This window comes from Chiloscyllium plagiosum, unplaced genomic scaffold (assembly GCF_037043375.1).
Source record: "Chiloscyllium plagiosum isolate Xiang-an unplaced genomic scaffold, Cpla_swu_hap1 HiC_scaffold_15, whole genome shotgun sequence".
Taxonomy (NCBI): Eukaryota; Metazoa; Chordata; class Chondrichthyes; order Orectolobiformes; family Hemiscylliidae; genus Chiloscyllium; species Chiloscyllium plagiosum.
In genome coordinates this window covers 16,100,821-16,244,999 of record NW_028270153.1, presented here as the reverse complement: position 1 = coordinate 16,244,999, position 144,179 = coordinate 16,100,821, and the positions used below count along the sequence as shown (strand labels likewise).

Genomic DNA, 144,179 nt, shown 5'->3' with positions numbered 1-144,179 from the left:
AATAAAATACTCTGGTCAATCATTGCAGCAAAACCAGATATAACTTATGCTTCAGCATTTCATTATGAGATGTGAAGTATGCAATACCTGATCCTTAGAAGCTCCCACCTCCAGACCATGGCTCCTTCATGGTTTGCAACATCTGGTCATTTACATTGCCTGGCAAAGCCCTCCACGCTCCATCAAAATTGGGGACATTTAGAAATGTCCATGTCCATGGCACAAGTATGTCACATGTCACTTTCAATTGAATGGTAAATGAATTCAATTTGCATAGGTATGTTAATCATCTGTAAAGCAAGTAGAGTGGGAACAAAGCTTCTAGTTTAATCAGGTTTTCTTTCAAATTTTATTACTAGGGTCTCCTACTCTGCAGTGATACAAAAGTCTAGGTCCTTACTATGCAAATCAAATTTTACACTGCATTCATGAAAACTAGAGAGCAAATTAACCAGCAGTGGACTTTGAAGAGAACAGTATAAACAAGTTCAAGATGAAATTAATCATATTTTCAAACAGTGGGTTGAGGGATTATTGGTGGTCAGGATGTACTTATATGAGGTACATCTTTGAAAAAGGAATAGGTTTGTTATACCTTGCGGCTTATCCTTCTCTGCGAAATGATTAAATTCTTGTTTTGAGATCTTTGAGAATTCTAGAGCGACTAGAATTCTAATGAAGATCCAGTACAACTAGCGCCAATCAAGGAGTTTAGTGGCATCACATCGATAAGAGTATAAATACACTTCGCAATAAAGATCAGTCAGTCACGGGTGGAGATATGCAACAACAATGAAAAGAGTAAGCTCTACAACAACCTCGATTTACATAGCATTGTTAACAGAGAAAGATATCCCAATTGATTTCACAAAGGCATCATTTAATGGCATATGAAAGGAGACATTAGGAAGAATTATGCAAAGAGATGGATTTTAAGGAGGAAAGGGAGGTAGAGAAAACTAGGGAAGGTATGGTCCAAGGATCTGAAGGCACAGCCTCCAATGGTAGGGGAATGCGAAAGGGTGAATTCAGAAGACTCAGAAAGACAGAGAGGTTGGGCATGAGGAGTGCTACTGTTGTTGGCAGTTAGGAAGGGAAATGCAATGTTAGCATTCATTTCAAGAGGGCTAGATTGCAACAGCAGAGGTGCACCACACACACGCACACACAAACACACACAGTCCGATGACCCTTCCTCAGAACTGATGGTAGCTAGGAATGTATTAGTTTTTACGTAGAAGACAGGGTGGGGGGAGTGGGTAATGAATAAATTATAGGTAGGGAAATAGCCCAAAGAGAGAGAAGAACAGTTGGACAGATAAAGGAGTGGCTAATGATCTGGCTGGGAGGATGAATAGCTGTTAATGGAGACTAATAGTGGCTGACCATGAGCTAACAAGAGATGTACTGCTGAGGCTATATAAGGCTCTAGTCAGACCACATTTGAAATATTGTGAGCTGGTTGGAGTCAAACCTGAGACATAGGAAGATAGTTGTGGCTGTTGGAGGTCAGTCATCTCAGCTCCAGGACATCTCTGCAGGAGTTCCTCAGGGTAGTGTTCTAGGCCCAATTATCTTCAGCTGCTTGATCAATGATCTTTCCTCCATTATAAAGTTAGAAGTGGGGATGTTCACTGATGATTGCACAATGTTTAGCACCATTCACGATTCATCTAACACTGAACAGTCCGTGTTCAAATGCAGCAAGTTCTAGACAATATCCAGGTGTACGGTGACGAGTGGCAAGTAACGCTCACATCACACAATGGCAGGCAATGGCCATCTCCAATAAGAGACAATCTAATCACCATTCTTTCACATTCGATGATATTACCATCAATAAATCCCCTACTGTCAACATCCTAGGGGTTACTGTTAACCAGAGTCCAACTCAATTGGACTCACCACATAAAAACGGTGGCTGCAAGAGCAGGTCAGAGGTTAGGAATATGGTGGTGAGTAACCCAGCTCCTGACTCCCCAGAGACCATTTGTTTGTCACCACATCCACAAGCATCCACTCCCTCCACCACTGACACTGAGTAGCACCAGTGTGTAGTATCTACAGGATGCACTACAGAAATTCACCAAAGATCCTAAGGGAGCACCTTCCAAAACCCACGACCACTTCCATCTAGAAGGATAAGGGCAACAGATGCATGGAAACACCATCACCCTCAAGTTCCCCTCCAAGCCACATGTTATCCTGACTTTGAAATATATCACCATTCCTTCACTGTTGCTGGGTTAAAATCCTGGAATTCTCTCCCCAAGGGTACTATGGGTCAACCTACAGCAGGTGGGCTGCAGCTGTTCAAGAAGGCAGCTCACCACACCTTCCCAAGGGCAACTAGGGATGCGTGATAATGCTGGCACAGCCAACAACACCACATCCCACAAGTGAATAAAATAAAACTTTCAGACCAGAACGTTTTGGTTAGAAATCTGCAGGCTTTTATAAGCTGAGAAAGTCTAAGCTGTCCATTTTGTGGCTATTCATGTGAGAAGCTCCCACAGTTCTCAGGACGGAAACTGTGGCCAATCAGTAAAGTGGAGCTTAAAGATTTCATGAAGAGAGTAATTATTCTGCGCTTGAATTTCAGTAAAGTAATGGAAATAAGGTGAACACTTTCGCTGTGAATTTTAAGATTTTTCTGAACTGTCTTCTGTAAGTAGATATCTTTTTTTACAGTTTTCATTTTTGTGTAACAAATTTCCACACTATTGTTAGAGAAAATCTACATCCTCTGTAAATATGGTTTAGTGACTGACCACCACATTAACTAATTAAACAAAAAGATCTATTAAGCCAAGTTTCATTCTGACTTGTCCAGTAGCTCCATCCATTGGATTCATACAAGACAGTCATAAGATTTAAATTAGTTTAATAAGAGGCCACTACTTTTTTATCTATCTCTTTCTTTCATAATTTCCTGCAGTGTGCTTTTGTGGGGTAGAAGAATTCTCTTAGATTTGTGACCACTGACCTTTGGCAGCAGTATCTAATCTACTTGGAGATGTTTGAGCGATGAATAAAACTGTCACATCTTGCAATTGTTGGGCATTGAACTCCCTACCCTCAGCTATTATTGCAGCTCTGTACTCATAAACAAGATTAAAGCCGCTTTGTGTAGTACCCAGTGTTATTGAGATGTGTGGCATTGTGGAACCATTATGTACTGCTCTTGTAATCATGGAAAAGTTCCTCTTTTAGCTGTGAAAAGTTAATGTAACACTGGTATAGGCACAAATGAGACTTTTTAAACTCCTTTCTTACTGTAGTTACAGAGCAACAATCCTAGTTATTGATTCCAACGAGTGGGTAAGGTCAGCAAAAGTGCAGAAATGTTGGAGCATGGTATTGCACTCTCCACATTGTCCCATAAAGTAAATTCAAGTCACATCTGATATTCAGAGCAAAGAAGTAAATAGCTTTCAGCTTCCATGACCTCGAAATGCTTCACATAATTTTTGTTTGAAGTTTAGTTGAAATGTTGGAAATATAACTGCCGATTCGTCCCCACAATCAACAGAGAGACAAATGACCGGATAGCTAATCTGTCCCAATTTTGCTAGTTGAGGAGTAAATACTTGCCAGGATACCTTGCAAAAGGTCATCTATGAAATGCCATGGATTTCTTGGAATTATTTTAGACAGTCATAGAGTATTAGATTCGTACAGCATGGAAACAAACTCTTCAGTAAAACCTGGCATTCCTGATGAAGGGCTTGTACCCGAAACATCGACCGTCCTGCTCCTCGGATGCTGCCTGATCTGTTGTGCTTTCCCAGCGTCACACTTATCGACTCCACTTCAGTCTAACTTGCCCACGCTGACCAAATATCCTAAATTAATCTAGAGCCATTTACCAGCATTTGGCCCATATCCCTCTAAACCCTTACCATTCATGTACGCATCTAGATGCCTTTTAGATGTTGCAATTGGTACAGCCTCCACCACTTCTTCTGATAGTTCATTCCACACACGCACCACCCTCTGTGTGAATAAAATGCCCCTTAGGTCCTTTTTAAATCTTTCACCTCTCATCTAGTGCCCTTTAGCTTTGGACTCCCACACCACAGGAAAAAAGACCTTGGCTATTCACACTATCCATGCCCTTCATGATTTTATAATCCTCTATAATATACCCCCCTCAGCCTCTGACGTTCCAGGGAAAATAGCCCCAGCCTATTTAGCCTCTCCCTATAGCTCAAACCCTCCAACCCTGGCAACATCCTTGTAAATCTTTTTTGAACCCTTTCAATTTTCACAACACCATTCCTATAGGAGGGAGACCAGATTGAATACAGTATTTCAAATGTGGCTGCACCAATACCCTGTACAGCCGCAACATGACCTCCCAACTCCCAGACACAATGAAAACTGAAAAAAATTGCAGATGCTGTAAATCAGAAACAACAGAAATTGATAGAAAATCTTAGCAGGTCTCGTAGCATCTGTAGAGAGAAATCAGAGTTGATGTTTCAGGTTCAGTGACCCTTCCTCAGAACTAGGATAGGGTCCTTCTGAGTCAGGGTCACTCGACCCAAAATGTTAACTATGATTTCTCTCCACAGTTGCTGCCAGACCTGCTGAGCTTTTCCAGCAATTTCTGTTTTTTGTTCCTATACTCAATGCACTGACCAATAAAGGCAAGTGCACCAAATGCTTTCTTCACTATCCTGTCCATCTCCAAGGGACTATGAACCTGCAGCCCAAGATCGCTTTGTTTGGCAACACTCCCCAGGATCCTATCATTAACTGTATAAGTCCTGCTCCGGCTTGCCTTACCAAAATGCAGCATCTCACATTTATCTAAATTAAACTCCATCTGTCACTCCTCGATCCACTGGCCCATCTGATGATGGTCCCATTATATTTTGAGATAATCTTCTTTGCAGTCCACTACACCACCAATTTTGGTGTCATCTGCAAACTTACTAACCATGCCTCCCATGTTCACATCCAAATCATTTATATAGATGATGAAAAGCACGGATCCTTGCGGCACACCGCTGGTCACAGGCCTTCAATCTGAGAAACAATGCTCCACAATCACACTCTCTCTCCTACTTTCAAGCCTATTTTGTATTGAAATGGCTCTCCCTGTATTCCATGTGATGGAACCTTGCTAATCAGTCTACCATGCGGATTCTTGTCAAAGGCATTGTTGAAGTCCTTATAGCCAATATCCACCATTCTGTCTTCATCAATCTTCTTTGTCACTTCTTCAGAAACCTCAATCAAGTTTGTGAGACATGATTTCCCACGCACAAAGCCATGTTTACTATCTCTAATCAGTTCTTGTCTTTCCAAATACATGTAAGTCCTGTCACTCAGAATCCCCTCCAACAACCTGCCCACCACCGTCAGGCTCACCAGTCTATAGTTCCCTGGCATTTCATTGCCACCTTTCTTAAATAATGGCACCACTTTGGCCATCTCCCTGGCTTCTGGCACCTCACGCATGGCTGCCAGTAATATAAATATCTCAGCAAGGAGCCCAGCAATCATTTCCCTAGATTCCCACAAAGTTCTGGGATACACCTGATCAGATCGCAGGGAATTATCCATTGCTGGAGGAGTCTTAGTTTCATAGCTCATTCAGCTTCTCAGACAGTGCAGCACTCCCTCAGTTCTCCTCTGAAATAGAAGCTTGGATAATGGGATTTTTTTTCATTCTTTACTGGGATGTGAAAGTCACTGGCAAGGTTAGCAATTGTTTCCCATTCATGATTTGCCCTTGAGCCAAATGGCTTCCCTGGTCATTTCCTGAGTGAACTATATTTCTGTGGGTCTTGATGACAAACCTCATACCTATAAGGCCCCATACGACAAATTTGATATTACCTAACCAACCTGTTCAGAGATGTTATCACACACCTCTGGTTCAGGTGGGACTTGAACAGAGGTCTCCTGGCTCAGAGCTAGGGACACTGCATCACAAAAGCCTCTTGTCCATTTGATGATGAAATTTTTTTTAAATCATTTATTTATTATAACACCTCTGAAGCAGATGGGACTTAAATCTGGGCTACACACCTGTATTTTTAAACCCCTGCATTTTTAAACCCCTCTCTATGGTGAATTGGCCATGCTAAATTGCCCATAGTATTAGGTGCATTAATCAGGGGTAAATGTAGGCTAGTGAGTTGGGGAATAAGTCTGGGTGGGTTACTCTTCAGAGGGTCAGTGTGGATTTATTGGGCCAAATAGCCTGTTTCCACTTTGTAGGAAATCTAATCTAATCTAATCTGATCTAATCTAATCTTGCTGAAAACTTGATATCCAAGAACGCTGAGCTGTCATTTTGCCCCTCTTTAAGCCAACTTTCTGTTACAGTAATGATATAATGCCATCAAGTGCCTGTCTGTGCCCTCAGATCATCAGCTTTATTTGCTATACTCCTTGCATTTCCATCTATACCACTGAACTGTGTGCTGCACACATTTTAACCGTGGCTTCCATTCTCTTTCAGAATCGCTTACTAAATTCCCATCTCCTATTCTCTGCTCTGAATTTGTCCTTTTGTCCTACATGAATCTTTGTCCTTATAAGGTTTCCATCCCCTGTCAATCCAGGAAACCTCCCTGATAGTTTATTCGCCCCAGTCCAGTTTCACTGTAGATGACCTGGCTTTTACAACATCTACCTTCCCCAGAACTGGTTCCAATATCTCAGAAATCTGACACCCATCCCTATCCACTCATTGTACAGCCTCACATTCAATCATTCAATCCTCCTGTTTTTATGCTCACCAGCACGTGGGGCTGGGAATAATCTTCAAATGATGTTAAAAACCACACAACACCAGGTTATAGTCCAACAGGTTTATTTGGAAGCACTAGCTTTCGGAGCACTGCTCCTTCATCAGGTGGTTGTGTTCCAAAAGTTAGTGCTTCCAAATAAACCTGTTGGACTATAACCTGGTGTTGTGTGATTTTTAACTTTGTACACCCCAGTCCAACACCAGCATCTCCAAATCTTGGAATTATGATCTGACGTCACAGTGACATACCTCCTTTTGCAATCCTACCTGTAATAAAGATACAATTACCTTGACTCTGCAGCATTTTAATGCATGATTACTTTGAACTTCTGCCTGGGAACAAGGAATAACCAGAGGTCAAGCTATTTATCCAAGTTTCCTTTGAGAAGCTTCTAAGAAATCCAGCAATTTATTGCAATCATTTCCTGTAACAATGAAGAGAGTCAAACATTAATGACATTTTAATGTTCCTGGTTCTCACAAGGCTAAAATCCTACCTATGAACACAGCACACTTTGACTGTGCAGCAGTTATTCAACATGAGCTACCACAACAAAACTGCTGGGAAAATCTTTCATGAATGATTCATCTCAACCTGGGGGCCGTGTAAGTCTTTCAATTGAACCTGGAACTATAGTAATAATTGATACATCTGATGAATTTTGACCTGAAATCTCATTTCTGCTGAAAGTGGCATTTTTCATTTAAAGAGACAATGCCCCTAAATTGAGAACGACCATTTAGATTTTGCATTAAGAATAACACAGAGCAGCAATTAGCAGCAAATAAATCAAACAACAGCTTCCAGCATCCAGACAATTCTGGTCTCCTTCCTATCGGAAAGATGTTGTGAAACTTGAAAGGGTTCAGAAAAGATTTACAAGGATGTTGCCAGGGTTGGAGGATTTGAGCTATAGGGAGAGACTGAACAGGCTGGGCTGTTTTCCCTGGAATGTTGGAGGCTGAGGGGTGACTTTATAGAGGTTTACAAAGTTATGAGGGGCATGAATAGGACAAATAGACAAAATCTTTTCCCTTGGGTTGGGGAGTCCAGAACTAGAGGGCATAGATTTTGGGTGAGAGGGGAAAGATATAAAAGAGACCTAAGGAGCAATTTTTTTCACACAGAGGGTGGTACATGTATGGAATGAGCTGCTAGAGGATGTGGTGGAGGCTGGTACAATTGCAACATTTAAAAGGCATTTGGATGGGTATATGAATAGGAAGGGTTTGGAGGGATATGGGCCAGGTGCTGGCAGGTGGGAGTAGATTGGGTTGGGATATCTGGACGGGTTGGACCAAAGCATGTTTCCATGCTGTACATCTCTATGACTTTATGACTCTTTCTGCACATGTCATTAAAAGCAAGTTGAACCTGGAAGTTCATAACAAAATCCAGCAAAGCCACACCATTATTTCAGCAAGAATCCATCAGAACAGCCAGTAATTAGACTGAGCCTCCTATGTAGCAGGAGAGGTGATGGTCCAGTGATATTATCACTAAACTATTAATCCAGAGACCCAGTTCTGGGGGCCTGAGGTCAAATCTCTGCTATAGCATGTAATGGAATTTGAATTTGATGAAAAATAGGGTGGCATGGTGGCTCAGTGATTAGCACTGCTGCCTCACAGTACCAGGGAGCCAGGTTTGATTCCAGCCTCGGGTGACTGTGTGGAGTTTGCACATTCTCCCCGTGTCTGTGTGGGTTTCCTCCCACAGTCCAAAGATATGCAGGTTAGGTGAATTGGCCATGCTAAATTGCCCATAGTGTTCATGGATGTGTAGGTTAGGTGCATTAGGCAAATATAGAGTAGAGGAATGGGTCTGGGTGGGTTACTCTTCAGAGGATCAGTGTGGACTTGTTGGGCCAAAGGGCTTGTTTCCACACTGTTGGGATCCTAATTCTAAAAATCTGGACTTAGGAGTCTTATGATGACAATGAAACAATAGTCAGGGGAAAACCCCATTTGGTTCAATAATGCCCTTTGGGGAAGCAAATATCTGGCCCATGTGTGACTCCTGACTCACAGTCCTCTGAGCAATAATTAGTGGCATAGCCAGTGATGCGCACATCCTGTGGATGATTTATTTTTAAAATAATCTTGTACTGAGCAATTGGAATGTCCCTCCTGATTATTTTTGCTTCTGAATAAAATGAAACCCTTGTTAAACTGTCTGTGTGGAGTTTGCACCTTCTCCCTGTGTCTACGTGGGTTTCCTCTGGGTGCATCGGTTTCCTCCTACAGTCCAAAGATGTGCAGGTTAGGTGAATTGGCCATGCTAAATTGTCATTGTGTTCAGTGCATTAGTCAGTGGTAAATGTAGGGGAATGGGTCTGGGTGGGTTACTCTTCGGAGAGTCGGTGTGGACTTGTTGGGCCAAATGGCTTGTTTCCACACTGTAGGGAATCTAATCTAATCTAAACATGTGGGCTGCTTCGACTTACTATGCCTTAACAGGCAAAATGACAAATTTCTAAAATCGATGCCACAACCTTAATTTAATGCTGACATTAGACTGATTGCTGTTTGCTGAAAAATATCAGAGACACTGCATCAACAAAAGTTGTAAGAAACAGGATCTAGTGGAACACATCATGTTGGGTGAAGTGCAATGAAAAGTCGTAATTCCTCAGCACACAGTTTCCATGGCACTCATAACGAAAAAGTGAGGACTGCAAATGCTGGAGAGTCAGAATTGAAAAGTGTGGCACTGGAAAAGCACAGCAGGTCAGGTAGCATCCGACAAGCAGGAGAGTCGACATTTCGGGCACAGACAATTCACTAGGAAAATGTCGTGAAGGGCTTATTCCTGAAACGTCGATTCTTCTATTCCTCGGATGTTGCCTAGCCTGCTGTGCTTTTCCAGCGCCACTCTTTTCGACCCATGATGAAAAGCCGTCGACCTGAACTGAGAAGCTGATTTTCCCCATTTTTTTGGAGTTTTTTTTGAGTGAGGTTCATGGCGCCTGATCCTCGCGTTCCATACTGGCTTTTCTCATACAACATTTCGCTCTTCAACATGTTAATTCCACAATTGGCCTCTCTCGCACCTACTCATCTCATGGAATTGTGTGGCTGGAGAGGAGGAACTACTCCAGGTCTCTATGCTATTGGCACCATTGGTAATGCCCAAGCGCAGACCACTTCACCTGCTACAAGTCAGGAGCTGCCTCTCACAATGTGGTTAGCTGCCATCATTACCAAAGGTATGGCCCAGGAAGGAAACCAGGGATCTAGAGGCAAAGTTGGGCAGTGTTCTTAAGTGGAGGGCCACTTGCTTCCCAATGACTGGTGAACAAGGCCCCACGCTAAGACAATCAGCAAATCTGTACTGAGATAACTGTCCAGGTCATCGCAAACTCCCTGTTTAAAAGAAATGCCCAGCCAAGCAGGGAGAAGGTTAACCATCCTCTGTGCGCCACAGGGTAAGTGTCATCATCTTCTCTCTGCTACTACCTCACGTTCACAAGGCTCCATGGCAGGCTCAAACACTCTAACTGTACCACCGCACTCACATCTTACCAAAGCTCATGGACTACAACTTTCATGACTGTATGCATCATCCACTCAACAACACTCACCCACCTCATCCTCCCAAATTACTGTAGCTGCCTGCTCTCTGAGCTTCCTACTCACTTAATAGGGACATTTCTCCTCATCTTACAGCACCATTAATAGTTCTTCTATCAACTGTATCATCCCAGTCCCTCTCTTTGCCTCAGTTCAGGACTGAAGTCTCCACAGCACCTCACTTGATGGACACAGCTGTATTTCTTAGTCTGGTTGTACCCGACCTGCAAGACTGATCGTGGCCTCTGGACTAGAAATGACGGAGGCCTTGACTGACTGTTGTCCACCTTGATCCCACTAAGGACCATGCCCTTTTGACTTTCGGGTATGGCCATTTTGTTAAAGCACATGGAGTGTATTTGCCTTGTAAGCTGTTGACACATGCTGTAGATGTGGCATTGACATAACACTACACTACACTTCCGCTGCCTCAACTATTCAGTGCTCTGAACCATGGCAAACTGCGTGCCTCTCCCTCTGCGCTAAAAAGCAATGCAAATCACAGGTGCCATTTCCTATTTCTGTAAACAGACATGAAATAATGGAGTTCAGGTTCACAGTTCTCTGAAAGTGGACTCACAGGTGGACAGGGCAGTGAGGAAGGCTTTTGGCACACTGACTTTCATCAGTCAGGGCACTGAGTGTAGAAGTTGGGAGGTTCTGTTGCAGCTGTACAGGACGTTGGTGAGGCTGCACTTGGAGTATTGTGTTAGTTTTGGTCACCTTGCTATAAGAAGGATGTTATTAAACCAGAAAAAGTGCAGAAGAAATTTACAAGGATGTTGACAGGACTCAACAGTCTGAGTTACAGGGAGAGGTTGGACAAGCTAGGACTTATTTTTCTTTCGAGCTTCTCTTTAGAGGGAGGGTTGAATCTTATAGAAGTGTATAAGATCGTGAGAGCCATGGGATAGGGTGAATGCATTCAGTCTTTTTCCCAGAGTTGGAGAATCAAGGATTAGAGGGCATCGGTTTAAGTTTAAGGGGAACGAATAAAAAGGAACCTGAGGGGCAACTTGTTTACGCAGAGGGGGGTACCCAAATGGAATGAGCTGCCAGTGGAAGTGATTGAGGCAGGTACATTAACAACATTTAAAAGACATTTGGACAAATACATGGTTAGGAAATGTTTAGAAGGATATGAGTTAAGTGCAGGGAAATGGGGTTAGCGTGGATGGACGTTTTGGTCAGCATGAACTAGTTTGGGCCAAAGGGCCTGTCTCCATGCTGTAGGACTCTATGGCTCTATGATCCTGTAAGTGACCAGAACCACAGAATCATTGCAGAACAGAGAAGTCTATTTGGTCCATTGTGTCTGTGCCAACTTTCTGCAAGAGCCACTCAATTAGTCCCACTCTCCTTCCCTTTCTCTTTCTGTTTGGCCCTTCAAATATTGCCTCTTCAGCTAATGTTCTGTTATGGACCAGACCAGAGCACCCCACCCAACCCCATCCCACCAATGTATTATAAGGAGATAGTCTAGACTCTAACTTTTATATTTATTTAAAGGCAAACGTAAGATGCTGTGTCCATCACTAAGTTTTAAGCAAAACACACTTTATTCTTACAACACGGTTAAAACACCCAAAAATGAAGAATTGACATTATCTTAGCTCTATTGAAATACTTAACAAGATAACATATGATTTAACTGCTAATCTTCAACAGTTGCAATATAGATAGCATCCCATAAACATACCGTTTGGCAAAAATGCAATTCAGCAAAACAGCAATTGTTTTTACGTGCTGTCTGTCTCCAGTCCAGAAGAAAGAAACAATCTGCACCTTTTGGTATTTTTAAGAGGAAGTCTCACCATGTAAGACTTCACTCCAGCAGAGAACTTAAGCTTTTAGCTCAGCAACGAGCAGACCTTCTCTAACAGAAAGCAAAGCTGCAAACCTTCCTGGTCTGCCTGACCCATGCTCATTCATGATTCTTTAGTTTCATAAATACCCAGCAAGAATTCAACTGCCTGTCTGGAGGAAACATTCCAACATCACTGTGCAAATACCCTTCTGCAAGAGAAAGGTTATGTTGGAGCTTTGAAAATGTTACTTAGATTAATTGATCTCATCAGGTAGAAGTTACATGTCTAACTGCTGTATTATAGTTCTGACGGTTTTAAGGTGTACTGTGGCTCAGTTAACAGTATGTTTGCCTCAAACTTGAAAAGTTATTCGTTCACTTTCCACTCTACTTTTGGCCCACTGGCCTTCATCAATCAGGGCATTGAGTATATAAGTTAAGAACACATCTCTTTTAAAGACACAGTATCGTCACAAATTTAATTGTCTTTTGAAAGACATGAATGAATGTGCCTCTACGACAAGGGTAAATATTGGCTGAGAGGCCCAGAAAACATCCTTGCCCTTCTCTGTATAATGACATGGGATCATTTGCACTCATCCAAGTGGGTGGAGAGATCCTTGACTTAACACAACATTTCAAAAAAACAGACCTAAGACTGTGCCACACTGACTTCGTACTGCACCGGAGTATTGGTCTGGATTATGTTTTCATTGTTCAGGGGTGGAATGTGAACGAATAACTTTTCAAGTTAGAGGCAGGAATATTGCTAACTGAGTCACAGCTATACTGTAAAACTGTCAGAACCAAAATACAGCAGTTAGACATGCAACGTCTATCTGATAAGATCAATTAATCTAAATTACATTTTGTACAGCTCCAACACAACCTCGCTGTTCTTGTGTTCAATGCCTTGAATAATAAAATTGAGCATCCCATATGCCTCCTTAACCCCTTACCTACCTGTCTCACTGCTTTCAAGGAGTTATGGGCACGCACACCAAGGTCTCTCTGGTCCTCTCTCCTTCCAAGCGTCCTACTATTCATCATGTACTTCCTTGCCTGTTAGTCCTCCAAAAATGTATCAGCTCATACTTTTCAGGATTAAATTCCATTTGCCACTGTTCAGCCCATTTGATCAGCCTGTCTATATTGTTCTGTACTCTGAGGCTTTCTTCCTTGTTAGTTACAATGCCACCAATTTTCAAGTCATCTGCAAACTTACTCATCATACTTCCTACCTTCATGTCTAGATCATTAACATATTCACCAAACAGCAAGGGCCCAGCACCAGATCCTGTGGTATGCCAGTGGACATAGACGTCCCATTACAAAAACACATTTCAACATAACCCTCTGCTTCCTGTCACTAAGTCAATGTTGGATCCGATTTGCCAAATTGCCCTAGATTCCATGTCTTCTTATCTTCTTGAACAGTCTTCCATGTGAGGCATTTTCAAAAGCCTCATGGACGCCCATGTAGACTACACCAACTGCATTGTCCCCATCTTCACACCTAGTCACTTTGTCAAAAATATTCACTCAAATTTCTGAGACCTGATCTCTGCTGGCAAAGCCATGCTGGCTATCCTTGATAAATCATTGTCTCTCCAAGTGCAGATTAATTCTGTCCTTCAAATGTTTTTCTAATATTGTCCCCATCCCCAATGATCGACTCACTAGCCTGCGATATCCTGGTTTATTACTACCACCTTTCTTGAATAATGATATCACATTGCTCTCCTCCACTCCTCTCGTACCGCTTCTACGTCCGGGGAGGATTTGAAAATTAATTTCAGAGCCTCTGCAATCTCCTCCCTTGCCTCACGCAGCAGCAACTAATCAGGTTCTGGGGATTTATACACTTTTAAGCCCACTAAAACCAATAATACCCCCTCACTTTCACTGCTAATGTGCTCCAGTATATCACAGTTCTCTGCCCTGATCCCTGTACTTACACTGTTCTTCTCTACAGTGAACACAAATGCAAGGTACTCCTTTGAAAACTCAGCTACATTGTCCATGTCCACTCACAGATTGTCACTTTGCCTATAACAAACTTAAAAAACGCCTTTGTATTTTCCTTTATTTCACCCACCACTGACTTTTCATGCTCCCTTTTTCACTCTCCCAATTTCATTTAAATAACCCCCTGCCCTTATATTCTGTACAACTTTAGAGCATTCACTGTTTTGTTATCTGTTATCCAATCCTGGAAATCTCTTGATGTCCAAGGCTCTCAGGATTTGTTGGTCCAACCCTTCACCTTTACAGGAACATATTGCCTTGTGCTGTCACAATAGGTCGTTTTCAATGACTCCCACTGTTCTAATGTAAATTTTCCTACAAGTAGATTTGCTCCCAATCCATTTTAGCCGGATCTGGTCTTACCTTTTAGAATAGGTCTTCCACAACTTAGATACTTTACTTCCAGTCCATCTTTGTTTTATTTCGTGACTTACTGAGTTATGATTGCTATCTGAAAATGCTCCCCTATTGACACTTCTACTGCTTGCCTGACTTTGTTCCTTAAACATAAGTCCAGCATCACCCCAGCTTTCTACATGCTGGCTTAAAAAGCTCTCCTCAATTCATTTTAACCCCTTTCACACATTTTCTCTCCCAGTTAATATTCAGGAAATCCGCTCCTGGAATACTGTGTCCAGTTCTGGTCACTCCATTATAGCAAGGATATTATTAAGCTAGCAAGGGTTCAGAGGAATTTTACCAGGATGTTGCCAGGAATAGAGGGTTTGAGTTATAAGGAGAGGCTGGGAGTTTTTATCAATGGAGCTTAGGAGGTTGAGGGGTGACCTTATAGAGATTTATAAAATCATACACGGCACAGTTAAGGTGAATGACAGGTGTCTTTTTGCTAGGGTGGGGGATTTCAAGATTCGGGAGCATATTTTTAAGGTGAAAGGAAAAAGATTTAAAAAAAACATGAGGGGAAGCTTTTTTACATAGAGAGTGGTTCATGTGTTAAATGAACTGCCAGAGGAAGTGGTGGATGTGGGTACAGTTATAATGTTTAAAAGGCATTTGGTTAAGAACATGATTAAGAAATGATTGGAGGGAAATGGGCCAAGCACAGACAGATGGGACTTGTTTAATTTCAGACTATAGTCTATTTCCATGCTGTATGACTCTATAACTTAAAATCTCCTACTGTTATTTTTATAATTCTCTGAAATTTGCCAACATATTTTTCTCACAATCTCTCACTGGCTGTTTAGAGTCTATAGGACACTCACTGCAAAGTGATTGTCCCCTTTTTGCTTTTAAATTCGACCTATATGACCTCATTCAGGGAATTTTCCAATTATCATCCTTCCTTATTACAATTATTGATTCCTTGATCAATATCGCAATACCACCCCCTCTTAGAACATAGAACATAGAACAATACAGCACAGAACGGGCCCTTTGGCCCTCGAAGTTGCGCCGAATTGTGTACTATTCTCAGCTCGTCCCCCTACACTATTCCGTCATCATCCATGTACTTATCCAGGAATTGTTTAAATCTCCCTAAATCTCTTGTTGGAAGAATGTTCCTGATGAGGGGGTGAGTCCAGAACCATGGGTCACACTCTAAGGATAAGAAGTGTATCACTTAGACTGATGTGGAATCACACAACACCAGGTTATCGTCCAGCAGGTTTATTTGGAAGTACAAGCTTTCAGAGTGCTGCTCCTTCATCAGGTGGCTCGTGGGGCAGGATTATAGGACACAGAATTTATATTAAAAGGTCAAAATATCATACAACTGATGTGATGTATTAAACAAACCTAGAGTGCTACTAAGTCTCTAATCACTTAAAATGGTTTGCAGGTTTGGATTAATTAATATATAAATCCCAGAACATCTTTCAAGTTACATTCCCAAGATAACTGAAGGTTTTATAAAATAAAGGTGACATCACAGCTCAGGCAATGCATTAAAGGTGTGAAGTTAGATTTTGGCTGTATTACAACCTTGAGTCAGACTGATTCCATTTACAAAGTAGGAATTTATAAAATGTTACTTGAACTGACTGCCTATAGATTATGTGTTTTTTGAACAAAATAGAACTTATCTGCAAATACAAATCTGCAAATGCAAATTCACCCCATAGACTTATAGGTGTACGTGCATGTGTGTGCACGTGTGAGGGAGAGTGAGAGTGTGTGTGTGCCTGGGAGAGAGGGACAGAGTTTGTGAGCATGTGTGTGAGAGTGTGTGTGTGCAGGCAAGTATGATGAAGTGTGTCCTATGATTCTGTATCACTCGCTACCTAACAAAGAAGCAGTGCTCCGAAAGCTTAGATTTCCAAATAAACCTTTTGGACAATAACCTGGTGTTGTGTGATTTTTAACATTTCGACTGAGATGAAGACAATTTTTTTTCACAAAGAGAGTGGTGAGCCCGTGCAAATCACTACCTTAGAAAGCAGTCAAGGCTGAAACATTGCATGATTTCAAGAAGACGTTGGGGCTAGCACTAGGGGATTAGGGGAGATGCGGAACAGGATAGTGAATAGAATGATCATAATAAATGGCAAAAACCGTTCTGAGGAAGAGTCACCAGACCCGAGACATTAACTCTGATTCCTCTTCACACTTGCCACCAGACCTGCCAAGCTTTTCCAACAATTTCTGTTTTTGTTGTTGATAATGAATGACAAAGCAGGTTCGAAGGGCCAAATGGCCTACTCCTGCTCCTACTCTCAATGCTTCTATTTTACACCCACTTTGCCCCAGATAGTATAACCTGGAACTTCCAGTCCTGCTCTTCCCTCACCCATGTCACTGTGATGGCAATAATATCATATTTCCAAATGTCTCAATGATTCGTAAGATTCCCTATATTAAAATACATAACTTCTAGTGTCAACATGCTCCCTTGTGCCTTAATTTGACTATGTGTTCTCTGCCTTCCAGACTGACTTGGTTTTTCTTCTATACTTGTCAGTGCATCATCCCTTACAGTAACCCCACTCTGTGTTCCATCCCCCTCTCAAGAGAGTTTAAATCCCTAAAAACCATACCAACAAAGCATGCCCAACACATCTCCCCTCAGCCGACTTGGAAAAGGTCCTATCTTTTCCAGAAATTGAACCAAAGATCCAGGAATCTAAAGCCACCCCCAACAACACTGCAGCCATAGATTAATCTGCTCCATCCACCTATTCCTGTACTCACTAGCATGTGACACCAGGAGTAATCCAGAGATTACAAACTTTAAGGTCCTGCTTTTTTGTCTGTCACACAGCTTCCTAAATTCTTGTTGTGAAACCTCATCCCTCTGGTTCCAATATGAACCACAATTTTTGACCATTCATCTTCTGCCTTCAGTTGTTCAGTGATGTGTTCACCCCAGCCCCAGGCTGCAGAGAGGCCTAACCGTACAGTGATGTTTAGATTACTTACAGTGTGGAAACAGGCCCTTCAGCTGTACAAGTCCACACCGACCCGCCGAAGCGCAACCCACCCAGACCCAATTCCCTACACTTAACACTATGGGCAATTTAGCATAGCCAATTCACCTAACCTGCACATTTTTGGATTGGGGGAGGAAACTGGAGCACCTGGAGGAAACCCACGCAGGCACGGGGAGAATGTGCAAACTCCACACAGAGAGTTGCCTGAGGCGGGAATTGAACCCGTGTCTCTGGCGCTGTGAGGCAGCAGTGCTAACCACTATGCAACCATGCTGCCAGTCTCCAGAGAAACCATCACTCTCACCTTCATTAACACAGAAAATCTGTTATTGAGTGAGATGCAGCCTGGGGCTTTCCTATCTGCTTGTTGCCTGTCTTCTGACCAGTGGCCACACATTCCTCACTGACTGCATGTGACCATGTTTAAAAACTATTTTATCCACCTAACTCTCAACCTCGTGAGTATACTGTTGTACCTCCAGCCAACATTATTGTTTGAAATGATAGTTTCACAATCGCTGTTATTGAAACTATCATTTTTCTTTTGTTGCAAAAGTCTTTCTTTCCTCTTAGGGAAATGATGTCTGTCATTCTTACCATGCCTGGCCAAAATGTGACTCTGAACTCATGGCAATGACGTTGTCTATTCAGTAAGCTCAGTTCAAGGGCAATTAGGGATGGGTAACAAACACTGACTTTCCAACCATCCCATAAAAAAAGAGAAAGGAAGATATGACATCCATGTCACGAAGTTTCATAACCTTACTGAGTAAAGGAGAGCAGATGCATAAAAGTCCACTGAATAACATGTCTTGTTCAGTTCAGCTGAACCACCACCTAATTGTAAATCAAAAGATAAAAGTAATAAGTTGGCAATATCTAATAGAACATGGAGTGCATTGTATCAATACTTTTTGGTCTGTGATCAAATATACAGAAATCTCATTTTCATAACAACAACAGCTTGCATTTGGATTAGATTCCCTACAGCATGGAACCTCATCCAAGTCCACCAAGTCCACACTGACCCTCCGAAGAGTAACCCACCCAGACCCATGCCCCAACATTTACCCCTGACTAATGCACTTAACACTATGGCTAATTTACCTGACCTGCACATCTTTGGATTGTGGGAGGAAACCCACACAGACACAGGGAGAATGTGCAAACTCTACACAGACAGTCACGCAAGGTGAGAATCGAACCTGAGTCCTGGAGCTGTGAGGCAGCAGTGCTAACCACTGTGCTGCCCATGTACTTAGGTAACACTTTTTTTAGAATTGGGACAAGGATGGTAATTTATTTTTATGTAAAATTATTGCATAAGGAGGTTCCTCAAACAGCATAGTAATATGAAGAAAGGAGTTTTCTCTCACAAATTTCCTCTCATATGTGCAAACAGAAACCACGTCATTTAGAGTAAGAATCAATATGAGCTGCTCATTCCTGATTTCACAGGTGAGTGTTGTTTGTTTTCCATCCCATTTCTGAACCTGAATCACCTTCCAATGATACAACTGTCTTACAGTCTCTATTGTCAACGGTATGTTCAATGAAGATGAAGGTGGAAGATAAATTCTGTGTTTATGTAGGTGCTCTTGGTTTGCAGAATAATATTATTGCCATCTACTTTGATGACTGTGATGGTTTGAGGACGTTGCCCACCTATCAGATTGCGAAGTCCACTCCCAGTTCCCTCATGTAATTATCGAAATTACAGGTGCCCAAAACAGGTTCCATGATTCCAGATCAAAGAACATCAGGTAATACTTTTAACATGGGAAAATGTCTTAAATAGTTTACAGGATGGAATCAGATAAGATTTGATAAGATGAAGAAGGATACATTAGGATGGGTATCTAAGACCTTTATTCAGATGTCGGTGAGGATGGTCTTGAAAGATGAGAGTCAGGTGGGAACAGGAAAGGTTTAAACAGAATGAGGAATTCCAGACTATTCCAGAGGAAAGCACACCAGCAACTAAATGCCGGAAGAACATTTTGTGTGAATGGATAGGGAGACAACTCATGGACTGGAATAGGCTCCATCTCAGGAAAAGAAACAGAAATTGCTGGAAAAGCTCAGCGGGTCTGGCAGTATCTTTGGAGAGAAGACATAATCTTTGTGTGTGTATGTGTATGTATGTGTGTGTGAATGTGTGTGTGTCTATGTGGATATGTGTGTGTCTGTGGGTGTGTATGTGTGTGTGTATGTGTGTGTATGCGTGTATGTGTGTGTATGTATGTGTGTGTATATGTGTGTGTGTATGTATGTGTGTGTGTGTGTATGTATGTGTGTGCATATGTATGTGTGTGTATGTGTATGTGTATGTGTGTATGTATGTGTGTATGTGTGTGTGTGTGTGTGCCTGTGTGTGTGTGCCTGTGTGTGTGTATGTGTGTGTGTGTATAAACATCAATTGGACAGACAAACTAGCGGAAAATGATCAGCCTGGGAGAATGAATAGCTACTAATGGGGACAATTAGCAATTACCGATAGCAGACCATGAGTCAACAGGGGTTGGGGGTTGGGGTAAGAAGATGGGAGGAGGTGCCTGAAGTTGGACTTGATATTGAATCCAGAACGTTGTAGAGTTCCCAAACAGAAAAGAAGATGCTATTCTTCCAGCTTACATTTCAGCGCTGCTCACTTGCTCTCCTGGTGTTCTCTTACTTAGTGCCGAATATCCATGCCTTGCCTTGTATTGCTATTGCTAATTAATGCAGTCATACCATCAGGCAGCCTGCTTTGCTGGTCATTAGTGCTCAATCTGGAAGGGGAAGCACATCTTACTGTATAACATTGTACTACGTCAATCTCACACCTTCACTGTGTGCCAGCAGCATGGGCAGCAAGCAGGAAGCCATGTCTCAAAGCCTTAGGGGAGTATTCCTCACTGAGTCCGCAGAGGTATCCATCAGTCAAGGGTCCTGGCACAGTAAGTGAAGTGCAGCCCCAATGCCATTCCAGGGGATTGGCCATGGTCAAGCAGGGTATTCTTGGTCAGGGAACAAGAAGACTGGGCCCACACTCGGATAAGCTCTCTGAGGGATAGATCCACCAATATGAGGCAGTTTAAAGGGAGACCACATTACATACAGACCTATGCACTGAACAGGGCACAGACCTGTGCGTCTTTATCCCTGGCCAACCTAATGTATCAACACCTCCATGCCCCAAAATTGCTGACCACCTCATTCACATAAGAAACAGAAGCAGGAGTAGGCCATCTGACCCCTTCAAGCCTGCTCCACCATTCAATAAGATCGTGGCTGATCTGTTCGTGGCCTCAGCTCCACTTACCCGCCTGCTCACCATACCCCTTAATTCCTTTACTGTTCAAAAATCTATCGATCTTTGCCTCAAAAACATTCAACGAAGTAGCCTCAACTGCTTCACCGGGCAGTGAATTCCATAGATTCACAACCCTTTGGTTGAAGAAGTTTCTCCTCAACTCAATCTGTTAAACAGCGGGGGTTGACCCCCCTACCCCAAGAAATAAAACCGAAACACCCAAAGGTGAGCACCTTGCCTTATAATCTGTAAAAAGACTGTGAAACGTGGTGTAAACTGACTTGCAACAACTTTCAGTGGTCAAATAAAATAAATCCCCTGACACTCACTTTAAAATCAACGACTCACAATTTATTTATTTAACTCTAATAATAGTGAAAAAAATAACTAAATTATTAACAAACCGAATAAATCCCTTCTAACTACTAACTATTCCCAAATATAACAAGATTCTAATGATATGCTGTTCCAATAAATACAAGTCCCACTCATATACAAAAAAAGGAAGTTAGTCTCTCAAAATTTTGGTCAAGATTAGAGTGGTGCTGGAAAAGCACAGCAGGTCAGTCAGCATCCGAGAAGCAGGAAAATCGACGTTTCAGGCAGAAGCTCTTCATCAAGAACATCTCATCTCTCAAATTTATAGCCAGTTTACATGTCTTCCAGAATGTTCTGTGCTTTCTCTGTCGATTCTTCTGTCAGGAACTTAGATGGTGCTTTTTATAATACATAAATGACTGTGAGACCCAGCAATTATCTCCTGATCTGAGGGCTGTTAGCTCTAGGGCTCTGTACAACTGCCCCCTTCTTTTATACCCATGATCACATGACAATTTCTTATGATAGAATTGATCCAATGTTGTCAAGACCATCAGATTTAAATTGAATTGGTTTTTGGTATCGAAGTGCCTAGTTTAAATTAATTCGCTAAATTTAAAAGCCGGTTGACTTGGTAAAAACTGCTGCTTGCCCTGCTAACCGTATGACCCTTCGATATAAATGTTTCTGTTCAGGTGCTCCCTGTGCCACTGCAAACCCCCAGGCTGCTGCTCACAGACATACATTTTTACATCACTAAGCACTGAAAAAACAACATAGAGTCATAGAGTCATCGAGATGTACAGCATGTAATCATACCCTTCGGTCCAACTCATCCATGCTGACCAGATATCGCAACCCAATCTAGTCCCACCGGCCAGCACCGAGCCCATATCCCTCCAAACCCTTCCTATTCATATACCCATCCAAATGCCTCTTAAATGCTGCAATTGTACCAGCATCCACCACTTCCCCTTGCAGCTCATTTCACACACGTACCACCCTCTGTGTGAAAAAGTTGCCCCGTAGGTCTACCCCAACCATGCCCCTCATAATTTTGTAAACCTCTATAATGTCACCTCTCAGCCTCCGACACTCCAGGGAAAACAACCCCAGCCTGTTCAACCTCTCCCTTTAGCTCAAATCCTCCAACCCTAGCAACATCCTTGGAAATCTTTTCTGAAAACAACATCTTTCCGATAGAAAGGAGACCACAATTGCATGCAATATTCCAACAGTGGCCTAACCAATGTCCTGTACAGCGCAACATGACCTCCCAACTCCTGTACTCAATACTCTGACCAATAAAGGAAAGCATACCAAACGCCTTCTTCACTATCCTATCTACCTGCGACGCCACTTTCAAGGAGCTATGAATCTGCACTCCAAGGTCTCTTTGTTCAGCAATTCTCCCTAGGACCTTACCATTAAGTGTATAAGTCCTGCTAAGAACGTAGTTCATAGAACATAGAACAATACAGTGCAGAATAGGCCCTTCAGCCCTCGATGTTGCGCCGACATGTGAAGTATTCTCAGCTCGTCCCCCTACACTATCCCAAAATCATCCATATTCTTATCTAAGGATTGTTTAAATCTCCCTAATGTGGCTGAGTTGACTACATTGGCAGGTAGTGCATTCCACGCCCTTACCACTCTCTGTGTAAAGAACCTGCCTCTGACATCTGTCTTAAATCTATCACCCCTCAATTTGTAGTTATGCCCCCACGTACACGCTGAAGTAATCATTCTAGGAAAAAGACTTTCACTGTCCACCCTATCTAATCCTCAGATCATCTTGTATGTCTCTATCAAATCCCCTCTTAGCCTTCTTCTTGCCAATGAGAACAGGTTCAAGTCTCTCAGCCTTTCCCCATAAGACCTTCCCTTCAGACCAGGCAACATCCTGGTAAATCTCCTCTGTGCTTTTTCCAATGCTTCCACATCCTTCCCGAAATATGGGGACCAGAAATGTACACAATATTCCAAGTGTGGCCGCACCAGCGTCTTATATAGTTGCGGCATGATATTGCAGCTCCGGAACTCAATCCCTCTACGAATGAAACCTAACACACTGTATGCCTTCTTAACAGCACTATCCACCTGGGTGGCAACTTTTAAGGATATATGTACATGGACTCCAAGATCCCTCTGCATATCCACACTACCAAGTATTTTTCCATTGACCCAGTACTCTGCCTTCCTGTTATTCTTCCCAAAGTGCATCATCTCACATTTAGCTGCATTGAACTCCATTTGCCACCTCTCAGCCCAATTCTGTAGTTTATCCAAGTCCCCCTGCAACCTGTAACACTCTTCCACATTGTCCACTACTCCATCGACTTTATTGTCATCTGCAAATTTACTAATCCATCCACGAATGCCTGCGTCTAAGTAATTTATAAAAATAACAAACAGCAGTGGTCCCAAAACAGATCCTTGTGGAAGACCACTATTAACTGGACTCCAGGCTGAATATTTTCCATCAACCACCACTCGCTGCTTTCTTTCAGAAAGCCAGTTTCTAATCCAAACTGCTAAATCACCCTCAATCCCATGCCTCTGCAGTTTTTCCAACAATCTACCATGTGGAACCTTATCAAAGGCTTTACTGAAGTCCATGTACACCACATCAACTGCCCTGCCCTCATCTACATGCTTGGTCACCTTCTCAAAAAACTCAATGAGGTTTGTGAGACACGACCTGCCCTTGACGAAACCATGTTGACTATCTGAAATCAAATTGTTGCTTGCTAGATGATTATAAATCTTATCTCATATAATCCTTTCCAAAACCTTTCCTACAACAGAAGTAAGGCTCACTGGTCAAAATTACCTGGGTCATCTCTATTACCTTTCTTGAACAAGGGCACAACATTTGCAATCCTCCAGTCCTCTGGTACCAAACCTGTAGACAATGACGACTCAAATATCAAAGCCAAAGGCTCTACTATCTCCTCCTTAGCTTCCCAGAGAATCCTCGACGAATCCCAGAGAAACCCATCCAGCCCAGGGGACTTGTCTACTTTCACTCCTTCTAGAATTGATAACACCTGTTCATAACTAACCTCGATTCTTTCTAGTCTAATATCTCGTACCTCATTCTTCTCCTCTACAATATTCTCCTTTTCCTGAATGAAAATCGATGAGAAATGTTCATTTAGCACCTCTCCGATCTCCACAGGATCCACACTCAACTTCCCACTTCTGTCTTTGATTGGCCCTATTCCGACCCGAATCATCCTTTTATTCCTCACATACCTATAGAAAGCTTTAGGGTTCTCCTTTATTCTATTTGCTAAAGACTGCTTGTGTCCTCTCTTTGCTCTTCTTAACTTTCTCTTTAAATCCTTCCGAGCTGATCTGTAACTCTCCATCGCCTCATCTGAACCATCTTGCCTCATCAACACATAAGCCTCCTTCTTCTTTGTAACAAGAGATGCAATTTCTGTTGTAAACCACGGTTCCCTTACCTTATTACTTCCTCCCTGCCTGACAGGGACATAACTATCAAGGACACGCAATATCTGTTCCATAAACCAGCTCCACATTTCCATTGTCTGCATCCCCTGCATTTTGCTACCCCATTCTATGCATCCTAATTCCTGCCTAATTGCATTATAATTGCCCTTGTCCCATCGATAACTCTTGACCTGTGACATGTACCCATCCCTTTCCATCACTAAACTAAATGTAACTGAGTTATGGTCACTCTCTCCAAAGTGCTCACCTACAACTAAATCAAACACCTGGCCTGATTCATTACCAAGCACCAGATCCAATGTGGCCTCCCCTCTTGTCAGCCCTTCAACATACTGTGTCAGGAAACCCTCCTGTACACATTGGACAAAAGCTGATCCATCCAACGTACTAGAGTTATAGCATTTCCAGTCGATGTTGGAGTAGTTAAAGTCCCCCATAATGACTACTCTGTTCCTTTCAACCAGAAAAATTTTGCTAATCCTCTCCTCCACCTCCCTGGAATTCTGTGGAGGCCTATAAAAAACTCCAAGCAGTGTGACCTCTCCTCTCCTGTTTCTAACCTCAGCCCACACTACCTCAGTAGACGAGTCCTCATCAAAGATCTCTCAGCCACCGTTATACTATCCTTGACTAACAAGGCCACACCTCCCCCTTTTTTACCGCCTTGCCTGTTCTTAATGAAAGACCTAAACCCTGGAATCTGCAACATCCATTCCTCACCCTGCTCTATCCATGTCTCAGAAATGGCCACAACATCAAAGTCCCAAGTACCTATCCATGTTGCAAGCTCACCGAACGCATTTCGGATACTTCTGGTGTTGAAGTAGACACACTTCAAACCACTTCGCTGTCTGCCAGCACATTCCTGTGACCCTGAAATCCTGTCCCTGTCCTTCCTACTGTCATCCTCCTGTGCACTGCAACTACACCTCTGGTTCCCATGCCCTTACTGAGCTAGTTTAAACCCACCCGAATAGCACCAGCAAATTTCCCACCCAGGATATTAGTACCCCTCTGGTTCAAGTGAAGACCGTCCTGTTTGTACAAGTCCCACCTTCCCCAGAATGAGCCCCAGTTATCCAAAAACCTGAAAACCTCCCTCCTGCACCGTCCTTGCAGCCACATATTCAGCTAATATCTCTCCCTATTCCTTGCCTCGCTATCACGTGGCATGGGCAACAAACCAGAGATAACAACTCTGTTTGTTTTAGCTCTCAGCTTCCACCCTAGCTCCCTGAAATCCTGCCTTACATCCCTATCCCTCTTTCTACCTGTGTCATTGGTACCTACATGGACAATGACTTGAGGCTGGTCACCCTCTCCCTTCAGGACCCCAAAGATACGATCCGAGACATCACGGACCCTGGCACCTGGGAGGCAACACACCAACCGTGAGTCTTGTTCGTTCCCAACAAACCTTTCATCTGAGCCTCTAACTATTGAGTCCCCAATGACTAACACTCTCCTCCTTTCCCTCCTTCCCTTCTGTGCAACAGGCACAGGCTCTGTGCCAGAGACCTGGGCCCCACTGCTTGCCCCTGGTAAGTCGTCCCCCCACAACAGTATCCAAAACGGTATACATGTTTTCACGGGAACGACCACAGGAGATCCCTCCACTGACTGTTTTTTCCTCCTTCGAACAGTCACCCAGCTTTCTTCGTGCCTAGGAGTAACTGCTTCCCTGTAACTCTTATCTATTACAGCCTCTGCCTCCCAAATGATCCGAAGTTCATCCAGCTCCCACTCCAGTTCCCTAAAGCGATCTTGGAGGAGTGAGAGTTGGGTGCACTTCCTGCAGATGTACCTGGATGGGTCACTAATGGCATCCCTCACCTCAAACATCATGAAGGAGGAACATTGCTCTCCCTGCACTGCCATCCCTGATAGTCCCCTTATCACAAAGTAAAAACGAGAAGACGCTTACTTGATATGTTTCTGGTCTTTAAGGTTAGAGGAGGTGGTTGGGTAGGAGGCCTTGCAAAGGTAGGGTCTTGGGTTGAGGAAACACTGACTTATATAGCTGAATGGAAATAAAAATAAGAAGTCCCTCCTTTCCCAGAAACCTCTGCTCTCTGACTTCAAATTTGAAAGCTCAAATCAGTGACTCACTGCCCCCAGCAGGCCCTTGGTGCAAGCTCCCACCCTTCGAGTTGCTGCTGCCCTGAAAAACAGAAAAAAAGACTTGCTAAGATTTGCTTTCACAAAATGGAGCACCTCACATTTATCTGAATTAAACTCCATCTGCCACTTCTCAGCCCATTGGCCAATCTGGTCAAGATCCTGTTGTAATCTGAGGTAACCCTCTTCGCTGTCCACTATACCTCCAATTTTGGTGTCATCTGCAAACTTAGCAACTGTACCTCATATTCGCGTCCAAATCATTTATGTAAATGACAAAAAGTAGAGGGCCCAGCACCGATCCTTGTGGCACTCCACTGGTCACAGGCCTCCAGTCTGAAAAACAACCCTCCACCACCACCCTCTGTCTTCTACTTTTGAGCCAGTTCTGTATCCAAATGGCTAGTTCTCCCTGTATTCCATGAGATCTAACCTTGCTAACCAGTCTCCCATGGGGAACCTTGTCGAATGCCTTATGAAGTCAATATAGATCACATCTACTGCTCTGCCCTCATCAATCCTCTTTGTTACTTCTTCAGAAAACGCAGTCAAGTTTGTGAGACATGATTTCCCACGCACAAAACCATGTTGACTATCCCTAATCAGTCCTTACCTTTCCAAATACATGTACATCCTGTCCCTCAGGATTACTTCCAACAGTTTGCCCACCACCGACATCATGCTCACCAGTCTATAGTTCCCTGGCTTGTCCTTACCACCTTTCTTAAACAGTGGCACCACGTTAGCCAATCTCCAGTCTTCTGGCACCTCACCTGTGACTATCGATGATACAAATATCTCAGCAACAGGCCCAGCAATCACTTCTCTAGCTTCCCACAGAGTTCTAGGGTACACCTGATCAGGTCCTGGGGATTTATCCACCTTTACCCGCTTCAAGACATCCAGCACTTCCTCCTCTGTAATTTGGATATTGTGCAAGATGTCACCATCTATTTCCCTATAGTCTATATCTTCCATATTCTTTTCCACAGTAAATACTGATGCAAAATACTCATTTGATATCTCCCCCATTTTCTGCCGTTCCACACAAAGGCCGCCTTGCTGATCTTTGAGGGGCCCTATTCTCTCCCTAGTTACCCTTTTGCCCTTTATGTATTTGCAAAAACTCTTTGGATTCTCCTTAATTCTATTTGCCAAAGCTATCTCATGTCCCTGTTTTGCCCTCCTGGTTTCCCTCTTAAGTATACTCTTACTTCCTTCTTTTAAAGGGACCACACAATGCTTCCCCCCACCCCCAGCACTTTACAAACACCAATTATGCAACAAGTCCTAAATCTACTCTCCCTTATTTTGAGGCTATGCCCTCTCATTATAGTATCACCTGCCAGTGGAAACAACCTCCCTGCTTCTATCTTATCTATTCCCTTCATAATTTTATGTTTCTATACGATCCCCCCAAATTCTTCCAAATTCCAATGAGTGTAGTTCCAGTCTATTTAATCCCTCCTCATAAGCCAACCCTCTCAACCTCGTGAACCTCCTCTGCACCACATCCCTGTAACCCCCCCTCCCAGTGCCAGTAGATCCTTTCTCAAGTAAAGAGGCCAAAACTGTACACAGTACTCCAGGTGTGGCCTCACCTGCACCCTATACAGCTGCAGCATAACCTCCCTGCTTTTAAAATCAATCTGTTTAGCAATGAAGGACTATATTCCATTTGCCTTTGTGATTCATGCACAAGAACACCCAAGCCCCTCTGCACATTTCACCATTTTGCTGTTATTCCTACCAAAGTTGATGGCCTCACATTTATGACATTGTACGCCATCTGCCAGACTCTTGCCCATCTACATCGCTCGACAGACTTTCAATGTCCTCTGCACACTTTGCTCTACCACTCACCTTAGTGTCATCTGCGAACTTTGCCACACCACGCTTAGTCCCCAGCTCCACATCATTTATTCACACCAACACTTTTGGACACAGAGGTTGGGGAAAGAAGAGGGATGTTGTAAGACAAGGGGCAATTGAGTCAGCAGGAGCTATTGTCTTGTTTGAATCTTGTTCCTCTTGCTTCCAGATAATGCAGCAGGGTCTAAGCAGAGAGACTGACCCTATGTTACATCCTGTGTGGACATGAAATTAGGAATCATGCTGGAACAGTTATGTTCGGGACAATGCAGAGAGACATCAGGTCAAAGCAGTGCCATTTAGAATAAGTGCCTACTAATATAATGCATTGTCACCCATGCCACCAAAGTGCCATCAATATGTTTTATTCTTTCTCTCCCTCTGACTAGGTCTCAGTGCACTCCCTGTTTCTGTAACTGAGGTGGAGGGAGCCTGATCAGCCAATGAGGTTCTGAAGGAGGGCCATTGGACCAGAAACATTAACCCTGCTCTCTCTCCACAGATGCCATCAGACCTGTTGAGTTTCTTCAGCAAGTTTTGCTTTTGTTGTGTCAGCCGAGTTTGTTGGACCCGCATGTTTGGTCAGGTGTCCCATGGTATTTGTGTCTTATTTCTGAAGGCAAGTTAATCCTCCTCAGTTTCAACTTCCAAGGTGGGCAAAGGAAGGCATCAGGATGGAGGTTGAGAGTCCAGGTACCATCACAGTGTCCTGAGAGGAGACTTCTCCATGCGTGTGGTTCTTCCTCTAGCTGGCAGCCACCCTGTCTCGTTGTGAGGAAGGAGCACAGGGAGTGCTGATCAGGTTCCTTGTCCCTTTATCGTGATGTTTTCAGTCCTAAGGACAACAGCTGTGACAATGCAGTGCAGGTATGACCACCTCAATCAGCAGACCCTGAGGGAGCTTGCCCTGGCACTCCATGGCAGTGCCAACCTCTCCATGGAGGCTGAGAGACACTCACATTGACACACTGCACTGCTCCAGCTTCAGGACACTGAGGGCCATGCCACCCGTATTCCTGCCCGCTGCTCCCGATCCTCCCTGTGCATGTGGACCAAGTCCCTGATTATCGACCCCACGGGGCCCTCTCCTGCCTGGGGCTGAGCAGGAGCCTGGTCTTGGGCAATCAGAAAATCCCTGCAGTGCAGAAGCAGGCCATTCAGCCCATTGAGTCTGCACTGACTCTCCAAAGAGTATCTCACCCAGTCCTACCCTATCCCTGTAACCCTGCATTTCCCATGGCTAATCCACCGAGCCTACACATCCTTGGACACTACGGGGTAATTTTAGCATGGCCAATCCACTCAAACTTGGACTGTGGGAGGAAACTGGAGCACCCAGAGGAAACCGACAGGGAGAACTTGCACACTCCCCAAAGACCGTCACCCGAGGCTGGAATCGAACTTAGGTCTCTGGTGCTGTGAGGCAGCAGCGCTAATTACTTGAGCCACCATACTACCACCCAGTCCTCCACATGCCAATGGCCCAGAGTGTTTCTTCTCTGCCAGGCTGTGAAAATGTCACAGTGAGGTGCTAACCACACTTTCTAAGCCTGATGTCCCCACCAAGGTCGACAGTGTGGTGCTGGAAAGCAAAGCAGGTCAGGTAGCATCCGAGGAGTGGGAAAATCGACGTTTCGGGCAAAAGGCTTTCATCAGGACCTGATGAAGGGTTTATGCTCAAAACGTCGATTCTCCTGCTCCTCGGATGCTGCCTGACCGGCTGTGCTTTTCCAGTACCACACTCTCGACTCTGATCTCCAGCATCTGCAGTCCTCACTTTCCCCACCAAGGTATCAGTATCTGAGCTGGTGGAGAGTGCAGGAGGTAGGAAGCAGCCTTACTGATGCTTCCTCTGAGACTTTTGTACTCTCACCTTCAAAGATTGAGGTCTTCTAGGGTATGTGGCCATTTCACTGCAGGAGATAGTGGTGATGCTGGTAGTACTTGCAACACACAAGGGAGTCAGAGTATCTTGGTCAGTGCTTAGACATGGTGTGAAATGGATAACACTGACAGCATGGTTACTGTGATAATTGCAGTCTAATGAAGAGTTATAACCACTCGATTGGTGGGACATGGACAACATCCCCACAAGAGCGCCCTCAGTCAATTCCTTCAAGGGCCTCCTGGTGGGTGGGGAGGGTAATATCCAGCAGCCCTCAATCCATACAGGCTCCCTTTTCCCTATAATGAGTAGTTTCTCCTGTGTTGCGGGAAAGGGAGGGACTGAGTGAGGCACATGTGGATGGCATGACTGTTAGTGTGATGCCAGTGGGAAAAAGGTGTTGAGGTGTCCCAAGTAACTGAGTAGGCTGCACAGAGGCCATGTAGCATGGGAGGCTGGTTGTTGAGTGATAGTGAGTGAGGGCAGATGTTGAAGGCAGAGTGGTATGTGAGAAGGTAGCCTTGAGATGGAAGGTGGGTGTGGTCATAGAGATAAAGTGAGTGTGAGCTATCAGAGAGAGGGACTTGCATTTAACCTGGCACAGTGGAAGAGGTTATTGATCGTGTTATGATGTAGCTGGCTGTTCGCCCACACCATGGAGATGACACTGACACAAAATATTGTGCCTATCAGCCCTGGCACAAGCAAAGTTACACATGCTGCCAGACTTTCAATGATATCTGCTGGCCTGTGAGCTGTTCTGAGATGACACATGGCAAGTGGGGTTGGAATCAGATGTGAGAGATGCCATGGAGGCAGGGTAAGTATTTAATGAGGCATGTTGACAAGATACAGAAGGAATCTCGCTAAGCCGCACTGGAGGAATCCCTCCAAAAAAAAACATAATGTAACTCGTAAAAAATGGTAGATTCAGTCCGTGGTCTCTACAACTGACACAGTGTGAGTCAAAGTTACCTTGACAATTAGAGGCTTCACTTGGTTGAATAAATACTTCCTTTCGCATCAGAAAAAACTATTGACGAGATAACAAAACAAGAGAGTTACACTGATCTCATTCGCCCAGTGGAAAAAGAGTTTGTTAAGTAATGAAGCAAGTTTATCAACTTATTTAATAAAACTTTCCATTCACAGAGTTGTATTTTGTTTATTGATGAATACAGATACCTCAAAAGTCTACTTGAAGAAGGTTGGATTTGAGCTCAATAACTGGAAGGGAGTGAAGTGGAATGTCCATGATGATAAATGCTGCTTCGCCATTATCTTACTCTATTTGGCTTTGACGGAAGATGGACGACGAAGGCTAAAGACACTAGAGGAGGAAGAAAACTCAAGAAGGCATGCAACCACCAAATGGACTGACTGAAGGTTTGTCCTCCCGTTGATACAGTTCCTCCCTTAGCCTTGCTCTTTTCACTTTCTCCCTCTTCTACTTTTCACTGACTTTACCCCAGTCTCTTCCAACCTCTATCTCTTTCTCTCCCCTATCTTTTTTTAAAATCTCTCTCAGTCTCTCTATTGCAGGGCACCACAACAAGCCCATCCTCATCAAAGGGGCAGTCAAGAGATAAATAAGAGAAATGTATGAAATACAGAGCTTTGTACCGAGATCTTGGAATTGAGAATGTCAGATGGACTTGTATTTATAGATAAATGCATCTACGCACATGTACATATATCTTACTTCAAGGTGACTCACAGGAACAGCAAGTCATTTAAGGAAATATGAGGCAAGGTGACCAAACGATAGATCTAAGAGGCAGGTTTTTAAGGGGAATCTTAAAGGAGGAAAGAGAGGTGGACAGTTTGAGGAAGGAAATTCCCAGAGTTCCAAACCCAAACAGCTAAAGACACAACCAGCAATGGGAAATCAAATAAAATTAGCTGTGATGAAAATTCCAGAATCAGAGGAATTTGATGTCTCAAAAGAGATTATTATGTTCGGGACGGGGAAATGATTTACACTTTGCAAATCCAGCAGAGCATCTTGACTTGATGTGGCATACTTATCAGTTGTAACGTAAGAAACTAGGTGTGGATAATATGGTATTGAAAGATCTGGTTATTATACACAATTATTACACTCACAGGCACATAAGTGTCTGGGCCACTATTAGGCTATTTGTCACAAGGAGCAGCACGCTTTCATCAGCTCATCATGATTCAAGTGATCCAGGGTAAGATGGAGTCTGAGAACATTATACCTTCAGATCCCATGCTACGATACAGTGAAGATCTTATGAGCCTGCTGTAGAGCCATGGAGGTCTACAGCTCAGAAAAAGACCCTTTGGCCAATCGCATGCACGCCAGTCAAAAGCAACCAGCTAACTATTCTAACTCCATTTTCCAGTGCATATCTCTTAGAAGTATACTGACCGCCAGACATACTATAATGGGCATGGTCATGTTGGGATTTGAAAACAAGCAAAGTAAGTTTTAAAAGATAGCAGTTGCTTCGCAGGAAGCCAGGACTTTAGATGAGCTCACACTTACAGTCAGTAGAAAGTGGGAAAATAGCCAGGAGTGCTGTAGTCAAGTGTCAGGAGGTATAGATGAGAACTTCAGCATCAAGTAAAATGAGGCAGGAGTTAGATGGAGGAAGAAATAGGTGACCTTACTATTGGTGCAGAAATGTGCAAGAAAATTGCCCATAGTGTCCAGGGATGTGCAAGCTAGGTGGATTATCCATGGGAAATACAGGGTTATAGGGATATGGTAGGGGCTGGATCTGGATATGATGCTCTTCAGCGGGTCAGTGTGGACTCAATGGGCTGATTGGCCTGTTTGCACACTGTGGGAATTCTATAATTTGATGATATATTAGCCTTTGTACCAAGCATGGAACTGTGAAACATTTGCATTCCTGACTAAGAATACCCAGGGAGTGGTTACCAGGTGGAATTTACTGTCATGTGGAGATTTTGAGATGAATAGCGTTGATGTAGTTCAGGAAAATCTAGATAAGTTAATAAAGGACAAGGGAGATCTGGTGGCCAAGTGGTATTCTGAATGGGCTTGTATTAGAAAGGCTGAGTCTAATGTTCTAGTGATATGGGTTCAACTCCTGCCAAATCAGATGATAAAGCTTTAGTTCCATAATGGCGACCGTGTAACCACTGTTGATTGTTGTAGAAGCCAATCTGGGATGCTAATGTCCTTCATGAGAAGGAAATCTGCCATTCTTACCTTGTCTGGCCTACACGTGGCTCCAGACCCACAGCAATGTGCTTGACTCTTAACTGTCCCTGTGCAATTAGGGATGGGCAATAAATGTTGGCCCAATCATGGTGGCACATCCTGTGAGTGAATAAAAATAGGGGGACAGGGATAAATAATATGTAGTTGGAAGAGATTTGTGTGGAACATAAACACCAGCACAGACCATCTTGCTCAATGACCTGTTCAATTTCTGTAATTTCTGGGTAATTCAGTGAAACTTATCTCTGCTCAGGCACGGTTGTATGTGCTACGTGTTAGATACTATTCCATATTCTGTGGATTTAATAAATGATGAATTCAGGACACACACAGAGTGCCAGCACCTTAGTCATTTGAGCAGTTTGGACATTTAATTATAAGTTAACAATATCCTTGAATGGAGGATTGCCCAAGCAGAGTGTGATTGTCAGTGATGTACATGAAAAAAATACAAGTAGCTAATACCACCAAGACTGGCTGTCCTGAATGAGTCCTTCGTTCTCTGAAAGCAAACGTTAGAAGGTGTAAACAGAAAACCCATCAATGGTACTCCTAACCCATCGTCCCCCTCCCTTGTCAGCATTTCTGAAGGGACCATTCTCTCCATGAAACCCTAGCCCACTTCTCAGCAATCCCCATCCCACCACCTCCTACAGCATCTCACTCTGCAACCCCTGACTTTTTACCTACTCCCTTTTCACTGACCGAAGTTCTAAACCCTTCTTCCAAATGAAACAGCAATTTATTTAGGTGCACTTTTTCACTTCCTCTTATTGTACTCGTTGCTTGTAAATATTGTGTCTCCTTTCCTCGTGGCGAGACCAAACATAGTTTTATGGAGCATCTCCTTACTGTCCCCAAACTTTTCCGACTGGCTCTCGTGCTATTTCAACATTGAGTTCAACAATTTCTGATCATCGTCTCTGCCTGATTTTGCTTCCGTTGCATGCTTTGAATTTTTATCTGTTTTTTTTGTAATCTTGCTTGCAGTTTGTGGTGCACCTGCTGTAAGGTACATCTTTTGTTTCTTTGTTTCTTTCCATTCCCCATCACCATAACCCTCTGACCCTGGAGGACTAACCCTCTGTCATTCAATCTCTCCTGCCTTCCACCCAATCACGGACACTCCTATTGACCTTGTCCCACCCACCTCTTGTTCAAATTCAATTACATTTATGATTCTTCACAATTCTGAAGGAAGGTTTCAGCCCTGAAACTTTAACAATGTTTGTCTCTCACACACTGTCTACTGACACTGCCATAACCTGTTAAGTTGAGCATTTCCAGCATTTTCTGTGGGGTTTTTTTTCATCTTTGCAATCAACCAAACTGTTTGCACTGCGCCAACTAAGTAGACGTTATAACCTGAAGGATCAAGAGCAACTCATCTCCCATTATCAACAAAAGGAAGCCTTGGTCACTCATTGAGCCAATTGTCTTGTTAATTTTTGACTGGATCTCCCTTCACTTGTAACCAACAAAGCTATGAAGGACGTCTTGCGGTTAATATGGAGCTATCGGCAACAACTCATCTTAATCTTGACACCGCTTGTGTTTTTACCAGTTTTATTTGTAATGCCTCCTCAGGTAGGTTCCGGTGTCTTAATTAGATTAGATTACATTACAGTGTGGAAACAGGCCCTTCGGCCCAACAAGTCCACACCGAACCCGTCGAAGCGCAACCCACCCATACCCCTACATTTACCCCTTACCTAACACTACGGGCAATTTAGCATGGCCAATTCACCTTACCTGCCAACTTGAAAAGCACCCATTAATTCCTACTTGTTCTTTCCTCTCTGAAAACCAGTTTTCCATCCATCATGATGCACTTCTCCCAATTCCATGTGCTTTAATCATGCGCAATAATCTCTTTTGCGGAACTTTGTCATAGCTTCAGGAGTGTTTGCTAGTCTGTAATAAGTGTACGCATCCTGCATCCCAAGGATTACAGTGGTTCATAGAAACATAGCAGATAGGAGCAGGAAGAGGCCATTCAGCCCTTCGGGTCTGCTCCACTATTCATCATTATCATGGCTGATTGTCCAACTCAATAGCCTCATCCTGCTTTCTTCCCATAACCTTTAGTCCCATTTGCCCCAAATGCTATGTCTAGCCACCTCTTGAATATGTTCAATATTTTGGTATCAACTACTCCCTGTGGGAATGAATTCCATGGGTTTGCCACTCTTTGGGTGAAGAAATGTTTCCTCATCTCCGTCCTAAATGGTCTGCCCTGAATCCTCAGACTGTGATCCCTGGTTCTCTGGACACACCCACCATCGGGAACATCCTCCCTGCATCTACCCTGTCTAGTCCTGTTAGACTTTTATAAGTGTCTATGAAATCGTTCCCCCACCCTTGACCCCACACAATCCCAACCCGGTCAATCTCTCCTCATACGTCAGTCCTGCCATCCCCAGAATCAGCCTGGGAAAGCTTCACTGCACTCCCTCAAGAACAAGAGCATCATTCCTCAGAAAAGAAGACCAAACCTGCACACAATATTCTAGATGTGGCCTCACCAAGGCCCTGTATAACTGCAACAACACATTCCTGCTCCTGTACATGAAACCTCTTGCGATGAAGGCCAACTTACCACTTACCATCTTTACCGCCTGCCGCACCTGCATGCCTACCTTCAGTGATTGGCCCATAAAGACACCCAGGTCCCACTACACACTCCCCTCTCCCAATTTACAGCCATTTAAGTTGTAATCTGCCTTCTTCATTGGGTTTCCTCTGGGTGCTCCAGTTTCCTCCCACAGTCCAAAAGGTGTGCGAGTCAGGTGGATTGGCCATGCTAAAATGCCCATAGGAGAAAGTGAGGTCTGCAGATGCTGGAGATCAGAGCTGAAAATGTGTTGCTGGAAAAGCGCAGCAGGTGCCCATAGTGTTCGGTGCATTAATCAGAGGGAAATGGGTCTGGGTCAGTTACTCTTCGGAAGGTTGGTGTGGGCTTGTTGGGCCAAATGGCCTGTTTCCACACTGTAGGGAATCTAATTCTTGTTTTTGCTTCCAAAGTGAATAACCTCACATTTATCCAAATTATACTGCAGCTGCCTTTGATTTGCCCACTCATCCAACTCATCCTGATCATGCTGAAGGATCCCTGCAACCTCGTCACAGTTCACTCTCCCACCCAACTTGGCATCATCTGCCAACTTTGAGATTTTACATTTTGTTCCCTCATCCAAATCATTATTGTATATTGTGAATAGCTAAGGTCCCAGCACCAATCCCTTTGGCACCCCGCCAGTTACTGCCTGCCAACTTGAAAAGGACCCATTAATTCCTACTTGTTGTTTCCTCTCTGAAAACCAGTTTTCCACCCATCACGATGCACTTTTCCCAATTCCATGTGCTTTAATCATGCGCAATAATCTCTTATGCGGAACTTTGTCAAAAGAATGTAAGGTCCAAATATACCACATCGACTAGCTCCCCTTTGTCAACTCTACTAGTTACGTCTTCATAGAATTCCAACAGGTTTGTCAAGCATGATTTCCCCATCATAAATCCATTACTCAAGGAGATTGCTCACCACCACCATCTCAAAGGCAATTAGGAACAGGCGGTAAACATTGTCCCAGCCAGCATTGCCCACACTCATGGAACAAATGAAAGATAAATGTGGACAAAGTGAGATTAATGTGAGGGGTAGGGAAGTAAAATAAAACAAGTTCATAGAGTCATAGAATTGTACAGCATGGAAACAGACCCTTGCGTCTAACTCGTCCATGCCAACCAGGTATCCTAAATTAATCTAGTCCCATTTGCCAGCATTTGACCCATATCCCTCTGAACTCTTTCTATTCACATACCCATCCAGATGCCTTTTAAATGTTGTAATTGTACCAACCTCCACCACTTCCTCTGCCAGCTCGTTCCTTACACACCACCCTCTGTGTGAAAACGTTGCCCCTTAGGTGCCTTTTAAATCTTTCCCCTCTCACCTTAAACCTATGCCCTCTAATTTTGGATTCTCCACCCCAGGGAAAAGGCCTATCTATTTCCCCTATCCATGCCCCTCATGATTTTCTAAACCTCTATCAGGTCACCCCTCAGCCTCTGACGCTCCAGGGAAAACGCTCAGTCTTTCCAGCCTCTGCCTACAGCTCATTGAGCAAAAATAAGAACAAAGAACAAAGAAAATTTACAGCTCAGGAACAGGCCCTTCAGCCCTCCAAGCCTGAGCTGATCCAAATCTACTGTCTAAACCTGTCGCCCAATTCCTAAGCATTTGTATCCCTCTGCTCCCCACCTACTCGTGCATCTGTCCAGACGCATCTTAAATGAATCTACCATGCTTGCCTCTACCACCTCTGCTGGCAATACGTTCCAGACACCCACCACTCTCTGTGTAAATACGATATCTTTTTATGATACTAAGTCCAAATTCTAGTCATAGAAATCAGAATGAGAAAAGGCTTCAGGTAACATGTACAATCATTCTTTGTCTACAGTGACTATAAGGAGTTTGGAACATAGCATCTTATTACTTTTAACTCCTGAGATGAGAGAGACTGATAACTTGCAACATCTGTCCAAATTGTCCTGGTGATCTTCTGCCTACTTTGCCCCAACGTTAACCCAAACTACAAAAAAGCAAACGTGGCAAAGCTTCCAGGCCTGACCTGGATATTCCTCTTCGTGCACATGCACAGCAAGGTGGCATTCCCCTTAGATCCTCTCGAGTTGGACATCTTTGCTGACAAGTCAGCCATGTGCGGGGAGAGAAGGGAAATTGAGAAGCAAGGAAATGGGAAAACTAAAGGTGAGGGGAGTGAGTTACAGGGAGTGACGGAGTATGGTTAGGGAGACCAGAAGTAGGAAGAATTTTGATTCTGCAACTAACTCACTGAAACAGCATAGACAACCTGAAGTAATATTGCAGACTCTCAGGTTCCCTCTGATTTATAGCAATACAAGGACCTTTATGTAGCTGGAAGCATTAGATGTGACCCCATTGAAGCATCCCATGGCCAGATAGCGTCTATTCATATTGATGTTGCATACTCAAATAATGGTCACTGGGCCAGATTACCAGAGAGGCAACTCAATCAGCAAACCATGCCACAGTATTAAGATCAACTCCTTCCAAAGATGACAGCAGAGTTAAAATGGGAGAGAAGCTGAGAAAAGGTTTGAGTTTGGGAGTAGGAGGTTGTAAACGTTTCCTAAATGACCTGATTAGGAATGCTATGACACTACTCCAGGCCACATGGGATGTGAACCCATATTGCCTGATCCAGAGGTGGAGACACCACCATTGTACCACAAGAACCCTAAGCCAGCATTTTATAACCAGAACAATGAGGCACCAATTCACACTCACAAATTGCTCGTGCCAGTTTCCTCAGTACAGGAAGAAAGTGATTGGGACCTTGGGTCAAAGAGAGAGATAGAGATCGTGTAGCTTCGCTGTTCAAATAGTGTCTCAGATTTTCTGAGGCCTGTGTTTCAAAGGAAGTTAAAGGGTGAGATTCACCAGTTTGGACTCCTGGCTATAATTAGCATGTGAGCTGCAGGACATTCTGAAAAAAAATGATACTTTGGAAAGAAGGAAAGGGGTCTTAAACTCTGTCATGAAATCAGGATCAATGTCAACTGGATGGTAGGTACAGTTCAAAGGCTGCTTAAACAAGTAAATGTCAAGGTCACTGAATGTACAGTCAGAAATGGTGGAATTCATTGATGCATGGTCATTATTCTTACATTTGAGAGATTGGGCAATTCAGAGCTTTTAGAATTTGGACTGGTGCTAAACCCAACTGTGTTCCTATATTGTTTGCACTAGCAATGATAAGGTAGATTTCCTGAGTCCTCATGAGAGTTGGATAGCTGTCTTACAAATACTGTCATTCAGAAATCCATGTGTTGCTCACTGCAGTGTTTATCAGTCCCCTGTACTCTGTCCAAATCTTATTTTTTTCTATGGGATGTGGGCTTTGCTAGCTAGGGCAGCACTTATTGCTCATCCCTAATTGCCCTTGGGAAGGTAGCAGTGGAGGTAAAGAAAAGCTGGAAAGTGAATCCAATGGTCTTTGCTTCCCAATTCCAATGTTGATATGGTCCTACATTGGCTACCCAGGCCCTTGCAGTTTAATTGTCTTCTTCTAGAAACTTCCACTGGTTTGTAAGAAGTACAGAGCAACTAATTCATTTGGAAAAGTCACAGCTCACAGCATCTGCTGCAGGAGAGGTAACTGGTTTTCTGCAAGCTTAAACTGTATTTTCTTTCTCTGCACAGAACAGGCAGCTTCTCCTGGGGAGACCAAATTGCACCACTTCCATGTCTTTCTCTCTCTGTAACTTGTTTCCAGTTCCAAATTTCTCAAGTTAGCTGAGAACTAATATGTTTTAGTTGAAAACAACTTCATGGCTCCTGGTTGTCTGCACATTCCAAGAATTCACAGCCACTAAAAAAAAAACAAATTTTCATAATCAGGACTCCCTGTCATTTTCTTTTCTTCTGCATGAACATTCGAGGTCGATGTGTGGCACTGACTTCTAGAACTGAAGTTCATGTTGTGATATGTGTCAGCATGCTGATCACAGTGTGCACAATGGTGAGGGAACTGCGAGAATGTGCAGCTCAGAGGGAATGTTGTTTACACGAGGTGTTTACACGAGGCAGCCATTCTGGTATACCCCACCCCTGTTTTTAAGCTACAGTTCTTTCTCCTTGCAACCTATCATTCATACACAGATGAAAATTAAAAGACACAATTCTTGAATGCACCACACCTTCAATTTATGACAGAGGATTTTTTTCTCTCCATCAGCTTGCAAATCTATGCTGATTAGATGGAATTCTTTCATTCTGAGTCATAGAGATGTACAGACCCTTCGGTCCAACTTGTCCATGCCGACCAGATATCCCAACCGAAATCTAGTCCCACCTGCCAGCACCCGGCCCATATTCCTCCAAACCCTTCCTATTCAGATGTCGTTTAAATGTTGCAATTGTACCAGCCTCCACCACTTCCTCATGCCATACACGTACCACCGTCTGCGTGAAAAAGCTGCCCCTTAGGTCTCTTTTACATTTTTCCCTCTCTCACCCTAAACCTATACCCTCTAGCTCTGGACTCCCCCACCTCAGGTAAAAGACTTTGTCTATTTATCCTATCCATACCCCTCATGATTTTCTAAACCTCTATCAGGTCACCCTTCAGCCTCCGATGCTCCAGGGAAAACAGCCCCAGCCTATTCAACCTCTCCCTACAGCTCCAATCCTCCAACCCAGGCAACATTCTTATAAAGATTTTCTGAACCCTTTCAAGTTTCACAACATCTTTCCAATAGGAAGGAGACCAGAACTGCACGCAATATTCCAAAAGTGGCCTAACCAATGTCCTGTACAGCCGCAACATGACGTCCCAAGTCCTGTACTCAATACTCTGACCAATAAAGGAAAGCATATCAAACACCTTCTTCACTATCTTATCTGCCTACAGCTCCACTTTCAAGGAGCTATAAAGCTACAATCCAAGGTCTCTTTGTTCAGCAACACTCCCTAGGACCTTACCATTGAGTGTATAAGTCCTGCTAAGATTTGTTTTCCCAAAATGCAGCACCTCACATTTATCTAAAGTAAACTCCATCTGCCACTCCTCAGCCCATTGGCCCATCTGATCAAGATCCTGTTGTAATCTGAAGTAACTTTTTTCGCTGTCCAGTACACTCCAATTTAGTGTCATCTGCAAATGTACTAACTATATACCTCTTCTGCTCACATCCAAATCATTTATATAACTGATGAAAAGTAGTGGACCCAGCACTGATCCTTGCAGCACTCCACTGGTCACAGGCCTCTAGTCTAACAAACAAACCTCCACCACCACCCTCTGTCTTCTACCTTTAAGCCAGTTCTGTATCCCACACCCTTAGTGATTGTAGTATTGGGAAAACCAACATGTCCACTTCCTCGACTATTTTAGAATTGCTTTGTGCTTGACATGATCTCTACCACTGAGGATTCTTCCTGGGAGAATAAAGAAACTATTTAAAACATGTCTTCTGAATCATTTCAGCTTCAGACTCTGAATTACACCAGTTAAAAATTTATCAATAAGCTCAAATGAGGTTTGCTGCTCGCTGGCTATCTGGATGCTTGCATTTTGTCATAAACATTGTTGACTCTTGCACTTTGAATTCTCTACAGTGTTGATTGCAAGGGAAAGTATTTCTGTTAATCCAGTATCATCACTGGGTTCTATCCTGCTGACAGTGTGAAAGAAATTTCTTAGGCAAACATAACTAATCCCAATGGATTCAGTCTTCTGTTGCAGTTTTGCCATGAGTCTAGCGAGGCCTGTGAAATCTTCTATCTGCGTCCTTTTGCCATCTGTTCTACAATTGGCTGTTATTTAACCAACCATTCACCAACCTTGTTCCATTACTGGGCGTCCCTGGATCAGTTGTTCCTTAGCATCATAGTGTTATACAGCCTTGACTTGTAGGGTAGGGAGGTGAGTCTGGGTGGGATGCTCTTCAGAGAGTTGGTGTGGACCTGTTGGACCAAATGGCCTGTTTTTACACTTTAAGGGGCTCTGATTCTAACCAGTTTGAATCCTGTTACCATTTAACCAGATTGAGATTCAGACATGCATGCATATTCAAGAGTCAGAATGTTTGATTATGAAATGTGTTCTGTACAGGGTGATATTCCTTTTGTTGGATAGTTACGTGTACCATATCTTTAATCTTCAGTGCTATACCTCCTGATGGTATGTGGTTGCATACCGTCAGTTGTAGATAGTGTTTCTTCAACCATGATGCATAAGCTGATAATACAGTAACACTTATTCCAGTAGCAAACTTAAAATGTTATCTAATAGTCCTTAAAAAGCATCTACCAAAACCACAACTACTGTTATCTAGAAGGACAAGGAAACACCATCACCTGTAAGTTCGCCTCCAAGCCATTCACCATGCTGACTTGGAAATATATCCCCATTCCTTTGTTTTGTTGTGTCAAAATTCTGACATTCCCTCCCTAACAGTATTGTGGACCTGAGTGGTGCTGGAAAAGCACAGCAGGTCAGGCAGCATCCGAGGAGCAGGAAAATCGACGTTTCGGGCAAAAGCCCTTCATCGGGAATAGAGGCCTCCATCTAAACTCTGGTTTCCAGCATCTGCAGTCCGCACTTTTGCCTAGTATTGTAGACTTGCCTACTGCACATAGTCTGCAGTAGTTCATGAATATAGCTCAACACCACCTTCACAAGAGCAGCTAGGGATGGGTATTACTTGATGGAGCCCACATTCCATGAGTGAATTTAAACAAGCCCTTTGACTCCTTGTCAGTCAGCTATGTTTGCATAAGAATATCCAATAACCCTGCCTCCACCACTCTCTGGATAAGAGAATTTCTCTGAGAGTAAAAAAATGTCCTCATCATCATCTTAAATGGAAGATCCCTTATTTTTAAACTGTGTTCCCTGGTTCTAATGTTTTCAAAAGCCCCTTAGCATCTAGCCTGACAATTCCCTTCAGGATCTTATTTATTTTAATAAAAGTAATACTGGAATTGATCTTTACAGTCGCTATGATTGACCTAATTTCTTATTGTGTGGTTTTAATTAGATTTTTTTTTATTCCACCAGGAAGGGAGATGTCTCTATATAGTTCTGATTATGGCTGTGTACTGGTGCATGGAAACGTTGCCTCTAGCAGTAACCGCACTGCTCCCTCTCAGCCTCTTACCGCTGTTTGGAATCCTACCTTCATCAAAGACCTGCCCTTTGTACTTCCTTGACACGAATGTTCTCTTCTTTGGTGGCTTGATCATGGCCGTGGCGATTGAAGACTGTAATCTGCACCGCAGAGTAGCACTCACAATCCTCAGGTTTTTGGGGGTTAACCCTTTAATGTAAGCACAATAATGATGCAGCCAATTTGCAACTTCATTGGAAATCGGGGTGGGGCAGCAGGGTGGCTCAGTGGTTAGCACTGCTGCCTCAGAGCTTCAGGGACCTGGGTTCGATTCCAGCCTCAGGCGACTGTCTGTGTGGAGTTTGCACATTCTCCCTGTGTCTGCATGGGTTTCCTCTGGGTGTTCTGGTTTCCTCCCACAGACCAAAGATTTGCAGGTTAGGTGGATTGGCTGTGCTGAATTGCCTATAGTGTGCAGGCTAGGTGGGTTAGCCATGGGAAGCAGAGTTACAAGGATATTGTAGGAGGTTGGGTCTGGATGGGATGCTCTTTGGAGGGATGGTGTGGATTCATTGGGCTGAATGGCCTACTTTCACATTGTAAGGATTCAAGTTCATAAGAAGCAACTTTCATTCAGCACTTGAAATAGGCCCTTGTTGTTCTGCAAGGGGTGATTGTTTATGAGTATTATTAGTCATTCAATCAAATTTATGAATGTCATGGCATCCAATATATCTTGAGCCAAAGCAGACTGAGAGTTGGATATTGAGCAGATTAGGGAGTACAGTGATGCTCAGTGAAATATTTGAGGAAGGTTTTGTTCATGTTTTCGATCAGAAAGGCAAATGGGTTCTATAGCAAGAACTGATAGCACAGAACTTTGCAGCAGGGAGTAAAATGGTAAGAGTGAAATCTAGTTCATTCTGAAACATGCTCTGTGGTCATTGGAACACTGAGGGCTTCATAGTCTTTGCTGCCTGTAGAACTGTCACAAAATTCAATTCAGATATCTAAGGGAGAGAACTGAGTAATCAGAGATTAGAATAACACAACTATGGAGATTCATTAACCTGAATTTTAACGAGATACATTGCTAATTCCACCTCCATCCCCACAGCCCCCCGCCTCCTGAGAACAATTGATCATTTTTGTTCAAAAAGCCTGTGCAGCAGTGATATTATGATAGGAGTGACACCTTAACAAACAGCGAGTGGGACCTCTACTCCTCATACAAAGATACATTTGCCCTCAAGTGATCGGCTGCTCTTCCAGTCCCAGCAGGAACAGAATTAGCGGAGCAGGCTCGATGGGCAGAATAGCTCACTTCTGCTCCTATTTCTTATGAGCTTTTAAGTATATTCAAGGCCGAGACAGACAGAGTTTTAATCATTAAGAAAATCAAGGATTACTGGAGGAAGAAAGGGAGGAAAGTGAAATTGAAGATTATCAGGTCAGCCAGGATCTCACTGAATGGCCCAACAGACTCAGTGCCCTCAATGAACTCATTCTGCTCCTGTGGTCTTAATTCTATAGTGGGAGCCAGGAGTCCTGTGCTTATTGGGCAAACAGTGATCAGACACCTGAGGGCAATGAAGTGGGGGAGGGGAAGAGGTTTGGGGGAACAAGTTTTGGAGACTCGGCTGGAAGGCAGAAGGTGGGGCATCTTCTTTCCTGTGTGCAGACGGTACCATGTAAAAGATATAACCCCACCCGGCCTTCCTTTATCCCGCACTTTCACCAACCGGGGGGGAGAAACATCCGATACTCATACTGCCCCGCCGATAGAAAATAAGAATGTGAGCAGGCTATTCAGCCCTTTGAGCCTGCTCCACCATTCGTGGCTGATGCTCCAGCTCAGTGTCCTGTTCCTGCTTTGTCCCTATTCCCTTTGATCCCCCGGCCCTAAGAACTGCATCTAACTCCATCTTCAAAACATTCAATGTTTTGGCCTCAACTGCTTTCTGTGGCTTAAATTTCCAAGACTCACCGCTCTGGATGAAGAAATTTTTCCTCATCTCAAATGGCATACCCCTGTGCTTAGATTTTTACCCCTCTGGTTCTGGACTCCTCAGTCATCAGGAGGATCTTTTCTGTGTTTATCCTGCCTGTCATGTTAGAATAAAATAGGTTTCTATGAGATCTCCTCTCATTTTGCTGAACTCCAGTGACTATAATCTTGACTAATCCAATCTGTCTTCATACGTCAGTCCTGCCATCCCAGGAATCAGTCTAGGAACCCTTTGCTGTGTCCCATCCATAGCCAGAACATCCTTACTCAGATAAGGAGACTTAAACTGCACAGAGTACTCTAGATGTGGTCTCACAAAAGTCCTGTACTGTCCTGCAGCATGACATCCCTGGTCTGTACTCCAATCCACTCACTTTAACATTTACCTTCTTCACCACCAAGACAAGAATGCTCAGGATTTTTTATGAATCATTTTCAAAACTTAATTTGTGGGGCTTGGGTGTCGCTGCCTGGCCAACATTGATAGCCCATCCCTATTTGTCCTTGAGAAGGTGGTAGTGAGCTCCCTTCTTGAATCGCTGCAGCCCACATGCTGTGGGTTGACCCACAATGCTGGTAGGGAGGGAGTTCCAGGATTTTGACCCAATGAATGAATGGCGGTGTATTTCCATGTTAGGATGGTGAGTGGTTTAGTTTAATTTCCCCTTTTCCCAGTCTTGTCACCATTCAGATAATAATCTGCATTCCTGTTTTTGCGCTACCAAAGTGGATATCCTCACAGTTATCTGCATTTTACTTCATCTGCCATGCATTTGCCCACTAACGGATTTTGTATGTAGGTGGTGTTCGCATGCTTTAGCTGTCCTTGTCTTTCTAGATAGTAGAGCTCATAGATTTGGACAGTACTGTCTAAGGACCCTTAATGAGTTTCTTTAAAAATGTACTTAAGGGATTCCTGGAGAGACCAGAGAAGTGATCTTGTTTTCCTTATATCAGAGAAAGAAGTGGAGGGGGCATGGTTTGGGGGTGAGGTGGGCAGACGGTGAGAAGCTATGAAATATTTAGTGACAGTAAATAAGAAGAAAGTGTTTCAAAAAGAGTCGGCAAGCACAGATTCAAGGGAATGGTCAAACTAGCAGGAGGCAAAATGAGGGAATTGTAAAGTGAGTAAGGATGACTTGGGTTGCATGGCACAAAAGGAGGAGAAAGCAATTCAATGGTTACTTTCAAAAGGCAATTGGATTAATACTTGAAGGGGAAAATGTTTGCAAATATGTGGGTGACGCTGGATAGAAATTGTCAGCACACGAAGACAGACAAATAGCTATCTCTTGTGCTATATCATACTGCAATTGTAACCCTGTACTGGCTTTGTCCTTTAGGCTCACACTGGGAATGATGCTGACCACTGCCCTTCTGTCCATGTGGCTGAGTAACACAGCCACCACAGCCATGATGATGCCGATAGCCACTGCTATCCTTAAGAGGCTGTATGGAGAAATGGAGGCTGTGCCACAGAGTAAAACCAGCGACACAGGTAGTCTTAAGTAAAATCTGATCTTAAACCGAAATGTTAATTCCTGTTCTTTATGCTAAAAAGACAAAAAGGGCTGCAATACTCAATAATAGAAAATCTGCACGCAATATTTGAACAAACAGGCTGACTCCTGACAGACAGTCTACTAGCCTGAGCTTAATTCCAATCCTGAAAATAAAAACTGCTGGAGATCACACTGGGTCAGGCAGCATCCATGGAGAGAAAGCAAACTAACGTTTCAAATGTAAACTACTCTTCATCAGAGCTCCAATATTTTTTGGTTTTCAGTGCAAATTTCGGCATCTGCAGTAATTTGCTCCTTAATTTCAATCCTACTTGCTCAGTTTGTGAATGGGATGGTTACTTCCCTACTTGGAACTATAAACCTCTCACAATAACCTATAGGATGCTGTAAACAGAGGCAGGTCCAACTCCCTCTGGAGTTGGATTATTATCTGAGGAAGACAGAACATATCGGGTATAGGAAGAAGGTGGGCAATAGAATCTGCAGACATACATAGAGAAATTCGGCAAGTAAGCAAGAACTTGGCAGATGGCATACAATGTGGGAAATGTGAAATTTGGCAGGATGAATAGATGAGCTGAATATTGTTTAAAAGGAGAAAGGCATGCCAAAAGCTATAGAACAAAGGGATTTGGGAGTCCTTGAATCACAAAAAACTAGCAAGTAAACGGGGAAGGCAACGAGAAGATTGGTTTTTATTTCAGAGGGATTAGAGTGTAAAAGTAGGGAGGTTTTGCTGAAACAATACAAGGTATTGGTCAGACCACGGGTAGAATATTGACATAGTTTTGGGCCCCTTAGCCTTAGTAAGGTATACTAGCACGGAGGAATTTCAAAGAATATTCAAGAGGCTGAGACCAGGTATGGAGACACTGTCTTGCATGGAGAGGTTGAGTGGATTAGGCCTGTCATTGGAAATAAAAGTGAAAAAGAATTTGAAAATTATTACACTGTATCTATGTGCACAAAAACAGAATTAACGGGCCGAAGTTTCCCAAAACTCAGCTCTTAATTCAACAGACCTTCACAAAGGGCTTCTCTCAGTGAACTCTAGCAAGTTATCTCATGCGATTCTCCACTCTTTGCCCGATTATCTATGCTCCAGGTACCACTACGCTCAGTCGGGAAGTGTTGGCACCTTCCTGCACTCACCCTGCTGAGGCCACATTGAAACCCAAGCCGCAAACTCGGCCAAAATCTGCCGCCCAGATTTGAAGTCACTGTCTGGGTCAGTATGTGCCCAATGTCTGCAGGAGTGCACGGCCATGCTGCAGTAAGGTTGATGACCTTCTGCACTTTGCCACAGCCTTCTCTCTGCGACCTCACAGTCACTCTTAACTCTGCCATTGCATCCATCTCAGCTCTCATGGTTCACCATTCGCAAAATTGCATGCAGCATCTTCCCTTAATGACTCTCATTCATCCCATCCGCCCCAAACTACTAACATTTCCTGCACTCTGTGCTTCCTACTTACTCACCTTCAGCCTCCTAACTGACCACAAGTCCCCCTTGACTGTTCATTGCTGCCAAACATGATAAGCTGCTTGGCTATCTGTCTGCACTAAAAGGCAAGGCCGAGAATGCTGTGGGTATCCAAGTGGGTGCAGAGTGAGTGCACTCTAAGAGACACAGCCAAGAGGCCTGAGATCCTTCCCTGTTCCAATGCATAGAATGAATACCTGTCCCTGCAGTAAAGCAGCCTCACAGCAGCATTATGAAAAAAGGTGTCGTATTATGTGATTGCTGAATGTGCAATGATGAAATGGCAAGGCTGGTGCTTTGCTGATGCCAATCTATCTGGTGGCACAGTGGTTAACACTGCTGCCTCACAATGCCAGGGATCCAGGTTCAATACCAGCCTCAGGTAATTGTCAGTGTGGAGTTTGCACATTCTCCCCATGTCTGCACAGGTTTCCTTCGGGAGCTCCAGTTTCCTCCCACAGCCCAAATATGTGCAGGTTAGGTGGATCGGCTATGCTGAATTGCTCCATGGTGTACAGACTGGGTGGGTTAGCCATGGGAAATGTGGGGTTACAGGGATAGGGTGAAGGCTTGGGTGGGGTGCTCTGGGGAGGATTGGTGCAGAGTCATAGAGATGTACAGCACAGAAACAGACCAACTCATCTATCCCAATCAGATATCCCAACCCAATCTAGTCCCACCTGCCAGCACCCAGCCCATATCCCTCCAAACCCTTCCTATTCATATACCCATCCAGATGCCTTTTAAATGTTGCAATTGTACCAGCCTCCACCACTTCCCCTTGCAGTTCATTCCATACATGTACCACCCTCTGCGTGAAAAAGTTGCCCCTTAGGTCTCTTTTATATTTTTGCCCTCTTACCCTAAACCAATGCCCTCTAGTCCTGGACTCCCCTACCCCAGGTAAAAGACTTTGTCTATTTATCCTATCCATGTCTCTCATGACTTTACAAACCTCTATAAGGTCACCCCTCAGCCTCCAATGCTCCAGGGAAAACAGCCCCAGCCTATTCAACCTCTCCTGATAGTTCAAATCCTCCAATCCCGGCAACGTCCTAGTAAATGTCTTCTGGACCCTTTCAAGTTTCACAACATCCTTCTAATAGGAAAGAGACCAGAATCACACGCAATATTCCAGAAGTGGCCTAACCAATGTCCTGTACAGCCGCAACATGACCTCCCAACTCCTGTACTCATTACTCTGGCCAATAAAGGAAAGCATACCGAACACCTTCATCACTATCCTATCTACATGTGACTCCACTTTCATGAACCTGCACTCCAAGGTCTCTTTGGAAAAAGTGAGGACTGCAGATGCTGGAGATTAGAGTCGAGAGTGTGTTGCTGGAAAAGCACAGCAGGACAGGCAGCATCCGAGAAGCAGGTGAATCAATGTTTTGGGCATAAGCCCTTCACCAGGAAGAAGTAAATTTCTTTGCTGTCCACTACACCTCTAATTTTGGTATCATCTGCAAACTTACTAACTACATTCTTATGCTAACATCCGAATCATTTATGTAAATGACAAAAGTAGTGGACCCAGCACCAGTCCTTGTGGCACTCCACTGGTCACAGGCCTCTAGTCTGAAAAACAACCCTCGACTACCTTTGAGTCAGTTCTGTATCCAAATGGCTGTGGACCGAACAGCCTCCACCTCCACTGTAGGGATTCGAGGGTTCTATGACAGAGGGTACATGCAGACAGTCATTGGTCAAAATGGAGGTCCAGAGAAGTAAGTGTCAAGATGCCATATAACCACACAAACTATCATGTCATGAATTGCCACCACATTGTCAGTTTTTCTCCACTGCTGGCAAACATAGCAAGTTGCATATAAATGAGGTGAAATGAGGTATTATCAAAATGTTAATGCCGGCGAATTGGCCCCTCACCCCTGAACAGGGACATTCTTATTAAAACCCATTAAATTCTTATTGGGCTTCTTTTCCTCATGTCAAAAATGGCATTTCTTCATCTTGCCCGTCCTTCCTAATGACTCGCTATTTACTGCATTGTTCAGGGGCTGGGAAAATTCAGCCAAACGTTTCAGCTCAGCAACCTTTTGTTAGACATAGCAGATGTCACAGATTTTCAGGGAACTCAGTGACAGAGAATGTGGGAAAAGTACAATAGGGAAGATCCATGATAGAACAGGAGGCTGGAGAGATTCAATCAGCATAAATGATAACTAACAGCAACTACTGTCTGAAAAACATGGGGACAATAATTACGGCCTGAAATTATTAAGTTGGTTTGATCTGGAAAATGCCTGAACTTGAAAGGGCTCAGAAAAGATTTACTAGGATGTTGTCAGGGTTGGAGTATTTGAGCTATAGGAGAGGTTGAATAGGCTGGGGCTGTTTTCCCTGGAGTGTCGGAGGCTGGAGGGGTGACCTTATAGAGGTTTATAAAATCATGAAGGGTATGGATAGGATAAATGGACAAAGTCTTTTCCCTGCAGTGGGGGAGTCCAGAACTAGAAGGCACAGGTTTGGGTGAGAGGGGAAAGATATAAAACAGACCTGAGGGGCAACGTTTTCACTCAGAGGGTGGTACGTGTATGGAATGAGCTGCCAGATGAAGTGGTGGAGGCTGGTACAATTGCAACATTGAAAAAGCATCTGGAAGGGTATATGAATAGGAAGAATTTGGAGGGATAAGAGCCAGGTGCTGGCAGGTAGGACTAGATTGGATTGGAATACCTGGTCGGCATGGACGAGTTGGACCGAAGGGTCTGTTTCCATGCTGTACATCTCTATGACTCTATAAAGATGAAGTACTGTTCCCTGCAGTGTTCTTTTTAACCAACCAATTAAATATTTTGGGAATATGGTCACTTGTGTTTCAGGACACATGGCAGCAACCTGTGCACTGAGAGCTGCATGAACAATAATATATTGCGTGCATTTCTGGATCCTCATTATAGGAGGGATGTGATTGCACTGGACAGAGTGTAGATGAGATTTGTCAGGATGTTGCCTGGGCTGGAGAGTTTTAGTTCTGCAGACAGATTGGATAGATTGGGGTTGGTTTCCTTGGAACAGAGGATATTGAGAGGGGACGTATAAGATGTGTAAAGTTATGAGAGGTATAGACTGGGTAGACAGGAAGGAACTTTTCCCCTTGATGGAGGGATCAATGACCGGGGGTGGGGGAGGATGTAAGGTCAGGAACAGGAAGTTTTGAGGAGATGCAAGGAAAACCGTTTTCACCCAGAGGGTGTTGGGAATCTGGAATTCGCTGCCTGTAGGAGTGGTGGAGGAAGAAGTATTTCAATGTGCACTTGAGATGCCAAGGCATAAAAGGCTATGGGCCAAGTACTGGGAAACGGGATTAGAATAGTTAGGTGACTGTTTTGACCACTGGTGGATGCAGTTGGCTAAAGGGCCTTTCAGTGTGCTATAAGTGGGCGGCACGGTGGCATAGTGGTTAGCACTGCTGCCTCACAGCGCCAGAGACCCGGGTTCAATTCCCGCCTCAGGCGACTGACTGTGTGGAGTTTGCACGTTCTCCCCGTGTCTGCGTGGGTTTCCTCCGGGTGCTCCGGTTTCCTCCCACAGTCCAAAGATGTGCAGGTCAGGTGAATTGGCCATGCTAAATTGTCCATAGTGTTAGGTAAGGGATAAATGTAGGGGTATGGGTGGGTTACGCTTCGGCGGGGCGGTGTGGACTTGTTGGGCCGAAGGGCCTGTTTCCATACTGTAAGTAATCTAATATAATCTAAAAAAAAAATCTCAATGACTCTATGACTGGATGGAGTCAAGGTTAGCAAGGTGGCCCACAGTGTTAGAGAGGAGAAATTGAGGACTGCAGATGCTGGACACACTTTCCTCATTCCTGAAAGCATTTCCAATGCCCCTCCCCCCAAGTTCCTCCTCCCTACCTTTTATCTTAGCCTGCTGGACACACTTTCCGCATTCCTGAAGAAGGGCTCATGCCCGAAACGTCGATTCTCCTGCTCCTTGGATGCTGCCTGACCAGCTGCGCTTTTCCAGCAACACATTTCCAGCACAGTGTTAAAGACCTAGGTTCAATTCCAGCCTCGGGGGAGCATCTCATGGGTTTCATCCATGTGCTCCGGTTTCCTCCTAGAGTCCAAGCATACGTAGGTTAGGTGGATTGGCCATGCCAAATTGTCCATTGTCTTCAAGGAGGTGTAGGATAGTTGAATTAGCCATGGGAAATGGAGGGTTACAGCAATGAGGGTGGGATACCCTTTAGAGAATTGATGCACACATGATGGGCTGAATAGCATGCTCCCATACCTTAGGGATCCTATGATGAAGGAAATTCAAGTTAACAAATGACGCGAAGGTTAAACGAAGGGCTGGTATTTCATGATTTTTTTTAAAAATTAATTTGCAGTATGCAGTCATCGTTGGGCCAGCATTTATTACCCATCCTTAGTTGCCCTTGACAGGGTGGTGATGAGTTGCATGTTTGAGCCGCTGTAGTCTATGGCAGGTTGGAACACTCATGGTGCTGTTAGAGAAGGATCCAAAGGAAAAGTGGCTCAGCCTCTGGACCTGACAAAGGGATTTCCAAGCCCCAGTGCATCAGTCACTAAAGCTGAACACCAAATTAGCAAGGCTATGAAAAAGCAAATCTATAGGCTTTTCTTCTAAAAGGACTGTTTGTAAAGTAGGAAGGTTATGCTGCCAATTTTCAGCCAATTTGTTAAACCTGTGCCCCACATGCCATCGAAGCTGGAGGTAGAAGATCTCACAGCTACTATTTCAAGAAGAACACAGGAGTGCTCCTGATGTCCTTGTCAACAACCCATACTGAAACAGATGAATTAGGGTAATAAAAATTGTATAAGCTATATTATTACCATCTAATCTGGATTTTAAAACAGGCAGATCGATTTTGGTTAGTTCCATCTTAAAAAGGATCAGAAAGTCATTTGAAACAGTGACTTAAACTCTTACTTTCTGAGAAGGCATGTGACTCCAGTGAAGTGTCTGACAGGATACATATTGTGTTAATGGGTGGAATGCTTACATTGCTAAACCTACAAACAGACGAGAGACCATTAGTTTAGCTGTGGACTTCAGTTTAGCTCAGAACAATCAGGGAATTCAGGTTGGTTCAGTTTTTATTTCTGGCAGGAGAATCAGGTTTTTCAGTACATTTCCAAGGAGCCTGGCTGACATGGTTTTGGTCTATGACACACTCATGTTGTGAGAGTGTAAAGATGTATTCCAGAATCCGAGCTGAAAGGAAGTTTATCCCAGCACAAATGGAAAGTGGTGGTGCTAACAGACTCAAAACGAAATTGTAAAGTTGTCTCAACAGTGCAAGGAAAAGAACTGGGAAGAATAAGTGAAGTATAACATCACAGATTTGAGATAGGATTGATATGTCATACTGCTATGACACAAAGTTGGGTGGCAGGGTGAAATGTGAGGAGGATGTTAGGAGAATACAGGGTGACCTGGACAGGCTAGGTGAGTGGACAGATGCATGGCAGATGCAGTTTAATATGGATAAATGTGTGGTTATCCACTTTGGTGGCAAGAACAGGAAGGCAGATTACTACCTAAATGGAGTCTAGCTAGGTAAAGGGGCAGTACAATGAGACCTAGGTGTTCTTGTACATCAGTCAATGAAAGCAAGCATGCAGGTACAGTAGGCAGTGAAGAAAGGTAATAGCATGCTCGCCTTCATAACAAGAGGGATTGAGTATAGACGCAAAGAGGTCCTTCTGCAGCCGTAAAGGGCCCTGGTGAGACCGCACCTGGAATATCGTGCGCAGTTTTGGTCTCCAAATTTGAGGAAAGACATTCTGGCTATTGAGGGAGTTCAGCGTAGGTTCACAAGGTCAATTCCCGGAATGGCGGGACTATCTTACGCTGAAAGATTGGAGCGACTGAGCTTGTATACGTTTGAGTTTAGAAGACTGTGAGGGGATCTGATTGAGACAGTATAAGATTATTAAAGGATTGGACACTCTGGAGGCAGGAAGCATGTTTCCGCTGATGGGTGAGTCCCAAACCAGAGGACACAGTTTAAAAATAAGGGATAGGTCACTTAGAACAGAGTTGAGGAGAAACTTCTTCACTCAGAGAGTGGTGGGTGTGTGGAATGCTCTGTCCCAGAAGGCTTTGGAGGCCAAGTCTCTGGATACTTTCAAGAAAGAGTTGGATAGAGCTCTTAAGGATAGCGGAATCAAGGGTTTTGGGGATAAGGCAGGAACAGGATACTGATTGAGGATGATCAGCCATGATCATAATGAATGGTGGTGCTGGCTCGAAGGGCAGAATAGCCTACTCCTGCACCTATTGTCTATTGTCTATTGTCTAATGTCTCTCAGACAGATTACATGTTAGAGGAAGGAAACTGATTGAAATTCTGTTTTGCTTGTCAAAGCTTTGTTAATTTGATTTTTCTTTTATGTAATCAATTCATGTTCTGTTGTTAAAGAACATCTGCAGCCTAACATTTCAGTCATTAACTACCACAGTAACAAATTGCAGAAATCAAACATTTGGTCTCTGAAGCCAGCTTTCATTCTGGAATTAGAGTTGTCCAGGAATCCCATTCTTTGGGATAGTATTAGTCAGTTATTTCAGAGCAGCTTATTTGGTGCCAAAGTTAACATCTGCCCCTATGCTGCAAGAACATTGGCAACACTTTCAAAAGTACTTAAATGGCATAGAGCACTTTGGGATGTCTTGTGAATAGGCCTTTTCATGAAAATCGTTTTCTTCTTTATGAACTTATCTAAAATGTAAGATCTTTAAAATAAGGAAATAAATAATGATGAAGGTTCCTTCTTTCGCTAAAGAATTACAGAAGCACGAATTGCCTACTGAAGAGAATCCTGATAATCAAGAAGCAGAAGAGGAAGGGTAAGAATGAAGTGGAGTTTATAAATGGGCTTAACATTCCTTTAGTCACAATGTATTGCAGTATCATGTATTTATGAGACTTCCTATTGGTCGTTTGTTAATTGTATATTTGTGGGAGGTGCCATGATGTAGTGGGCAGTGCCCCTCATCTGAGCCAGGTATCTCAGCCACCTGCCCTGTGTAGCTCCGATTGGTGACAATATGGGCTTCGATCTCTGTAGCAGTTGGGGTGGATTCAGAACCTTGATGGCTGACCCAAGTTAGCGATCACAGCTTTGTGATTGGGTGGGGGTAACGCAAGAAGGTGTATGCTTAGCTGAATAATTAAATGGAAAACAATATCTTCAGGCACCCCAGACCAGTGAGAAAAGAGGGCAGCATTGTCAAGAATCATGAATATCAAGATAGCAATCTGCTAGAACAGGTTTTCAGAAAACTTGAGAAAGGACACCAGACTCAAATACAAATGGACAAAATGCTGCAAGAAGGAACATTTATAGTTGTTTGAGAAGATTAAAAACACTGACAATGCATGCGATTGAACATTTGGCAGAACCCGTATAACCCCCATCTGCCCATTCGCTAGCCCTGCTATTTCTCTCACACTGCATCTCTTCACGGTGTTATGATCCCCCAGTTAGGGAGAGGTGATGGCCTCATGGCATGATCACTAGATTATTAATCCAGGACCCAGGCAATGTTCTGGGGACCTGTGTTGAAATCCCACCATGACAGAAGGTAGACTTTGAACTAAATTTAAAAACAATCTGAAATTAAGAGTTTAATAATTTTTAAAAATTCAGTCTTGGGACGTGAGCATCCCTGGCTAGGCTAGTATTTATTTCCCACCCTCTATTGCCCTAGAGTAGGTGGTGGTGAGTTACTTTCTTGCAGTCGATTGATACAACTGAGTGGCTCAGTTAAGAGTCAACCACGTTGCTGTGGGTCTGGAGTCACATGTGGGCCAGACCAGGTAAGGACGACAGTTTCCTTCCCTAAAGGACGTGAATGAACCAGGTAGATTTTACCAACAATCAGCAATGGTTTCATGATCATCAGTTGATTCTTAATTTCAGATTTTTTTTTATTGAATTCAAATTCTACCATCTGCTGTGGCGGGATTCTAACCCATGTTCCCAGAACATTAGCTGAGTTTCTGGATTAATAGAATTTTAATTCTAATTCTAATAGTCTAGTGATAATACCACTAGGCCATCGCCTCTCTCCTCGTTGATCAATGATCATGAAAATCATTGTTGACTGTTGGAGAAAAACCCATCTTGCTCACTAATGTTCTTTATGGAAGGAAACTGTGGTCTGGCTTACAGGTGACTCCAGACCCATAGCTGACTCTTAACTGCCCCCTGAGCAAGTAAGGATGGGCAATAAATGCTGGCCTAGTTTGTGATGCCCATATTTCGTGAATGAATTCTAAAAAAAAAGCTGATGATGATTCTGAACAAGCCATATCTTAAAATAAAACCTGGCTTGTTAGATTACATGCATTTTTAAGAAAATAGTTAACATGGTGGTTAGTTACTGAAATGTATTTACACGAGGCTGCAGTTACTCTTCAACAACAGAACCTAAGTTGTTACCCAAAAACGAAAGAAACAATAGGGATAAAGAAGACAGGTTTGAAAAATCTTAACTTAAAAAGCTAAACAAATTTTGACCCTGTTTCCTAATAATATCCATTACAGAGATTTAAAGAGAAATCACATTCCTATTACAGTACTTTAAGTTTCTACTAACTGACTCTTTCAGCTTATTTTCTGAGGTCTTTGGTGACAAGATTCCTTTCCAAATCTGCAGGTATAAACCTTTCACTATTCTGAGGGCCTAAACGTTCTCAGTTCTAACAACTTGAAGATGGCAAACTCTCTCGGCCTGAAAGCTTCATGGACTAAAAAACACTGCTACTGCAGTGATTGGGTCCTCTGAACTGAATTGAACTCAAAAATAAAATTCTTGCTAAGAGAAAAATGAAATAACTCCACAAAGGCCAGTATCCAGTCTCCAAGTCGCCCTTTATTATACACGCATTGTACTTAATAGTGATCCAGATGCCTCAGAGCCAGCTCTCAGAGTGAATAGAATCTCTGACACTCCTGTTTATATCTGTCAGCCAGAGCTCCCTGATTGGACCAGGTTAACAACCCCAATTAGGGAACTCATATTCTATGAGGTCCACCTGGTTGACCTCAGTACAATGACTGCAAAAATCATTTCCCTTTTCTCTTTTGAACCAAAATCCATTTTACTTTTATAATAGCAGTAACATATTGGTATAGAGAGAGAATTGGTTGGCTAACAGGAAGCAGGGAATAGGCAGGAATAGGTTGTTTTTTGGGTTGGAAAGATGCAGCAGGTGGAGTGTTTGAGGACTCTGAGTTTATACTCAATGGGGTTTAGAAGGATGAGGGGGGTCTGATTGAAACATACAGAATACTGAATGGCCTGGATAGAGCAATTGTTGGGAAGATGTTTCAGAACATAGTACAGTTCAGCACAGTGCAGGCTCTTCAGCCCTTGATGTTGTGCCAGCCTTTCATCCTACTAAAAGATCATACTAACCTACATACCCTTCATTGTACTATCTTCCATGTGCCTATCCAAGAGTCGCTTAAATGTCCCTAATGTATCTGAGTCTACTACCACTGCTGGCAGTGCATTCCATGCACCCACCACTCTCTGTGTAAAAAAACCTACCTCTGACATCTCCCTGAAACCTTCTTCCAATCACCTTAAAATTATGCCCTCTCGTGATAGCCCTGGAAAAGGATCCCTGGCTATCCACTCTATCTATGTCTCTCATCATCTTGTACACCTCTATCAAGTCACCTCTCATCCTTCTTTGCTCCAATGAGAGAAGCCCTACCTCCCTCAACCTTTTTTCATAAGACATGCCCTCCAGTCCAGGCAGTTTCCTGGTAAATCTCCTCTGCACCCTCTGTAAAGCTTCCACCTCTTTCCAATAATGAGGCGAACAGAACTGAACACAATATGCCAGGTTTGGTCGAGCTGCAGCATAACCTTGTGGCTCTTAAACTCAATTCCCCTGCTGATGAAAGCCAACAGACCATAACCCTTCTTGACAACCCTATCAACTTGGGTGGCAACTTTTGAGGGATCTATGGACATGGACCCCAAGATCCATCTGTTCCTCCACACTGCTAAGAATCCTGCCTTTAACCCTGTATTCTGCATTCAAAGACAACCTTCCAAAGTGACAATATGCGACAACAATAACTCAAAGCATGTCTGGAAAAGACTCAATTGGTAGGAGAGACTAGGACCCAAGGCATAGCCTTAGAGTAAAGGGAACACCTTTTAGAACGAAGGTGAGGAGAAATTTCTTCAGCCAGAGAATTGTGAATCTATGGAATTCATTGCCACAGAAGGCTGTGGAGGCCAGCTCATTGGGTATATTCAAGGTGGATAGATTCTTGAGTATCAAGGGGATCAAGGATTACAGGGAGAAAGCGGCAAAATGGGGTTAAGAAACTTATCGGCCATGATTGAATGGCAGAGCAGACTTGATGGGCTGAATGGCCTAATTTCTACTCGTAAGTCTTACAGTCTTATGAGTGCAATGGGGTCAGTGTTAGGACATCAGCTATTTACAATTGATTTCAGTGACTTGGATAAAGGTACTTGCTGATGTCACAAGATAGGTAGGACAGTAACGTGTGAAGAAGCTAGCAGAATCTATGAAGGGATTTGGATAAGTCAAGCAAGTTGTCAGAAAGTTGGTAGATGGAGCATAAGGTGGGAAAATATGCGTCTGTCCACTTTGGTGGGAAGATTAGAAAAGCAGCATATTATTTAAACAAAGAGATTGCAGGACTGTGCAGAAAGATCTGGGTATCCTGGTCCATGAATCACAAGTTGTTTGTATGCAGTACAGTAAGGGTTTAAGAAGACACATGAAAGATTACCTTTTTTGCAAAAGGAGTTGAATTAAAAAAAACAGGAATGTTCTTCTGCATTTGTAGAGGGATTGGCGACACCACATCTGAAATACTGTGTAATTTTTCCCTCCTTATTTAAGAAGAACATTTTTCTAAGTGAAAGAGTAGTGCAATTAAGGCAGTCAGCATGGCTTTGTGAGGGGCAGGTCATGCCTCACAAATCTTATTGAATTCTTTGAGGAGGTGTCAAGACAGGTCGACGAATGTCGAGCAGTGGATGTGGTGCATATGGACTTCAGCAAGGCCCCATTCATAAAGTCAGGAAGTATGGGATACAGGGAGATTTGGCTATCTTGATTCAGAATTGGCTGGCTGACAGAAGGCAGAGAGTGGATGTAGATGGAAAGTATTCTGCCTGGAGGACAGCGTTGAATGAGGTCCCGCAGGGCCCTGTACTTGAGCCACTATACTCTTTGTTGTTTTTATAAATGACTTGGATGAGGAGGTTGAGGGGTGGGTTCGTAAATTGGCAGATGATACAAAGGTTGGAGGTGTCATCAATAGTATAGAGGCCTATTGCAGGCTTCAGCGCGACATCGACAGGATACAGAGCTGGATTGAGAAATGGTAGATGGAGTTCAACCTGGATAAATGCGAAGTGATGCATTTTGGAAGGTCGAACTCAAATGCTGATTATAGGATTAAAGACAGGATTCTTGGCAGTGAAGAGGAACAGAGGGATCTGGGTGTGCAAGTCCATAGATCCCTCAAAGTTGCCACCCAAGTGGATGGGGTTGTTAAGAAAGTATATGGTGTTTTGGCTTTCATTAACAGGGGGATCGAGTTTAAGAGCCGTGAGGTTTTGCTGCAGCTCTACAAGTCTCTGGTGAGACCACACTTGGAATATTGTATCCAGTTCTGGTCGCCCTACTATAGGAAAGATACAGAGGCTTTGGAGAGGGTGCAAAGAAGATTTACCAGGATGCTGCCTGGACTGGAGGGCTTGCCTTATGAAGAAAGGTTGAATAAGCTCGGACTTTTCTCTCTGGAGAGAAGGAGGAAGAGAGGAGACCTGATCGAGGTGTACAAGATAATGAGAGGAATAGATAGAGTCAATAGCCAGAGACCTTTCCCCAGGGCAGGATTGACTGGTATGAGGAGTCATAGTTTGAAGATATTAGGAGGAAAGTATAAAGGAGACGTCAGAGGTAGGTTCTTTACGCAGAGAGTTGTGAATGCATGGAATGTGTTGCCAGCAGTGGTGGTGGAAGCAGAGTCATTGGGGACATTTAAGTGACTGCTGGACATGCACATGGATAGCAGTGAGTTGAGGGGTGCGTAGGTTAAGTTACTATATTTTACATTAGGATTAAATCTCGGCACAACATCGTGGGCCAAAGGGTCTGTTCTGTGCTGTATTTTTCTATGTTCTATGTTTGTTGCTGATGTGATGGATAACTGTAATAATGTGATAACTGACAGCCTAACACTGGAGTAGAACAAAACACTGAGGATGGACTATAACACTTCATATTTGACCGAGTCTTGCAGAGCGATGCACTATAGTGGTAGTGTGTCTGAGAATCTGTCACCAGCTCCAAGGAAGCTGTTGACCTCTGACAGAAGAGTTAACAATATTTTCTGTATTCTTTTTCAGGAAGAGTGAAGTACAGGAACTCAAAACTGCGGACTCACCTCATCCAACTGAACAGAGCCAACTGGAAAAGCCTAGCAAGAATTTGGCAAAGGGTATACTCATTTCCATCCCATATGCAGCAACTATCGGAGGGATAAGCACTTTAACAGGAACACCACCAAACCTTATCCTTGATGGTCAACTGAAAAGGTAAATAATGAATTTCTCATGCTCGCGTTTAAAAGAAAGATTCTTCAGAAAGGAATTAGTCACAAAAACAGGTGCATGGCTGGGACCAAGAATATTGTGCGTTTGATTCATTGCTTTGTGTCGAGTGGAGGTGAGTGGAAGAAATGTAATTCCCAAATCCCAAGCTAATACTCTGAGGTAATGGGTTCAAATCCCACTGTGCAGATGGAGATGTTTGAATTCAATAAAATGAAAAACTGGGGTTAAAAGCTAATGGTGAACTTGTAACCATTGTTGTTTTAAAAAAAACCTGTCTGGTTTGCTAATATGCTTTAGGGAAGGAAATCTGCTGCCGTCATATGGTCAGAGCAACATATGACTCCAGACCCACAGCAATGTGGTTTGACCCTTAACTGCCCTTTGGGCAATAAATGCTGGACTAGTCGGTGATCCTGTGAAGTAGTTGTTAAAGCAAGACTGCTGAAAAGTACATGTATGAAGAGGCCAGGATTGAGTCTGACTGCAACATCCTTCTATAATTAGTGCAACATGCCCTGTTACAATCACATAGTTAGATCATGTGAGAGTGTTATCAGGAAGCATTTTTAGCACAAAATGGATAAAGTATGGAATTCTTATCCTCCCCACCCCCATCCCCGATAAGCCTGTAGTTGCTGAATCAGTTTGAGCCTTCAAGATATTCAGGGATAAGAGTCACAGGTGAAGAAATTGAGTTGCAGTCAGATCAGCCCAAATCTAATTGAATGGTGAAGTAAGCTTGAGAGACTGAATAACCTATTCCCATTTATATTAGGACCAGGTGAGAAGGGGTTGAAATGGCTCCCCCTTTTTTTCTCACTCATTGTTTGTTTGCAACAGGATTTTGAACTTGACAAGCATGTATTTACCAATTCTGACTGTGTACTTAACTTTTTACATGCTGTGATAATGAATGAACCGGATGGTTTTCTTGAGTTGAACAAGGAAGGGCTTATGTTAATGGTGAGGTAATCAAACTCAGCAAACAGGGTGCTGCCTTATATGGAGAGAGACAGAGGGAGTAGCAATTTTCTCTCACAACGGCTGGTGGTTTTCTGCTGAGACATGTCCTGGATAAACGCACACAAAACTAGTTTGGATACACGACTTCTCTCTAACTGCCATTAGAATCTCAAAACGCCATTAGATGTTGTAAAAGAAAGCATTGATTTCCTGATGAATGCAAAGTCATCTTAAGAAAGTCAAGGTCTAAGATAGTTATTTGGTAGTATAGATCTTGAGAAAGACTGAAAAGAAGACACTTTTTATCTCACAGGACATGCGCAAAAATAGATGAAAACCAACATTTATATTGCACAAGAGAAAATTACTGCTTGCTGCACAAGTGAGCTTTGATTGGTCGATGCATGTGATTGACAGTTAACAGTCTTTGTTTAAACGTATTGAGAGGTCGCCTGGCCACTTCTCAGGTCCAAGAATGTATGAAGACTTTCCTTGAATTTGCATGCTACACCATGAGAAATAATGTGATCAGGGTAAAGTTAAAAATCACACAACACCAGGTTATAGTCTAACAGGTTTATTTGGAAGCACTAACTTTTGGACAATCACCTGATGAAGGAGCAGCGCTCCAAAAGCTAGTGCTTCCAAATAAACCTGTTGGACTGTAACCTGGTGTTGTGTGATTTTTAACTTTGCCCAGCCAAGTCCAACACCAGCTCCTCCACATTGTGATCAGGATAGTCATTGTCACACAGGGTAGCTTTGTTGGGCTCGATTTCTGCATTGAGTTTGCACAGTGAATGCCGGGCCCTATTTACAGAGGAACCTCAATTATCCAGCATTCAATTAACCAAATTTCAGATTATCGAACAGGATCACAAGGTCCTGATGCTTGGCTAACTATGTTATCCGGCATTCGATTATCTGGCATTTGATTAACCGAATGAAATACTCCCTGCCTGAGTCCTTTGGGCAATCGAGGTTGCTGAGAAATCCAATCTTGTAAAACATGGAACTGGAGTGTGTATACTGACCAGTGAAGATAGGTTGTCGTAGACAGTAGAGGCGAATCCCTTTTCTGATCTCTCAATCAAGTCATCAAGGAAAGTAAGCTCATTTGACTTCCTTGAATTTCAATTCTTGCAAATTGTCCTGATGAGTGCAAGATGTAAATCTTCCAAGTCATAGAGTCATAGAGATGCTTAGCACGGAAAGAGACCCTTCGATCCAACTGGCCCATGCCAACCAGATATCCTAAATTAATTTAGTCCTATTTGCCAACACTTGACTCATATCCCTCTAAACCCTTCCTATTCCTTTACCCATCCAGATGTCTTTTAAATGTTGTAATTGTACCAGCCTCCACCACTTCCTCTGGCAGCTCATTCTATACACACACCACCCTCTGTGTGAAAACTTTGTCCCTTAAATCCCTTTTATGTCTTTCCCCTCTCACCCTAAACCTATGCCCTCTAGTTCTGGACTCCCCCACCTCCGGGAAAAGTCTTTGTCTATTTACCCTATCCATGCCCCTCATGATTTTATAAACCTCTATAAATGTCACCCCTCAGCGTCGTCACTCCAGGGAAAGCAGCCCCAGCCTGTTCAGCCTCTCCCTATAGCTCAGACCCTCCAACCCTGGCAACATCCTCGTAAGTCTTTTCTGAACCCTTTCAAGTTTCAACACCCATCCGATAGGAAGGAGACCAGAATTGTACACAATATTCCAAAAGTGGCTTAATTAATGTTCTGGACAGCAGCAACATGACTTCCCAACTCCTGTACTCAATGCCCTGACCAATAAAGAAAAGCATACCAAAGGCCTTCTTCAATGTATTGCCACCTGTGACTCTACTTTCAAGGAGCTATGAACCTGCACTCCAAGGTCTCTTTGTTGAGCAACACTCCCTAGGACCTGCTCTGGTTTAATTTCCCAAAATGCAGCACCTCGCATTTATCTGAATTAAACTCCATCTGTCATTTCTCAGCCCATTGGCCCATCTGATCAAGATCCCATTGTACTCTGAGGTAACCTTCTTTGCTGTCCACTATACCTCCAATTTTGGTGTCATGTGCACACTTACTAACTATACCTCCTAATTTCACATCCAAATCATTTATATAAATGACGAAAAGTAGTGGACCCTGCACTGATCCTTGTGGCACACCACTAGTCACAGGCCTCCAGTCTGAAAAGCAACCTTCCACCACCACCCTCTGTCTTCTACCTTTGAGTTAGTTTTGTATCTAAATGGCTAGTTCTCCCTTTTTATATGAGCCTTTAGAGTTATAGAGATGTACAGCATGGAAACAGACGCTTCGGTTCAACTCGTCCATGCTGACCAGATATCCCAACCCAATCTAGGCCCACCTGCCAGCACCCGGCCCATATCCCTCCAAACCCTTCCTATTCATATACCCAGCCAAATGCCTCTTAAATGTTGCAATTGTACCAGCCTCCAACACTTCCTCTGTCAGCTCATTCTATACATGTACCACCCTCTGCGTGAAAAAGTTGCCCTTAGGTCTCTTTCATATCTTTCCCCTCTCACCCTAAACCTATGCGTCTAGTTCTGGACTTCCCGACCCCAGGGAAAAGACTTTGTCTATTTATCCTATCCATGCCCCTCATAATTTTGTAAACCTCTATAAGGTCACCCCTCAGCCTCCGGCGCTCCAGGGAAAACAGCCCCAGTCTGTTCAGCCTCTCCCGATAGCTCAAATCCTCCAACCCTGGCAACATCCTTGTAAATCTTTTCTGAAGCCTTTCAAGTTTCACAACATCATTTTACAGGTTCTGTGCCTTTTTACAGCAATACTCAAACTCAAGGACTTTTCTCCAAGCAATAACATTAGATTGGTTCATTCTTCCAAAGTCTAATATCTGAATATGCATTTGATAATGCAGGATAATAGCTCTTTATACATTTCCATGGTTATTTGTCACTGGTGAGGTCTTTGTAGATCCTGGTGAAGTGGGATTACAATAATGCAAATTGGTAGCTTACTTGCAGTCAATGTCCCTGTTTCATTAAAAACTGTCTTTTTATAAGTTTCAGATATGAAACGTGGGTGAGCACCATGATGCGAAAGTGGCTCATTGGTTAGCACTGCTGCCTCACAGCAACAGGGACCTGGGTTTGATTCCACCCTCATGCGACTGTCTGTTTGAGGTTTGCACATGTGCACCCCCCATGTCTGCGTGGGTTTCCCCAAGGTGCTCTGGTTTCCTCCCATTATCCAAAGATGTGCAGGTTAAGTGGATTGGCCTGCTAATTTGCCTATAGTGCTGAAGGAAGTGTCGACTACGTGGATTAGCCACAAGCAATGCAGGGTTACAGGGATCGGGTAGCAGGGTGGTTTTGGGTGGGATGTTGTTTGAAGAGTCAGTGTGGACTCGATGGGCCAAATGGCCTGCTTCCATGTCAATTTAATATTTGACGTAAGTCTGACTTTGCTAGTTGTCAGTTATTAAAAAGCAGTAAGCATCTGCTTTCAGGAGATGTGAGAATAGATTGCCAGTGTGGAACAGGAACTGATTTTTACAATGCCTTGACACTTACTGTAAAACAAGTTAAGTAATATCCAGCCTCCTTATTCAGTAAATGGAAAAGATACAGCAGATGCTGGAAACCCAAACTAAAAGTAGGAAATGCTAAAGGGGGTGCCGGGTGATGTTAGGCATCTGCACAGAGAAAAAGAGATTTAATGTTTCGGGTCAGTGAATCAAGATCCCTGCAATGTGGAAAGAGGCCATTTGGCCCTTCAGGTTCACACTGACTCTCCAAAGAACATCTCACCCAGCGTCCCCTAGCCTCCTAATCCCACATTTCCCTTAGCCTATGCATCTAAACTGCACATTTTTGGAATGTGAGAGGAAACTGGAACACCCAACAGAAGCCCACACAGACACGGGGAGATCATGCAAACTGCACACACCCTGTTGCCAAAGGGTTTAGTATTTTTCTGCATTTCATTTTGTTTATGTTTGCAACTCTAGTATGACAATCCGAAAGGTATGAGATCAGGTTGTCTCTGCACAAATGAGCTGAGAGTGGTTGGAAGAAGAGAGGTAGCAGCCCCAGGAGAATGCGAGAAATTGCATTTCAGAATGCACACCCTCATTTCCACTTGTGAGGGGTAAAAGCCAGTGGACAGGATGATAAAACAGTCATTAATAAATCCAACAAGGAATTCAGATGAAGTTTCTTTAAACAGAGAGTGATTTGAATATGAAACTTGCTTCCACAAGACATGGTTGAGAAAATCTCATGGATGCTTTGGAAAGAAGTCTGGCTAAATGTACAAATGAGAAGAAATAAGAAGGATAGCTATTTTGAATCAACCTGTTCAAATGTGTTCCACTTCAGGAACAAAAAACATAAATTGCTGGAAAACCTCAGCAGCTCTGGCAGCATTTATAGAAAAAAAGCAGAGTTAACGTTTTGGGTCCAATAACCCTTCTTCAGAACTGATGGTAGCCAGGAAAAGGTTGGTATCTATACAGAAGATACTTGCCACCACAACACACCATCATGTTCCCTTACCAACATCTTGGGCTTGCTACAGTGCTCCAGGGAAACTCAGCGCAAGCTGGAAGTACAGCACTTCATTTTCCATTTGGGTACTCTACAGCCTTCTGGACTCAATATCAAGGTCAACTATTTCAGGGCTTGAGGCACTTTCTCCCGTGTCCTTACCCCAATCCTCACACACCGGGCCTTGTCATCACATGGGCTACTACCACAGACAACTCATTGTCAGCCACTAATGGTTCCTTTTAGCTGCTATTCATTCCCCCAGATTGATCTTTACCCAGTCCTTTATTCAACTGGTTTTCTCTCTCTTTGGACTCTATCTCTATCTGTCATTTACTCCTCCACCCTCCTCCCCCAACCCCATCTTCTGCATTAATGCCAACCTCTTCCCAGCTATCATCAGTTTCTGAAGAAGGATCACTGAACCTGAAACATTAACTCTGCATTCTCTCCACAGATGCTGCCAGACCTGTTGAGTTTTGCCAGCAACTCCAGTTTTTTTATAACACACCTCTGAAGTAGGTGGGGCTCAAACCAGGCCTTCAGGACCAAAGGTCGGGATACTACTACGGCACCAAGAGACCCTTAATACTAGAACGCAGATATTATCCTGTTTAGAAAAAGTCTTGCATACCTCTGCAGTAGGAGAAAGTGGAGATGCTGGAGATCAGAACTGAAAATGTGTTGCTGGAAAAGCGCAGCAGGTCAGGCAGCATCCAAGGAGCAGGAGAATCGACGTTTCGGGCATGAGCCTGAAGAAGGGCTCATGCCCGAAACGTCGATTCTCCTGCTCCTTGGATGCTGCCTGACCTGCTGCGCTTTTCCAGCAACACATTTTCAGCTCATACCTTTGCAGTAGGTCAGATTTGAACCTGTGCAGGAAAACACCCAGTGGATTTTCCCTGATCCATGCTTTAACCGGTCGACCATGTCTACAGGATAAAATTAAGAAGGACAGGCTGTGAGGATTGGGTGATAATTTTGTGAGAGTAGTTTAACAGCATCTGCTTCTATGCTGCAAATGCTTTGTCATCCATGTAATTAATTCTGACTAACAATATCGATCTACTTGTTGGTGCATTTATAATTTGAGTTTGTTTGTCTCGTCAGCATTTTTCCTAATTCGGACGAGTTGAATTTTGGTTCCTGGTTCGTGTTTGCCCTACCCCTCTCTTTGATCTTCCTCATACTGGCGTGGCTCTGGATCACATTCCTGTATGGAGGCCTCAAGCTAAGGTACAAGGTGGGATCGTGGATATAAAACATAAGATACTGCAATGTTTTATACCTGCTGCGTATAACAAAATCTTAAATATGGCAGTCACAGGAAATTTCTCACCTCCCTTTATAAAGCAAAGTTACCATTGTTACAGACAACGACAGGGCTGCTCTCTCATGAGAGAGAGGTGACTGTTGGCGAGTTTAACCTGAGGGTCACTACACCTCAGACAGGAGGAGAGTTTGAGAAGGTAGAACCTTCATGATTAACTCAGCTGGTGAGGGATTTATACTCATGCTGTTATTGCCACTCTGCATTGCAAACCATCCATTGATCCATGTTCAAATAAAGGAAATGTTCCCCTCTCCCAAAAGACTAAATTCTACCATCTAGAAAATTCTCTTATTAAATACACTCTCTTTCAGACATTAACAGTAATCACTTAGACGTGTCTGTATATTCATTTGTATTCAAGGCAATATAATATGACAATCAATCATGTTAGACTAATCTATTTCACGTTATCAACAATTCAAGTCCAAGATAGAGCTCATGACAAAAGCAACAAAACAAAGCTGTGTTTATATGGCACCTTTTAACTGAAATTCTCCATGACAGCTATCTTTACAGCCTCAGTTAAGTTGACAGTAAACCTGTTTTTGAGTCTCCGTGGATTTCAGAGATGAAAGTTAGTTTGGCATTTCGATTATAGTTTATAGTTGCATCCAAAGTTTTTTTTTGAAGGGATGATGATGCTAGTTTTGAATGGAGAAATACCTGGGAAGACAGAAACATTTAACTAGCACAGGATGAGAAACTGGGTGTTTAGCACACCTTAGGAATGGAGGAAAACTGGACAACAATAAGCGAATTGAGAGCATTGTGTGAACGAAGAGAAATTGAAAAAGATTGCAGGTTCAAGGCTCAGAGATAGGGGAAACTGAAGGCAAATTCTGGTGAGTGGGAAAAAGGGGGAATAATAGTAGAAGCAGTGAAACAAATGGTCTGAGACATCATGTGCTCCACATGGTCCTCTCATTACCAGAGGTGGAAGGGATAGGGGAGAGGAGTTTAAGAAGATGGTTGGTTATGGAGGAAATCAGGGTGTTGCCTTTAATCTTCAGGATGATCCTGCAGCAGTGGACAGTTTTGATAGAAGAGGATGAGATTTTATAGAGATTGCTGTGCTCAGTCAGAGCACGGATGGTTCAATGGTTAGCACTGCTACCTCACAGTTCCAGGGACCTGGGTTCAATTCCAGCCTCAGGTGACTGTCTGTGTGGAGTTTGCACATTCTCTGTGTGAGTTCCCTCCCACAGTCCAAAGATATGCATAATAGGTGAATTGGCCATGTTAAATTGCTATAGTGTACAGGCTAGATGGATTAGCCATGGAAAATGCAGTGTTATATGGATGGGTCTGGGTGGGTTGCTCCACCTGGAGGGTCAGTGTGGGCTGAATAGCTTCCATACTGTACAGACTCTGAGTGCAGAAAAGTTAAATTAGCTGAACACCATTGAAGCTTGTGTAAAGTGTACTGATTAAGCTTTATATTGCTAAACAAGTAATTCGGGGGGAGTCATTGACATAATGATAATGTCACTTAACCAGCAATACAGAGGCCCAGGCTAATACTTTCAGGGAATGGACGTGAATTGTTATGAAGTTGTAGGTGTGTATTGTACCTTTAAGAGAGTGTGAAAGCTGGCAAGGATTTAACAAGCACGGATTGTGCTGAATAATTTAAAAATGTAACATTTGGCTGTGAAACAAATAGCTAGAGCTGGATTGCTATATTACACAACAAAGTCGAATTTGGTCAATCAGTTTAAATTATGCCCCAAGATACCAAAATCCAATCGAATTTGAATTTTAATGTTTTGACGATATCAAACGGGTGAGACGATCTGATGTTTTGGGGGGAAAAAATCAGGCATTTTGAACAGTTAATCAGAGTGGCAAAGAGCACCAACAAATACAGATAGCCTGTAGAATCACTCTCTGAAAGCTACCTATCCATGTGAAATCCGTGAAGCAGAAGACCAAAGAAAAGACCCAGGAAAATCTACAGAGGAAACTACAAACGGAAGACTGAAAGCTGACTGGTTTTGAAATTTGAGTTTTTAGTTCAACTTAATTGGGTGGTTTTTAAATCAGATCGGTATATTGTTGTAGAGTGGGAGGTAGATAGATCAATCACACAAAGGAGGATTATAGTGTAGCTAGTTGGTGTTTAATGTTCTTTTTTTTGGAGTTAAAGAATAAATTGTTAAAATTTTCTTTAAATAGTGGGATTTGATAGTTCCTTGTCACTCATACCTTTACGGATTATGAGACAAGGTGAGCTTTTCTGTGTGCCTGGGTTAAATTAGCAGAAAGGTTTACCCTGTGTCGTAACAGGGTGGCACGGTGGCACAGTGGTTAGCACTAGTGCTTCACAGTGCCAGAGACCCGGGTTCAACTCCCGCCTCAGGCGACTGACTGTGTGGAGTTTGCACATTCTCCCCCTGTCTGCGTGGGTTTCCTCCGGGTGCTCCGGTTTCCTCCCACAGTCCAAAAATGTGCAGGTTAGGTGAATTGACCATGCTAAATTGCTTGTAGTGTAAGGTGAAGGGGTAAATGTAGGGGAATGGGGCTGGGTGGGTTGTGGCAGGTCGGTGTGGACTTGTTGGGCTGAAGGGCCTGTTTCCACACTGTAAGTAATCTAAACAGAATCCATTGAAGCAGGTAGAATATAAGATCAATGAATTAAATGTGGAATTGAAAGCTGATCTCAGTAATGGTAGCCATGAAACTACCATAAAAACCCAACTGGTTCACTAATGTTCATCCTTACCTGGTTTGGCCTACAGACTCACAACAATGTGATTGACCCTTAACTGCCCTCTGGGCAAATAGTGTTGGGCAATAAGTCATGGGTTAGCCATCAATGCATTCATTCTATGGAAAAATAAAGTAAAATTAATCAAAATACTTGTTTTGAGTGAAGGCAGCAGTTGCTGAAGAGCACTGACTGAACATTAGGGATAAAAAAGGAACTTGCTAGAACTTTCAGAGGCCGTCTGAAAGCACATTGAGGTACAGCCAATTAGGTGCTTTTAAGGTGCAGTCATTATCAATTTGTATACGGGAAGCTCCCAGGAACAGAAATAATTGAGTAGTCAAAATAGTCCAGGACAGTAGCGATAACGTCCTTGATTTTTCTATCAGGTATCACCATGAGGTCTTCCTTTTCTCACCTGAGAGGGAAGCAGAGCCTTAATTCGACAGCACTAATGACAGTGTAGCACCTCCCCATAACGAGTCTGGAATTTTGAGCATATCTTAAAGTGGACACGAACCCACAACCTGCTGAGAGACAAGCATGGTCCCAACCAAGCCTCTCGTGGGCACAGTGGTGGTGCCCATACCTCAGAGCCAGGAGTCCAATCTGCTCCAGAGCTGTGTGATAACATCTCCAGTACAGGTTGATTAGGGAAAAAAAAACTACCAACCAAGCCATGGATTAAGGATTCCTTTTCTTCATATTTTTTTGTCTACTTTTTAATGGTGGAATTATTAATGCCCTATCAGCACTTTCTTCAGACTGAGATTAGAATCATAGATGGTTAGTAGGTTGGGGTTACTTGATTTTGTTTTGTTTTGTTTGTAATCTCATTTTTAATTTTTCATCCTTTAGGTCACTGATAAAGAGGAAAAGTACGGAATCAGAAATCAAGGCAAAAGCTGTAATCCATTCAGAATTTGCACAGCTCGGTCCACTGACGTGTGTATATACTGCAGTGAATGTGCTTCAGCATTAGCTGCAGTTCTGTGTGGTAATAAAGGCATTAAAGTCAGCTCACGAGTATTAAATTTGGCTGCCCCTATTTAGGTCTGGAACTGTGTAGATATTTGCTAATCGACCTGTTCAGAGATGTCACCATACACCTCTGGAGAGGGTAGACATCAAACCCAGATCTTCTGGCTCTGAGGTAGGGACCCTACCACTGCACCAAAAGAACCTTTCATCAATCAGTTGGCCTGTATTATGGTGGTGGACAGCGTAACTTGGGACTTAATCAGTGTACTTTGAGCCACAAATTCCAAATTCCAAAAATTAGAGTAACAAAATTTGTCTGTTTGTTTCATACTTCTCGTGACCATTTGCATACTCCAAAGCAGAGTTAACGTTTCAGGTCCAGTGACCCTTCTGCAGAATGTTAACTCTGGTTTTTCTCCACAGATGCTGCCAGGCCTGCTGAGATTTTCTAGCAATTTCTGTTTTTGTTGCAGCACGCCTTGTTCATTTTCCAACATCAGGCAACCTGGTCATCTGGCTGCGTGGGATTGCTAAACTAGTGCCAAATTAGGAGCATTTCGCTTCTACTTCCTTGGAAGTGGATGAGCATACAAATTAGGAGTAGGATCAGGCTACTCTGCCCCTCAAAACCACCCCACTATTCCACAAGATCATGGCGGATCTGATTATGATCACCACACCGGTCACGCTTAAGACTTCAGTCTTTTTAAAAGATTGGGAGAAAGTAAGGACTGCAGATGCTGCATAGTCAGAGTCAAAAAGTGAGGTGCTGGAGTAGCACAGCAGGTCTGGCAACTTCTGAGGAGCAGTCTTTGAAAGACTGGGATAATGAACTGATATACATAGACTGTTCACATTTTCCTGATCCTTAAACCCTCTGAAAATAAATTGGAAGTAGATTAATTGGCAAAATCTGTTTCCGTGCTGCACAATTCTATGACTATATGACTTGCATGACAAGTGCTAAAACACACATACCAAGATCCTTCTGAATGGTTTGCAGTCGCTTGGTTAATCCCAGCCAGGGAACTGAAAAGGTGTTACAATGAGCTACTGTGTCCTGGATTTGGAGAGGGGTACCTTGGTTCCTTGATTCTGATTATGCCTTTTGTAAACAGTAAGATTAAAGAATGGGAGATGCATGGATAAAGCTACTCACAAAGTTCCATTGTGCTTTACGGTCAGTTAAGTACAATTAAGGCTTTAGCCATCGTTGTAAAGCAGGAAACACTGAAAGCTCAACAAACGAAGATAACCAGAAAATCCTCTAGATGTTGTGGCTCTACCTTCATGTCAAGTCAAAGTCTGATTGTGCTCAGATAAATATTTCACAGACTAATAGAAAGGTTACAGTGCAGAAAGCGGCCATTCAACCCAACTGTGTGTGCTGGCTGAAGAAACTAGTCACCCATTCTAATCCCACTTTCCAGCAAGTCTGTAGCCTCACAGGTGGCAATCCAGGTTCCTTCTAAATGAGGCGAGGTCTTTGTCCTCACACACCAACTGGGCAGTGAGATCCCAAATCCCATCAACCACCCTCTGGGTGTAAGAAATTTCCTCATGCCCCCATCTAATCATTCTAATATTCGCCTGAAAGCTAAGTCTCTAATTGATCTCTTTTTTCGGAGAAACAGGTCTGCCCTATCCATTCCGTCCAAGGCACACACGTCAGATGAGTTCACTCTGTCTAATCCTTCATCTGTAGGTGAGCCTCAAGTGACTTACAGAGGGGACCTCTAGTGCTGAAGCAAGCAGAAATTTTCCTCACCCTACCTCCACTTTTCCCACAAATATCACTCCTGCTGCTGATGCCATCAAGGAGCAGTTGTCTGGGCACTTCTCATTTTCAAAAAGTGGTCAACGGCGTGGTTAGCCAGGCGGTGACTGCTGACAGGCTGTTCAACAACAGGCAAACCAAGATTTAGTCTGCTCTCCCCAATAGCCATATCCCATTGAACTTCTTACAAGCAGTGCAGAGACAGACCCTTCGGTCCAACCTCTCTGTGCTGACAGTGGCTCAGTGGTTAGCACTGCCAACTCACAGTGCTAGGGACCTAGCTTCATTTCCAGCCTGTGTCTGTGTGGAGTTTGCACATTCTTCCCGTGTCTGCATTGGTCTCCTTCCACAGTCCAAAGAAAGATGTGCAGGCTGGATGGATTGGCCATGCTAAATTGTTCTGTAGTAACCAGGGATGTGCAGGCTAGGTAGAATAGCTATGGGGAATGCTGGATTGCAGGGATAGGGGAGGTGGGATGCCCTTTGAAGTATTGGTGTGGACTTGATGGGCTGAATGGCCTTTCTCCACACAAGGGATCTTATGATTCTAAGACCAAATATTCCAATCTGATCTAAAGTTTCCTATTCACATATCCATCCCTCTCGATGGCTTTTAAATGTTGTAATTGTACTAGCCTCCACCATCTCGTCAGGCAACTCCATCCATACATGCTCCACCCTCTACATGAAAACGTTGCCCCTTAGGTCCCTTTTAAACCTTGCCCCTCTCACCTTAAACCTATGCCCTCTTGTTTGGACTCCCACACCCTAGGAAAAAGACCTTGTCTATTTATCCTATCCATGCCCCTCATGATTTTATAAACCTCTATAAAGTCAACCCTCATTGGTTGACTCACGAGCAGGAGACCAGGTCAAATCACTCCTCTCTCGTGAGAGGCAGCACACTCAAGTGGGTAACATGGTGGCTCAGTGGTTAGCACTGCTGCTTCATCGTGCTAGAGCCTCAGGTTCAATTCCAGCCCTGAGTGACTGCCTGTGTGGAACTTGCACATTCTCCCTGGGTCTGTCTGGGTTTCCTCTGGGTGCTCCAGTTTCCTCCCATAGTCCACAGATGTGCTGGTTTGATGGATGGGCCATGCTAAATTGCCCTGTAATGTGCAGGTTAGGTTAGTTAGCCATGGTAAATGCACAGTTACAGGAATAGGTTCTGGCTGGGAAGCATTTCGTAGGGTCAGTGCAGACTCAATGGGCCAAATGGCCTTTTTCTGCATTGTAGGGATTCTCTGATGTTGCAGGCCCGAAACAAACAAAAAGCAAAATTGCTGGAGAGAGTTGACAAGTCTGGCAGCATCTGGGCAGAGAAAGCAGAGTTAATATTATGGGTCCTCAGAACTGTTTGGAACCAGGATCCCTGGATTCGAAATGTTAACTCTGATCTCTCTTCTTGGATTCTGTCAGACCTGCTGAGGTTCTCCAGCGATGTCTGTTACCTGGAATTGTTGCTGGATCCTCTTGTTAAACCATTTGTTGTCTGTTTGTGTTTTCTGCTGGGCCGTGGTACCTTCCTTGCTGATACACCACTTACTGCTTCCAATTATCTTCACAGCTTCGCTGAGGGAGCTGTGAGTGGTTTCTTCATCGTATTTGTGATTCTCCTCTTAACAAGAAATCCCAAATTCATCCCAGGATGGGCGAAAATCTTTAAACCCAAGTAAGCAATGTGCTCCCTTAGTTAAAGGAGCTACATAAATATAAGTTGTTGTTGTTGTTCTGAAAGGCAAATGTACCACCCCCTGTTCCCAGAGCCTTTTTATCTGAATATTCTTGATGTTCCACTAAAGTGCTCTTCTTAAGTGATTTTCCAACAACCATTCAGACCTCTCCCATTATCCCTCCAGCCTCTACCTAGATGATATTGTTTGATGAGAAATGTTTTGACCTGTATATTGTAAAGCATCTCATGGTCCATGACAACGTAACCACAGGAAACCAAGTTAAAACAATGAATTGTGATTTGTTGGGAAGCATCAGTTAACCAACAACAGCTGGCATTCAGTTGGTAAAGGTGGTCTGTGACTAACTCACCTCAGCTCCTTGATGAAGCAGCAGAGGTTCGAAGGTTACAGAGCCGCAGATCTTATATACATGGTATTTCACAAGGCCTTTCGAGTGGCACAGTACGCAGCACCAAGGAAGCATGTTTGATTTCAGCCTCAGGTGACTTTGTGTGGAATTTGTACATTCTCCCCGTGTCTGTGTGTGTTTCCACCGGGTGCTCTGGTTTCCTCCCACAGTTCAAATATATGCAGGTTAAGGTGGATTGGCCATGCTAAATTTCCCCATAGTGCCCAGGGATGTACAGCTTAAGGCAGATTAGCCATGGGAAATGTGGGGTTACAGGGGTAGGGCGGGATACTCTTCAGATGGTTAGTGCAGAGTCAATGGGTGATTAAAAAGGCATTTGGCATGCTTGACTCAATGGACCAAATGACCTCTTCCTGCACTGTACGAATTCTGGGATCAGGAGCATGTCATTCAAGGAATAATGGGGTAAGATAGGTCATGAGATAAGATAATGAGATAATAATAATGATTGGTTAGATAGGTCATTGTGACTAATATGTACAGGGGTAACCCCGCCAAATTAAGTGTTACTCAAGCACTTAAAGGAGCAACAACAGACCTTCCCAGCGATCTAGGCCCAAGGGTTGGATGTGGGCCTGCTCAAATTGTTCAGTTAATCAGAGGCCAGGGATGAGACAGTGGCTGCTCATGATACAACACTGAACCAAGGACTAGAACTGTCACTGGATCCCAAACCTCTGGTGAGCGACGACAGTGGGGCTGTGGGGAGTGGATTACAAGATGGAGGAGATCACAGGGGAAGGGTGTTGGCATGGCACACCCACTCCTCCATCCTTTGATTGAGGGTTCCTCCCCAGGAGCCTACCATTGGCGGTGAAATGACATCTTTTGGTGGGCATTAGCTGCTCACTGAAGGGTCTGAATTGGTGGGAGGCGAGTAGGCCACCCATGGGTGTCCCTACCTAATGTGGATGGAGGTGGGAAGGCTGAGGGTCCCCACTTACTAACTGCCCTGGACAATGATGACTGCAGGACAGTCTTCCAGTCGACAGCACATGGAGTGCTATGTACAGTTAATGATCGTTTTACTTATGCATGGAAATTAATGTGTTTGAAGCAGGTCGGAAAAGCTTAACCAGAGACTAAAACCTGCAATGAGCAGATTGCCTTATAAGGAAGTAGCAGAGAGGCCCTAGGTCTGTATTCTCTGGAGTTTAGAAAAATCAGAGGTGACTTTATTGAAACCAATAAGATCTTGCGGGATTTTGACCATGTGCATGATGAAAGGATGTTTCATCTTGTGAGAATATCCAGAATTAGAAGTCGTTGCTTCAAAATAAGGGGCTGCCCATTTAAGACAAAGATTTGTACAATTAGTGGTAGGGCCTTGGGTGGTGTTGTAGAACAGAGGGTTCTAAGGGTTCAGGGTAAATAATTCTTTGAAGTTTGCATAACATATAGTCAGGGTGATTAAAAAGGCATTTGGCATGCTTGTCTCATTGCTCAGTCCTTTGAATATAGAAGTTGGAAAATCATGTTGAGGTTGTACAGGACATTGGTGAGGCCTATTCTGTCCAGTTCTGATCGCCCACTTATAGAAAGGATATTACTAGGCTGAAGAGGGACCAGAGGAGATTTACCAGGATGTTCCTGGGTATGGAATGTCTGAGTTACAAAGAAAGGCTGGATAGGCTGGGATGTTATTCACTGGAGTGTAGGAGGTTGAGGGATGACCTTTTTAGAAATTTACAAAGTAATGAGGGCAATATATAGGTTGAATGGTAGTTGTCTTTTCGCCTTGCATTGGGGCAATTCAAGACTAGAGAAACATTTTTAAGGTGAGAGGAGAGATATGAGGGTCAAATTCTTTACACAGAGGGTGGTTTTCATGTGGAAACAAACTTTCTGAGGAAGTAGTGGATGTAGGTCTGAAATAGGAAAGGTTGGGAGGTATATGGGGCTGGAGCAGGCAGGTGGGACTAGTTTAATTTGGGATTATATTTGGCATGGACTGGTTGTACCAACGGATCTGTTTCCGTGCTGTACGACTCTATGACTCTATGAGGAAATGTTATTTCTCTGAGGGTTGAGAGTCAAAAGGCAGTGGATGCAGAACATTTAAATATTTTTAAGGTAGAAGTAAATAGATTTTTCATTACCAAGGGAATGAAAAATTACTGGGGAATATAAAGTTGATCGTGCAGGAATGTAAAGTTGAGGTTATGTGGAATCAGAGTCTAATGATGACCACAAGTCCATTGTCCATTGTCAATTTTTGGAGAAAAACACCCATCTGGTTCAAAAATGTCCTTTAGGGAAAGAAACTGCCGTCCTTACCTAGTCTGAGCCTACACGTGTCTCTGGGTCCACAGCAACGTGGTTGCTCGTAACTACCCTCTGAAATGACCTGGCAAGTCACTTAGTTCAAGGGTAATGTGGGGTGCCCAATGAACGCTAGTCCAGCCAGCAATGCATACATCCCATGAGTGAATTTTTTTTAAGTCGTGGAAAGTCTATTAAAACCTTGTAAATTACTTTTGGAAAAATCAAAGGCATGGAAAATTTTAAAACAGGTTTTTTTTATTTTTGTGGTGTGTTCTTTCTCTTAGATATGTCACAGATGCTGTGGTTGCAATGGGCATCGTTATTCTGATGTTCATCTTTCCCTCACGGAAACCCTCATTTAAATGGAAGACAAATCCCGAAGGTTTGTTTGTCTAGTTCTTGATGATGTGTGGCTTGTATTGATTGTACCTTCCTCATGGAGAGATTCTTCTGACTTCTACTAAACAAATCTGTACATGATTGTTTAATGAATAATGTCATGTGCACATACAGGGAATTCCCTCTGACTGAACAGCTCACATATTGAAAGAACATGTAAATTGACAGAAGAAAAAAGATACAATTTTTGTCTCACTTTTCTATCAGTTTCTATTTTTTTAAGTATTGGCAGATTTTGGCAGTAGATAATAAAATTATAAACCATCCAGAAGGAGATCAAGTGACACGTTGAGTAACGTCAGTGCCTCTGAACCAGAAGCTCTACATTCAGGGCCTACTCCAGGACAGTGTTCATAACAGAGTCAAACAGATTGATTATCAAACAGTTAACCCACCACCAACAAATGCAAATGGCAGGTAGAGAGTAAGAGAGATTCCTGATCAGGCAGGAGATTTCCTCACTGCCTTAAAGATCCAACTTAAAGCCCATTTCCCTCTATGTTAATTGTGTTTAATTGTACAGGTGGTGGGCATTAGCTGGGCATTAATTTGAGTCAACGTTTTATAGGCACAGACTAGAATGAGGTTAAAAACAGAACCTGTTGAAATTCATTATGTTTTGAGCACAATGACTCTTCTTCTCAGTTCTGAAGAAGCATCATATTGGACTCAATAATTTAATTTGTTTTTATTTCAGATCTCCAGCATCCATGATATTTTGCTTTCATTAAAGCTGTGGTTGTTGAGTTAGGAGGTGTATATTTGTAATGTGCAACTCTGTAAGTAAGCAAAAAGCATGTGGAATGGTCCTTCACCTTGCAAGCTAATGATGCTATATCCATACAAGTTGCTAGCCCTGTTGTTAAACTTTTATCGATCATCAATTATCTGTGAGAATATGATGTGAGTCATCTTCTTGAACAGCTACTGTCCCTATGATAAAACTACTTCCTCTGTGCTGTTTGACAAGGAATTCCAGGATGCTGACTCAGCAGCAATTATACATACACACAAATCACAATGTCATAAAACTTGGAGGCAAACATTCAGGAGTTGATGTTCTCATGTGCCTGCTTCGCTTACCCCTTTAGGATCATGATTTTAATTGCCGTCTTTCAGATGAGATGTTAAACCAAGAGCTTACCTACTTCTTAGAATCCCTAAGTGTGGGAACTGGCCCTTCTACCCAACAAGTCCACACTGACCCTCCGCAGACTATCCTACCCAAACCCATTACTCTACATTTACCCCTGACTAATGCACCCAACCTACACATCCCTGAACACTATGGGCAATTCAGCATAGCTATTTCACCTAACCTGCACATCTTTGGATTGTGGGAGGAAACCAGAGCACCCTAGAGGGAACCCACACAGACATGGGGAGAATGTGCAAGCTCCACACAGACAGTCTCTTCCGAAGAGGAACATCATCCCAGCCTATCCCTGCACTCCCCATGCTAATGCACCTAACCTACACATCCCTGAACACTATGGCCAATCCACCTAACCTGGATTGTGGGAGGAAGCTGGAACACCCGGTGGGGAGAACATGCAAACTCCACACAGACAGTCACCCGAGGTTGGAATCGAACCCAGGTCCCTGGCGCTGTGAGGCAGCAATGCTAACCACTGTGTCACTGTGCCTCTCCTAAGTAGGTAAGTACAATCCCATGCCCAGTATTTTGAAGAACAGCAGGTAACCTGGCTAATATTTATCCTTCAATCCATTTCACATTGCTGTCTGTGGGAACATGTTGTGTGTAAATAGGCTCCTATGTTTCCTACATTCTAACAGTGGCTTTACTTTGTTGCCTGTAAAGGACATTGCCTGTTTCTGAAAAGTACGATATATCAGTGATAGTATAATTTTTCTCTTTTAGTGAAAAGGTGATAAATAACTGTTAATCCACACCTGAAAGAATTAGCTCTCTATTTTGGAAATTTTCATCCTCTCCTTCTGATTACCAGAGGCAGTTACTCCAAGCGAGCCATTGCTGACTTGGAAGAAGGTCCAGCACAACATAGCCTGGAATGTCATAATACTGCTAGGTGGAGGATTCGCTATTGCGAAAGCGTGTGAGGTAACTGTTGTTAGGTCATTGAAATTTAACACAAGGTTGCTTCCGTTACTCGTTGCAAGCCTTACACTCAGGTCCTCGTAAATATGTTCAGCCCGTTCCCCCCCCCCCCCCAATCATTTTCTGAAGATGTTTGACCACCCTTTATATATTGTGATTGACTTGACTGCAATGACAAGAATTTAGGAACAGGAGTAGACCATTCTGCCCATTGAGCTTCCCTGCTATTCAGTATGATCCATGCCTTTTCCCTATCCCATTCCCATAATACTGCATACCATCGGTAATCAGAAATTTTTTAATCGCTACATTGAACTTGATCAAACATTGAGTGGTCACAGCCTTCTGTGGTAGAGAATTCCAAAGGTTCACAACCCTCTCATTGAAAAGATTTCTCCTCAGCTTGGACCTACATGGAATATCCCCTTATTTTTAAATTGTGCTCCCTAGTTCTAGACTCACCAACTCGGGAAACACTTTACTGGCATCTACCCTGTTTATCAGTTTAAGTATTTTGCAAGTTTCAATGAGATCACCCCTCATTCTTCAAAACTCGAGAGAATGCAGGCTTGCTCAATCCCTCAAGATATTACAATCCTGCCATCTGTCTGGTTAACCTTCATTGCTTTAGTTTTGTCCCAATAATATTTCCCCTAAGGTATGGAAACCAAAACTCCACAGAGTATTCCAGGTGTGGTCTAACCTATATAATTGCGGCAAGACCCACTGCTCCTGGATTTAAATCTTCTTGCAATAAAGGCTAACATTTCACTAACTCGTTGCATCTGTATGTTAGCTTTTAATGACTAACAAGGACAGCTAGTCTCTTTGTACATCCACACTTTCCAGCCTCTTACCATTTAAGAAATACTGTGCATTTCTTTCATCAAAGTAGACCGTGTCAATCAATACTAATCATCTTTTCTGTGGATAATGTGCTGAATTACATTACACCCTTGTTATCAAAATCATCGACTGACCAGGAAGTAACTGTTCATGGTTCAAACTCTTCATTATAATTCTGAATATTATTTTCAGGTTTCTCCCACACAACCTCTCAGTCATAGAGGACACAGTCCCAGTATGTCAAGACTTCTGTTCTATCTACACCTTAGAGTCATAGAGATGTACAGCACGGAAACAGACCCTTTGGTCCAACCCGTCCATGCCGACCAGATATCCCAACCCAATCTAGTCCGACCTGCCAGCACCCGGCCCATATCCCTCCAAACCCTTCCTATTCATATACCCATCCAAATGCCTCTTAAATGCTGCAATTGTACCAGCCTCTACCATATCCTCTGGCAGCTCATTCCATACACATACCACCCTCTGTGTGAAAAAGTTGCCCTTTGGTCTCTTTTATATCTTTCCCCTCTCACCCTAAACCTATGCCCTCTAGTTCTGGATTCCCCGACCCCAGGGAAAAGACTTTGTCTATTTATCCTATCCATGCCCCTCATAATTTTGTAAACCTCTATAAGGTCACTCCTCAGCCTCCAACGCTCCAGGGAAAACAGCCCCAGCCTGTTCAGCCTCTCCCTGTAGCTCAGATCCTCCAACCCTGCAACATCCTTGTAAATCTTTTCTGAACCCTTTCAAGTTTCACAACATCTTTCCGATAGGAAGGAGACCAGAATTGCATGCAATATTCCAACAGCAGCCTAACCAATGTCCTGTACAGCCACAACATGACTTCCCAACTCCTGTACTCAATACTCTGACCAATAAAAGAAAGCATACCAAACACCTTCTTCACTATCCTGTCTACCTGCGACTCCACTTTCATGGAGCTATGAACCTGCACTCCAAGGTCTCTTTGTTCAGCAGCACTCCCTAGGACCTTACCATTAAGTGTATAAGTCCTGCTAAGAGTTGCTTTCCGAAAATGCAGCACCTCGCATTTATCTGAATTAAACTCCATCCGCCACTTCTCAGCCCATTGGCCCATCTGGTTCAGATTCTGTTGTAATCTGAGGTATCCCTCTTTGCTGTCCACTACACCTCCAATTTTGGTGTCATCTGCAAATTTACTAACTGTACCTCTTATGCTCGCATCCAAATCATTTACGTAAATGACAAAAAGTAGAGAACCCAGCACCGATCCTTGTGGCACTCCACTGGTCACAGGCCTCCAGTCTGAAAAACAACCCTCCACTACCACCCTCTGTCTTCTACCTTTGAGCCAGTTCTGTATCCAAATGGCTAGTTCTCCCTGTATTCCATAAGATCTAACCTTGCTAATCAGTCTCCCATGGGGAACCTTGTCGAACGCCTTACTGAAGCCCATATAAATCACATCTACTGCTCTGCCCTCATTAATCTTCTTTGTTACTTCTTCAAAAAACTCAATCAAATTTGTGAGACATGATTTCCCACGCACAAAGCCATGTTGACTATCTCGAATCAGTCCTTGCCTTTCCAAATACATGTACATCCTGTCCCTCAGGATTCCCTCCAACAACCTGCCCACCACCGAGGTCAGGCTCACTGGTCTATAGTTCCCTGGCTTGTCTTTACCACCCTTCTTAAACAGTGGCACCACGTTTGCCAACCTCCAGTCTTCTGGCATCTCACCTGTGACTATCGATGATACAAATATCTCAGCAAGAGACCCAGCAATCACTTCTTTAGCTTCCCACAGAGTTCTCGGGTACACCTGATCAGGTCCTGGGAATTTATCCACCTTTAACCGTTTCAAGACATCCAGCACATCCTTCTTTGTAATCTGGACATTGTGCAAGATGTCACCATCTATTTCCCTACAGTCTATATCTTCCATATCCTTTTCCACAGTAAATACTGATGCAAAATATTCATTTAGTATCTCCCCCATTTTCTGTGGTTCCACACAAAGGCCGCCTTGCTGATCTTTGAGGAGCCCTATTCTCTTCCTAGTTACCCTTTTGTCCTTAATATATTTGTAAAAACCCTTTGGATTCTCCTTAATTCTATTTGCCAAAGCTATCTCATGTCCCCGTTTTGCCCTCCTGATTTCCCTCTTAAGTATACTCCTACTTGCTTTATACTCTTCTAAGGATTCACTCGATCTATCCTGCCTATACCTGACATATGCTTCCTTCTTTTTCTTCTCCCAACCCTCACTTCCTTTAGTCATCCAGCATTCCCTATACCTATCAGCCTTCCCTTTCACCCTGACAGGAATATACTTTCTCTGGATTCTTGTTATCTCATTTCTGAAGGCTTCCCATTTTCCAGCCATCCCTTTACCTGCAAACATCTGCCTCCAATCAGCTTTCGAAAGTTCTTGCCTAATACTTTCTTCTCCCTTGTACTTTACAATGTTTCTATAATGGGGTGCCCAAAAAAGCACAGTAAAGTTGACCCAAACACTTGCTTCTGTATTGTTTACGGCTATAACTAGAGCCCAGAATCCCATGCTCCTTCTAAAAGTAAGAGTGCAGGTGAAAAGAAATGTAGTAGATTTGTTATTAAAAACAGCAGGTGCCGGAGAAAATCAGCAGGTCTGACGGTATTTGTAGACAGGGAAACAATTATGATTTTAAGTCCAATGTAACTCTTCTTCAGAACAGGTGTAACACCGCAAATAAAAATGAATGCCTTTAAAAGGATTTTTGCTGGATCTGGAACAGCTCTAAAGCACAAACAGCTGTTTGGTGATCCCTTTAAGCCCAGCCTCTTCCCCATATGACCCATCTTTCCCTGGGATTGCTTCCCCTGCTCTTAATTCAGCACTGAATCATACAGAACCCCTTTGTTCTTTCAGTGTCAATTGTGACTCAATGGATGCATTGAAGTGTCCCTCTGCACGCACTTAAGTGTGTAATGTTGATCCTCTTGTGGTGCAGTGATAGTATTCCTAACACTGGACCAAGAGCCCAGGATTAGGTCCCACCTGCTCAAGAGGTGTGTTATAACATCTCTGAACAGGGTGATTAGAAAAATAGGTTCAATTTTCATAAACATCTAATGTAAACTACACTTCAATTCGATCTTGTGCTCTGCTGTAAGATAGTTCCATTTTTCAGATGAGATGGTAGAACCGCTCCCTCTAGTGGATATAAAAGATCTGACAATGTTAATTCAGAGAAGGGGGCGGAGGTTCCTCCCCAGTGTTATAGTTTATAGTTTTCCTCAGCCACTACCCAAAAAGATCAGATTATCACATTGTACTTTCTGAGATCCTGTTGAATGCCGTTTGGTGGCTGTATTTTCTACATTTTAACAGTAATTAGTTAGACTGAGCACTTCATCGGAGTTAGTGAAGCAGTTTTGAAAGGTGATTTAAAAAATGATTAAGAGCAAACCCAGTATGTTCAGAATACTAAAGTTGTAATTTTTTTTTGCGCTATAGTATCTGGTCCATCATGGCTCTACCACCTTCTCAGCTGGTATTTATTATTCTGCTTTTTGGGAGTATTCTGTTCTAAAAATGAAATGTAAATATGAATTTGAGTGATTGTATGTTTTGGACTTGCTTTTTCCCTTGTTACTAGGAGTCAGGGCTTTCTAGGTGGATTGGAAGCAAGCTGCGACCTCTGGAATATATTTCAGCCAGTACAACTGTTCTGATTATCAGCCTGGTCATTAGCGCATTCACTGAATTTGCCAGCAACACTGCCACAAGTATAATCTTTCTGCCTATTCTGGCTGAACTGGTAAGCTGCGTGGTTATTTTTCCCGATTACTGGTCAACTTTTGGAACAAACAGTGACAGTTACAACATCTGAGCTTGTCTTTGTTGTTTGGTATCCTCTCTCTGGTTACAAACACCATGAAAAGGTCATTGTTTGTATTCACTCACAGGATACGTGCATCACTGGTTACGTTGGTATTTATTGCCCATCCCTAAATATCCTTGAAAAGATGGTACTCAGTTGCCTTCTTGAATTGCTGCAGTCTATTTGGTTTAGGTACATGTGCGGAATGCCATTTGGAAGGGAGTTCCAGGACCTTGACCCATCAAAACTATTTTAGTTATTCCCGGACTGCTGTTGATGTGTCTTCACTTACAAATGTAAAGGTGTGAGTTTTGTATGCATGGAATGGACATGACCTGGGGGGAGTGGGAGGGAGAGTTGAAATGCGTGGCTACAGGAAGGTGGGGTTGGTTGGTGTGTACGGACCAGAGATGTTCCCTGGATCATTCCATGAGTCGGTGCTTGGTCTCTCCGATGTAGAGGAGACCACATTGAGAGCACCTCAATGCAGTAGATGAGGTTCAAGGATATGCAAGTAAATCTCTGCCAGGTTTGGAATGATCCTTTGGGGTCTTGGATGGAGGTGAGGGGGAGGGGTGTGTGGGCGCAGGTTTTGCATCTCTTACGGGGCAGGGGAAGGTGCAAGGTGTGGAGAAGTGTTTGGTGGGGAGCGTGAACCTAACGAGGGTATCACAGGGAATGGTCCTATGGAACGCAGATAGGCATGGGGAGGGAAATATATTTTTGGAGGCGGGGTCTGACTAGGTGGCGAAAATGGCAAAGGATGTTTCACTGAATTTGGATTTTATTAGAGTGGAATGTGAGGACCGGGGGACTCTTCTGCTCCTGTGACCACCGCTGATATCACTCACATGAATGCTGCTGACACACCCACTCCCCCCATGACATTTCCATTCTGGGCCTCCTCCACCACTTCAACAAGGCCACCTGAAAACTGAAGGAGGAACACCTTATCTTCCACCTTGGGAACCTACAAACTCACGGCTTTAACACTGAATTCACCAGGTTCCAAATCTTTCCACCTCCCTCGACCGCTGGCAGATCCAAACCTCCGACTCGGCACCGCCCTCTTAAAACTGACCTACCCGTCATCTTTCTTCCCACCTATCAGCTCCACACTTCCCATTGACCCATTCACAATCACCTCCTACCTGCATCCACATATCGCCACCTCACCTACCTTTCCCCTGGCCCAATGCACCCCCCCCCACCCCCCCACCATTTATTTCTCAGCCTCCTTCCCCCGCCACAGTCCTGATGAAGAGTTATGCCTGATACACTAACTCTCCTGCTCCTCGGATGCTGCCTGACCTCGGATGCTGCTGTGCTTTTTCCAGCTCCACCCTTTATCGAATCTGACATACAATACCTGCAGTCCAGTCCTCACCACCTTCTCTGATCAATGTACAGTCAACTTTGAAATAGATGGCCCTATAATCAATTAATGGAGTACATCATAACTTACAAATAAAAAATTAACAACTGAAATTGAATGTTTTTTTTCTGTTGGAATTGGGGATATTTGGTGCTCACAAACCCTTTGGGGTACTGCTTACTTCAAGAAGGGCTGCGACTCCATGAAAACTCTGGAGTGATTTGAAACTGTCTACCTTCCCCACAATGGAGCTCTAAAACAGGGAGGACTGTTTGGCGAAAGTGAGAACTGCAGATGCCGGAGATTAGAGCCAAGAGTGTGGTGCTGGAAAAGCACAGCCAGTCAGACAGCATCCGAGGAGCAGGAAAATCGACGTTTTGGGCAAAAACCCTTCATCAGGGAGGGCTGCTTGCAGACTTACTAACCATAACCTTATCCCACACTGGGAATGGGAAGGAAATCCAGAATCAGATCTCACCCGTGAGTATAATAGGGCTCACGAGTTGACGCGATTGAGTGAAAATCCAGGTCAAGTTTTCCATTGGGCTTTTATTCTCTGATAGTATTTGAGTGATTGCTGTCCCTGGATTCTAGATTGTACTACTCCATGCTCATACTTCTTTTACTCACTTGTCTTATCTGCTTGAAATACTTTGATGTTTGCTTTTATTTTTCATGTTTCCCCTGAAGTTACTGTTGCTGCTGCACCTTAGGATAATGCACAGGACATACATTCACTGGTGTGTTCAAGAGAAAGGTCAATGCAATTAAATGTGGTCACCATGATCTATCCTTGAGTGCATCGTTGTCACATTTGTCACAGCAGTAGTATAATGTCAATAATTCAGTCTACAGACAGATTAATTACACCACATTTATAAAAAAAACTTGTACCAGAAAACTAATCAGTGCTGTGTTTGGGTGAAAGGGAATCAGAGTTGGGGTAAAGGACAGTAAAGTACATACGCTTGATTAAAATGGGTGGTATGGTGGCTCCACAGTTAACACCACTGCCTCACCTCGACCATCCCCCTCCCAGGTTCATTTCCACCCTTGGGCGACTGCGTGGAGTTTGCATGTTCTCCCTGTATCTGCATGGATTTCCTCTGGATGCTCCAGTTTAGTCCCACAGTCCAAAAATATGCACATTAGATGGATTGGCCATGCTAATTTGCCCTTGGTGTCTAGGGATGTGCAGGCTAGGGTGATTAGCTCTGGGAAATGCAGGAATAGGGTCAGGGGGTGGGGGGGTGGGGTGGGGAGCAGGGTTTGGGTGGAATGCACTTCAGATAGTCAGTGTGGACTTGATGGGCTGAATGGCCTGCTTCCCCAGTGCAGAGATTCTATTAAAAAAAGATTAACAGGGTAGCTCAGAAAGAACTCAAAAATGGACTGAGGAGAGCTAGGATAGGGCAAGAAAAAGTCTTGACGGTAAGGAATAGAGAAAACCCAAAGGTGTTCTACATTTATGTGAGGAATAAGAGAATAATCAGAGATAGGGTAGGGCTGATCAGGGATAGTGGAGGGAACTTGTGCCTAGAATCTGAAGAGTTAGGGGAGGCCCTAAACAGGTTTTTTTTGCTTCAGTGTTCACTAGAGAGAGGGACCTTGTTAATAGTGAGAACACCATGGACCAGGTTAATAGGCTTGAACAGATTGCTGTTAAGAAAGTGGATGTGCTGAAAGTTCTAAGAAGCATCAAGATAGATAAGTCCCCAGGGCTGGACCAGGTATATCTGAGGTTCCTACGGGAAGCAAGGAATGACATTGCTGAGCCTCTGGTGATGATCATTGCATCTTTGCTCTCACAGGAGTAATATCATGGTCTTTGCATCTTCACTCTCACAAGAGTAGTACCGGATGATTGGAGGGAGGCGATTGTTGTCCTTTGTTCAAGAAAGTGAATAGGGAAATCCCTGAGCATTACAGACCAGTCAGTCTTAGGTCTGTGGTAAGCAAGGTACTGGAAAGGATTCTGAGAGATAGGATTTATGACTATTTGGAAAAACATAGTTTGATTAAAGATAGTCAGCATGGCTTAGCGAGGAGCAGGTCATACCTCACAAGCCTTATTGAATTCTTTGAGGATGTGATGAGACATGTTGACGAAGGTCGAGCAATGGATGTGGTATATATGGATTTCAGTAAGGCATTTGATAAGGTTCCCCACAGTGGGCTCATTCAGAAAGTTAGGAGATATGGGATACAGGGAAATGTGGCTATCTGAATACAGAAGTGGCCGGCCGAAAGAAGACAGCGAGTGGTAGTGGACGATAAGTATTCGCCTGGAGGTTGGTGATCAGTGGTGTCCTGCAGGGATCTGTTCTTGGGCCTCTGCTCTTTGTAGTTTGTATAACTGACTTGGATGAAGAAGTGGAAGGGTGGGTTAGTAAGTTTACCAATGACACAAAGGTCGATGGTGTTGCAGATGGTGTCGAGGGCTGTTGCAGGCTACAACATGACATTGACAGGATGCAAAGATGGGCTGAGAAGTGGCAGATGGAGTTCAACCTGGATAAATGTGAAGTGATTCATTTTGGAAGGTTGAATTTAAATGCTGAATACAGGGTTAAAGACAGGATTCTTGGCAGTGTGCAGAACCGGGGGATCTTGGGGACCACGTTCATTGATCCCTCAAAGTTGCCACTCAAGTTGATAGGATTGTTAAGAAGGGATATGGTGTTTTGGCTTTCATTAATGGGGGATTGAGTTTAAGAGCCGTGAGGTTTTGCTGCAGCTCTATAAAATCCTGGTTAGACCATATTTGGAATATTATGTCCAGTTCTGGTCACCTCATTATAGGAAGGATGTGGATGCTTTAGAGATGGTGCAGAGGAGATTTACCAGGATGCTGCCTGGATTGGAGGGCTAGACTTATGAAGAGAGGTTGAGGGAGCTAGAGCTTTTCACACTGGAGAGAAGAAGGAAGAGAGGTGACTTGACAGTGGTATACAAGGTAAAGAGATGCATAGATAGAGTAGCGAGCCAGAGACTTTTCCCCAGGGCAGAAATGGCTGTCATGAGGGGCCATAATTTTAAGATGATTGGAGGAAGATATGGGGCGATGTCAGCGGGTAGGTTCTTTACACAGAGTGCTGGATGCGTGGAATGCACTCTCAGCAGTGGTAGTAGAGTCAGAGACATTAGGGACATTTAAGTGACAGCTGAACAAGCACATGGACAGCAGTAAATTGAGGACTGTGTAGGTTACATTGATCTTAGATTAAGATAAATGTTCGGCACAACATTGTGGGCTGAAGGGCCTGTACTGTGCTGTACTGTTCTATGTTCTAATACCAAGGTCCAAACACAGTCAGCATTTTGAAGGCAATTTCTGAGAGTTCTTGCATTTGTACTTGTATTTCTTTGGCCCTGGTGACCTTATTTACAGTCAGACCATCAGGTAGCCATCTTGTGTTGAAAAATATATGAGGGGATTTTAGGCTGAACAGAAAAGATATTTTGAAATGATAGGTGCACTCAACTTTAACACTGCCATTTTGACACTGTCAAAGGTTTTATCATTGACACTGTTTAAACTGTAATCCTTTCCTGTAGGCTACTGAGGCCAAACAGCATCCTTTGTACCTGATGATTCCAGGGGCAGTGAGCTGTTCATTTGCCTTCATGCTGCCAGTTGCAACTCCACCAAATGCCATTGCCTTCACGACAGGGCAGTTAAAAGTCAAGGATATGGTATGTGAAAATTGCTGCTTAAAATATTGATAGTTATTTGTAATGTTGGTAATGCTGAACACTACTCCAGAACTAAACAATTTAGCATCGCCTATAACATATCAATGTTTTGATCATTTTTAAAAAATTCAATCAAGGGATCTGGGCATCCTGGCTATGCCAGCATTTATTGCCCACCCCTAATTGCCCAGTTAAGGAGTCAACCACGTTGCTGTGGGTCTGGAGTCCCATGGAGGCTAGACCAGGTAAGGATGGCAATGTCCTTCCCTAAAAGGCATTACTGAACCAGATGGGTTTTTCCAACAATCAATTTGCAGTCACTATTAGACTATTAATTCCAGATTTTTTTCACTGAATTCAAACTCCACCATCTGCCTTGAGGTGATCTGAACCTGGTTGCCTGGAACATTACCTAGATTAACAGTCCAGCGATAATATTGCTATGCCATCACCTTCCCTAGAATATAGCCCACAATAATGTGTTATGGAATCCTAAAATCATAAATTAAAATCATTCCAGTCTAATTTTAATCCTTGTTTCGGTATCAATAATGACATCATGGTGATAATACAATGTTACGTGGAATGTAATACAGTAGACATTTGTATGGTCACTTGGCAAAGGTTGGGGAGACTCAATCAGTTATTTTTAGTGACTTGGTTTCTGGGTTTAATGCTCCTCTTATGGGGAGAGGGCTATTTTCTTGGCTCCTATTTTTGATGCTCTGCCAGATGCACACCTCAGCAAACATGACCTGGGAAACACTAATGTAGGAGGTCAGATTTTCCTTACAGAATAGTAGGCAGATTGGACAAGAGGGTCAGGGAGAAATGGTCTGGGATCAAGACCAACTTTAGTGCACTAGCCCTGTGTGAAAGCTCAATTAAAATCCATATCCTTTCTACTCCCTTCCCCCCGCCCCCCAAACATGTCCCTCCACCCTTACCATGCCACCCCAAGGATATTTGACTCCCAACCCTACCCTGACCCACTCTCCCAAAACAAAAAGACCCAGAGACCCAAAGCGCTTGCCTCCGCTATCAGAGCAAATTCTCAAGGACCAGACTGGCTCTGATGCACCCTCTGTGATCCAGGGATGTTACAATCCCACTTCTGTTCAAGCAGCAGAAGATTTAAATTTTCTGTTGCGTCGGTGAAATGTGCAAACGTGTACTGCAGCCTGACACCACTTCCACACCCATTAAAATGGGATTGTAACTTCAATGTGACAAAATCTGGGCTTCATCAGAGGCTCTTCCAGACACTCGGCTGCAGCTATAATGTTGCGGTGGATCAAGGACTCAGTATTAAAAATAATCTTCAAATGCGAAAGAAACATTTCAGGGACGATTTTACAGATCCAGGTATTCAGCAGGCAAAGCTCCTCACTGGCTGTGCATTTCTTATCGTGGGAAGTCATGAGCTTCAGGTATCTTTGTGCCCTGAACTCTGCAGAGGCGAGGGAAACTTAATCTGGTTTTGTCTTGTCAGATGAAAACAGGATTGCTGATGAATGTCATTGGGATCATCTTAATTAACATTGCCATCAACACATGGGGCAGGCTCATCTTTAAGTTCTCGACGTTTCCTGAATGGGCCAAGGAGTCTGAGAACAACACCGACCGGGGAGTAACAATCTTCCAGCTGTATGCTGTAAACGCAGTGGACTGATTCAATCTGGGGGCTATCTGGTGGCCAAAGCCCCTTTCTCCTGCTTCATTTCGAAGACTTTTCCCACCGTCAATGTGCCCCAGCTTCATCCATTCACACTCACAAACAACTTCCTTTCTCTAAACAATTTGTATTGACAAGCAAAAAAAATGAAATGAATTATCTTGAAACTTGTTTGGATTTGGGCATTGTTGGCAAAGCCAGCATTTATTACCCATCCCTTGAACTGACTGGCTCTCCAGAGAACAGTTAAGAGTCAACCCCATTAATGTAGTCACATCTAGGACAGACCAGGAGAAGGTGTCAGATTTCTTTCCCTAAAGGACAGAAGTGAATTAAATGTGTTTTTGCAACAATCAACTCATGGCCATCATTCAAAAAGCTTTTCATTCCAGACTTTATTTTCCTAGTTGTATTAAAATGTCACTAACTGCCCTAATTGGATTTGCTATGGTCCACTGTTAATATCATTTCACCTTCTTCTCTCAGTATTTGACAACCTAACCTATTGAACCTCACGCATCCAAAGACAGAAGAAAAAAACTAGGCTCAATCTTTTTTGGGACATTATTTTACAGGGACAGGCTTCGGCTTAGTGAAAGTTGTTTACTATTTGTTTCCTATCGTGCCCCGCGTGTGGTCATACACAACACATCTCAGTGAATGATCAGCTTACCCACAATTCGGCTTTGCAACAAGTGACAAGCATCCTCAGAATAATGCAAGGAAAGCTTACATGCCCTTCAGTTTTTCAAAGCCAATGAAACAAAGTCTAACATTTAACGGTAAACGAAATATTCCCATGCCATTTTTATTGCAGTAGTCGTATTACAAATAATAATAAAGATACAGGATGTTATTTAAAACATATTACTTTACTTCGTCGGTCCCTTATTCTTCCATCCTTCTTTACTTCCTCTTTCTCTTTGCCTTCATTTGATTTTCTAGTTAATTGTTAGTTAGTTGTTGCTATATTTTCCTCATTTAAAAATAAATTCTCATTCTGTATTTTCCTTCACGGTATCATGTCACTCCTTTGTCAATGAACCGAACCAACATTAAAAAGCCACGTTTGGTGGAAACTAGATCGAGTGTGGACCAATGGGCTGTCCCTGAGCTGAATTGTCTGGATTTGAGTGGTGCTGGAAAAGCACAGCAGGCCAAGCAGCATCCGAGGAGCAGGAAAATCGACATTTCGGGCAAAAGCTCTTCATCAGGATTTTGCCCGAAACGTCGATTTTCCTGCTCCTCGGATGCTGCCTGACCTGCTGTGCTTTTCCAGCATCACTCAAATCTTGACTTTAATCTCCAGCATCTGCTGTACCCACCTCTGCCTGAAATGAATGTCTGTCAGGCCCCAAACAATGAGGTTAAAATCGGGTGGGGTTTGAATCTCAAGGCCAAGATTTGTACTTGGTGATACCAGTGGATTATCAGGATTGAATCCTCATTATACAGTCAGCTTCTGTTGCCCCCTGTGTTGTGAACTGACCACAACTAGTGTGCAAAAGTTAAATTTCTCACGTGACTTTCCTTGAATCAGCATTTTAGTTCAGGAGTAGAGAGGAACCAATTCTTAAATGTAAAGTAACGTTCACTGAGTCCCTCAAGGGGAGTTTTGGATAAGCACTGGTCTTAACATCAATGATCACACCATTCCCCACCAACCAAACCCACCTCACCACTCCCCTCCAACACCACTACCAATGGAATACAGAAGCCAACTGACAAGAGTTTGTCTACTCTGATGAAACCACTTCAATGTAATACAATGAGTTCTTGTAATCATTTATGCAAAATCGCTGTACATAATGTTTCTCTTTGTTGATAGCCAAGATTCGTTACAAAAATACACATTAAATTTTTGATATATGGTTCTAAGGAAACAACAATGTGCTGTAAATGACTATGCAAGGTTTCAGAAAGTCAAAGTTATTCTCAGAGCACAGAAAGTTACGAGCAGATTTGGCAGAGGAATAAACATCAGAAATTGCTTTGGAAGAGGAAAAAATGTCTCCAATGGCCAAAGTGGTTTCCAATAACCAGATGACCCTGATTTAAGGCGATTGACAAAGAGTCGATAGAGATATACAGCACGGAAACAGACCTTTCAGTCCAACTCATCCATGCCTACCAAATATCCTAAATCAATCTAGTCTCATTTACCAGCACTTGCCCCATATCCTTTTAAACCGTTCATATTCATATACCCATCCAAATGCCTCGTAAATGTTACAATTGTACCAGCCTCCACCACTTCCTCTGGCAGCTCATTCCATACATCTACCACCCACTGTGTGAAAAAAGTTGCCCCTTAGGTCCCTTTTATATCTTTCCCCTCTCACTCTAAACTTATGCCCTCTAGTTCTGGACTCCCCCACTCCAGGGAAAATACTTTGTCTATTTATTCTATCCATGCCCCTCATGACTTTATAAACCTTTATAAGGTCACCCCCTCAAACTTCAACATTCCAGGGAAAACAGCCTCAGCCTATTCAGCCTCTCCCTGTCACTGAAACCCTCCAACCCTGACAACATCCTTGTTAATCTTTTCCGAACCATTTCAAGTTTCACAACATCATTCCATTATGAGGAAGACTAGAATTGCACACAATATTCCAAAAGTGGCCAAACCAATGTCCTGTGCAGCTGCAACACGACCTCCTAACACCTATACTCAATGTTCTGAGCAATAAAGGAAAGCATAACAAACACCTTCTTCACTATCCTATCCACCTGCAACTCTACTTTCAAGGAACTATGAGCCTGCACTTCAAGGTCTCTTTGTTCAGCAAAACTCCCCAGAACCTTACCATTAAGTGTATAAGTCCTGCCCTGATTTGCCTTTCCAAGATGCAGCACCTCACATTTACCTATATAAAACTCCATCTGCCACTCCTTGGCCCATTGGTCCATTTGATCAAGATCCTATTGTACTCTGAGATAACCTTCTTCGCTGTTAACAACACCTCCAATTTTGATGTCATCTGTAAACTTACAAACTGTCCTTCCTATGTTCATATCCAAATCATTTATATAAATGATGAAAAGCAGTGGACCTAGCATCTATCCTTGTGGCACACCGCTGGTCACAGTCTGAAAGGCAACCCTTTGAACCAGTTCCATATCCAAATGGCTAGTTCTCCATGTGATCTAATCTTGCTAACCAATCTACCATGAGGAACCTTGTCGAATGCCTTACTGAAGTCCATAATAGATCATGTCCACCTCTCTGCCCTCATCAACCCTCTTGTTACTTCTTCAAAAAGCTCAATCAGGTTAGTGAGACATGATTTCCCATGCGCAAAGCCATGTTGACTATCCCTAATCAATCCTTTCATGTAAATCCTGTCCCTCAGGATACCCTCCAACAACTTGCCCAGCACCAATATCAGGCTCAAGCAGTCTATAGTTCCCTTACTTTTCCTTACCACCTTTCTTAAATAGTGACACCATGTTAGGCAACCACAAGTCTTCTGGCATCTCACCCGTCACTATCGATGATATAAATATCTCAGCAAGGGGCCCAGCAATCATTTCTCTCGCTTCCCACAGAGTTCTATGGCACACCTGATCAGGTCCTGAGGTTTTATCCACCTTTATGCATTTTAAGATTCTGGGTATTCGAAGATGGAGGATGGGAAAAAATTGGCGCTGTAAGGGCTGTTCCTTTTTTGAGGTGTTTTAGGTGTTTGAGGTGTTTTCCTTGAAGTCCAGAAGCAGCAATTACTGTTTTATATGCTGTTGCATTGTTTTGGAAATCTGGAGGACGTAAAGATCAAAACAACAACACTTGCTTTAAAAAGCAAGAAGACAAAGGCAGAGACCACATGGTCAGAGAAAACATATTTAGACTGCTGTCTGACACAGCAGCGATTCTGCACAACTACTGCCTCTGCTGTTTGAGTTCAAGTATCTGTGGACATCAGAGTGCGTCTGGAAAAAAATAAATGAACAGCGAAATTCACAACTGACTTTGGAGTGAGAGAGCTCACAGCACGGGAGAAGCTAAGTGCATAGTTTTTAAGTGTAACCTTGCTGTAACATAATGGGTTCTTTCTTGATTACATGTCTTATTGAGATCTGTCTCTTGATTAAATTTTTAAAATATAAAACAAAGGTACTAAGTTAGCCTGGAGCAGTGATTTATAGAGCAGTGCTATTTTCTGGGTCGGTACATTGTTAAGGTGCAAAGATGGCCTTTAGTAGTGTGATATGCTCTTCCTGCCGGATGTAGGAGTTTGGGGAGAGTTACTGATGATTATGTCTGCAGGAAGTGTCTTTGGTTGTGAATCCTATCAGATCACATGGATTGATTGGAGCAGTAGTTAGAGGCAATAAGGAATTTATAGGAACTGGGAAATGCTGAGGAAAGAGATCAATCTGAGACTGGTACAGTTGGGAAAGTGAATGAGTCGAACGGTCAGGGCAGGCAGGAACAAAGCAGTGAACAAGGTAGGATTGATAAATTAACCTGAATTTATTTCAACACAAGAGGCCTAACAGGGAAGGCAGATGATCTCAGGGCATGGTTAGGAACAAGGAACCAGGATATCATAGCAATTACAGAAATGTGGCTCAGGGATGGGCAGAACTATCAGCTTAATGTTCCAGGATACAAATCTATTGGAGGGATAGAAAGAAGGACAACAGAGGAGGGGAATGGCATTTTTGATAAGGGATGGCATTACTGCTGTGCTGAGGGAGGATATTCCTGGGAATACATCCCAGGAAGTTGTTTGGGTAGAACTGAAAAATAAGAAAAGGATGACCACCTTATTGGAATTGAATTGTAGACCTCCCAATAGTCAGCGGGAAATTGAGAAGCAAATTTGTAAGGAGATCTGTAAGAATAATAGGGTGGTTATGGTAGAGGATTTTAACTTTCCAAACATAGACTGGGACTGCCATAATGTTTAGGGTTTAGTTGGAGAGGAATTTGCTAAGTGTGTACAAGAAAATTTTCTGATTCAGTATGTGGATGTACCTACTGGAGAAGGTGCAAAATTTGACCTACTCTTGGGAAATAAGGCAAGGCAGGTAACTGAGATTGTGAGGGAGCACTTTGGGGCCAGTGACCATAATTCTGTTAGTTTTAAAATAGTGATTGGAAAGGATAGACCAGATCTAAAAGTTGAAGTTCTAAATTGGAGGAAGGCCAATTTTGACAGTATTAAGTAAGAAGTTTCAAAAGCTGGGAAATGTTCACAGGTAAAGGGATAGCTGGAAAATGGGAAACCTTCAAAAATGAGATAACAAGAGTACAGAGACAGTATATTTCTGTTCGCATGAAAGGAAAGGCTGGTAGGTAGAGGGGCATGTTGGATGACTAGAGAAATTGAAGTTTTGGTTAAGAAAAAGAAGGAAGCATATGTCAAGCATAGACAGCAGAGATTGAATGAATCCTTAGCAGGGTTTAAGGGCAGTAGGAGTATACTTAAGAGGCAAATCGGGAGGGCAAAAAAAAAATTGCTTTGGCAAATAGAGTTAAGGACAAACAGGTAACTAGGCAGAGAATTGGGCCCCTCAAAGATCAGCAAGACACCCTATGTGTGGTACCACAGGAGATGGTGGAGATACTAGACGAGTATTTTGCATCAGTGTTTACTGTGGAGAAGGACACGGAAGATACAAAATGTGGGGAAATAAATATTGACATCTTCAAAAAACTTGTGCTCTGACAAATTGTGCCCTAGATGCTGTCTGACCTGCTGTGCTGTTCCAGCAATAAAGTTTCAACTTTGATCTCCAGCGTCTGCAGACCTCACTTTCTCCTCTGACAAATTGAGGCTAGTAAACTCCAAATAATACTTTCTGGAAAAAAGGAGAGAATTAAAAAGACAGGAAGTTGCATTTTACGATTTTCATAAGAAAACATCTAGCAGCAAATTTCAAACAACATTTGGCCACAAGTTTGCACAGGAAGATATGAGAACAGCTCAGAGAAAGCTTGTTCAGACAGCTAGGTAAAAACAAGGACTGCAGATGCTGGAAACCAGAGTCTAGATTAAAGTGGTGCTGGAAAAGCACAGCAGGTCAGGCAGGATCCGAGGAGCAGTAAAATCGACGTTTCGGGCAAAAGCCCTTCATCAGGAATACAGGCAGAGAGCCTCTTGTTCAGACATATGCACTATACAGAGCATCCTAAAGGAGAGAGAGGGAGGAGAATGTAAATAGTGAATAAAAGCATGCATATAGACTATAAGATATAGAAGTAGAAATTAGGCCATTTGGCCCATCAAGTCTGCTGCAGTATTGATCATGGCTGATATATTTCTCAACCCCATTCTCCAGTCTTCTCCCCATAATAATCAAGTACTTATTCATTTGTGTCTTAAATACACTGAATGACATAGCCTCCACAGTTTTCTGGGGCAATGGGTTTCGTTTATTCACCATTGTCTGTCTGAAGAAATTCTCCACCTCAGTTGTAAAGGGTTGTCCTTCACTCTGAGGCCATGCTTTCAGTTCCTAGTATCTCCACATCCACTCTATCCAGGATAAAGGTTGCATGTCACTAAATATATTCAGTGGCCTTAAATTATTTTTCATTTAATCAGTCAGTGCAGTTTGCACTATTACATGACCGAGGGGAAAAAATGGTTAAAACACAAAAGTGCACATAGAGATCAGAAATCAATTCAGAAATAAAGGTAGAACTGCATTTACATAGAACCTTTCACAACACAAGGATGTTCTGAAATATTTTACAGTATATAATTATACATTCTAAATGTAACCAATGTTGTAACAGAGTCATCAAGTTATACAGCACAGAAACAGACCCTTCGGTCCAACTTGTCCATGCTGATGAGATATCCTAACTTAATCTAGTTTCACTTGACAGCATTTGGCCCACGTCCCTCTAAACCCTTCCTATTCATATACCCGTCCAGATATCTCTTAAATGTTGCAATTGTTCCAGCCTCCACCACTTCCTGTGGCAGCTCATTTCATACACACACTACTCTCTGCATGAAATAATTGCCCCTTAGGTCCCTTTTAAATCTTTCCCCTCTCAGCTTAAACCTGTGCCCTCTAGTTTTGGACTCCCCTATCCTTGGAAAAAGACTATCTATGCTCCTTATAGAACAATACAGCACAGAACAGGCCCTTCGGCCCACGATGTTGTGCCGAACATTTGTCCTAGCTTAAACACCCATCCATGTACCTATCCAATTGCCGCTTAAAGGTCACCAAAGATTCTGACTCTGCCACTCCCACAGGCAGCGCATTCCATGCCCCCACCACTTTCTGGGTAAAGAACCTACCCCTAACATCCCCCTATACCTTTCACCCTTCACCTTAAATTTATGTCTCCTTGTAACACTGTTGTACCCAGGGAAAAAGTCTCTGACTGTCTACTCTATCTATTCCCCTGATCATCTTATAAACCTCTATCAAGTCACCCCTCATTCTTCATCGTTCCAATGAGAAAAGGCCTAGCACTCTCAACCTATCCTCGTATGACCTATTCTCCATTCCAGGCAACATCCTGGTAAATCTCCTCTGCACCCTCTCCAAAGCTTCCACACCTTTCCTAAAGTGAGGCAACCAGAACTGCACACAGTACTCCAAATGTGGCCTAACCAAAGTCCTATATAGCTGCAATATCACCTCACGACTCTTGAATTCAATCCCTCTGCTAATGAACGCTAATACACCATAGGCCTTCTTACAAACTCTATCCACCTGAGTGGCAACTTTCAAAGATCTATGAACATAGACCCCAAGATCCCTCTACTCCTCCACCTTACTAAGAACCCTACCGTTAACCCTGTATTCCATAATCTTATTTGTCCTTCCAAAATGAACAACCTCACAGTTGACAGGGTTGAACTCCATCTGCCACTCCTCAGCCCAGCTCTGCATCAAATCTAAGTCCCTTTGCAGCCGACAACAGCCCTCCTCACTATCCACAACTCCACCAATCTTCGTATCGTCTATAAACCTCTATAATGTCACCCCTCAGCCTCCAATGGGAAGGGAGCACAGGGAAAACAGTCCCAGCCTATTCAGTCTCTCCCTTTAGCTCAAACCTGCCAACCCCTGCAACATACGACATATGTGCACAGCAAGATCCCACAAACAGAAACATGTATGATAATAATGTGATAAACTTAATTTAGCAATTTTGATGCTGATTAAAGGACTTAAAGAGGCTGGGACATCAGAGGAACTCACCAGTCTTTTCAAAATATTGACAGTGACCTCAATTAACTGTCTCATTCAAAATTCAGCACTCCCTCTGCAGTGCATAACAATGGACTCTGGACTTGGGCTTGACTTTAGATTTGGATTTAGATTTTATTATTACGTATAGTCAAGTATAGGAATACAGGAGCACTGTGAAAAGTGTATAATGTTGCCATTCTCCGACACCATCCTAGTACATAAAAGACAGGCTGATAAAAGGGGGCACATTGGTTTAAAACACAAGATTTCCAAGAAAGAATCAATGAGGTAGTTTCAGCAAAAATATGATGGCATCCTTTACCTGGAAAGTCATATGAAGAAAAAGCAATAAAATCAATTTGTAGCCAAAAGAAAAAGATGGGATTAGAAACAGAAGCAGAAATGAAAGGAAAAGCCAGAAGAAAACAGTGGCCAGAAAAACGAAGCTACCAAGCCAACAATGTCCTGACTCAGAAGCAGGGCGTGCTGTCCAATCAGTCATAGCAGTAACTCACAGACAATAGCAAGATACTGACTACAGACCAGAGCTCTACTCTCTCTCCATTCCCCACAGGTTAGCTGTTATGGTTAAGGAAGAAGCACCCAGAGTCGATGTTGAAAGACAGTGCAGAGGGAGGGAAACTGGGGAGACAGCCAGATTCTCTATCACTCTTCACTAAATTAAAGTTATGAAGTTGGTTGATAGAAATTGCCCCATAGTGTTCAGGGATACATAGATTAGGTGCATTAGTTAGGGGAGATGCAGAGTAATAGGGTAGAGGGAATGGGTCAGAGTGGGATACTCTTCGGAGGGTTGGTATGGACTTGTTGGGCCAAATGGCCCATTTCCACACTATAGGGATTCTATGAATAAACAAATAAGTAAAAAATCCCACTGTAATCAGACAGAAGAAAAGGAAATAAAATCACAGGAGAACAGGGAAGAATGATAATTATTCTTGTAGAGAGCTGGCATAGAATCAATGGGCCAAATGGCCTCTCTGTGTGCTGTACCTACTGTTCTATCCCATTGGTTTTGGGCAGGAGGCACATGAAAGAAATAATCGGAACAGAAAAGTCAAGGTGCAGTTACTAGTACCTCACAATGAGGTGGTGCTGTTAATTTTTACAGTTTCTGGGTGAGTTTTGCCTGTTTCATTGGGTTTAGAGTTCTCACAGATAGAAACTGCGGCACAAGGCAACTCACCAAGTCTTCTCTGGCAGCAGCTTCTAAACCCACAGCCTCTACCACCAAGAAAAAGAATGGCAGCAGATGTATCTGAACACCACCATCAGTTAGCTCCCCTCCAATTCACACAGCATCCAGATTTGGAAATATATCACCATTCCTTCAGTGTTGCTAGGTCAAAATCGTGAAACTCCCTTCCTAATTGCTTACTGTGTGTAAATGCACCAGAAAAGTGCAGCTCAATTCCATTTTCACAAGGGCTATTAGGGATGGAAAATAAATGCAGGCCTAGCTAACAAAACCCAGGTTCTTTGAAAGAATGTTTGAAAATTGGCCTACCTGAGAACCCCCTCCCATGAACTTTGTAATTGGGTAATTTTCCACCAGCAATTGTCAGTCTGTAAATCTTTACAAGCAGTTATATTTATTTTACAGATGAAATAAAGACAAGTTGTTTTGGTTTGAAACATGCTGTACAAAAGAATGGTAAGGTTATGTTCAATGACCTATTTCAAAAGGGAACTAAATAAATACTTGAGGGAATATATACAGGTTAGGATGAGGAAGTGAATAGGAAGGCTTTAGAGGCATATGGGTCAAATGTTGACAGAAAAGGGCTTTTCTTGATGAAGAGCTTTTGCCTGAAACGTCAATTTCCCTGCTTCTCAGATGCTGCCTGGCCTGCTGTGCTTTTCCAGCACTACTCTAAGCTTGACTCCTGTATTCCTATACTCAAGTATACCTGACAATAAAATCTAAATCTAAATCTAAAATCTAAAAATCACAGCAAACAGAAGAAGTTAAGAACAGTGTAAGATCCAAAAAGGAGTCACCTGCCATAGTGTGCAGGTACCAGAAAAGTGTTCACAGACTGAGGGATTGACTTTGCGGCTTTGTGTTTCTGGTGGAAGTGGGGGAGTGATCTAGTCATTTCCTTTTCATTTGGTGTTTCTTTTATTTCTGCTTCTGTTTTTAATCCTGTCTTTTATATACTAGGATGGTATGAGAGAATGAGTCAAAATGTGTGGTGCTGGAAAAGCACAGTCAGTCAGGCAGCCATCTGAGGAGCAAGAGAGTAATGTTTCAGGCATAAGCTCTTCATCAGGAATGGGGGGGGGTTGCTGACAGATAAATGGGAGGGAAGCGGGCCGGGGGGGGAAGGTAGCTGGGAATGTGATAGGCAATGGAGGTTGGGGAGTGATGGTGATAGGTGGGAGCAGAGGGTGGAGCGATGAGGTGGGAAAGAAGATGGACAGGTAGGACAGCTAGGTATGGGAGAATGGCAACTTTCCACACTTTCCACTGTACTCTTGTATTCCTGTACTCAAGTACACCTGACAATAAAATCTAAATCTAAAATCTAAAATCTAAAAATCACGGCAAACTGAATAAATCAAAAACAGCTTAAGATCCAAAAAGGAGTCATATAAAGTTGTCAAAAAAAAGCAAGGAGCCCAAAGACTTGGAATCTTTTAGAATTTAGAAAAAAAGGACAAAGAGGTTGATTAAGTGGGGAAAATAATTATGAGGGTAAACCGACAGGGAGCATAAAAGCAGACTGTAAGAGCTTCTACATGTAAGTAGGAGGAAAAAGGTCAATGCAGACAAATATAGACCACTTACAGTCAGAAACAGAATTGATAATAAAGAACAAAGAAACAACAGAACAACTAAACAGTTACTTTGTTTTGTCTTCACAAAGGAAAACACAGAAATCTTCCCAGAAATGCTAGGGCAGCAAGGGTCTTTTGGGAAGGAGGATTTGAAGGAAATTAATATTAGAAAGAAAACTGGAGAAATTAATGAGACTGAAAGCTAATAAATCCCCAAGACCTGATAATGTACATTCCAGACCTCTAATGGAGGTGGCCATGGAAACAGTGAGTACATTGGTTGACATATTCCAATATTCCATAGATTCTGGACCAGTCCAAGCAAATTGTTGGGTGACAAATGTAACCCATTGTTCAAAGTAGGAGGGAGGGAGAAACCGAGAATTACAGACTGATCAGCAATAGGGAAAATGTCAGAGTTTATTACAATGGAAACAGGACACTTAGAAAGTACCAACTGTAATATGCAGAGCCAACATGGATTTATGAAATGGCAATCATGTTTAACAAACTTACTGGAATTTGTTTAATCATGTAACTAGTACAATAGATGAGGGAGTTGATATACCAGTGCATTTGGATATTCAGAAAGCTAATGATGAAGTAACAAATAAGAGATTAGTGAGAAAAATTAAAGCACATGGAATCGGTGGAAATACACTGAAATTATTTGGAACAGTGCTCCCTCATAGAATCCCTATAGTGCATATGCAGACCAATCTGACCATCTTGACCCTCCCAACCGGCTTCACCCATTCTGTGTTTACCACAACTAATTCACCTAGTGTGCACACTACAGGAAATTTAGCATGGCTAATCCAAATGACCTGTTCATCTTTGGGCTGTAGGCGAAAACCCGCACAGGCAAGGAGAATGTGCAAACTCTACACAGACAAGTGCCCAAGAGTGGGATCGAACCTGGGCGGCACGGTGGCACAGTGGTTAGCACTGTTGCCTCACAGCGCCAGAGACCCAGGTTCAATTCCCGCCTCAGGCGACTGACTGTGTGGAGTTTGCACGTTCTCCCCGTGTCTGCGTGAATTTCCTCCGGGTGCTCCGGTTTCCTCCCACAGTCCAAAAATGTGCAGGTCAGGTGAATTGGCCATGCTAAATTGCCCGTAGTGTTAGGTGCAGGGGTAAATGTAGGGGAATGGGTCTGGGTGGGTTGTGCTTCAGCGGGTCGGTGTGGACTTGTTGGGCCGAAGGGCCTGTTTCCACACTGTAAGTAATCTAATCTAATAAATAAAGATTCCTGAGACGTCAAGTTTGTTGTATGAGGAGATATTGGTTTGACTGGGTCTGTATTCGCTGGAGTTGAGAAGAATGAGCAGGAATCCTGTTGAAATGTGTAAACGTCTGACACAACTGGACACACTGGATGCAGATTCTCAGGATTTACAGTTGGCCATACTGAAATAAGGAGAACTTCCTTCGTCCACAACATCTCCAGTTTTTATCGGTGGAGTTTTGCCTGTAGATATGGGCTAAAGTAAGTCGAACCTTTAAATTCTCAAATATTTTGGCCTTTCCTTTCTCTCTCTCAGTGATTGAATGTTTGGTGAAACTAGCTTAGTATTTCCCTCGTTCAATGAGATTCATCTTTATTTGATATGATACCTCTTTATTGTTTTGGGGAACTCTTTTTAAGGTGGGGAGGTGAGACATTTTGTGTGGCTTTGTCTGTTCCTAATCACCTCAGTCCCTGATAGAAACACAGAAAAATGGGTGCAGAAGTAGGCCATTCGGTCCTTCGAGCCTGCACCACCATTCAATATGATCATGACTGATCATGCAATCTCAGTATCCCACTCCCGCTTTCTCTCCATACCCCTTGACCCCTTTAGCCACAAGGGCCGCATCCAGCTCCCTCTTGAATATATCTAATGAACTGGCCCCAACAACTTCCTGTGGGAGAGAATTCCACAGGTTCACAGCTCTCTGAGTGAAGAAATTCTTCCTCATCTCAGTCCTGAATGGTTTACCATTTATTCTTAGACCGTGACCCCTAGTTCTGGATTTCACCAACATCAGGAACATTCTTCCCGCATCTAGCCTGTCCAGTCCCATCAGGATTTTATATGTTTCTATGAGATCCCCCTCATTCTTCTAAATTCTAGCGGATACAAGCCCAGTTGATCCAGTCTTTCTTCACGTGTCAGTCCTGCCATCCCGTCATGCCGTCGCTTAAGGACTCTGGGATGCAGAGCATCAGGCCCTGGGGATTTATTGGGTTTTAATCCCAACAATTCCCCCAATGCCATTTCCTGACTAATAAGTATTTCCTTCACTTCCTCCTTCGTGCTTGACCCTCAGCGCTCCCCACCCCACCCACCCCGCTGAGCATTTCGAGTAGGTCATGTGCGTCCTTCTTAGTGAAGACAGATCCAAAGTATTTGTTCAACAGATTCTGTTGTCCATCATGAATTTACCTGATTCTAACCGTAAGGGACCTACATTTATCCTCACCAATCTTTTTCTCTTCAGATATCCATGCAAGCTTTTGCAGTCAATTTTTATGTTTTCAGCCATTATACTCTTGTATTCTATTCCCTCCTCTCGAATTAAACCTTTTGTCCTCCTCTGCTGACTTGTAAATTTCTGCCAGCCCTCACGTTTGCTTTCTGGCAAATTTATAATCCTCCTGTTTGGCTTTAACACTATCCCTGATTTCCTTTGTTAGCTATGGTTAAGCCACCCTCCCTGTTTTACTCTTACACCAATAGGGATTTACAACTGGTGAAGTTCATCCATATGTTCTTTAAATGTCTATCATTGACTACCCACCATCAATCCCTTGGCCAGCTTATCCTAACCAGTGCATGTCTCATACCATCAAAGTTAGCTTTCTTTATGTTCAGGACCCTAGTCTCAGAGTTAACTATGTCACTTGCCACCTTAATGAAGAATTCTACCATTTTAAGGTCACTCTTCCCCAAAGGGTTGATGGCAGACTTTTATTTGGAGAGGTCTAATTTAGCCGACAACGATTCAATGCCTTATGAGCTGATGGATGTGGGATGTAATTCCTTTCCGCTAACTTGTGATAATAAAACAGGATGACTAAGACAGTTTTGAAATAGGAAATGTGACAATAAGCCAATAAGGCATTTATTTTTATCCAGGAACTCTTTCATTTGCTGTAAGTCTTGTTTACAATGAGTCAAGCATGCCACAATGAATAGGCAAGGACAGTGGGTGCAACTAGAGACATATAAAGTGTTTGAGATTTCCTTAATAACTAGTAAAGAGTATTGAGACTGATGAAGGTTAGTTATCTGTCCAGAGAAATATCTGAGGTTATGATTACAAGCTAGTGGCATTGCATGTATTAATGGCTGATCAAGGACTACAAACAGTTTCAGTTTGAAATTATATTTGGTTTGTTAAATTCAGCTGGAGCTGCCCATTTCATTTCATCCCCATCTGCTTTACCCATACCAATCCATCAAATTGAAACACAATTCACTGCAGAATGCAACTCTGTTTGAAAACCCAAGTACAAACCCATAGTTGCACCATCCCTTCTAAAGACTTTAATTAGAATTTAATCTGAATCCAAAAATAGATTTTGTTGCTATATATATTCTTGATGATTAGTCATTTCATTGTGGTTAAGACTTTTTTGCACTCACTCAGCCCTATTCCTAGTACTTCTTTGGTGAGTCTTGCCATCAACCCCTTTTGCAAACTCATACCAATGTGATTCAGCATGCTTTAAATAGTGGTGTTCAATGGCATTGGTTTCATTAGCAGCTACCTTTATCAATTAAGATCAGATATAACAGAATCAGCAATTAATCTGAAAAATAATTGTAAATTTTGAGGTTTCGTTTTCTATATTCAAGGCTGTAGTGATTGGAATGAAGCTGCCCAGGTGGATCTGATTGAGTAGGAGTTCTCCGACAGGGACTGTTAACCTGGGTCAGTCAGGGAGTCCTGGTTGACAGATATAAACAGGAGTGTCAGGGATTCTCTTTACTCTAAGGACTTGCTCTGAGCCAGCTGATCAAAATCCACGTAATGTGCAAGTGTAAATAAAGGGTGGCTTGATGACAGGTTACCAGCCTCCATGGAGTTATTTCAAAGGCATTATTAAAAACAAACTGCACTTATTGAATCATAATTAAGGAAGAATCAGCATAGTCCCAGATGGTTGCACTGTATGTGACTCTATGACTCTAAGTTGTGATACAGTTGCACTCTCATTAGAGACAGACCATTGGTAGTTGGTTTCATCTGAGGGTCATCATACCTCAGGCAAGGGGAGAGGTTGGGAAGGTAACCTGAGCCGGTGCAAGAATTGAACCCATTATGTATTCTCACCCCTGTCCAGTTTTCCCTCCATAAAAGGACCACTTTACACTTCTCTACATTATATTTTATCTGCCACTTGTTTCCTCATTCCACAAACTTGTCTACGTCCTTTTCAGTTTAATACTTTTTTCCTCAGTCACAATACTTCCAAGTTTCGTGTCATGTACAAATTTTGAAACTGTGTGTTGTATGCCAATGCCTAGGTTATTAATATATATAGAACAGGACAGAAGTCCTGTCATGGACAACTAGCACACTCCACCAGGAGAAAATTACTGCAGATGCTGGAATCTGAACTGAAGACAAAAACCTCTGGAGATCAGAGCGGGTCAGGCAGCATCCATGGAGAGAAAGCAAGCTAATGTTTTGAGTCTAGATGACTCCCTCTGGATGAGTGACCTTGCACATGTCCAAAAAGCAAATATTCAACACTGCTCTCATTCTCCTGTCACTCAATAAATTTTGCATCCATGTTGCTTCTGCCTCTTATCCCATGAGCTATGAGTTAACATGAAAGTCTCTTGTGTGGCTCTTTATCGGTGCTTGTTTGAAAATCCAAGTAAACTTGAAAAACGTTAACAAGGGCTTCAGAACAGTTGACCTTGGTCCCAAAGATCACTGCTGATGTTGCAAGAACTATGTTAGCTAGTTGCATGCTACATTACAAGAACTTGCTTTATATAGTATTTTTAAAGTAGTGAAATCCAATGGCAGCATTTCATAGGCACATTACATATGGAACATAAGAACCAGGAGCAGGTTCAAAACATTATCTTTCTTAGCTTTAAGAACATTTAATGGGGGGGGCCTCAACCACTTCACTGGGCAGGGAATTCCATAGATTCACAACCTTCTGGGTGAAGAAGCTCCTTCTCAATTCAGTCCTAAGTCTGCTCCCCCAATCCTGAGGCTATGCCCTCTTGTCCGAGTATCACCTGCCAGTGGAAACGTCCTCTCTACTTCCATCCTATATATTCTCTTCATAGTTTTATATGTTTCTATATGATGCCCCCCTCACTCGTCTAAATTCTCCATCCAGCCACATAATGAAGTATTAAGACAGGTCATGGAAAGCTTTTAATGAGCATCTTGAAGGATGAGAGAGAAGCAAAAAAGCAAAGGGGCCCAGTGCTTCATGCCAAACTGATTCTTCCTCGTGATAGTTTATGATCCATGTTCTCTTAAAACTTGTCTCCTGAGGTTAACATTGGGGAATAGGCAAAAGTGAGAACTGCAGATGCTGGAGATTAGAGTTAAGAGTGTGGTGCTGGAAAAGCACAGCAGGTCAGGCAGCATCCGAGGAACAGGAAAATCGACGTTTCGGGCATAAACCCTTCATCAGGAATACTTGCAGAGTGCAGAAGGCGGATTTGCCAAACATGCAAGAGCTCAAAACTGTTGAAAAAATTCTTATAAATAACATAATATTTCTCTGAAATTGCTAAGCACAAACTTCCTCCATTTGTTTATTCTTCATTTTCTGCAAACTAAGTCCATATAAGGTGGCAACGTCAAAGGTACTTTTTTCAAAAAAAGAGGAAACAATGACTTGTCAAAATAATCAAAATATTATGTCAGTGGGGAAGCTGATAAGTTTCTTTAGGGCAGCAACTGTGCCAAACTGTGGATGTGATTGTTGAGGTTTAATGGGAGGAGCGTACGGTGGGGGACAGTTTAAAACAAACTTCTGTTCCTCTTCTACCCGCTAACTGGCTTGGAAATTGTAATAGCTACATGACCGCTAACATCTGAAGTGACAACGCAGGACAAGAAACAACATCACCTTGTTGGCGAAAACATGCACAAGTAAGTAAATCCTGTTGGTTTTCTTAGCATTTCATTTTCCATGCGAAACGAAAGGCTGAATGGTTTTGTTATAGTCATCACCATTCAAAAATAGAGTTTTTGCACCATTTACTTATTTCACCAGGTCAGAGAACACCTGAGGTGGAACATGAAGGGGGAACTCCAAATGGAGTGTTTCTGAGGGTGGGACAAAATTAACAGGGACTTCTGCTACTGATCATTATAAGGTTGCAGCTGTGAATTTGAATCACAAAGGTGATTGTGACGCTCCTCATACTGAAATAAGTGGATGTCATTGGTTCTGTTTGCTCAAATATGAAGCTTAAAGACTTGAATGAGAAACAGATGCATGTACTTGCTTTGCACCATATCACCTCACCACCATTCCTCTCCCTGACTCCAATCCATAGAATCCAAAGTCATTGCCATCCCCCTCAGTAGAATGTGTGGGTAGAAGATTCAAGAGAACCAGTCAGAAGACAAAAGAAGTGCCACAATTCAAGCTACAGACAGAATGGAATGGTTCCACTATTACAATTAACACCCATGCCCCTCCCCACCCACAAAAAAAAACCTCCATTACCTATTTGGCTCTTTTTAAAATAGCTTGTTAAATAGTCAATGGTATCATTTCAATGGCCAGTCGTGTAAAGGTTCTGCCTATACTACTCAGATAGGTTAATCAGAAAGTCCCAGATTCAATTCCTACTTTGATGCTGAACTAAAGGTAAAGTCACCATAATCTTACCAGACTATGGACTTGTCTCTCATGAGATAGAGAGAGACAACTGATGGTGGTTTAACCTGAGGTTCACTACGCCTTAGGCAAGAGGAGAGATTGAGAAGAAGAATCCTTCATGGTAAACTCAGCTGGTGCAGGAATTGAACCCATGTCCTTGGTATCACTCTGTATTACAAACCAGCTGTCCAGCCAACAACCATTGCGCTCACATTGCCTCTGATCTAGGAACAGGATTAAAATCAGGCTGAGCTCTTGCTCTTCATTGTAATCAATTACTTACTGCTGATACATGTTAGTGTTTAGGAGGATTGGAAAAATGTTGACGATGATGTATTGCATGGTCAAAATCAAAAGACAACAATAACTTGCATTTGTGCTATCACCTTTAATGTAATAAAGCCTTCCAAAAGTACTTCACGGAATTGTCACAAAGCAAATTTTAGCACAAGCCTCATTTGGGGATATTACATCAGAAGACCAATAGATTACTTTTACTGAAGTAAAGGAAGCATATTTACAGAATATCATAATGGAGAGAATTGTGACAGAAAGGGAAAGAGATTTAGGGAGCTAATTACAGAGCAAACAGCCTAGGCAACTGAAGGTGTGGCCATAAATGATGGAACAATTAACCCCAGAGATATTTTGAAAGCCAGAATTAGAGAAATGTGAATATCTGGAGGGCTGGAGGAAATTAAAGCAATAGAGTGAAGCCATAGATAGATTTGATATCAATGGTGAGAATTTGAAAATTGAGGTATTAATTAATCTGGAGTTGAAAAATGTGGTGCTGGAAAAACACAACAGGCCAGGCAGCATCTGAGGAGCAGGAGAATCGACGTTTCGGGCATAAGCCCTTCTGCAGGAATTCCTGAAGAAGGGCTTATGCCCGAAACGTCGATTCTCCTGCTCCTCGGATGCTGCCTGGCCTGCTGTGTTTTTCCAGCACCACATTTTTCAACTCTGGTCTCCAGCATCTGCAGTCCTCACTTTTTCCTCCTTAATTAATCTGGAGCTAAGCTAGGTCTAGCAAACTGAGGGCCTATCGGTGAATAATGGGATTTGGTGCAAATGGACTCACAGTCAACAGAGTTTAAGGTTGTGGAGAATTGAACATAAGATCGATCAGGGCTCCACTGGAACAGTGTAATCCAGAGGTAAAAATTACATGTTGAGGATTCAGCAACAAATGGAATGAGGCAACGACCGGGTTGGATAATATTCAATTTAACAAGTGCTGTTGTCTGTAAAGCTACACCCCAGAAAATAAAAATAAATAAACAGTGGAATGCTGATAACACTGTCAGAAACCTAGATTTGCATATATTACACAGCTGCTACTAAGAATTTCTAAGTGAATGGCTTGTGTTTTAACCCAGTGACAAGTGACAGAAATGTACAAAACACAATGTTTGAGGAAGGATCAAGCTATTACACACTGCAAATAATTCAGCTACATTGCACCAATGCTGTTAATTTTGGTCTCACTTATGTGTGAAATTGCAAAGAAGTGAAAAGAGTTAATTTTTCAAAGGAAGTCAAAATATAAAAACCAACAAAGATTCTTTTTTTTTGGTCTTTTTTATTTTTAAAGTGACACTGAATCTGAAGGAAGTGAAGCCATTGTCTGGGTACCTTGCTGGTGCAGCTCATATTTCCAGATTGGCTGCCACAAAGACCAAGGCTTCACCTGCTGGACTGCCAATTCTCGCAGTGTGGCTGTAGATTGTAGTTTCAAACTGTAACAAGTCACACACCAAATCAAAGCTCCAAAGCTGCTGCCCAAATCAAATAATTCACTACTGTCCTGAAATCCCAACCTCAGAGTATCCTATGGAAAGATTCCAGATGTTTTGGGAGGTAGCTTTGAAAAAAAATAAAATCCAAAGAACCATGTTTTCCCAGTATGAAGTTTGTATTTTGAATAATCTCATTAATTTTCTCCTTTACTTGAAAATGTTTTACTTCAATACTTTTATGTCTCATACAATGTAATCAAAAGTAGATAGAGCATAGAACATTACTGCGCAGTGTAGACCCTTCGGTCCTCCATGTTGCCCTGTGGAACCAATCCGAAGCCTATCTAACCTATATTATTCCATTCTCATCCATATGCCTATCCAATGACCATTTAAATGCCCTTAAGGTTGGCTAGTCTACAACTGTTGCAGACAGTGCATTCCACACCCCTACTACTCTCTGAGTAAAGAAACTACCTCTGACATCTGTCCTATATCTACCACCCTTCAATTTGAAGCTATGCCCCCCTCATGCTAGCCATCATCATCCTTGTATAAAGGCTCCCACTATTCACCCGATCTAACCCTCTGATTATCTTATATGTCTCAATTAAGTCACCTCTCAACCTTCTTCTCACTAATGAGAACAGCCTCAAGTCCCTCAAGCTTTCCTCGTAAGACTTTCCCTTCATATCAGGGAACATCCCAGTAAATCTCCTCTGAACCCTTCCCAAAGCTTCCACATCCTTCCTACAAAGCGATGACCAGAACTGTGCACAATACTCCCAAGCGCGGCCACACCAGAGTTTTGTACAGCTGCAGCATGGCCTCATGGTTCCAAAACTCAATCCCTCTACTAATAAAAGCTAACACACCATCTGCCTTCTTAACAGACCTATCAACCTGGGTGGCAACTTTGAGGACTCTATGTGCATGGACACCGAGATCTCTCTGCTCATCTATGCTACCAAGAATCTTACCATTCGCCCAGTACTCTGCATTTCTGTTACTCCTTCCAAAGTGAATCACCTCACAATTTTCTGCATTAAACTCCATTGGCCACCTTTCAGCCCAGCTCTGCAGCCTTTCAGTTCCATTGGCCACCTTTCAGCCGTCTGTAACTTACAACATCCTTCGGCACTATCCACAACTCTACTGACCCTAGTGTCATCCACAAATTTACTAACCCATCCTTCTACACCCTCACTCAGGTCGTTTATAAAAATGACAAACAGCAGTGGACCCAAAATAGATCCTTGCGTTACCCCACTAGTAACTGAACTCCAGGATGAACATTTCCTATCAACCACCACCCTTTAGCCAATTTCTGATCCAAACTGCTAAATCAACCTCAATCCCATGCCTCTGTATTTTGTGCAATAACCTACATGGGAACCTTATCAAACGCCTTACTGAAATCCAGATACACCACATCAACGGCTTTACCCTCATCCACCTGATTGGTCACCTTCTCAAAGAACTCAATAAGGTTTGCGAAGCATGACCTACCCTTATTCCAATCAAAATGTTTATAAATCCTATCTCTTATAATCTTTTCCAATGCTTTATCCACAACCGAAGTTAGGCTCACTGGTCTTTAATTACCACGGTTGTCTCTACTCCCCATCTTGAACAAGAGACAACATTTGATATCCTCCAGTCTTCTGGTACTATTCCTGTAGATAATGACAACATAAAACCAAAGGCTCAGCAATCTCTTCCCTGGCTTCCCAGAGAATTCTGGGATAAATCCCATCCGGCCTGAGGGATTTTTCTGTTTTCACACTTGCCAGAATTTCTAACACCTCCTCCTTGTGAACCTCAATCCCATCTAGTCTAGTAGCCTGTATCTCAGTATTCTCGACAGCATTATCTGTTTTCAGTGTGAATACTGATGAAAAATATTCATTTAGCACTTCCCTTATCTCCTCTAACTCCACGCACAATTTCCCACGACTGTCGTTGATTGGCCCTAATCTTACTCTGGTCATTCTTTTACACCTTATATACCTATAGAAAGCTTTAGGGTTTTCCCTGGTCCTATCTGCCAACATTTTCTCATGTCCCCTACTCACTCATCTTAGCTCTCTCTTTAGATCAAACATAGTAAACTGTAGAGCATAAAAACCTGAACCATCTGTCAGTTGGCAATGTGACAGGGATGAAGTAACCTAGAATATAGCTAACAATCTAGAGGCTATGATGTCAACCCCTACCAAGGTGTGAAATTGAGTTTAATATGTTTTATGGTTCCTTCTTATTTCCCCAACCTATCGAAGAATAGTCATGCACCATTAGTAACCACAAAAAATGCATGGTACTTCTGGAAGTCTTCTGTAACCCTGAGTAAACAAGAACTGCAACATGAGATAATTAGTAATCCTTGATTCAGTAGTAAGCACTCCTCTCTGAGTCAGAAGATTGTGACATTCCTCTACATGGGTGTAACGTGAGGGCAGCTTGCTCTGTAATGGTGGTGCTGTGCCTCGAATAAGATACTGAACCAATGCTAAGGTACTGGAGACCATGGTAGTGTGCTGCAAATCTGAACAAACTCACCTCCCATGGAGGAGAAAATGAGGACTGCAGATGCTGGAGATCAGAGCTGAAAATGTGTTGCTGGAAAAGCACAGCAGGTCAGGCAGCATCCAAGGAACAGGAGAATCGACGTTTCGGGCATAAAAGAAGGGCTTATGCCCGAAACGTCGGTTCTCCTGTTCCTTGGATGCTACCTGACCTGCTGCGCTTTTCCAGCAACACATTTTCAGCTCACCTCCCATGGAGACTGCCTTGTAGCAAAGGAAGAGGAAGAAGAAAGATTTTGTCACTCTAGCATGATCGAAAGTTACCACCCAATAGATAATTTTACACTATGCAAATCCAAACCATTTGTCCGTTGCCAACCTGATCTGAATGAAGTAACCTAGTGTAGAACTAGTAATCCAAAGGCTCTGACTTCAAACCCTACCAAGTTATGTATTTGAGTTCAATGTATCTGTTAATTTATAACACTGGATTCAAAAGTTATTGTACCAAATACTGACTGAGTTTTCACTTTGAGGGGAGGAATCACAGTTTCTGAATCTCAAAGTCATCCCTGGGGACAACCTTCCCGCTGACAGAAGCAGTAGACTGCAGCAGGAGATGAGTAACTGAGAGTGTGCCCTAACAGGAAGGTGTCCTCTCACCAAATTTGTTGGAGAAGAGAGAAGCAGCCAGAGGACAACTGTGAGGGAGGGAGAGGGGTCTACTCCAGTAGGTGGCCTATAGGGACTTAGTGAGCTGAGAAGTAGAGTTGAAGCTGACCACCAGGATCTTATTATATGGCACAGCATTTTCTATGGGAGTACCTTCTAATCTTATATGTTTTTATTTAAATGATCTTGTGATGATCTGTTACCAGGCAGGCAGTGAATTTTTCTTTGGAGAGACAAACAGAGTTACAGAAAACCAAAATTCTGACAAAGGGTCACTGGACGCAAAATGTTAACTCAGTTGTTCTCTCTACAGATGTTTCCAGACCTGCTGAGTTTCTCCAACAATTTCTGTTTTGGTTTCAGCATCTGCAGATCTTTGTTTTGTTTTTAGTGAATTTTTCTTTGCCAGACTAATTTGGCATTGACCAATTCTTCATTGCCCCTGATTCGTTTGGCTTTCAGCACTCACATTCAGTCAGAATGTTGTGATAGGCTAATTGGGATCATGTTCAGTTGGAATATGTTTTTGTTCATGCATGGTGGAGTAGAATTTCCAATATCGAAGAATTCACTTGCTAAAAATTAATTTATTTCCCCTGCAGATACCGTATTTTGGAGAAACCCTTTTCCTGTGGGAGTAAATGGGCTCAGAAAATGAAGGAATTCATGCGGTTTGCATGGGTTACTTACTCTAAACCTACTCCAGATGACTGGAGAGAACTACTTGTCCTCTTTCTGTTATGTTCCAGTATATGTGCAATCATTGGTGGACTATTGTATAATTGGATGTTTTCATCTCTGAAATATGGATCATTGGCATCCAATATAATAACTTGCATATTCACGGGTGCCATGTTTCTGCTTCTCTTCCTGGTCCATCCTGTACGTTGCGTGTTCACAATGGTGATCCCCACATTAGGTTCTAAGCAAGGTCGTGATTTGCTCTTCTCCACGTGTTTCATGCTCAGTGCCATCAACATAATACCCAACTTTATGGGCAATATCAAGATGATTCTTCAAGTGATGCAGTGCATTGCTCTGACCTCAGCGCAAAGCCTTGTGAACTCAACAAACTTTCTTAAGCAGATTAAATTATCAATGGATAAAGATATAGCCTATCTCTTTGAACAAATCTCAAAGAGCAATGTGGTTTCAAAGTCGAAAGCAGAATGGCGTGTTAATTCAGACATCGAAATGTTAGCAATCAAGAATCATCTACAAGTTATTGGCAATGAAATCCAAGGCAACCTTTCAACAATTCAGGGCATATTTGATGAGACCACTTTGAATACCAACAGAGTATTAGCTGGCTTTGTTTTCTTCTATCTGTCTCTAACATCAGCTTGGTATCTCAAGGGCTATCTGACAGATCTGCAGTTCGACAATGTCTATATAACTAGCAGGCTGGCTCAGCTTATGCAAACAGACAAGGCGAAGCTTATGCAACTTGGTCGGACTTCCAGTAAAAAGCTAATCAAATCCACAGGGTTGAAGATGTCCCCGGATGAGACAGCCAGATGTGTGAAGCAATTTGTGATTTGTACAGTGTTCCTCGCCTTGTCTGCAATTTTCATTGCAGCAGATTTCATTGTCTTCAACCTGACCTCAAACATCCTGCTTCAGATTGCTGTTCTTCCACCTGTACCTATCACGTTGGAGCTTACATTTGTTGTAAATATGACTTTTTTCAAAAATTCTGCTTTCCTTGTGGTGACAAGATGAAATTTTGGTTGACATTCAGGTCAATGAGGCAATTAAAAGATACATACATTTAGTACTGGGATTAATTTCTAGAGAGGTAGAATTGGAAAGCAATGGAGTAATGTTAAACATGACAGACCGTACTTAGGAGTTGGGTGTAAACAGTCGTGTACTCTATTATAAAAATGATATAGATGCAACAGAGAAGGTGAGTTACTCTTGTAGAACTGACACACTATTCTGATTCAGAAAGAGATTTACTAGAATAGTTCGACTACTGTACTAATAGTTGATTGTCTTATGAGGAAAGATGACATAAACTGAAGAATGGGAAGCTGATTTCATTCAAACTAACCAGTCTTAGAAGTAGTCAACAGGACAGTTATGAAAGGATGTTTCCCTTGATTGGGGATTATAAAACCAGGTAACACAACCTCGGAATAAAGACCAGACCATTTAGGACTGAGATGAGAAGGAATTTTTTTTTAATTCAGAGGGGAGTGAATCTTTGAAATTCTCTACCGCAGTGGGCTTTGGAGGTTCAAATTGGAATTGATACATTTCAACACAACAAAACAGTTGAAGGATAGTGTGGGGAAAATGGTATTGCACTAGAAGATCGGCCATGATCTCATTTTTAAAATTTATTCTATCATGGAACCTGGGCGTCACTGGCTGGCCAGCATTTATTGCTTGTCCTGAGCTGCCATTGAGAAGATGGTGGTGAGCTACCTTCTTGAACTGTAATCCATGTGCTGTAGGTTCACCCACAAAACACTTAGGAAGCGAATTCCAGGATTTTGACCCAGTGACAGTGATGGAATGGCGATATATTTCTACACCAGGATATTGAGTGACTTCAAGAAGAACTTTCAGGTGGTGATGTTCCCATGTATCTGTGGCCCTTATTTTTCTAGTTGGAAGTGGTTGTGGGTTTGGAAAGTACTGTCTGAGGACGTTTGGAGAATTTCTACAGTGTATCTTCTAGATACTGCTGCTATTGAGTATCGGTGGTGGAGAGAGTGGATGTGGTGCCAGTCAAGTGAGCTGTTTTGTCCTGATTGGTGTCAGGTTTCTTGAATGTTGTCAGAGGTGCACCTGTCCAGGCAAGTGGGGAGTATTCCATCACACTCCTGAGTAGTGCATTGTAGACGGGGATAAGTTCTGAGGAGTCAGTAGGCCAGCTAATCGTTGCAGGATTCCGAGCCTCTGGCCTGCTCTTGTAGCCATTGTCATAGAGATGTTTAGCACGGAAACAGACCTTTCGGTCCAACCCGCGCATGCCAACTAGATATCCTAAATAATCTAGTCCAATTTGCTAGCACTAGGCCCATATCCCTCTTAATCCTTCCTATTCATACACCCATCTAGATGCTTCTTAAATGTTTTGGCCTCCACCACATCCTCTGGCAGCTCATTCCATATATGCACCATCCTTTACGTGACGAAGTTGTCCTTTAGATCACTTTTAAATTTTCTTCCTCTCACCTTAAACATATGGCCTCTAGTTTTGGACTCCTCTTGGCAAGTCTAGTTGAGTTTCTGGTCAATGGTAACCCCTAGTTTGTTGACAGTGAAGGCTGCAGTGATGATAACACCATTGAACATCAAGGTGCAGTGGTGAGATCAACTCTTATTGAAGATGGTGATTGCCTGGCATTTGTGTGGCATGAATGTTATTTGACACTTATCAGCCCATGGATGGATATTGTCCAGATCTTGTTGCACTTGAGCACGGACTGCTTCAGTATTTGAGGAGTTACGAATGATGCTGAACATTATGCAATCATCAGCGAACATCCTCACTTCTGACCTTATGATGGAGGGAAGGTCATTGATGAAGCAGCTGAAGATAGTTAGAACATGGAACATAATACAATACAGTGCAAAACAGGCCCTTCAATGTTGCGCCGACCTGTGAACTAATCTAAGCCCATCTTCCTCCACCATCCCATCATCATTCATGTGCTTATCCAAGGATTGTTTAAATCTCCCTAATGTTACTGAGTTAACTACATTGGCAGGCAGGGCATTCCACGCCCTTACCACTCTCTGAGTAAAGAACCTGCCTCTGACATCTGTCTTAAATCTATCACCCCTCAATTGTAGTTATGCCCCCTCGTACAAGCTGATGTCATCATCCTAGGAAGAAGACTTTCACTGTTTACCCTATCTAATCCTCTGATCATCTTGTATGTCTCTATCAAATCCCCACTTAGCCTTCTTCTTCCCAATGAGAACAGGTTCAAGTCTCTTAGCCTTTCTTCATAAGACCTTCCCTCCAGACCAGGCAACATCCTGGTACATCTCCTCTGCACCTTTTCCAATGCTTCCACATCCTTCCTGAAATATGGGGACCAGAACTGTACACAATATTCCAAGTGCGGCAGCACTAGAATTTTGTACAGTTGCAGCATGACATTATGGCTCTCGAAGCCAATCCCACTACCAATAAAACCTAATACACTGTATGCCTTCTTAACAGCACTATCAACCTGGGTGGCAACTTTGAGGGATCTATGTACATGGACTCCAAGATCCCTCTGCACGTCCACACTACCAAGAATCTTTCCATTGACACAGTATTCTGCCTTCCTGTTATTCTTCCCAAAGTGTATCACCTCACATTTATCTGCATTGAACTCCATTTGCCACCTCTCAGCCCAATTTTGCAGTTTATCTAAGTCCCCCTGCAACCTGAAACATTCTGACACACTGTCCACTACTCCACTGACTTTAGTGTCATTTGCAAACTTATTAACCATTCATCTATGACTGCGTCTAAGTCATTTATAAAAATGACAAACAGCAGTGGTCACAAAGCAGGTCCTTGTGGCACACCACTGAACTGAACTCCAGGCTGAATATTTTCCATCAACCATCACTCGCTGCCTTCTTTCAGAAAACCAGTTTCTAATCCAAACTGTTAAATCACCCTCAATCCCATGCCTCTGCATTTTCTCCAACAGCCTACCGTGTGGAACCTTATCAAAGACTTTACTGAAGTCCATGTACACCACGTGAACTGCCCTACCCTCACCAGCATGGTGACATCTTGCAAAATGTCCATATTACAGAGGAGGAAGTGCTGGATGTCTTGAAACGGGTAAAGATGGATAAATCCCCAGGACCGGATCAGGTGTACCCGAGGACTCTGTGGGAAGCTAGAGAAGTGACTGCTGGGCCTCTTGCTGAGATATTTGTATCATCGATAGTCACAGGTGAGGTGCAGAAAGACTGGAGGTTGGCAAACGTGGTGCCACTGTTTAAGAAGGGTGGTAAGGACAAGCGAGGGAACTATAGACCGGTGAGCCTGACCTCGGTGGTGGGCAAGTTGTTGAAGGGAACCCTGAGGGATAGGATGTACGTGTATTTGGAAAGGCGAGGACTGATTCAGGATAGTCAACATGGCTTTGTGCGTGGGAAATCATGTCTCACAAACTTGATTGAGTTTTTTGAAGAAGTAACAAAGAAGATTAATGAGGGCAGAGCAGTCGATGTGATCTATATGGACTTCAGTAAGGCGTTCGACAAGGTTCCCCATGAGAGACTGATTAGCGAGGTTAGATCTCATGGAATACAGGGAGAACTAGTCATTTGGATACAGAACTGGCTCAAAGGTAGAAGACAGAGGGTGGTGGTGGAGGGTTGTTTTTCAGACTGGAGGCCTGTGACCAGTGGAGTGCCACAAGGATCGGTGCTGGGTCCTCTACTTTTTGTCATTTACATAAATGATTTGGATGCGAGCATAAAAGGTACAGTTAGTAAGTTTGCAGATGACATCAAAATTGGAGGTGTAGTGGACAACAGGATCTTGACCAGATGGGCCAATGGGCTGAGAAGTGGCAGATGGAGTTTAATTCAGATAAATGCGAGGTGCTGCATTTTGGGAAAGCAAATCTTAGCAGGACTTATACACTTAATGGTAAGGTCCTAGGGAGTGTTGCTGAACAAAGAGACCTTGGAGTGCAGGTTCATAGCTCCTTGAAAGTAGAGTCGCAGGTAGATAGGATAGTTTGGTATGCTTTCCTTTATTGGTCAGAGTATTGAGTACAGGAGTTGGGAGGTCATGTTGCGGCTGTACAGGACATTGGTTAGGCCACTGTTGGAATATTGAGTGCAGCTCTGATCTTCTTACTATCGGAAAGATGTTGTGAAACTTGAAAGGGTTCAGAAAAGATTTACAAAGATGTTTCCAGAGTTGGAGGATTTGAGCTATATGGAGGGGCTGAACAGGTTGGGGCTGTTTTCCCTGGAGCATCGAAGGTTAAGGGATGATCTTATAGAGGTTTACAAAATTATGAGGGCCATGGATAGGGTAAATAGGTAAAGTCTTTTCCTGCGGTGGGGGAGTCCAGAACTAGAGGGCGTATGTTTAGAGTGAGAGGGGAAAGATATAAAAGAGACCTACAGGACAACTTTTTCACGCAGAGGGTGGTGCATGCATGGAATGAGCTGCCAGAGGAAGTGGTGGAGGTAGTACAATTGCAACATTTAAGAGGCATTTGGATGGGTATATGAATAAGAAGGTTTTGGAGGGATATGGGCCGGGAGCTGGCAGGTGGGACTAGATTGGGTTGGGATATCTAGTCAGCATGGATGGGTTGAAACGAAGGGTCTGTTTCCATGCTGTACATCTCTATGATTGTATGACTCTATGACTCTATGACATGCTTGGTCACCTTCTCAAAAATCTCAATGAGGTTTATGAGACATGACCTGCCCTTGACGAAACCATGTTGACTATCTGAAATCAAATTGTTGCTTGCTCAATGATTATAAATTCTATCTCTTCTAATCTTTTCCAAAACTTTTCCTACAACTGACTTTTCCTACAACTGACTTTTCCTCACTGGTCTGTAATTACCTGGGTTAGCTCTACTGCCCTTCTTGAACAAGGGCACAACATTTGCAATCCTCCTGTCCTCTGGTACTAAACCTGTAGACAATGACGACTCAAAGATCAAAGCCAAAGGCTCCAATACCTCCTCCCTAGCTTCCCGGAGAATCGTTGGATAAATCCTATCCGGCTCAAGGGACTTGTCTACTTTCACTCCTTCAAGAATTGATAATACCTCTTCCTTACTAACCTTGATCCTTTCTAGTGTAATACCTCGTATCTCATTCTTCTCCTCTACAATATTCTCCTTTTTCTGAGTGAAAACCGAAAAGAAATATTCATTTAACACCCCTCCGATCTCCACAGGGTCCACACACAACTTCACACTTCTGTCTTTGACTGGCCCTATTCCTACCTTAGTCATCCTTTTATTCCTCACATACCTATAGAAAGCTTTAGGATTCTCCTTTATCCTACAGACTGCTTGCTAAAGACTGCTCATGTCCTCTTTTTGCTCTTCTTAACTCTCTCTTTAAGTCCTTCCTAGCTTACCTACCACTAAATCAAACACCCTCTTGTTGACACATAATGTGTCATGAAAACCCTCCTACACACATTGGACAAATACTGATCTGTCCGACGTACTGCATTTCCAGTCAATTATGGGGAAGTTAAAGTCCCCCATAATGACCACCCTGTTCCTTTCACTCCTACTCAGAATAGTTTTGCCGATCCTCTCCTCCACATCCCTGGAACTCCGAGGAGGCTTATAAAAAACTCTCCTCTCCAGTTTCTAATCTCAGTCCATACTACCTCAGTAGACGAGTCCTCATCAAAGGTTCATTCAGACACCATTATACTGTCCTTGACTAATAAGGCCACACCACCCCCTCTTTTACCGCCTTGCCTATTCTTAATGAAAGATCTAAACCCTGGAACCTGCAACATCCATTCCTCACCCTGCTCCATCCATATCTCCAAAATGGCCACTACATCGAAGTCCCAGGTACCTATCCATGCTGCAAGCTCACCTACCTTATTTTGGATACATAGAACATGGAACATAGAACAGTACAGCACAGAACAGGCCCTTCAGCCCACGATGTTGTGCCGACCATTGATCCTCATGTATCCACCCTCAAATTTCTGTGACCATATGCATGTCCAGCAGTCTCTTAAATGTCCCCAATGACCTTGCTTCCACAACTGCTGCTGGCAACGCATTCCATGCTCTCACAACTCTCTGTGTAAAGAACCTGCCTCTGACATCCCCTCTATACTTTCCTCCAACTAGCCTAAAACTATAACCCCTCGTGTTAGCCATTTATGCCCTGGGAAATAGTCTCTGGCTATCGACTCTATCTATGCCTCTCATTATACCTCAATTAGGTCCCCTCTCCTCTTCCTTTTCTCCAATGAAAAAAGTCCGAGCTCAGTCAACCTCGCTTCATAAGTTAAGCCCTCCAGTCCAGGCAGCATCCTGGTAAACCTCCTCTGAACCCTCTCCACAGCACCCACATCTTTCCTATAATAGAGCGACCAGAACGGGACACAGTATTCCAAGTGCAGTCTAACCAAAGTTTTATAGAGCTGCAACAAGATCTCATGACTCTTAAACTCAATCCCCTTGTTAATGAAAGCCAAAACACCATATGCTTTCTTAACAATCTTGTCCACTTGGGTGGCCATTTTAAGGGATCTATGTACCTGTACACCAAGATCCCTCTGTTCCTCCACATTGCCAAGAATCCTATATTTAATCCTGTACTCAGCTTTCAAATTCGACCTTCCAAAATGCATCACCTCGCATTTATCCAGGTTGAACTCCATCTGCCACCTCTCAGTCCATCTCTGCATCCTGTCAATGTCCCGCTGCAGCCTACAACAGCCCTCTATACTGTCAACGACACCTCCAACCTTTGTGTCGTCTGCAAACTTGCTGACCCATCCTTCAATCCCCTCATCCAAGTCATTAATAAAAATTACAAACAGTAGAGGTCCAAGGACAGAGCCCTGTGGAACACCACTCACCACTGACTTCCAGGCAGAATATTTTCCATCTACTACCACTCGCTGTCTTCTGTTGGCCAGCCAATTCTGTATCCAGATAGCTAAGTTCTCCTGTATCCCATTCCTCTTGCCCTTCTGAATGAGCCTGCCATGGGAAACCTTATCAAATGCTCGCTAAAGTCCACATCCACAGCTCGCTAAAGTCTAACCAAAGTTTTATAGAGCTGCAACACCACATCCACAGCTCGACTCTCATCAACGTTTCTAGTCACATCCTCAAAGAACTGGATAAGGTTTGTGAGGCATGACCTGCCCCTCACAAAGCCGTGTTGACTGCATTTAATCAAGCCATGCTCTTCCAGATGGTCTTAAATCCTATCCCTCAGAATCCTTTCTAACGCCTTGCAGACGACAGACGTGAAACTTACTGGTCTGGAATTGCTGGGGATTTCCCTATTTCCTTTCTTGAAGAGAGGAATTACATTTGCCTCTCTCCAGTCCTCAGGTACGACTCCAGTGGAGAGCGAGGATGCAAAGATCTTTGCAAGTGGTGAAGCAATCGCATTTCTCGTTTCCCAAAGCAGCCGAGGACAAATCTGGTTCGGCCTGGCGACTTGTCAATCTTAATGTTTGACAAAATTTTCAGCTTCCTCTGTCTCTGTCCATTCCAGCATGCAGACCTGCTCTTCAAAGGTTTCATTCACTACAAAGTTCGTTTCTTTCATAAAGACAGAAGCAAAAAACTCATTTAGGGCTTCCCTACCTCCTCAGACTCCACACACAAGTTCTCTATGCTATCCCTAATCGGCCCTACTCTTTCTTTGACCATTCTCTTATTCCTCACATAAGTGTAAAATGCCTTTGTGTTCTCCCTAATCCGTTCTGCCAAGCCTTTCTCGTGCCCCCTCCTGGCTCTCCACAGACCATTTTTGAGTTCCTTCCTCGCTTGCCTGTAATCCTCTAGAGCTGAGCTTGATCCTAGCTTCCTCCACATTCTTGCCTGTCTCAGAGGGACATATTTATTCATCACTTGCAACAACTGTTCCTGAAACAGTCTCCACATGTCTATAGTGCCTTTACCATGGAACAATTGCTCCCAGTCCATGCTTCCTAACTCATGTCTAATCACATCATAGTTTCCTCTTCCCCAATTAAATATCCTCCCATTTTGCCTAATCTTCTCCTTCTCCAAAGCTATGTAGAATGTGAGGCAGTTGTGGTCACTATCACCAAAATGCTCTCCCACCACAAGATCTGATACCTGCCCCAGCTCGTTTCCGAGCACCAAGTCTAGAATGGCCTCTCCCCTCGTTGGCCTGTCAACGTACTGAGTTAGGAAACCCTCCTGAACACACCTTACAAAAACAGCTCCATTCAAATCTTCTGCTCGAAGGAGGTTCCAATCAATATTGGGAAAGTTAAAGTTACCCATTACAACAACCCTACTACATCCACACTTTTCCAAAATCTGCCGACCTATGCTTTCTTCCATCTCCCTGCTGCTCTTGGGGGGCCTGTAATAAACCCCTAATGAGGTGACTGCTCCCTTGCTCTTCCTAATTTCCACCCATACTGACTCGGTAGGCAGATCTTCCTCGACATTGGAAGCTCCTGTAGCTGTGATACCCTCTCTGATTAGTAGTGCTACACCCCCTCCTCTTTATCCCCCCTCCGTATTCTTTTTAAATGCTCTAAACCCTGGAACATCCAGCAACCATCCCTGCCCCTGAGAAACCCATGTCTCTGTTATGGCCACAACATCATAGCACCAAGTACTGATCCATGCTCTATGTTCATCACTTTTATTCCTGATACTCTTTGTGTTAAAGCAAACACACTTTAACGGATCCCTTGGTTCCTTCCCAGGAAAATCCTTCCCACTAGCTGGTCTACCTCTTGCTATTGCCTCATCTGCATCAACTCTCACCTCTGGTATACAGTTCAGGTTCCCACCCCCCTGCCATACTAGTTTAAACCCTCTCGAACTACTCGAGCAAACCTTCCACCCAGGACATTGGTCCCCTTCCAGTTCAGATGCAACCCGTCCTTCTTGTACAGGTCCCACCTTTCCCAGAAGGCATCCCAATTATTTACGTATCTGAAGCCCTTCCTCCTACACCAGCTGCGTAGCCACGTGTTAAGCTGTGCCCGCTCCCTGTTCCTCGACTCGCTATCTCGTGGCAATGGTAGTAAACTAGAGAACACTACTCTGTTCGTCCTGCTTTGCAGCTTCCATCCTAACTCCCTGCAATCACTTTTTATATCCTCAGTTTTCTTTCTGGCTATATCATTAGTGCCAAGATGTAACACGATTTCTGGCTGTTCGCCCTCCCCTTTTAGAACCTTATACACCTGACCGGAGATGTCCCGGACCCTGGCACCAGGGAGGCAACATACCTTCTGGAAATCCTGATCCTGACCACAAAATCTCCTGTCGATTCCCCTAACTATCGAGTCCCCTACCACAAGTACTTTTCTATTCTGCCCCCTTCCCTTCTTTGCCACAGTGTCAGGCTCAGTGCCAGAGAACTGAGCCTGACACTGTGGGTGGCACAGTGGCACAGTGGTTAGCACTGCTGCCTCACAGCGCCAGAGACCCGGGTTCAATTCCCGCCTCAGGCGACTGACTGTGTGGAGTTTGCACGTTCTCCCCGTGTCTGCGTTGGTTTCCTCCGGGTGCTCCGGTTTCCTCCCACAGTCACAAAGATGTGCAGGTCAGGTGAATTGGTCATGCTAAATTGCCCGTAGTGTTAGGTAAGGGGTAGATGTAGGGGTATGGGTGGGTTGCGCTTCGGCGGGGTGGTGTGGACTTGTTGGGCCGAAGGGCCTGTTTCCACACTGTAAGTAATCTAATCTAAAAAAACTGACTACTATGGTTTTCCTCTGGTAGGTCATTCCCCCAGCAGTATCCAAAACAGTATACTTATTGCTGAGGGGAATGTCCACAGGGGATCTCTGCACTGTCTGTCTGTCCCCTTTTCTCCCCCTAACTGTAACCCATCTATCCTTGTCCTGAGCCTTAGGAGTAGACACACTTCAAACCAGCTTGCTGTCTGCCAGCACATTCCTGTGACCATGAAATCCTGTCCATGCCCTCCCTACTCTCATCCTTCTGTGCACTGGAACTACATCTCAGGCTCCCATCCCCCTGCCAAGCTGGTTTAAACCCACCTGAATAGCACCAGCAAATTTCCCACCCAGGATATTGGTACCCCTCTGGTTCAAGTGAAGACCGTCCTGTTTGTAGAGGTCCCACTTTCCCCAGAATGAGCCCCAATTATCCATGAACCTAAAACCCTCCCTCCTGCACCATCCCTGCAGCCACACGTTCAGCTAATATCTCTCCCTGTTCTTCACCTCACTATCATGTGGCATGGGAAACAAACCAGAGATAACTCTGTTTGTTTTAGCTCTCAGCTTCCATCCTAGCTCCCTGAAATCCTGCCTTAAATCCCTATCCCTCTTTCTACCTATGTCATTGGTGCCTACATGGACAACGACTTGGGGCTGGTCCCTCTCTCCCTTCAGGACCCCAAAGACACGATCTGAGACATCACGGACCCTGGTACCTGGGAGGCAATACACCAGCCGCAAGTCTCGTTCATTCCCAACAGTCCTCCGATCTAACCCTCTAACTACTGAATCCCCAATGACTAACACTCTCCTCCTTTCCCTCCTTCCCTTCTGTGCAATAGGGACAGATTCTGCGCCAGAGACCTGCACCACACTGCATACCCCCCAACAGTATCCAAAACGGTATACTTGTTTTCCAGGGAAACGACCACAGGGGATCCCTGCACAACTGTTTTTTCCTCCTTCAAACAGTCACCCAGCTTTCTTCGTGCCTAGGAATAACTGCTTCCCTGTAACTCTTCCCTATCAAAGCCTCTGCCTCCCGAATGATCCAAAGTTCATCCAGCTCCCACTCCAGTTCCCTAAAGCGGTCTTGGAGGAGTGAGAGTTGGGTGCACTTCCGACAGATGTACTTGGATGGAACACTAATGGTGTCCCTCACCTGAAACAACTTGCAGGAGGAACATTCCTCTCTGTCTGCACTGCCATCCCTGATAGTCCCCTTCTCAGAATATGAAAAAAGAGAAGCTTACCTGATGTGTCCCTGGTGTTTAAGGTTAGAGGAGGTGGTTGGGTGGGAGGCCCCACAAAGGAAAGGTATCAGGTTTAGAAAACACTCACTTATATGGCTGAAGGGAAATAAAAAAAGTCCCTCCTTTCCCAGAAACCTCTAGTCTCCGATGTCAGATGTAAAGACTCAACTCAGTGACTCACCACTCCCGACAGGGCCTGGTCCAAGCTCCTGCCCTTCGAGCTGCTGTAACTGCTGCTGTTGCTCCTGTTTGGGCCACGGACATTACCCTGAGGAATTCCTGCACAAATATCCTGGAGCTGAGATGTCTGAACTCCAACAACCGCAACCATCTTCCTTTGTGTCAGGTATCACTCTAACCAGCAGATAGTTTGTCCCCTGATACCCACTGATTCTCTTTTTGCTAGCACTCCTTGATGCCACACTTGTTCAAATACAGCCTTGTTTTCTCGGGCTGTCCCTCTCACCTCCCCTCTGGAATTGAGCTCTTTCGTCCATGTTTGAACCAAGGCTGTAATGACGCCAGGAGCTGAGTGGCCCTGGCGGAGCCCAAACTGGGCATCACTGAACAGATCGTTCCTGAGCAGGTGCTACTTGACAGCGCTGTTGATGACACCTTCCATCACTTTACTGATGATCAGAAGTAGACCGACAGAGCGGTAATTAGCTGTGTTAAATATGTCCTGCTTTTTGTGTACAAGACATACCTAGGGAATTTTCCACATTGTCAGGTAGATGCTGGTGTTGTAATTGTAATGGAAGAGTTTGGCTAGGGACATGGCAAGTTCTGGAGCATAACTCTTTGGTACTACACAAAGGAAGATGGTTGCGGTTGTTGGAGTTTAGACATCTCAGCTCCAGGGCATTCTGCAGGAGTTCCTCAGGGTACTAAGTTTCTCTTTTATTGGTACTACTGCCAGAATGTTTTCAGGGCCCATAGCCTTTGCATTATCCAGTGTCTCCAATCATTTCTTGATATGATGTGGAGTGAATCGAATTGGCTGAAAACTGTTATCTGTGATGCTGGGGACCACTGGAAGAGGCTGAGATGAATCATCCACTTGGCACTTATGGCTGAAGATTGCTAAGAATGCTTCAGTCTTAGCTTTTGCACTAATACGTTGGGATCTTGAGGATGGGAATATTTGTGGAGCTACCTCCTCCAGTGAGTTATATAATTAACCATCACCATTCACAACAGAAGGTAGCAAGACTGCAGAGCATGGATCTGATTTATTAATTGTGGGATTGTCTGTCTATTACTTGCTGTTGCTTGGCATGCAGATTGTCCTGTTTGGTAGCTGCCCCAGGTAACACCTAATTTCTCTGCCTGATGCTACTCCTGGTAGGCCCTGCTGCACTCTCCACTGAACCAGAATTGATCCCCTGGCATGAAGGTAATGGTAGACTAAGGTATATGCCTGGCATGAGTTTGCAGATTGCAGATGGATGCCCAGTCTTGAATTGCTACATCTGTTTGAAGTCTGTCCCATTTAGCACAGTAATAATATCACACAACATGATGGAGGTTATTCTCAATGTGAAAGTGGGACTTTGTCTCCACAAGAACTGTGTGATGGTCATTCTTACCAACGCATCTGCAACCAGCAGATTGGTGAGAGCAGCTGAGGAGTGAAATCTGGCCAGAACACATGGTGGAATATCCTAATAATTCATCTCATAAATTAGCTGTATCATTTCCTTTTGAGATTCTTGCAAGCGATGGCCTTATCAATAAAGTTGGTAACGTTCTGTATTGTGTAATTACATAAAACACTTTGAAACCGCTGATGATTGCAAAAGACACAGAGTAAATACAAGTTGTTCAATTATATTACATTGCTAGGATTGTCTTTGTTATATGATGAGAGATTCGAGTTGTAGGCAGACAATCTCTTTATCGGAACCAAGAGTTTTATAACATAGGGAAATATTAAGTCAGAGGCACAAGTTCAGATTTTTAACATTGTTGGAGACCCTCTCCACATAACAGAAGTAGGTTGAAATCCTAAGTTCCAAACCCACATTTCTCACTTTCACTGGGATGAGATTGCAGGGTGCACTGTGGTCCCAGCATTCTCAGTTTGTGAAGGCTGTTGTCTATTTAAATGAAATTGATACCAGAATCTCTTATTTCGAGAACCTAGAGTATGGAAACCAGGCCATAGCGGCTCTCTTCTCAGTACATTTCTTTTGGATAACCAGGTGTCCCTCTGGAGAGCCAACATATCCCTATGCATATAGTTTCAGGACATTCGTAGCCCATAGTGTTAGGTAAAAGGGTAAATGTAGGGAATGGGTGGGTTGTGCTTCGACGGGTCGGTGTGGTCTTGTTGGGCCGAAGGGCCTGTTTCCACACTGTAAGTAATCTAATCTAATTATTGGCGCAGGGTCAAGGTTCAGGTATCCTTTAAGGCTGGAGATCAGGGATCCTTTGTAGGGATGGATGGGATGTAGGGACGCAGATATCCTTTGGGGATGTCAGGTATTGTTTTGGATTAATAATATGAAGAAGATTGTGCACAAGAGGTGCATTGATGCACTTCTCTTTTTGCACTAGAAAAATGGCTGCAACTAATTGCAAAACCAAAACCTCTTCATCTCTCAGTAAGCTCCCTCTGAGTTTGGGAAAGGAGCCGGTTGGAATAACGTGCTGCTATATAAGATAGAAAGGTTTTGTTATGGACCAGTAGAGGAGTAACTTCAACAAAGTAATAAATAATAATATAGAATAAAGCTTTTCAAGACTGCAAGTTACTGGAAATAAATAGTTGTTTAATAGAAGATTAAATGAAGCTGCTTAAATGAAGTTGTAACATGAATTTGTTCATTTGACACATACAGTTACAATGAAGTAACGTTGCTCAAGGCAACAAGTAATTCATTTCATAGCTTGATCACTTTTTCTCTCCTATCCCACGCTTAAACAGGCTGCTCAACGGCAAAAACAGGGAAGCAACAGACAGACATCTAATTATCTTCATATGAGTGGCTTAACGGGTGAAATTTCAGGGCCTCAAAAGTTATATCCCTAGACTGGTGAATATGTATGAAATTATAAAGAACAGCCACAAGCATGATGGTATGAATGGCCTCATTCTATGATTCAATGAGCTGGGAGTGAGTGACAGTTGTAATCTATCCAAGAGACGCAGATTGTTCACCAATGGATAGTGTTTAGCTGGGAATTATTTACAATCAAACATCCAGATGATGTACAAAAAATAGTATTTGGGCTGTAGAAATTTCTTGGGGTGCAGGCAGAAAAGGTAATGCAAAATCAACATTCCCTATATCTAGGAACCCCCAAACCAGTGCAAAGTTGTAATTCAGGCTTCAGCTATTAGTCTGGGCAGGCTAGGGCTTGAGTTGTGCCTTTGCAACTGGTTCGGTTTTCTGCAAAAACACGTTCCAAGTTACTCACTACGCTGGCATTCGTCTCAGTTGAGTTTGTGAATTGTGGGGCTGGGATTGAGGCATGTTGTGGAAGCTATGCTGATTGTGGTTGAGTTGAACGATCATCTTCCTTCCGGCTCCACATTTTATCTGGAAAGTGACTAATGCTCATCTCTTCCAGGATACCGTGTTCTTGAGATGGAGAGCCAAGCAGAGCACAGCCGATGTCAGTTCCATTCCTGGGTTCTCCAACTTTCTCAGGGGTCTTATAACACAAATTAAGTCCCCTCCTTCCATATTAAAGTCCTTTACAGCTATGTTTAGATGTATGGCACAGCACTGTACAACATGAAACATATTTAGCTGTCAGGAATTTATCAGGCAAATGTGGGAAATCTGGTCTAGTGTTGTTACAAAATATGATGATGTCAAAAGTAGTTTTGAAATTACATTGGTACACACATATTTAAGAAAGCCAGACTATCCACAATGTATGATATCCAAATTAAGTCTGCAAATTAAGTCTGGGGATTTACAGTTAAAACCTAAAAATAATTAATCCTTCTCTTTCATTATAAGGACATGATTTTAATGCCACAATTGATTGCAAAATGCCATCATATTAGCAGCTTGAGAAAAAGATGGCTTTAAAATTTTCTCTGTACTTTATATTTTTCATATTTATGTTCATAGTTATGGCAAATGTTTTAAAATGAATTGGTCTATTTCAGGTAAATATGGTGATTCCATTAATTACATCCCGATCTCTAATAAACCGAAAACCACAATTCCACTGGGATTTCATCTTTGTTTCTGATGTTTGCACGTTCCACCCATCTTACCCTAACATCAAGGTCATCTGTATTGTCTGCCTGCTCCACACTATTGCTTATATGACAGTGTTTTTGGAAACCTATGCTTTACGTATACGAAGGAAAATTTCGGCAGCTTTCTTTGAACAGCGAGAAGTCGAAAGAATCAACTATTTGCACCAAAAAATTTTGACAGATTCAGAACATCAATTTGAAAACAAGACTGCTGTCTTCTCTGTGTCCGAACAATGCAATGTGACCTTTGAATAGTAATGCAAAATATGACTGCTGTCTGCTGGCTGGCTTAGATTTTGAGAATCATATTAAAATATCAGAGGAGTAGAAATTAAATTTAAACATTTGGTGCGAATACTAACACTGCTCTTAGGTTAATGCTAGTTGGTGTCAGTACGAACACCCCATAGTATTGTACTGTGTTGAAACACTGTTACCTGTAGTACAGTGCAGAGCATGGTACAGAATTGGTACAGAAGAGTTGCACATATTATAAAGTCTGACTTGGCGGTGTTGACAGCACTAAATTATATATGGAGGTGCTGTCACAAAATTATTCTAATTACACAAGATGTAAATCCTAAAAGCAGCCAAATAAACTTACCACAAACAAAATATTCAGTTCAACTTGGACAAAAGATTCCTTTTTCACTCCATAATACTGTATTCACTACTAGTTGGACTGACCACATGAAGAATCGAAAGGTTTCTGAAGAGTCCTAGAAATGGTCCCATAGCACCAAGCTTTATTTCTCCTTGCTAATAATCTACAAGAAACCACATTACATCACAGCAGAGACATTCCATCAGGCTCTCGAAAATAAGCAGTTAACAAGAGAGCTGATTGAGCTCGCTCCTTACAACATTGATAATATGATGTCCAAAATTTATTTAATTTTCCCAATGAGACAACCATAGAATTTACTTGAGTCTCTCCACTGATTCCTAAAGGCAACTAAGAGTAACATGCAATAAGTAACAATAGAATAACCACAATTATTCAATGCTGAACTACTATGGATCTATTATTCATTGCTTTACTGGTATCACGCTTTGTTTTAAAATGAGACTAAACTATTTTAATGTGTGTTGTATCTTCAACATTCAAAAAAAATTCAGCAAATGCTACAACTGTTTCTGTGCCGTTGTGTTTAGATTATGTAAAGTTTGAAACAACAATGGAAACCTAAAGCTGGCTGACAAAAAGAATTAGACAATATTCTTGCATTGGGCAAAAGTGAGGACTGCAGATGCTGGAAAGCAGAGTTTAGATCAGAGTGGTGCTGGAAAAGCACAGCAGGTTAGGCAGCATCCGAGGAGCTGGAAAATCGACATTTCAGGCAAAAGCCCTTCATCAGGAATAGAGGCAGGAAGCCTCCAAGGTGGAGAGATAAATAGGGGGTGGTGGCATTAACTGATCAGTCATTGGCAAGTGTGAGGTTATCCATTTTGGACCAAAGATTCCTTGGGGGTGCTTCCTTGATGGTATGAAGTTAAACACAAATGGATGTCCAAAGAGACTTGGGGGTTTAGATGCATACATCTTTAAAATGCCACAAACAGGAGTAGAAAATAATTAATAAGACTAATGGAATCCTAACCTTTATTTCTGAAAGACAAGGATGCAGAAATTATGCGGCTGTTTTACAAAAACTTGGTTAGACCCCTGTAGTGATTGGGACCAGGTTGACTTTGTTAACCATAAGGTTCCCAATTGGCCCTGGTTTACAATCTCAATTACGAACCTCATAGGTCACCCAATCACCACAAATCCATTTGGAGTATTGTGAGCAGATCTGGGCACCACAGTTTAGGAAGGATATATTGGCCTTGGAGACAGTACATGTGGGTCGACAAGGGGACTTCAGTGGTTAAGTTATGAGGAGGGATTTCACAGATGAGGTCTGAATTATTTTTCTGCAGAATTCAGAAGGTTAAGGGATGATCTGATCGAACTCTTCAAGATATTAGCAGGAAAAGGCAGGGTAGACAAAGAAAAACTGGTTGGGGATTCTAGAACTAGGAGTATAGTTCAAAAATTAGTGCTAGTCCATTCAGGAGAGATGTGAGGAAACATTTGCCCAGACAACGGGTGGTAGAGGTTTGGAACTCTCTTCCACAAATGGCAGTGGATGCTGAATGTAGTTGTTAATTTTAAATCTGAGAAATTTTTTATTTATTTGCAGAAGTATTAAGGGATATGGGCCAAAGGTAGGTAGACAAGGTTAGGCCAGACGAGCCATGACTTCATTGAATGACAGAACAGATTCAAGAGGCTGAATGGCCTATTCTTGTTCCAATGTCCGTATATTCAGTATAAACGTTAGGAGTTCTGCACTGCTTGCTATCGCCAGAAGCCCTAAGTTGCGTTTTTTTTATTATTCATAAGCAGTTTGGAACTTGCCGTGGAAAATTAACATTTTTTGATTACTACTTATTGGAAAGTTGCCCATGTATGTGGGTGCGCCTGTGTGAAAACAATACTATCTCTGTCATAGCAACAGCAATTAAGTTTTCCAATAAACTTTTTCAATGAGCACTAGATGTGAAGTGTATTGGAGATTTATTTCTGTGTCATTATTACATTACACCTGTTCACAGCATCTGCCACTGTTGTCTGGGAGATTCTCGGTTGTGTTACATAAGTACTGAGGATTGCCAGTCACTGGCAAGGAACATTATCACTCTTTCTATAAAAGCAGGTATGGTATGGTAGTGTCCAAGGAGAAGGAGAATCAACGTTTCGGGCATAAGCCCTTCTTCAGGAAGGCTTATGCCCAAAACGTCGATTCTCCTTCTCCTTTGATGCTGCCTGACCTGCTGCGCTTTTCCAGCAACACATTTTTAAGCTCTGATCCCCAGCATCTGCAGTCCTCACTTTCTCCATGGCATGGTAGTGATCACATTTTGTGACTAAGAATCACAAAATGAATTCAAGCCCCTCCATGGCAGTCATGGACTGGAAAGAGAGATATTCTGATATCTCCAATACCCATTTTCCTTCTGTTGGTAGTTAAATGTTGACAAAAGGTTGATGTATGTTAGACCATGAGACCATCAGACATAGAAGCAGAAATTAGGCCATTCAGCCCATCGAGTTTGCTCTGCCATTCAATCATGGCTGATAAGTTTCTTAACCCAATTCTTCCACTTTCTCCCCGTAACCCTTGAATCCCTTGACAATGAAGAATCTATCTATGTCAGTCCACAATATATTCAATGACCTAGCCTCCACAGCATTCTGTGGCAATGAATTCCATAGATTCACCACTCTATGGCTGAAGACATTTCTCCTTATCTCCGTTTTAAAAGTTATTCCCTTTAATCCAAGGCTGTGCCCTCTGGTACTAGTCTCTCCTAGCAATCTTCCCAACATCTACTCTGTCCAGGCCATTCAGTACTTTGTAACTTACAGTTAGGTTCCTGTGGCCCCGCCTCCTCGCAGCACCTCATCCTTCTAAACTCCATTGAGTATAGACACAGAGTCATCAAACATTCCTCATATGTTAAACTTTTCATTCCTAGGACCATCCTCATGAACCTCCCCTAAACATGCTCCAAGGCCAGTACATCCTTCCTGAGATATAGAATAGAATCCCTACAGTGTGGAAACAGGCCCTTTAGCGCAATAAGTCCATACCAAATCTCCAAAGTGTATCCCACCCAAACCCATTCCCCTACACTGTTACTCTACATTTACCCCTGACTAATGCACTTAACCTTCACATCCCTGAACACTATGGGCAAGTTATCATGGTCAATTCACCTAAGTTGCACATCTTTGAATTGTGGGAAGAAACCGGAGCATCCAGAGGAAACCGACGCAGACACGGGGAGAATGTGCAAACTCCACACAGACAGTCACCTGAGGCTGGAATCGAAACCGGGTCCTTGGCAGCAATGGTAACCACTGAGCCAATGTGCCACCCCCAAAGGGGGCCCAAAACTGCACACAATACTCCAAATGTGGTCTGACCAGAGCCTTATAGAGCCTCAGGAGTACATCCCTGCTTTTATATTCAAGTCCTCTTAAAATAAATGCCATCATTGCATTTGTCTTTCTAACTGCTGACTCAACCTGCAAGTTTACCTTGAGAGAATCCTGGACTAGAACTCCCAAGACTCTTTGCAATTCAGACTTCTGAATCTTCTCCCCATTTAGAAAATAGTCCCTGCCTCTATTCTTTCTACCAAAGTGCATGACCTCACACTTCCCCACATTGTCCTCCATCTGTCACTTCTTTGCCCACTCTCCTTATCTGTCCAAATCCTTCTGCAGCCTCCCCATCTCCTCAATGCTACCTGCCCCTCTAACTCTCTTTGTATCATTTGCAAACTTAGCCAGAATGCCCTCAGATTCTTCATCTAGATCATTAATGCATAAAGCGAAAAGTTGTCATTCCCAACACTAAGCCTTGTGGAACACTACTTGAGTACCATCCTGAGAAGGATCCTTTTATCCCACTCTCGGCTTTCTGTCAGACAGCCAAGCTTCCATCCATACCAGCACCTTGCCTCTAACAACATGAGCCTTTATCTTACTCAGCAGCTTCCTATGCAGCACCCTGTCAAAGGCATTCTTGAAGTCCAGGTAAATAACATGAATTGGCTCTATTTGGTCAAACCTGCTTGGTACTTAGTCACAGAGTAATAGAGATGTACAGCATGGAAACAGACTCGTCGGTCCAACGTGTCCATGCCAACAAGATATCCCAACCCAATCTAGTCCCACCTGCCAGCACCCGGCCTATATCCCTCCAAACTCTTCCTATTCATATACTCATCCAAATGCCTCTTAAATGTTGCAATCGTGCCAGCCTCCACCATTTCCTCTGGCAGTTTATTCCATGCACGTACCACCCTCTGCATGAAAAAGTTGCCCCTTAGGTCTCTTTTATATCTTTCCCCACTCACACTAAACCCATGCCCTCTAGTTCTGGACTCCCCCACCCCAGGGAAAAGACTTTGCCTATTTACCCTATCCATGGCCCTTATAATTTTGTAAACCTCTATAAGGTCACCCCTCAGCGTCCGACACTGCAGGGAAAACAGCCCCAGTCTGCTCAGCCTCTCCCTATAGCTCAAATCTTCCAACCCTGGCAACATCCTTGTAGATCTTTTCTGAACCCTTTCACATTTCACATCTTTCCGATAGGAGGGAGACCAGAATTGCACGCAATATTCCAACATTGGCCTATCCAATGTCCTGTACAGCCGCAACAGGACCTCCCAACTCCTGTACTCAATACTCTGACCAATAAAGGAAAGCATATCAAACCCCGCATTCACTATCCTATCTACCTGCGACTCCACTTTCAAGGAGCTATGAACCTGCACTCCAAGGTCTCTTTGTTCAGCAACACTCCCTAGGACCTTACCATTAAGTGTATAAGTCCTGCTAAGATTTGCTTTCCCAAAATGTAGCACCTCGCATTTATCGGAATTAAACGCCATCTCCCACTTCTCAGCCCATTGGCCCATCTGGTCAAGATCCTGTTGTAATCTGAGGTAACCCTCTTCGCTGTCCACTACACCTCCAATTTTGGTGTCATCTGTAAACTTACTAACTGTACCTCTTATGCTCGCACCCAAATCTTTTATGTAAATGACAAAAAGTAGAGGACCCAACACCGATCCTTGTGGCACTCCACTGGTCATAGGCCTCCAGTCTGAAAAACAACCCTCCACCACCACCCTCTGTCTTCTACCTCTGAGCCAGTTCCGTATCCAAATGGCTAGTTCTCCATGAGATCTAAGCTTGCTAATCAGTCTCCCATGGGGAACTTTGTCGAATGCCTTACTGAAGTCCATATAGATCACATCTACTGCTCTGCCCTCATCAATCCTCTTTGTTACTTCTTCAAAAAACTCAATCAAGTTTGTGAGACATGATTTCCCACGCACAAAGCCATGTTGACGATCCCTAATCAGTCCTTGCCTTTCCAAATACATGTACATCCTGTCCCTCAGGATTCCCTCCAACAACTTGTCCACCACCGAGGTCAGGCTCACTGGTCTATAGTTCCCTGGCTTGTCCTTACCACCCTTTCTGAAACAGTGGCATCACATTAGCCAACCTCTAGTCTTCCGACAACTCACCTGTGACTATCGATGATACAAATATCTCAGCAAGAGGCTCATCAATCACTTCTCTAGCTTCCCACAGAGTTCTTGGGTACACCTGATCAGGTCCTGGGGATTTATCCACTTTTAACTGTTTCAAGATATCCAGCACTTCCTCCTCTGTAATATGGACATTTTGCAAAATGTCACCATCTATTTCCCCACAGTTTATATCTTCCATATCCTTTTCCACCATAAATACTAATGCTAAATATTCATTTAGTATCCCCCCCATTTTCTGTGGCTCCACACAAAGGCCGCCTTGCTGATCTTTGAGGGGCCCTAATCTCTCCCTATTTACCCTTTTGTCCTTAATATATTTGTAAAAACCCTTTGGATTCTCCTTAATTCTATTTGCCAACACTATCTCATGTCCCCGTTTTGCCCTCCTGATTTCCCTCTTAAATATACACCTACTTTCTTTATACTCTTCTAAGGATTCACTCGATCTATCCTGTCTATAGCTGACATATGCTTCCTTTTTGTCTTAACCAAACCCTCAATTTCTTTTGTCATCCAGCATTCCCTATACCTCCCAGCCTTCCCTTTCACCCTGACAGGAATATACTTTCTCTGGATTCTTGTTATCTCATTTCTGAAGGTTCCCCATTTTCCAGCCTTCCCTTTACCTGCAAACATCTGCCTCCAGTCAGCTTTCAAAAGTTCTTGCCTAATACCGTCAAAATTGGCCTATCTCCAATTTAGAACTTCAACTTTTAGATCTGGTCTATCCTTTTCCATCACTATTTTAAAACGAATAGAATTATGGTCGCTGGCCCCAAAGTACTCCCCCACTGACACCTCAGTCACCAGCCCTGCCTTATTTCCCAAGAGTAGGTCAAGTTTTGCACCTTCTCTAGTAGGTACATCCACATATTGAATCAGAAACTTGTCTTGTATGCACTTAAAAATTTCCTCTCCATCTAAACCTTTAACACTATGGCAGTCCCAGTCTATGTTTGGAAAGCTAAAATCCCCTACCATAACCATCCTATTATTCTTACAGATAGCTGAGATCTCCTTACAAGTTTGTTTCTCAATTTCCCTCTGACTATTAGGGGGTCTATAATACAATCCCAATAAGGTAATCATCCCTTTCTTATTTCTCCGTTCCTCAAAGGATTCTAGCAGATTTGTCAGACATGACCTCCCCTTGATGAAACCACGCTAACTTTACTCTATTTTACCATACATTTCTATGTATTTAGACATCTCATCCTTCACAATGGATTGCAGGATCTTACCCACAACTGAGGTTAAGTTAATCACTCTGTAATATTCCGCCTTTTGACTTATTCCCTTTTTAAACAGGGGTGTCACGTTAGTGATTTTCCAGTCCTCTGGGACCCTCCCTGATTCTAGCGATTCCTGAAAGATAACTACTAACACCTTCGCTATCTCTTCAGCTATCTCCCATAAAACTCTGAGGTATACTGCATCTAGTCCATGTGATTTATCCACCTTCAAGCCACTCAGTTTTTCTAGCACCTTCTCCTTGGTGATGGCCACCATACTCAGCTCTGTCTCCTCACTCTCTTGAATGTTTGGGATATTATTTGTGCCTTCCATGAAAACTGACACAAAGTAATTATTCAGTTCCTCGGCCATTTTCTTGTTCCCCACTACTATCTCTCCAGCATCACTTTCCAGTGCCCAATGTCCACTTTTGCCTCTTTTGCCCTTTATATATCTAAAGAAACTCTTGCAATCTTCCTTTATATTACTAGCTAGCTTACCTTCATATTTAATCTTCTCCCCCTTTATTTCTTATTTTGTTGCCCTCTGTTGATTTTGCATGCTTCCCAATCCTCTAGTTTTCCACTGCCCTCTGCCACACTATATGTTTCCTCTTTTGCTTTTATGCTGTCCCTGACTTCCCTGGTCAGCCATGGTTGCCTCATCCCCCCTGTACCATGCTGATTTTTCCTCGGAATGAATCTCTTCTGTGTCTCCTGAATTGCTCTCAGAAACTCCTGCCATTGCTGTTCCACTGTCTTTCCTGATCAGCTCCTCTCCCAGTCAATTCTACCCAGCTCCTCCCTCATGCCTCTGTAGTTTCCTTTATTCAGCTGAAACACCATTACTTCTGATTCTATCTTCTCCCTCTCAAATTGTAGAGTTCCTTCACCTTAAGCTCCCTTATCAAGTATGCCTCATTGCACAACACTAAATCCAATATTGCCTCTTCCCTAATGGGCTTCACCACAAGCTGCTCCAAAAAGCCATCTCATAAACATTTTACAAATTCCTTTTTTTGCAATCCACTACCAACCTGATTTTCCCAGACTACCTGCGTATTGAAATGATCACTGTAACTTTGCCTTTCCTACATATCTTTTCTATCTCCTGGTGCATCTTGTGCCCCAGCTCCTAACTACTGTTTGGAGGCCTGTGTATAACTCCAACTATGGATTCTTTCACCTTTGCGATTCCTCAATTCTACTCATTCAAAATCCACACTATCTGACCCTACTTTGTTTCTTCTTCTTGAATTAATTTCATCTCTTTCTCATAAGGCAACCCCATCCCCTCTGCCCACCTGCCTATGTTTTCGATAGGATGTGTATATCTTTGAATATTCAGTTCACAATCCTGATCTCCTTGCAGCCATGTCTCCGTGATGCCCACCATGTCATAGCTGCCAATTGTGATCTGCGCCACAAGCTTACTTACCTTATTCCTTATACTGTGTGCATTTAAATATAACACCTTCAGTCCTGTATTGACCATCCCTCTTCTCATTGGCGTTCATTTGTCCAGTAAGCTTGAAGTTTGATTGCTAACCCTTTCCATACACTGTGTCCTATTTGTGTCTGTGCTGGAGATATTAATAACCTCTCCTGAGTTCCACACTCTTACTTCCTCCTTTAATTCGGGTTTTCTAATTTCCCCTATAACTGAACACTCCCCCCTCCACATTTAGTTTAAAGCCCTGTAACAACTCTAGTTATGCGATTCGCCAGGATTATGGTCCCAACACGATTCAAATGAAAACTGTCCCATCGGAACAGGTTCCTTCTTCCCCAGTACTGGTGTCAATGTCCCATGAATTCAAACCCATTTCTCCTACAGCAACCTTTGAGCCATGCGTTTATCTGCTTCATCTTATTGACCCTGTGCCAATTAGCTCATGGTTCAGGTAGAAATAGAACATAGAACATCAAATATTACAGTGCTGTACAGGCCCTTCAGCCCTCAATGTTGTGCCGACCTGTGGAACCAATCTGAAGCCCATCTACACTATCCCATTCTCATCCATATGCTTATAAATGCCCTTAAGATTGGCGAGTCTACTACTGTTGCAGACAGTGCGTTCCACGCTCCAACTACTCTCTGAGTAAAGAAACTATCTCTCACATCTGTCCTATACCTATCACCCCTCAATTTAAAGCTGTGTCCCCTCATGCTAGTCATTGCCATCTGAGGAAAAAGGCTCTCCCTGTCCACCCTATCTAAATCTCTGACTATCTTATATGTCTCAATTAAGTCACCTCTCAACCTTCTTTTCTCTAACGAAAACAGCTTCAAGTCCCTCAGCCTTTCCTCGTAAGACCTCCCCTCCATGCCAGGCAACATCTTAGTAAATCTCCTCTGAACCATTTCCAAAGCTTCCACATCCTTCCTATAATGCGGTGACCAGAACTGCGTGCAATACTCCAAATGCGGCCGCACCGGAGTTTTGTACAGCTGCAGCATGATCTCACGGTTGTGAAATTCAATCCCTCTACCAATAAAAGGTAATACACCGTATGGCTTCTTAACAACCCTATCATCCTGGGTGGCAACCTTTAAACATCTATGTATATGGACACTGAGATCTCTTTGCCCATTTACACTACCAAGAGTCTTACCATTAGCCCAGTATTCTGCATTCCTGTTACTCCTTCCAAAGAGAATAACCTCACACTTTTCTGCATTAAACTGCATTTGTCACCTCTCAGCCTAGCTCTGCAGCTTATCCATGTCTCTCTGTAACCCATAACATCCTTCATCATTATCCACAACTCTACTGACCTTGGTGTCATCCACAAATTTACTAACTCATGCCCTCTATGCCCTCATTCAGGTCATTTATAAAAATGACAAGCAACAGTGAATCCAAAACAGATCCTTGTGGTACTCCACTAGTAACTGAAATCCAAGATGTATATTTCCCATCAACCACCACCCTCTGTCTTCTTTCAGCTAGCCAATTTCTGATCCAAATCGCTAAATCACAGTCAATTCCATGTCTCTGTATTTTCTGCAATAGCCTTATGTGGGGAACCTTATCAAATGCCTTACTGAAATCCATATAAACCACCTGTATAATTGCTTTACCCTCATCCACTTGTTTGGTCACCTTCTCAAAAAACTCATTAAGGTTTGTGAGGCACACCCTACCCTTCACAAAACTGTGCTGACTATCCCTAATCAACTTATTCCTTTCTAGATGATTATAAACCCTATCTCTTCTAACCCTTTCCAACACTTTACCTATAACAGAAGTAAGGCTCATAGGTCTATAATTTCCAGGATTGTCTCTACTCCCCTTCTTGAACAAGGGAACAACATTTGCTATCCTCTAGTTTTCTGGCACTATACCTGTAGACAATGATGACATTAAGATCAAAGACAAAGGCTCAGCAATCTCCTCCCTGGCTTCCCAGAGAATCCTAGGATAAATCCCATCTGGCCCAGTGGGCTTAACTATTTTTACTCTTTCCAGAATTGCTAACACACACCTCAAACCCATCTAGTTTAGTAGCCTATTTCTCAGTATTCTCCTCGACCACATTGTCTTTTCTAGTGCGAATACTGACGAAAAGTATTCATTTAGCACTTCCCCATCTACTCTGACTCCACGCACAACTTCCCACTACAGTGCTTGATTGGCCCTAATCTTACTCTAGTCATTATTTTATTCCTGATATACCTAGAGAAAGCCTTAGGGTTTTCCTTAATCCTATCCGCCAGCAATTTCTCACATCCCCTCCTGGCTCCTCTTAGCTCTCTCTTTCGGTCTTTCCTGGCTAGCTTGTAACGCTCAAGCGCCGTAACTGAGCCATCACGTCTCGTCCTGACATAGGCCTTCTTCTTCCACTTGATAAGAGATTCAATTTCCTTCGTAAGCCACAGCTCCTGCAGTAGCTGATCCTTGAATAAGTTCCGCATTTTAACTGTGCCCATCCCCTGCAGTTTCCTTCCCCATCCAATGCTTGTTAAATCTTGTCTAATTGCATCGTAATTGCCTTTCCACCAGCTATACCTCTTGCCCTGTGTTATATACCTATTCCTTTCCATCACTAAAGTAAACATAACCCAATTATGGTCACTATCACCAAAGTGCTCACCAACCTCCAAATCTAACACCTGGCCGGGATCATTACCCAGTACCAAATCTAATGCAGCTTTGCCCCTTTTTGGCCTGTTTACATACTGTGTCAGGAAACCCTCCTGCACACAATGGACAAAAACTGACTCATCTAAAGTACCTGAACTGTAGTATTCCCAGCCAATATTTGGAAAGTTAACAACTACCCTGTCACTCTCGCTCCTATCGAGGATCATCTTTACTATCCTATCCTCTACATCTCCATTTGGAGGCCTAGAGAAAACTCCCATCAAGATAACCTCTCCTTTTCTGAGACCATTACCCTTTTGGTTCTGCTTTGTAATTTAGCTCCTAGCTGTTCATACTCCCTTAGCCGAATCTCTGCCCTAGTTTTATCTATGTCATTGGTACACACAAGGACCATGACCACTGGATTTTCCCCCTCCCACTCCAGGTTCCTCTGCAGCCCAGATGAGATTACTAGATTACTAGATTACTTACAGCGTGGAAACAGGCCCTTTGGCCCAACAAGTCCACAGCAACCCACGAAGCGCAACCCACCCAGACCCATTTCTCTACATTTACCCCTTCACTTAACACTATGGGCAATTTAGCATGGCCAATTCACCTAACCTGCACATTTTTGGATTGTGGGAGGAAACCGGAGCACCCGGAGGAAACCCACGCAGACATGGGGAGAATGTGCAAACTCCACACAGAGAGTTGCCTGAGGCCCGAGATATCCTGGACTTAAGCACCAGGCAGGTAACACAACCTTCAAGACTCTCAATCCTGGTCACAGAGAACATAAATATGCTATCCCCAAATACAACATTTCTCTTCTGTCCCCCCACTTGACTGGCTCCCTGCATCATTCCAGCAGACTTGTCAGTCGGTGCTGCAGTCAGTCAGCTCATCTTCCCTGTAGTCCCCATTCCAGTCCACACAGGAACCTGTGGGACAAGGACAGAGGCTGAGGCTCCTGCATCTCTACCTCCTGGACCCCTCTCCCTACCTCACTCACAGCCATACCCTCCTGTCCCTGACCAATGGCCAAATTCAAGTTAGTTAGTCTGAGGGATGTGACTGTCTCCTGAAACCCAGCATCCAGGTAACTCTCCCCCTCTCTGATGTATCACAATGTTTGAAGCTCAGACTCCAGCTGATCGAATTTGAGCCAGTGTTCTTCCAGCAACCAACAGTTATTACAGACATGGTCACTGGGAATCACAATGGGGTCCATCAGCTCCCACATTATGCAGAAACAAGACATCACCTGACCCTCCATCCTTATTTTACTTAATTAGTTTTGAATTTTTTAAACATCTTAACTGTGTTTCTATCTCTGCCTATGCAAGTTGTAACCTATAAATTAACAAGATTCAATTTAATACAGATTCAAATTTACCAGACCCCTTATCAGACTATC

At 43.1% G+C, this 144,179-nt stretch overlaps 2 protein-coding genes across 2 annotated transcripts; both read left to right on the top strand.

The window, feature by feature from the left end:
• The first annotated feature begins 32,813 nt into the window (after positions 1–32,813).
• LOC122559967 (Na(+)/dicarboxylate cotransporter 3-like) lies at positions 32,814–92,810 on the top strand. The gene is made up of 14 exons (XM_087994596.1): positions 32,814–32,985; positions 34,745–34,761; positions 43,369–43,634; positions 46,769–46,923; positions 55,223–55,286; positions 60,858–61,046; positions 67,676–67,801; positions 71,464–71,550; positions 74,931–75,035; positions 78,019–78,116; positions 80,104–80,216; positions 84,692–84,853; positions 89,850–89,987; positions 91,480–92,810. The coding sequence occupies exons 1-14, from the start codon at positions 32,814–32,816 to the stop codon at positions 91,657–91,659; spliced, it is 1,872 nt and encodes a 623-aa protein (XP_087850722.1). The 3' UTR covers positions 91,660–92,810.
• Positions 92,811–108,670: 15,860 nt separating this feature from the next.
• On the top strand, positions 108,671–133,857 carry ocstamp (osteoclast stimulatory transmembrane protein). The gene is made up of 3 exons (XM_043710741.2): positions 108,671–108,756; positions 115,037–116,105; positions 131,218–133,857. The coding sequence occupies exons 1-3, from the start codon at positions 108,749–108,751 to the stop codon at positions 131,566–131,568; spliced, it is 1,428 nt and encodes a 475-aa protein (XP_043566676.1). The 5' UTR covers positions 108,671–108,748; the 3' UTR covers positions 131,569–133,857.
• The last annotated feature ends 10,322 nt before the right edge of the window (positions 133,858–144,179 follow it).

What these genes read in the sequence shown, in the direction of transcription:
- LOC122559967 (XM_087994596.1), top strand. Translation starts at nt 32,814, where the DNA reads ATGGAGGTCTACAGCTCAGAAAAAGACCCTTTGGCCAATCGCATGCAC. An exon ending in TTGGGGGTTAACCCTTTAAT is followed by an intron (nt 43,635 to 46,768) that starts GTAAGCACAATA and finishes TTTGTCCTTTAG; the next exon opens with GCTCACACTGGGAATGATGC. An exon ending in TGCCTATTCTGGCTGAACTG is followed by an intron (nt 84,854 to 89,849) that starts GTAAGCTGCGTG and finishes CCTTTCCTGTAG; the next exon opens with GCTACTGAGGCCAAACAGCA.
- ocstamp (XM_043710741.2), top strand. An exon ending in CGTTGGAGCTTACATTTGTT is followed by an intron (nt 116,106 to 131,217) that starts GTAAATATGACT and finishes GGTCTATTTCAG; the next exon opens with GTAAATATGGTGATTCCATT.